Here is a 144,179-nt window from a genome sequence, read left to right as displayed (position 1 = left end):
CCGTTCCTGTTATGCGAATTATTTTGAGCTGCTACGCACCCTGGTGGATTCCAGTATACAAAATTGGCCTGAGAACTAGGTTTTGGGTTGGGAAATGAGGACAGTGACTTTCTGTGCCATTTCAGGAGAATTTAGCAAGTCAGAAACAATCTGGAAAGAAGGGGTGAGATTGCATGTAGATGGGATTTGATGTGGCGTAAAGTATCTGAGGAAAACTTTCACAAGAAATTGACCCAAAGACAATAATAAAGATGTCTAAGGTCCAATGCTAAGTTTGAAATTGTGTTTGTGTCGTAAACTCTTCATGATTCTGTCCCTCCCTTATGTTATGTTAAATCCACTATCAATAGGAATACTTCTCTATGCATTTTATTTGAGCCAGAAAGAAGGTCACTACACAAGAATAAGTGCTTAGAAAATAATTGGAGAAGCTGAGGAAGAGGTCTAGGCTGGGTTTCCTGAAACATTTCTAGGAAGAATGCATCATTTTCCCTCTGGGTGAGCCATGGTCTCTGAGGCCTTTGCTGTGACTTTCCTTGCAAGCAAGAAGCACCCACTTTAATCCAATCTGCCTCTCAACCCAAGGACCTGAAGAGTAAACCCTGGAATGCTGATCTAGAAAGACTATTTCCATGAACTTAACAGCAGCCGCAGTCAAGAACAGCAAGGATGTAGAATTCACTGTATTTTGCACTTGGAATCTTATGAGTAGTATCTGATTAGCAGACTCTAATTTGCTTCTGGACAAAAGCACTTTGAAGATACTTATTGTACATGTCAAGAGAAGCAATCCAGCACAGGACCAACTTTTCACAGGGTCAAAGGAATAGGGGCAGAGGGGTAATTAGTATTAGTGGGATATTAGAGAGTGTAGTGGCAGGAAGATGATTCATAAAGAATCATGGGGGGAAGTGGAATCTGGGGGACAGTATGATCATGATGCCTCTTTGGGTGACTTTGATTGTCTTAGGATGGCTTAGAGTGACTTTGGGCTGGGTTGGTGAGTGTTGAATGATTAAACCACCTTTTATATCTCAACTAATGGTAAACATTAAGAATGTACATTGAACTTCCGGCCAAGATGGAGGCTTAGATGGACACGCTAGGTCTTCCTCTACAACTATAGAGGAATACAACTACTTCAAAACAAAGGATAACTAGAAATTCCAGAAAATAAAACTACACGGAAGCCCAACATATGAAGTTATAAACCAGCGGTGCCATTTGGGCAGGTAAGAGTTAAAGAAGGCAAAGCTGTTTGCGGAGCGGCGGGCGGGGCGGCGAAAAATCCGGGAGGCAATCAAGCCCCTGGCATGCGCGACTCCAATCAAGCCCCTGGCGTGCGCGACTCCGGGCGCCGGGGAGAGCAGCCGCAGCATCGCCTTGAACAGTGAGGCCCAGGGGGGCGGGAGGACGGATCCCGGTCTCCTAGCTGAATAACTGTGTGAATCCATCTTGGACCCCCGCCCCCACAGAAAGCACCACAGGGCTGCGAAATAGGTCGCGGACAGGCAGGCGCCGGCCGGTCGCTGATTTGTGACGCGTACACAGGCACTGCCCTCAACAGCCAGCCCAGGAAAACAAAACGCATCTGTCAAAATGTGGCAGACAAATATAGAGATCCCGGTGGCACAACTCACCAGACAGCAGATAGAGAACCTGACAGATGAACAGATAAGAAACCTGTCAGAGGCTCAGTTCTGGGCCATTGTTATCAGGTGGCTTACAGAATTCACAAAAGAGCAGGAAAAAGATATGAAAGAAGCGAAAAACTTTCATAACGAAAGGAACAAAACCACATACGAGACAGATGGTGAGGAATCCAGAGTTCATTTCAACAAACTGGAATATGGAGAAGGAACAAGCAGTCAACCAATGCAGCGAGAGGAAATGGCAAGCAACAATGAGAGGATCAGAAACCTCTGGGACAGCTATAAAAGGCCCAACATAAGAATCATTGGTTTGCCAGAGAATGAGGAAGATGAACTAGAACTTGAAAAATTGAGTGAAAATATAATAAAGGAGAACTTCCCAGACTTGGGGAAGGGAATAGACATGCAGGTCCAGGAAGCAAGGAGAGTTCCCAAGAGACTGGACCCAGGGAGAACCACTCCAAGACACATTATAATCAAAATGTCAAAAATTAAGGATAAAGAGAGAATCTTAAAAGCAGCAAGAGAGAAGAAAAGAATTATGTACAAAGGGGTCCCAATTAGACTATCAGCTGACTTCTCAAGGGAAACACTACAGGCAAGAAGGGACTGGCAAGAAATATTCAAAGTAATGAAAATCCAAAACCTACAACCACGAATACTCTATCCAGCGAAATTGTCATTCAGAATAGAAGGACAGAGAAAGTGTTTCCAGGACAAAATAAAACTGAAAGAGTTCATTAGATCCAAACCACTGTTATATGAGATGTTAAAGGGACTGGTTTAAAAAACAGAAGCTAGGGAGATGAAACAAAGGCAAACGAAACAGGCAACGAGAGTGGAAAAGGAACTGTGGGTAAGGGAAGCATAGTAGGGGGAGGTCAACAGGGAGGGGGAGTGGGGAGAGGAAGGGAGACGATATAGGAATTGGGGATCATGGTAGGAGGGAATGGAATAGACGGAGAGAGATTGGGAGGAACTGTATGCACAACTAATGGACATAATCTAAAAGGGGGGGACAACTGGAGGGAGGGGGGCCACCGGGTGGAGGGGAGCAGAGGGAAGGGAAATTGGCACAAATGTAATATTTTAATCAATAAAACACATTAAATCTGAAAAAAAAAAAAAAAAAAAAGAATGTACATTGAGACTTCCGGCCAAGATGGAGGTGTAGATGGACATGCTGCTTCTCCCTCCACAGTAAAGAAGAAATGCAGCTTACCTCAATACCAGAGATGACCAGAGGTTCTGGGGAATCAAACTGCATGGAAGTCCAACAAACAAAGATGTAGAGAGGAAATGCTCATCCAGACAGGTGGGAGGGGCGGAGAGGACACGGTGTGGTGGTGGCAGCAGCAGCAGCAGCAGGCTGGCAGAAAGCACAGTTACATATTTTGTAAAGTCAGGAGGGACTCCTGGGAAGTGTTCCCAGCTCCTCACCAGACTGAGCAGCTCACAGTCCCTGCACTGGGGAAAATCAAGCCTCATTGCTTCTGACTGTGCAAACCAGTGGGGGTTGAGGCAGAGGCAGAAACTGCTGGTCGCTCAGCAGAGTCTGCTTTTTTAAAGGGCTCCTATAGTCCTGGAACATCTGTGGACCTATCCACTCTGGGAACGACAGCAAGGGCAGTGGCTAGAGAGGCACCAGTCCCATACGGAAGTGGGAGAAGTGTCTGGAAAAGGGACGAGTGCTGAGAAAGCAGCATTTTTCCTTCTCAGACCCCTCCCCCACATACAGTGCCACAACATGGTGAAACAGGTTGCCCTGTACTGACGAATCCCTAAGGCTCCACCCCTTACAACGTAACAGGAGAGACAGCTCTACCTAAGACACAGAGGCAAACACACACAAAAGACTTACAGCCAAGACGGAGGCCTAGACTGACACTCTCTGTTTCCCTCCATAACTAAGAAGGAATACAGCTACCACAAAACCAGAAATAACCAGAAGTTCCAGAAAATAAATGGAAGTCCAATGTATGAAGTTATAAAGAAGTGTGCTTGTCTGGATAGGTAGGAGGGGCGAAGCTAGGGTGGAGAGGTCAAGCTGTGCTGGCAGCGATGGGACAATGGTAAGCACAGACACCTGTATTTAAGGGGAGGTGAGAAGCACCTGGGGAGCACCAGCAGGTGCAGACCAGACCCGTCAGCTTGTGATTCCAATGCTGGGGAAGGCAGATCCCCATTGCCTTGGACTGTGAGGTCCAGAGCAGGTGGGAATGGAGGAGGAGGCTCTTGGTCTCTCAGCAGAGAGTGAATGGCAGGAATCCATCTTAGACCCCCACCCACACAGAAAACTCCACAGCATGGTGAGAAGAGTCCCCCAGTTATGACGAGTGCAAAGGGCTCTGTCCCCTACAGTGTAGGAAGTGTGACAGCCCTGCCCAGGAAGCAAAGGTAAACACAGAACTGTCAGGATGGCACAGATCATGATAGAGATCCCAATCATGCAGCTGACCAGACAGCAAATATCTGATCTAACAAAGCAGCAGATAGGAAATCTTTCTGAGGCACAGTTCAGAGCTTTGGTTGTAAAAATGCTTACAGACCTAACAGCAGATCTTAAACAAGATGGGGAAGGAATGAAGGCTAGTCCTGTTGAAATGAACAAAAACACATACAAAACTAGTGGTGAGGGAAAGAAAACCAGGGATCAAATCAACACAGTGGAACATAGGGAAGGAACAAACAGTCAACCAGTGCAGAAAGGGGAAACGAAAAGCAAGGAAAATGAGGAGAGGCTCAGAAACCTATAGGACAGCTATAAGTGGGCCAACATCTGAATCATAGGGTTTCTAGAAGGTGAAGAAGAAGAACTAGAAATAGAAAAATTATGTGAAAAAATAATGAAACAGGACTTCCCTAACTTGGGGAATGAAATAGACTTACAAGTCGAGGAAGCACAGAGAGTTCCAAAAACACTGGACCCAGGGAGAACCACACCAAGACACATTATAATCAAAATGTCAAAAATTAAGGATAAAGAGAGAATCTTAAAAGTAGCAAGAGAGAAGAAGAGAACTATGTACAAAGGGGTCCCAATAAGACTTTCAGCTGATTTCTAAAAAGAAACTCTGCAGGCAAGAAGGAACTGACAAGAAATATTCAAAGTAATGAAGAGCAAAAACCTACAACCATGATAACTCTATCCAGCAAAACTGTCATTCAGAATAGAAGGGCAGAGAAAGTGTTTCCAGGACAAAGTAAAACTGAAGGAGTTCATCAGATCCAAACCACTGTTATATGAAGTATTAAAGGGATTTGTTTAGGAGAAAGAGGATCAAAACTATGAACATTAAAATGAAAACTGTATCACAACAACCAACAACAGAAGCTAGGGAACCAAAACAAAGGCAAACTAAGTAAGCAACAAGAATGGGAAAAGAAATATAGGTATGGGGAACATATTGGGGGGAGGTCAACAGGGAGGGGGAGGGGAAGGGAGGGATATGGTACAGGAATTAAGAAGCATAGTAGGAGGGAGTCGAGTAGACAGGAAGATGTTGAGAAGAACTATATGCACCACCAATAAGCATGGACTGAGGAGGGGGGACAACTGGAGGGAGGAGTGTTACTGGGTGGAGGGGAACAAAAGAAAAAGAAATTGGGACAACTATAATAGCATAATCAATAAAGCATATTAAAAAAAAAAAAACAGAATGTACATTGACTCGCTAATCCCCGGGCCTTATAATCTTCAATAAGCTCTTTAGAAATTCAGTTCACCAATTGACTAGAGTTGGCACTAACAGAGAAATGAAACCTGTTTGTTACCCTGCTTATCATTACTTTTTAAACAAACCTGCCACTGTACCATGGAGCTATTATTGTTTAAAACAACCAAAATCATGTGGGCTGTACACAGAGTTACAGACATAGATGTCATTTCCTGTTTATAGAATTTATTAAGTGACAAGGCTATCTGTGCATGGCTATGGATAGAAAACAGGAAGAGAAATAACAGAAGATATTAGGAAAAGGAGGCTGGGTACAAACTACCCATGCTTGGTAGTGGTCAGGCAGTCTAATCCAGAAGGCGGAGGGGTCCATAGAAATTAACAAAACCATTAGCACCATTGAAATAACTTAACCTTAGCAATCCTGTCTAATTATTACATTGTTCCCTATTGCTGATGATCTTAGGAAACTTGTTTTCATCTTATGAAAAAAAGGCATGAGGAAAGCTAATGCAAGTATATTGACGATGTGCTGAAAATGTTTTATGTCGTATGATGTATGTGTATATGCAGGGTATCGGTTGAATTGTTTTCCTCCCAGAATTTGTATGTCCTTGCCCCCAGTAGCTGAGAATGTGACTTTATTTGGAAATAGTGCCATTGCAGATATAATTACTTAAGATGAGGTTGTCAGGGTGGGTGCTAATCTAATATGACTATGTCTTTATAAAAAGGGGAAATGTGGACACAGATGTATATGCAGGGAAGAGCATCATGTGATGATGGAGGCAGAGATTGGGGTGCTTCTTATACAAGTCAAGGATCGTCAAAGATTACTAGCAAATCACCAGAAGCTAGAGGAGAGGCATAGAACAGGTTTTCTTTCATAGCCCCCAGAAAGAACTGATTCTGCTGACTTCTTATTTTGGACTTCCAGCTTCCAGAACTGTGTGATAATAAATTTACATTGCTTATGCCACCCAGTGTATGGAACTTTGTGATGACAGCCTTTGCAAACAAATACACAGTATTAGAATTTTTAAAAAGCATATAAAGAATACTGACTTGATAAATTAAAATTAAGAAAAATGAACATAATGACATTGTGTATACTATATATGCATACTGGGGCTGACCAGTTAGCACCTTTCCAGATGGTGAAAACTTTAACTACAAATTTCAATATGAATGAACCAGCTGTAAGAAAATTCTATGCTATTATACATTCATGAAGAATTAAAAAAAATATTTAGTGTCTTAAGAGTTATCTAAACAATTTTGATTACAATTGGAATGTTTGGAAACAATCTTTACCGAAAGAATTTAAGGCAGCAAAGGCATATGAATCAGAAGTAAGAAGTTAGTGTCATTTCAAAAATGGTATGTGGACATATTGCTTTATTTCTGACCTCAAATGTCCCCTGTGGTATTATCATAAAAAAGGATAATCACCTTTAGAAGAGTGTCTAGAATGAAAATTATCTGGACTTTTGACATTTAGATTTTGATGGAAAATTGGGCCTGTTTCCAAGTAGATATCTAAAGTGAGGTGGTCAAGAGATCAGCTCGTGTCTGTAGTCTGCCAGAGAAGATATAAAGAAGCCACACTCCTAATTCCTCCCCCAGAAGAAAACACAAGTGCAGCCTGGTCCTTTTCCATCATAACCAAATCTTCTACACAGCACCGATAGTATGTTGTAGCAAATCTGGGTGTTTGATTCTCAATATTGGGGAAAGCATTTCTGATTAATCTGGGAACCTCTAACTGCTTTACAGAAAAGCTTTTTTTTTTTTTTCTTCCTTCTGGAGTTCCCACATTTCTAAATACTTTCTGTGCTTATTTTTTTCCCTACTAGTGTGCTTATTTTTTAAGAAACAGCCCCTTTCAGAAATGAGAAGGTGTTTTTCAACTTTACTTATTGTACAGGAAAATTGTGATTATATTTTTATCCCTTTGGGAGACTTTACATGCTGCTCAAAATTACTATTTCAGTGCAGTCAATAAAGGCTTCTATCTAAGTAGGATATTATTATATACAGGACAATATGAGGATTATTTTACTCTAAGTCAAAGAAAGAATGCCACATTTCTTGCTGTTAATTTGAACTAAGTCATACAAAAAAATCTTTTGAAAAGTTTTTTTAGTATTTGTATAAAAATAGCTAGTAGTAGCTATCATTTATGGAATGTTTACCACGTACCCACCATTGTATCAATACCTTATTCACTTATCATACATACAAGATTTTTGAAAAGGCCAAACTCCTGTTTGTGAAAAACTTCAGGCACTTGAAAGTTGCTGAACTGGATGGAGCCCAAATGCAGGGCTAGAGTCCCTTGTCCACCAAACACATTCCCCAGGCTGTGTTCACAGATTTGAATATCCTTATCACTAATATATATTATTGAGAAATCCCCAAAGGCTTTTCCCTATTAAAATTAATTAGTGATAGCAAACAATGAAAACTGGAATATTCTCCTGCTTTACGATGTAGAAGAGTTTAAAGTTATTACTGACATTGAGGCATGTGGGGTCCTCTGTTCAATATCATAAGACTTTGTCACCCTGAATGTATATGTATTTAGATGTGTTAGTTCAAAACCTCATGAGCTTCCTGGGTGAAATCTGAAACTGGTCCCTGTTCACAGAGGGCAAGGAAGGATCAAGGAAAGGGACAGATAGCTCCAGATTTGTAGGTGGAAGTTTTAATAAGAAGGGACTTACAGATGAGGCTAATCTTGGGTAGCTGCAACACATGAAGATCTTTGCACTTGCCCTCCAGAACCTTAAAAGTTTAGAGGCCTTAATGAGTTTCAGTCATGTTTACCATCCAGATGGTCTCAACAACATAACTAACCATGATTATTTTGAGATTCACCGAAGCTGTTGCCTGTATCAATAGTTCATTCCTCTGCTATTGCTGAGTAATATTTCATTGCATGGGCAAACCACAGTCATTTTATCCATGAACCTGTTGATTGACATTTGGCTTGCTTCCAATGTTTGGCTATTATAAATAATGCTGTTGTAAACATCCATATACAGGTAGTTTATATACATATGCTTTTATTTCTTTGGGGTATGTACTTAGAATTGGAATGGCTGGATTATATAGTAGGTGTATATTTAATGTAAGAAACTGTCAAAAAGTTTTTCACTGCAGTGGTGCCCTTGGCATCCCCATCAGCAGTGTCTGAGAGTTCCGGTCACTCCACATCCCCTCAGTACTCAGTATGGCCAGTTTTTAAATTTTAGACATTCTACCAGGTGTGTAGCAGTATCACATTATAGTTTTAATTTATATTTTCAAATGATGGGTGATGTAGAGCATCATGCATGTGCTTTCCTGCCATCAGTAAATCTTCTTTGGCAAAGTGTTTCAAGCATATATCATTTTTTATTGTTTTTCTTCTCTTATCATGTTCTAATAGTTCTTTATGTATTTGGATACAAGTCCTTTGTCAAATGTGAGATTTTGAAATATTTCCTCTCAGCCTGTGGTTTGGTCTTTATTGTCCTTTTAAGGACTTTTTTTTTGGAGAACAGAAGTTCTTCATTTTGTGCAGTTCATTTTATTATTTATTTATGCATTGTGCATTTGATATCTTATCCAAGAAATCTTGGCCAAACACAAGGCACAGAGATTTTCTCATGTTCTGTTTTAGAAATTTTAGAGTTTTAGATTTTACATCTCTATCTATGATTCATTTATCAGTTACTATTTGTATTTGGTACAGGTATGAATTGGAGTTCATTTTATACATATGAATATCTATTTTTAAAAGAGACTATGCACTAAACTGTGTTTAAAGCTTTGTGGAAAATCAATGGACTGTATGTGTATTGGTCTATTTCTATTCTATTCGATGGATCAATTTTTTAAAATCTTGGAGCTTATACTGTGTCTTGATTAGTGTAGTTTCATGATGAAACTTGAAACAAGGTGGAAGAACTCTGTTCTCCTTTTGTAATGTTACTTTGACTATCCTAGCTCAAAATGAATTTTAGAATCCCTTGTCAACTTCTAAAAAAAAGTTCCTGGGATTTTGATTACAATTGTTTTGAATCTATATATCCATTTTTGGAAAATTCCACCTTAACTGAATTGTTTTCTAATTCACAAACATGACATATCTCCATTTAGTTATCCCTTCTTTAATTTCTCTTTTCAACATTTTGTAGTTTTCAGTGTTATTTCTTGCACATATTTTAACAGATTTATCCCTAAGTAGTTCATATTTTTATGTCATTATGAATTATATTTGTAATTGAAATTTCCAATGATTGACTTTTGAACATTGATGTTTTCTCTAGAAGCATTGAAAACCCAGTTTTAAACATCGGTGTCTTATCTTGAAACATTGAAAACCCCTTTATTAGTCTCAGTAGGTACATAGATTTTCTGCATAAGTAGATTATCAAGACATCTGTGAATGACTAGGTCTGTGTACGGGTGGTGGTGGGTTAATGACGGAACTTTGGGATGACCATTGTGTATCTGATTTGGATTGCTCGGTTGAAAGTGATATAGATAAAGATAAGAAATATACAATAATATATTTTTGCAAGAATAACTATGATAAATATGATAAATTTAATGCTGGAAATGTTGATTTCTAGGGCCCCATGAAAATTCAAATGAAAAAGATTAGTAGGTAATCATATCTGTGCTTAGAAAGAATAAAAATTTCAGAAATGAAATACATTTGGGAGTCATCATTATAAATGGTGGTGGCTTTGTAAGAATATATAATGTGAAAAGAAAAATAAGAATGTCCATGGTAGAACTATGGGGAGCATAAGGTTTAATTTACATTGGAGAGACCTGGAAATTTTTTTGGTCTGAGATAGGAGAGAAGAAATTAGTTTAGAGAAAAACTCCCTAATTTCCTTTTCTTTGGTGCTTTGTTCAGAATCACTAATATCTATAATATCTGGATCTAAGAGAAAGTATGTTGATTCCCACAGAGGGTCATACCTCTGTCTCTGGCTTCTGTCTGGATTCTGGGTTCATGAAAATGAATTTGTTTCTCATCCTGACATGGTGTTTCTGAAATTGAAAATCTGAAGGACCAATTCTATATGATTGTGAGTCCACCTATATGTCATAATGAAAAAAAATGCTTTGATTAAAATAACTTTTTTTATGGTCACAGAAAGAATACACATGCACTGTAGATGATTAGAAAACACAAAAAAGCAAAATAAAAAAAAGTTATATCCCCACTCAGGGATCCCCACCATTAATACCTTAGTACATGGTAATATCATGCATCCTGTTTTGTAAGCTTCTTTTCTTAATCAATGATCCTCATCTTTCCTGTTCAGTAAATTTTTATCTCACCTAATACCCAGATTATATGCAAGTTTCCACAACTGGCTAAAAAATGTCCTTTACAGTTGGTTTGTCTAAGTCAGGACCACACATTGCATTTGATTATTATATCTCTTAGGTTATTTTTTATTTGGCACTATTGCCTTTTTTATGATCTGAATTATCAAAGAGACTGTTTTATGTAAAAATCTTAAAGAGTTAGTTTCTAAAAAAGCAGCCACTATTGTTCATTGAAAAATCAGTACAAAAATTGGTAATTAATCTACTTGTCTGTTTACTAGTGTTAACTGTCATTCTGTTGTCAACTCAGGCATGTTTTTATAAGATGCAGACAACAAGGGCGATAGAGTAATGGAATAGTTAGTATTTCTTCAGTGGGATCACTGGGCTTGGATTAGCAAGACTGAGATTCTCATTCCATCTCTCTCAGTGATTGCAACTCAGCCTCTTCTGCCCCCCAGCACTGGCCTTTGTGGCTCCAACTCCACAGTTCTTGGTTCTTGTATCACCTATTCCTGCCATCCCAGACATAAGGATGGTAGCTGCTTTCTCTGACTGGTGGTTTTTAAACATGTCTGCAGATTCTCTGACATACCTACCACTAAGAGGTGGGGCCTATGTCTCCTTCTAGACCACTTCCTGATAGAATATGGCAGAAGTGACACTAAGAGATGTTTGAGGGTGGGTCATAAAGGGAGCTAGATCTTGTAACTTTTACTCTTGGATTACTTGCATTCAAAATCTGAGTAAGAAGTCTGAGACTGTGGTGCTGTAAGGAAGGGCAGGCCACATGGAGAAGGTCTGTGTGGGTGTCCTGACCCCTACCAAGTTCCCAGCCAACAGCCAGCATCACCTCCCAATCCTGTGAGCAGGTAAGCTTTCAGGATGATTCCAGCCGGCACCACCAATATAACTGCATGAGAAAACCCAGGTGGCAGTCACCTAACCGAGTCCACCCAAGTCCCAGAAGTGTGAAAGATAATCATAAAAAAATTATTGCTGTTGTTTTGAGCCTCAACAGTTTGAGGCACCTTGTTATGCAAAAATTGAGAAATGCAACACTCAGTTATTCATTTCTGAGCTACCTCATGACCCCTGGTTTTCTCTTTTAGCTCATTTAACACCTGTGTTACCGATTCCCTCAATTAAACTTCCTCTCTTTGAAAAACTTAGCATTATTTTTGATTTCATGACTAGAACCTTGTGGATAACCCTCCCAGGAAGGGTGTCCACAAAATGCGCAGGGAAGATTGAAAAAAAAAAAATCAAATCACATGTAGATCTTTTTTACTTATGTGGCTTATGATGTTTATTATCAATTGGTTTTGTAAAACTAGCATTATAAAATGTTTTTGTTCTCTCAGAAACTATACATGTCACTTTTTCAGACTGTGTGGGAAATGGGGCTACATTGGGCTACAAGACACAAGAAGTTCACCGTTTGTGTTTGAAAATTCTTATAACATAAAGGTGATTCCTCAGTGAAAGTCTTTTTTTCTTCACTACAGCAAGCTGCCTTTTGTTTTGGTGCCTCCCCACTTAAGAGGGGGAAAGGTTTGAAAGCACACCTCTAATTTTATTTTTCTTTAATGTCTTTTCCTTAGGAAAGTTATAATCTGTGTAATATTAGGAAATACAGTGAAAATGATCCTGGCATAGAGTGGTTCTCGCTAATGGAAGTTGGCTTTGCTTGTGATCTGCAGCATATCTGGAAGGGTGTGTGCCGCTCCTAAAAGAACCGTGCATTGTGGGGTACTTGGGAAGTATGGATTGGCGGTTATAGAATAGTCCTGGGGACAGAAAGTACCGCGTCGGGGCTATAGTCAATAATAATGTGATAGCTATATATGGCGCCAGGTGGGTACTGGAAGTAATCAGGGGAGACACTTTATAAAATATATGCTTGTCTGATCACTATGCTGTACAGCTGAAACCAACAAAAAACAATACTGAAAATAAACTGTAATTAAAAAGTTAAAAAAATAGACTAGGGGCTTAGATTTACATAGATGGTGATACTAATTCTCAAGTGAAAGGCATGGGAATATTTGTCTTAGGGTGTCCAGCTCTGCCGGGTCCTTCCGTGGGTGATGCTTCACAGCCTTGGAGTGCCTGGGTCCTGAGCTGGTCAGATTCTAGACTTTGGGGAAAGGAACCTTCTCAGAGCAGCTTTTGCCTCAGTTCCAAGCCCTGTTTTCTTATGGCCAGCCAGTCTGCTTCCATCGTTAGTGTTGCGGTATCAGTTCAGCCCTCGTGTTGCCCTTTACCATCGGTTTCCTTGTCTCCTCTGATTTCATCTGTAGGCTACACATAACCTGGGCCGGCCTCAGCCTTCCCTGGCTCAGCTTTGGGCGCTCAGGCCTCCCTGCCTGACACAGTAGAGGCTGAAGTAAGAGACTGTAATCCGTCAGGCAGTAGGAGACAAGTTTTGTTGCCAAAAGCCATAACACTAGTGCTGGCCCTCACGAGGCGCTGAACTGCAACCTCGCCTTGATTTCTCAGTTGTCGGCCTCTTTCATGCAACTGGGTTTCTACCTGTCTTAGTTCATTGTATCAGGTCCTGTCCGTGCTGGAGCTTAATGCCGACGTCTTACGTACGCTGATGGGTCCCTGACAAGCTGCCTAGTTCTGGTCTAGCTCTTGTGGTAGCTCCCTCTTTAACATCCATGGCTGAAAACTGTCTCCCGTTTACTTGGGCACATGATGGAGTCTGTTCCCAGAGAAGGATGACTCGGAGTCCTGACCCTGTCCTCACCTGAGTGTTGCATTGAAAATGACTCCTACCTGGACCCTTCGAGGGCTACCGTGCCTCACCCTCCACCCCTCACTGAATACAAGTGCTCAACTGAATGGAAGATGAACTTGTCATGCTCTTCTGGATACTGACGACTCTGCCTGGGTTGTTTTCTTCTGCCCTAATGCTTCTCTTTGGTTTCTTCTCTTTTCACTCCCCTCTCTCTCCTCTCCTCAGTTGGTCCTGCCAATTGTTTAAACATCTATCAGGCTTCACGTTCATTCTTGTTGTTCCAAATAAAAGCACATAAAAAGCTTTGCATTGACATTTGAGAGGGGATAAATGCTGAGGTTAATTTGTAAAGTCAGATGCTGTGGAGCCCAACAGGTGTGGAATAGAAGGGAAAATAATGGAGAAGCAGGTGATCAGCACTTATCAGGAGAAAATAATAGGAAAGAGGATCTGTAACAATACTTATAGCCTCAGGTGGCCGTATATTCAACAATGTACAGAGCTCAACAATGAACAAAGTGAACTTAAAGCTTTATCTAAGAGGGTGAATATGATCCTCCTAGGCATTATTGAGACTTGGTAGCATAGAACAGAGGTAATGGAACGGTGTCTCCACTAGAAGCCAGTCTTGTTTGGGTGATGTTCCTAACTATCCATGCCACTGATGAAACTGACTTTTATGTCTCTGTTTCTTTCTAGTTCTGAAATTCCATGAGCATTGCCCATAGGTTGTTCTCACAATTGGGCTTGTACATTATGGGCTTATTCAATTGCTGTTTTCAGGTTCTTTAGAGTTACTCATGTCCCAGAAGTGGGAGAAAAAGTATCGTTGTTGGGAGATGATGGTGTATGAAACCAGGTACATCAACTGTAAAACACTTGTCATTGTGCAGTACTTAATTTCTGGTTTCATAAAAATCATGACATTTTGACATCCAGCTCATGAAAGATCTATCAATAGCAAGTGGGTTTGCATGGCCAGCTCTCCTCTTGGGACTTTATCTTTTATTCCCACATGATGCTTCCAAAAGGTGTTTAAGAGCTAGTTGAGTGAAGCCTTTCTACTGCACAGTGGCTGTAGAGTCAGGAAGCATTAGAGATAAGAGGCACTTTGCATTTTCTGGAGATGGCAGAAATGTGAGAGAAAGGAACATCAATAAGATGGTCTTTCTGTTCTGCTACCATAATGTCTATAATCCAGAAGCAACATTCACCCAGATTTGCATTTGAACCCCAGCTCTGCCTTAATGATTTTGAGTAAAGCATTTAGTGCCTCTGAACCTCAGTTTTCTCATATGTAGAATGGGGACAATATTACATACTTCATAGGCTTATTTTAAAGGCTACAAGGGGTAACAGAGGGAGCATTTTTAGGCACACAGGAAATAATAAATGTTATTTTTATTGTTATTACAGGCATACTTTGGAGATATTGCAGTTTTGGTTCCAGACCACTACAATAAAGTAAGTTATTCTTCTTTGGGGAGGATCTTACCTTCAAACTGTGAAAAATGGAACATCCATGAAATGTAATAAAGCAAAGTATAATCAAATAAGATATGCCCATATTTACTATTCACGAAGCATCCAAAACAGAGACTCTCCAGGAGGAAGTACACCAATATAGGCTAAAGTGAATTTCTTACTTCAGATTTCACTAAGTATCTAAGTTCTTATCTTCCGTTAGACTTCATAATTGAAAACTACAAATTTTGTTTCCTGAAAAATTAAGAAAATGTAATTTAGAAATAAAAGGAAAATACCAGAATATCTGGGCATTTAAAGTAGCATTCTAAACTGTCTAAATAGGCCATGATAGGGGAATATGCTTTTATAGCTTCCCACAAGGAGAGGCAACCTCTTAGTTTCATGTTGCTTGTTATGATAACTTGTAAAATAGCAATTTTTTTCAGAAACATTTTTATTTAAAGAACTAATCCTATTTATTGGACAGTAAGTCAGCACTACTGGCTTTTTATTTGCCCCTCACTTTGTTTTATTTGTAAACCAAGTAAACAGTCACTAGAAGTGTTAAAAATATATCTTTGAACAAATAGTGCTTTTGGATACACAAGTTCTGAACTGTAGCTATAAAAAATATTTATCCTTTTTATAAAGAAAGAGAAGGGAAACCATGTAGCATCTGCAGAACATTAAGAATCTTTGAGAAAGAACTCTTGGGTAGATTTTCTAATCAACAGCCTAGCTTGGGAAAATTACTGACAATCGTCGTCGGCAGCCGTCCGTCTCGAGAGACGATGGTGTAGCTTCTTAAGAGTCTATCTGCACCGCCGAGAATGGTTGTGCAGTCCGACTCGGGAGTGACACGGTATCTGTCTCCTCCCGTGTTGAATCGACATCTTGCGATGTCGCTGGAGTGTCCTCTCTAGTGAAGCTGAAGCTACAGAGCCTGGGCAGGGTGATATGGAGGGTCTGCTGTTGCCCATGCAGCAGACCCCCCCTCTCTTCGCAGCTGAAGGGTCCAAGGGAAAGACGGAGTCAATACAGCTTGGCTTCAGGTGCGCCGCAGGAGTTGCCGGTGTTGACTACAACGTCAAACCGCCTTAGGGACTCCGGCTCCGGATTTTCTGTCGGGGTTTACTCCCTTAGCCTTTCCCCTGAAGAGGTATGCCGCAAGGCAGTGGAGGTTTTTTGGAGTCAGAGTTTTCCTTCTCTGATGTGCCCTGACTGGAAGATGGAACCAGCGACACTTAGCTCGCAGGCCGACGCTCAATCCACTGAGCCAAACCAGCCAGTACTGACAATAGTGACTTAGAATTATATGATATTTTATAGGTATTTACATTAATTCAGTAAACCTATACTTATAGGTGTTCTAAAACCATGTTTTGAATGAATGGACTACTATCCAGTTTTCTTTTCAATGAGGATAAAACTCAGAAAAGGAATCTGTTGTTTTTCTTTGAATGTGCAAGTAGTATTTTGATTTCTATTTGTTTTTATTAGATAAAGTCTTTTCTTCAACATTCTTGGGGATTATGACAGCAGCAACTATTATTAACTTTTTCACAGAAACTCTCTGTAATCTTCGATGTCTGCGTCTAAGCATCACTTCCTACCTTCATATTCCTCTGTACTTCATTTTTCTCTCTTATACAGCTTGTCAAACTATACTGGGAGTATTTGAGGGCAGGAGCTTAATGAGTTTTGAATCCCTGCTGTTTAACATGACACATGTTCAATCAAGTGGGCTGAATGAACAGTTGAAAATGAATGGAACAAGTGTCTTATAGAAGGAAGGAGGTGATGTGCATGCCCACAGATGGAATGTGGGGAAAGCCCTGAGGTCAGGATTTCTGTTTAGATGAGACTTACTGGGAATGGAGGTAGATCTGAGAATGCTACAATGGCCTTGGTTAGGATTCGGTCCCTATTGAATCTATTTTCCAAATGCTCCTAAGGCTAGTGTGGTCTGGGAGAAACTGAAGAGAAATTAGTTCAGTGGTTCTTAGGAAGGGAAGTATGCCCCTAAGAGGCATTCTGGAAATTGTGGGAGTGTTTTTTGGTTGTTAAATATTTGGGTAAAGGTCTTCATTGACATTTGATGAAGTGGGATCCAGGGATTCTAGATGCCTTGTCCTATGTAGGAGAGCCCTGCACAACAAATGTGTATGTAGCCTGTGCAAGTTGCATATTATCTTAGCCTTGACATGAACTCCATCTGACATATGAACACCAGGTGCTTTTAATACAGTTTTAATATAATTTATATTCCAGGAAATGCAATTGATGTGTAAACTGGGAGGAGTCCAATATGTTTTTTTGGTTAGAAATTCATCAAAAGTTACTTATCATTTTAGCAAATTATATCACTGTGTTGGTCAGTTGACATGATACAGCCTTGTCAGTCTGCATGTGTGCCTGTCATACACAGTGATGGGTGATGGTTCCATGTCTTGTTTCAGGCATCAGAAAACTACAGTACATCTACTATGTCAGGTTCAAGGGTTTACATAATGAAATGTATAGTTTCTTATAACTTAGTATTCTTCTATTTCTTCTTCATGCTAGAGTTAGGCTGTTATATTGAGTATATTTTTGTGCATGAAGGTAGGTTACATAGTTCCCAAAGCCCTTTTTGGAATCTTTTAGCCTTCAGTATTTTCAGTCTTTTTCAGATTTTAGAAAGTCAATGAAGTATATATACCTGATAAAGGTAACAGTCTCAGTGGAATATGGAAGCTCCCCAATTAACCGACCACATTGATATTGATGCAGCAAATATTCATAGTAGATGAATAAAGAGAATTAATTGCTTTCATTAATTCAGGTCAGGGAATACATCCAGGTAAGGTTTGATGCCAAACTATGATCAAAGCTGTCATATTTCAGTTTATTGGGCTTTAGAATTGTCGAGAAGAAACAGGAATGGATGTATTATCTCTGTGTAGATAAACTGTAGTGTCTGTGCATTTAATTTAAAGATAGTAAGATGGGGTATTAAAATGTTTAGTATAAAATGAGATTTGGGTGTGTTACAGTTACAGACCATTGATCTAGTTGATGAAATTCAGACTTTAAAGTAACTGTATTCAGTGAAATCATTGACTAAGTTATAACCCAGACTTGAAGTCTGAAATAGTTCCCTGAGGCTAGAGTCCATTCATAAAATATGGAGATGTACAAGTCAGGTTATTTATCTCCATCTGCTTTACAACAGGGGATTGCATTCAAAGCCATGGGTACTGTGGTGATATGAGAATGTTATTTAGTCCTCTACAAAAATGACATTCAAAAGCAATAGTCAGAAAAGCCAGATGAACTCTCTAGGTTGCTAAAAAGAGGTTTTGTTCTTTTTCATTTCCCGTAAAAGCCCAGCTGTACCATATTCTAATATTAGAACTTATTCATGTGCTCACCAGGTACCAGGGCATAAAAATCAAAAGTGAAGAAAGCTGAAACAAGATATTCCAAAAATAGGAAATAGTAATAGGGATAGAGGTAAATGAAAAGGTAGAATGGAGAGAAAAAAAATAGCCATATGGAAACACTTTGGTGGAGTAAGGTGCACACAGAACTGCATTTAACAGAATGAATTTATTGGATAAAAAAGGATCATTAATCCACCTAATTGTTTTAGTTGGGTTGGCTGCTCATGGTTCATCACTAATTCCCTGGCTTATATTTTTACATTTAAAAACATTGGAACCCAAAGCCAGTTCAGAGAGGTTTGGAGTAAGTCCAGACCTACTAATTCTGAGTGCAGTTTTCTTCTCACACAGAGGACTTGGCCTTAAGTGGAGACTCTAAGAAGGAGAAGAAAGGACACACGTGAGATGTGTTTAGAAGTGAGTACAAATAGTACTTGTGTATTTGGTAACCATGTAGAGAGAGACAAAGGGAGGGGAAGAGCTGGAGAGCCGAAATTTTAAATCTGTTCAAAGGAAGAGTGTTATTGGCAGAAGGGGACATGATTAGAAAGAAGATGATGAGGACTTGTGAGGTTCTGTTTTAGATATATGCTTAGGTGACAGAATCACACCTTTGCAATGGCTGGTGGGCATGGGGAAGCAAATTAAAGTCACAAAGTAGATCCGAGCCATCAATATATTTTAATTCAAATGCTCCATTTTCCCAAAGTCAGTCTATGTAGATATCATTAACGACAGAGAGTTAAAGATTTTCCCACTTAGAATGTTGGGTCCCAGGGAGTTCATTATGCCTGGGTGCTGTTTTGTAGTAATAAGGAGCAACTCCTTGGCAAATCTTCCCCAGTAACTTAGACAGGGGTTGTTGGTTATAAGCAACATAAAGCTGTTCAAACCAGATTCAGTAAACAGGTGGGTTTACTAGGAGTGCACATGGCAGGGCAGTGAGCCAGGCCTCATGAGGAGCCAAGAGCTGGAAATCCCCAGGAATCAAGACAGCTACTTTCTCTACCTTGTTCTGTCTTTGAAGTTCCTAGAATTGCTGTCTTTGTATTCCAAGTAAACTGATTGGGCCAGCCGAGGACAAGGCTGTATCACTACCACCCACTTGGTCGAGCTGCGGGGACCAACATCCTGCAAAGAGGCATGGCCAAGGCAAGCAATTTGAAAACATACCTGTTAAATGCCATTGGTGAAGTATTCTACTGAGTATATGGAGGACAGTGCATCTGGAGCAAGTTGGTGGAAATATATCAAGGCAACAAATTTGTGAAAACATGTTCGTTAATTGGAATGTAGAAGCATTAAAAGAAAAGACTGGATATGGGACTTAGTTGATTAACTATATGATTTCTCTGAATAACTAAAATAAATATTCATATTTGGGAGAAATATTTGTGCCCTTGACTTTGAAATTCTTTCAACAAACATTTTTGAAATACCTTCCGAGAGTTTTGTAGTCATTATTCTAGATGCTGGGGTATAACATTTATCAACATTGTTTAGGTCTGCTCTAGAGCAGCTTACATATGGAAAACAGGCCATAAGAGACAAATAAATGTAAAATATGAAGAATAACAGAGTGGGTTAAGAGAAACAGTGACAGATTTATCTATGTTTTCAGGGAAGGCAGAGTGACCATGTAATTTATTGCCTACTGGGAATACTTTGAGTATGGAAACAAGCATACTTAATAATTCTGGGATAACATACATCAACTGGACTGCCCCAGGCCACCTGGACAGCAACCTGGTCACCCTGCTGATAGTGGGACATTTGATCAGAGACCAGGAGAAAGTGAGGAGCTGGTGATGTATTTATTTAAGGGAAAGTGATCCAGGAAGAAGGGATACTTGAACCATTCTGCCCAGAGTTAGGTCACTGGGCGTGAATAATTTTAGAACTTTTAAAACAAGGAGAGGATCCCACTGTGGCATCCCTTTCCTGAGAATGACACCTCAAGGTCTGGCCATATGAGGACTGGCTGACCTGACCTGCGGGATCATGGCCACTAATGTAGGGGATTGTCAGTGTGGAAGCAGATACATGGCTGGTCAACTTTTCCAAAGACAGCAGACAGCCTCTTTCACACCGTGGTCACAGAAAATAGTGCTTCAGTGAGGAAGTTGCTTTGTGAAAGGCTGGACTCAAGTTATGGCTGTATGTTGAGGAGCCCTTTCTGTCTGGACACTTGGCTCAACCAAAGCCTGGTGGCTGCTGTGGAATAATCTGCTGCCTCGCTTTCTCTCTCTTTTTAAAAAGATTTTATTTATTTATTTTTAGAGAGGCAGGAAGGGAGGGAGAAAGAGAGAGAAACATCAATGTGTGGTTGCCTCTTGTGTGCCCCCAGCTGAGGATCTGGCCCACAACTAAGGCATGTGTCCCGGCTGGAAACCAAACCAGTGACCCTTTTGTTCACAGGCTGGCACTCAGTACACTGAGTCACACCAGCTGGGGCTCTGCTGCCTCTCTTTAATGGGTGCACCCTTTGCTCACACACGAGGCTTTACTTCTAGGTGTCCTCTAACAGCTTGGGCTGCTCTCCCTGCAGCTGTTGGCTGTCATAGTTCAGTTTATTGAGCAACCTACACCTGCTCTCCTGGTGACACCTGTTTTCCATGTGTCTTGCTCTGCTCAGTAGGCCCAGGAAACTGTCAGGAAACTGCACTCAGGGATTAGTAAGCCAGGAACCTGGAAGCTTGGGGAGGTTGGAGCCCTTGAGCTGTATCAGCTCCTCTTTCTCCTTCTCATCGTCATCAAGCACACAAAGCATAAGGATATTGTGTTGAATAACAACAGCAACAATACAATTTGATTAATAGTTATTACTCATTGGGGTGTACTTTTGCCAGATAGTTAAAAATGTTAAGTGTTTAAAACTCAAATCCTCATTCTCCTTGACCCAGGTATAATACTACTAAGTTGATTCATATGAAGTTACTTATGCTTTATCATTTTTAACATGCAAAAATGACACTTTTATATAGTTAGACCTAATAGTTTCTAGGCAGAGAAAGCATACCAGGAAAGTTAAAAAATAAAAAACTTACCAAGTCGCATACATTGACTCAGAACTAGTATTTAAATGCCTGCGAGGGTCCATGGTCTCTCCACTGTGTCTCACTGCCTGCTGGATCCTGTATCAAGTAGATTAATTGGTTCTTTCTTAGGAGAGCTTTCTGGCTAGAACACACAGAGGGATTTGTAGAGCCTCTGAACTCCACTGATCTTATAGAGTACTGACCCTGTGCTGAGACATTTGGACCAGAGAGTGAGACCGTAACACCCAAGCTTTCGAACACTAAGAAGGTACTGCAAGGTTGAAAATTGAAAAAGGAAATGGGCAAAATAATCAACTCACAGAGAGTCCACATAAGAGGACCTGCAAGGACATCGTGGTGGTCCAGATGTGAAACAAGCCTGCCGGACACAAGAAGCTGGCACCCTTTCCGGATAGGGTTCTTTAAATCCCAGGTCCCTCGAGAGATCTCTTGGGCCAGAGAGGTGGGAAAACTGTTCTCTCCCTAATTGAGACCAGAACCCATAATAGGAATGAGACCAGGAACCAAGGAATATCTCCCCGTCTCTCTGTCCTGCTATCTCTCCCACCTCAAACTCTGCTTCTGTTTTAGTCAGGATATATGTATCTCCTCTTTCCCTCTCTTTACAAACAGTTTCTCAGTTTCTCCATGAAAGTGGTGAAAAATTATCGCTAAGAATGCTCCTGAATTCCAGTGCGCACAAAGATTAATGAGAACCACTACATTCAGCCAGAAATTCCCCAGGGACAAGCTGATTGATCACACTTGGGTCAGTGCTCCCTCGCAGCCAAGGGTGGGTTCTGTGCACACTCTTCAAGGAGGGGACAAGGCACACTAGGTAATTGCTACAGGCATGAGAGTTGGCTTCAAGCCAAATTGAGAAGCTAGAGAAGTTTGTTTTCATGTTCCCTCCTCCCCACCATGCCCCCCACCCCCTCTTCTGGCACGTTTGTGCTCACTCATGAATCCTCATAGTCTATCTGAATAGTGGGTTCTGCCTTTCTGCTTCCCAAGCTGTCCCACGCCACTGGAGGTTGTGATGTCCTGTCTCCATGCTCTCCTGCACTCCAGTAGTAAATAAATCCAATAAATGGTGATACTGGTTCTAGAATAAGACTTGTTCTACCTTTGGTAATGTGAGGACTGGTTATATCCTGTAAAAAAAAAAAAAAAAGATTATGAGCATATAAATTAAAAAGAATCATTCCTAAAAATTTGTGAGTATCTGGAAAGACATGATAAAGACAGTCATCCCTTTCTGTCCAGGACTCTCCTAGTTTTGGTACTGAAAGTCCCCGTGCCCAGGAAACATCTTTCTCTCTGGTACAATGGGACTATTGGTCACCTTTTAAGTCCAACGAATGTCTTATTTATCTCTCTGGAGTAGGAATGGAGGGTAAAGGAGCCTATTTCCTTCTTCTCATTGGGTAAATCTGCATTGTTTATTCCTGCAAATCTATATTAGCTTTGAAAAATGCATGTTTCTTTGAACTGTTTCAGTCAATATCCAAGGTTAGCAGATATGGATTCATTTCATAATGTATAGGCATAAGAAACATTCCATATAAATATTTTTAAAAATTCTGCTTTACTTATTCTAAACTAGCCCTTCTCAAACTTTGATGTTCATAGGAATCCCCCAGGGATCTTGTTAAAAGTCATATTCTGATTCATTGACTTTTGTTAATATGCTCTCAAGGTGTTTGATACTAATGGTCTGAGGGCCACGTGTTCTCTGGAAAGATTCTAAATCAATGGAACATTATTTTGGGGTATTCCCCTCTATGATCAAATTACAAGGGCTCATTTGGTGGTTGGAAAATTGGGTTGGGGGAGGTATGGGCTTTGCTTAGTTTCCCAAAGCAGTGAGAACAAAAGAAAAGTTGATATTTTTATACAGTGTCCTGCAACACAAGGAGATCTTTTGGGCATCAGATTTTAAACTTTTCACTTGTTTTAATTTCTAAAACTCAAATGTGCTTTGCTGTACAGTACATATGCCTAACTAGCTATGCTTCAGGTAATAGATGTCTGAGCTGACAAATAATTACTGATGGAATACTTGACCTATTTGGCTGTCTGCATCATTGTCTGATTGAAAATTAAAATTTTCTCTTACTAAGAAGCTATTTGGATGATCATTTTGCAAAACCAGCTTCTTCGGATCCCATTTTTATGACCTGATCCAAGAACCACTGGAAACTAAAGCAAGGACAGATGTAAAATCTTACTATCATAACTTTATGAGTTGAGTGCTTCTCAAGATTCTAGTCTCAGCTGTCCTTAGTCATCCTATAGATTACAAAACATCACTTGATAATCTTTGGCCCTGGCTGGTTTAGCTCAGTGGATTGAGCGTCGGCCTGCGAGCTAAGTGTCGCTGGTTCGATCTTCCAGTCAGGGTACATCAGAGAAGGAAAACTCTGACTCCAAAAAACCTCCGCTGCCTTGCGGCATACCTCTTCAGGGGAAAGGCTAAGGGAGTAAACCCTGACAGAAAATCCGGAGCCGGAGTCCCTAAGGCGGTTTGACGTTGTAGTCAACACCGGCAACTCCTGCGGCGCACCTGAAGCCAAGCTGTATTGACTCCGTCTTTCCCTTGGACCCTTCAGCTGCGAAGAGAGGGGGGGTCTGCTGCATGGGCAACAGCAGACCCTCCATATCACCCTGCCCAGGCTCTGTAGCTTCAGCGTCTTCGCAAGATGTCGATTCAACACGGGAGGAGACAGATACGATGTCACTCCCAAGTCGGACTGCACAGCCATTCTCGGCGGTGCAGATAGACTCTTAAGAAGCTACACCATCGTCTCTCGAGACGGACGGCTGCCGACGACGACGACTTGATAATCTTTACCTATTTCTATTGGGAATAAGGTTACCTGATGCAGGAATACACTTAAAGGAGCTAGTCCATTTTCTGTGCCCCTCACTGATACTCCTTTGGCATGTCTACTGTGCTGGCTGAGCCTTCGCAGACTTTGATCTTTTGAACAGATGCCCGTAACAAAAAGCTAGCTGGGCTTTAAGGACGGCTAATGTCTCCACGGGCTCCAGAATGTTATTAAGGCTTGATTGCAATCTCCTAACATGATGAAACCGAATGAAAGAACAGGAACTGCCTGCTTGGCAGTGCTGAGGGCGGTTGGGAAGCTCAGAGAAGGCACAAGCGTTAGGAAGAAAGAATGTTGACAGAAGCTGGGCAGGCAGACAAGACTATTTCATTCGGGAGGGGGGGTTGTTAATTAATTTATTTGGGGTGAGGGGGATCTGATTTCTAAGCTAGACTACAAGCTGTTGCCAGTCTAGTTGGGGACAGTGCCCCAACAGCTGTAGGAATATCATTCGTTGTCTGGACGGCTGACCTCATATCATATCCATCTTCCTGGGTCCAGACTCACCATGTTGTGTCACTTGGATGCCAACAGCTCATTTTTCTTACCCTTCAATGTTTCTTTTGTTGAATGTGACTGTCTGGTTGCTTGTCTCTGCTCCTAATTTCCTCCTCAAGCATCTCTGGAGCACAGAAACAATCTCTGGCAGGTGGAAAGGAGGAAACCTGGAGTGAGTTGGAAGTTATTGCTTCTTCTAAAATGGCAGGATTTTAAATGTATGAAGTCTTGGCTTTCTCTACTTTTAAGATAGGTCAAATGCTATCCACACACACACACACACACAAATCTTGTCATTATAATTTCCTCAAGCAAATGTCAAGCTCATGTGTCCTGTTTTCCTGTCTGGTCTCTGCTTTTTTCTCTGCCTCAAATTATTTTCACTCAATTCTATTGTTTCACATAACAAAGAACATGCCTAATGATTTCCTCCCACATGTAATTCTTGGAAGGCTTTTATTATAGTAATTAATATTTCAAGGCAAAAAATGGAATGATATACTATGAAAAACATAGAAATTTAAAAGTATTTCGATGTAGTGGAAAGAACATTGGGTTTTGGTAAAGAAGATCTGGTTTAAAAGCAAGTCACTTAAAAATCTAAGGAGTCCTGTACATATTTGTCAAAACTCATCGGTCTGTAGCAATTAAAGGGTGATTTGTTAATATTTATATTAAACCTATATAACTAAAAAATGAGAATAATACTATGCTTTATTTATTAAATATGAAGACAACATACTCATCTGAAAATATAAAAAGCACAAAATAAAAAAAAAAACCTAATTATAACATTTCAACCACCAGGTAATCACATATCTATTATCTGGTTACAGTGGGGTGAATTTACCATATCCTGTTGATCATGCTGTCTCTTTCCCCCATAATCCCTTGTGCATACTCCCATGACCCTCCTCTATACTATATCTGAGATTTATTCATCTTTTATGTATAGGGTGAGGAAAACTTCTGAAAAATATGAAAAACCTTCCATGAAAATGCTCTTTTTTGATATTATTTGATCTACACTGTGCTTTGTATCAGGACAGAAAAATTGAAGTTAGTTATGAAGGATGAATATAGTCCTTAACAAGGGAGCTCAAGGCAGACTATACACTAGGAAAGGTCTCATTTTTTTGTGTGTACTCACTTGGAACAAAGAGAATTCTTTTCCACAGATAACACTACTTTTAGGATAAGACCATTTTAAACACAAAGGATTACCTGGGAACTTTTGGAGGTTAAATTATTTGTGTTCAAATTGTTCTTTGTTGGTATTTGAACTAGATGATGACTTGAAGAGAAAACAGCAGGCCACTTTTTATATGAGTGAGGATTCGCATTGTGTGCGCACGCACACACACACACACACACACACACACACACACACACAGTATGAGAAGTACTAAAAAGTATTTGCTGAATAAATGAATGGGCTGGAAAATTAAAGAATTGGGTTTCTAAGGGGAAAAGTGAAAGTATAAAGATGGGTATTGGTTTTCTGACTTCCTGAAAGGTTACTGGCATTCCACTTTAACTCAAATGTTTCATTTATATAAGGCATTGAATGAGGATTAACAATGGACTAGGAATAATTTTATGTCACTGTGTCTCACTTTCTTAAATCTGTGGATTGAACATATTAATATTTACCTCCTTTTATTTTCTTATGCCTCCTTATTTCTAATTGTTTTAAATTTGTGTTGCTATATGGTATGCATTCTTTAGCCTTCTACTTCCTATAAGAATTGGGTAAATATAAGATAAAATAATGATAAATAACTACTTTATTTTAAATCAGGCTAGACTCTCTGTAACTAAGCCGTCATAAATTCTTCATTAATAAACATTTGTAAACATATATGAAGAGTCATTATTAATACTTTGCTTATTACTATTGTAATTAAATAAAAGATTATTTTCCCCCAAAGTAAGTCACAGCTAATATGCTACCTACCTACTCATTCTATTAGTCCATGTTAGAGTTAGTCTGTGACTCACCATTTAGTCTCAACTTTCCTACCTGTAAAATGGGTTTTTATAATCTCCTATTCTCAGAAATGTTGTAAGATTAAATAAGGTAGCAGGCAGTGTTCTCTGCTTCACCCAGTCCATTCCCTCCCATCCTCATCCTGCTGGATCCCCCGCCCCTACCAATCATGCCAGCATCAACACCTTGCATTTATGCTGTGAGATGTGATCAATGTGGGTGAAACATCTCTATGGTTTCAAAGGTGCTCCATTCTGAAATACCTGCAAGCCCTGTGTTGTCCCCATAGAGGGATGAGAAGAGCCTGATTCAGTGGCTGTTACCTACAGAGGGACAAATAAACAGGGTGCTGGGGCCCTGGGAGAGTAGAGCATGGAAGAAAAGAAAGAAAAGGACAATGGGGAAAATGGAAGTGGGGAGAAGGAAGGCTTGAAGCCCCTCTGAGGCTGACTTTATTGGATAGAAAGGTGACCCAATGGAGAGAGCAGATAAATGGAAGGCTTGTCCTCTGGATCCCAGTATTTTTTCTGACAGATTGTTAGTAAAATTGCATCCTTTCTGGTGATGAAGGCCTTTATGGGCATTGCACAGTTTTAAATAAAGATTAAAGGTTACATGTATATAGTATATTGTGGCATATGCCCACATTTCATTGAATCTAAGATGATATCAGCTGGAAGAAGCATGATGATAGAATGGACCCCTTATTTTATGAAACGTTGAGAATGGAAGAAGAAGTCCTGCTAATTTAAACCATGACATTATACTTCATTGTCACTTGAACTTTTTACTTTAAACATATAGGAAAAGCTCTTTTAGATGCATTTACATATAACTTGCTCTTATACATCACTCAAATGTACATAAAAAGGCAAATAAATGTAAAATAAATTGATTAGGATAAATGTGTTCACATGCAGAGTTTATCCTTGGGAATCATTTCCCACTCAGTGTCATTGATGTGTGCTCTTTCACACAATGCAGTTGGTGCCTCCTGCAATCAGGCGCATTGATGATGCAGCACTGTTTTTTATTTAATTTTATTTTTTTTTATTTTTGGTTTTTCAATTACGGTTGTCCCCTTTTCCCCCAATTTCTCTCCCCCACCCAACCCACTCCCTCTCCGGCAATCATATCCCTCCCCGTTGTCCATGTCCATGAGTCATTTATACAGGTACTATTTAAATATGAGCTTTGCTATTGTCTCTGATTTTCTCCTAAGCCAGTGGCACCAGTCTGCAAGTGCCAACGCGCAAGTGACGACAGCTATGCCATGACTCTCACTGAGTGATCTGCACACCAGTTTCAGAGGTTAGAGTGTCAAAAAACATGTGTTAGATTTTGTGAACTATGGTAGTAAGTACTCAAAAGTGCGAAGGTCCCCATATCCCTTTTTAAACTACCTGAACTGCATTCAGGTTGAATCTTTCACGTTTATTCACTGGCGAATATATGTTGTAGGCTTCTACAGCCAGAGGGAATGAATGATCCCTACATTACTGTGACTCTGAGCCTTCAACTGATGGATAGCTGGATCTCAGGCTCCCCAGCTCTAAAGCCTCCAGAATTATTTCAGGAAAAGCAGGTTCAGTGAGTCTTACGTGGAAAACTGCACAGCCCCACGTAGTATGCCTTCCCCTTTCTGCTCGTACTTATCAGTACACATCCCCCCTTAAGTGGCCTTGCATATGTCAACTGCTCCCTGATCCTGGTGAAGCCACAATGTTCACGCCAAGAAGGTTGTCTTCTAATGCTCCCAGTCACTGTCACTCTCCAGGGTGTCAGAGATGTAGGAGTTTTTAGGTAGAAGAAGGGACAAAGCTATTCTCCTCAATTCTCATCTCATTTTATTCCCAGGGTCTCAAAGCAGCAAGATTCACCCCTGGAGTTTATAGCACCTTCTAAGAGACTCCCAGATTCTAGGTACAGAGAACATTTTGATGGTTGCCAAATGGGAGGGGGGCTGGAGGTTGGGTAACAAAGGTGAAGGGATTAAAAAGTACAACTAGGTTGTTACAGAATAGTCATGGGGATGTAAAGTACAAAGTATAATATTCTCATAACTATGTATGGTGCCAGGTGGGTACAAGATTTATTTGGATAATGACTTAGTAAGCAATATAATATTTATTCAGTGGGTGTACACCTGAAACTAATATAATATTGTACCTCAGCTGTAATGAATTTAATTTCTATCACAGTTTGTTTCCCTCAAAAGGATGATAAACTCCTTAAAAACAAGGATTATCTCAAATATCTTTTCTGCAAATCTTCTAATGGTGAGTAGTCAAAATAAGTGATTAATGAATTTTTATTTAGTTTCTAATATGACTTATATGTTCATTTGGGGAAAAATATTCTATTTGTCAACAAAGCTTATCAAAGCCAAATTGCTCTTATTACATAGAGTTCCAAAAGCTTTGGAAACTGTAATTAACTCATTTTGCAAAAGATGATGCAAAATAGTATATATCTGCGGAATCACTTTCTGCAGCGTGTAATTGGCTTTGAGAGAGGTGACCAAGCTTCTGGGGTGATGTGCTTTTTTCAGGCACAGAGCTTATAATTACTATTCCACCATGTTTTCTCTTTAATGGAACTTCGGCTTCTCCTGGGCACCACTCAAGTGCTCTTAAAAAACTTCGTAATTTATTTGTAAAACTACAATTCCACCAGAAAAATGAAACACCTCTAAATCTCTCAATGAACACAAGGTTTTTTTGCTGTCTGGCGGGATCCCTCTTTTTCCTTTTCTTGCCAGCTTTAACCTTCATCTCAGACACTAGAATCAACAGTTCTCTGTTACCTTGGCAACAACGATAGAATAATAGAATTAGAATTTCCCAGGGGTCCATTCTATCATCATGCTCTTGGAAAAAAACACACAACACACTTATGAATGATAATTTGTGATACTTTAAAGTGGCAGTGCCCATTCGTTTTAAACTTATGGCACTTATTGATAAAACATAATGTTTTAAACTTCCAGTGATTTAAAAAAGTTCAACCGTGAGAATGAGACAGGAAGTCTGTCTCCTTTTTTTCCCATTTCTTTAAAATATATATTTTCAGTTAGCCTTGTATGTTTCTCTTGACATTCTTCTTTTTTATCAATTTAAAATGAATAAGAAAAATTTATCAGCAGGAAAGTTTCTGAGACATTGCCATTTTATCTCAGTGGATTTGAAATTCTGAAGGATCTTTTTACACTTTCTATAAGAACCTTCTCGCAATGGAAAAATAAATTGACACTAGGGATTTACACTCCCAAGCTACCATGTTAAGCACTGACATTCCATTCTACTGCTGATTTGGAGAACTGCACTTGCTTTCCTAGGCTGATGTTTCTAAGACTGCTTCCCTGTTCTCTTGTTTCTCTTCTGATTCTGGAAAAACCTCAAGGATAAACACTGGTCTTTTTGAAATTTAGTAGATATCTTGAGTATCTCTGGGTCTGATTTAGTATTTTTGATGATTTATTCATTAATCGTTATTCTTGAGTGTCGTGTTCGTTCAGACTGTTTGACCTTTTCTTCATCCCAGAGCAGTTGGATTTGCATTTAGTGTGGTTCCGAGCAGAATTTTAAGAAGTGAACTTCCCATGTATAGGATAAGAGTAGGCATAATTCCATTCATTGATTAACTTTTCTTAGGAATTAAAAGATATCAAATCCATATGGAGTAATAATGCAGTTATTTTTGTTTTTTACTGTAAGACATATTTGTAAGTATTCTATACATAGTGAGAATCTGATTGAAGAAGGATATAAAAATGATCTTTTTCATTCTGACACAGGAAACTCATTATTCAAGAGGAAATAGCAAAGTCCTTGTTTCATGCTTGAGAATCAAGTTTAAGCTTATAGCTTTTAGTGCTGAGTGGACTGAATGTTTGAGACATTTGGCTTTTGTAAGTTGAGGGCAGTCAAGTCAAATTTTGAACACCTAAATAGGTAAACTTTATTTATTATTCTTTTATTTCTTCTGGGACTTGAATTCTATAGGTAGAGTATATTATTTGCTGTCCAGCATTCAACAGTTCCTTATATTGTGTAGATGGTCTTTTAATGACATCAATAGCATTGTATGACTCAGATATCTTGCCCAGAAAGTTAGTAACATTATTCTTATCTTGCATATGGACTAAAAGCAGGACAAAAAGAGATGGAAGCAATCATATTCTTGTTATTTACTTCTCTCCTAAATGTGAGGTCAGTGTGTTCTGACATTAAAATCTAACATAGCTAATTTTAATTCAATGAATATTTCTCTGCACATTGTTTAACTGCAAAACGCTTTACAAGATGCGGTAGGGAAATCAAAGATGAAAATTGAACTGTAAAATTTATTTTGGGAAGCTGTTTCTCTGTGGACTTTTAATTTATCTTCTTTGTGTTAATTTTAGAGAGTTTAGGTATAATGGCAAATGAGAAAGGCTAGGCATGTGTTGATCCCACAGCGGAGCAGCCCCAGGAGTCTGAGAGAGCTGTGCCCACTTGGGATCCATAGTGTCGGGGTGTAGGCCACACTGAAACCCTCTGCCCCCAGCACTGCCCTTCATATGCAGTAAACTCGCAGTTCCGAGATGGATGTGCAACGGGAACAAGGCTGCTGGAAACTGGAGTCCTTCTCCAGGGTCTAAGTGATGACAGACTGCTTTAGCCTTGGAGCCCTAGAATCAGACCAGGACCAGAATGGGTGGTCTTTATTCCCCATCAGTTAACTACGCTTTTCTGGTTTCTTTCTTCTCACTGTCCTCCAAAGAGTATGTATATTTAGCTAGTTTACATAATCTATAAGAATTTGTAGTTACTGTTTGTCGAGCAGTGTGCTAAGCATTTTGTGTACATCCTTCTATTTAATCTTTCCAAACACTATGTGAAATAGGATCTATTATTTGACAGATGAGGAAACCAAGGTTCAAAGTCGGAGGATGGCTGACCCATATTCAAATCCAGTATTGTGTGTACCCACAGTCCCCATTCTTAACTCCTAATCTATAAACTAACAAGTCATCCATCTTTTATGTTATTAATAAAACAATAGTCCTGATCTTAAAGAAACTTTCCTTAATGTACCCACTTTCTTTTCTGATTAGAAGTTCTCAGCATTTAAAAGTAATTATTAAGCTGTGAATTTTGATTAGTGGATTCATGTTGGTTAAGAAACAGTCAATATTTTATATTCTGAAAAGTTTCAAAGATAGCTTATTTTTTTTCTCTAATTCACCAGTGGTTACTGCCCCTCCCCCACTTAATCATTAATGTAGTTAAAAAAGTAAAAATTGATAGTCTGTCTCCATCCAAACAGAAGTTCTTAGAACATCACTAAGGAGTGAATCATGGCTTATTGCTTTTCCAATGATAAGTGTTGCAGGAGAGAAGACAATTACTTTGCCAATGATTGGCAGAGTTTCTGCTTCACTTTCAGGAATCAATTTTTAGTGCTTTCAAGACCAAAAGACACAAAACAGTGAATGTGATAACTTCAACAGAAAACTGAAGCACCTTGCAAATGTTTACTATGATTCAAGGGATTTAAAAAATTATGCTGCAAAGCCAGAAATATGATCAAAATTGTTTCTCATCATGCAATGATAACCACACATAAGATAGTATGAACTGCAATATTTGGAGACAGGATGAGTGAAAGAATAATTATCTTTTGATGTCATTATTTTACAACAAATAAGAGAATAATTAAATATTTATGACTAAAATAATAACAGCAATAAGAAATATCCAAGTCTAGATCTAGCTGCTAGGTTACCATTTCTACTGGGAGTTGAACAAGGGGTATTTTTTTCCCCTCTGAATGATCATTAATAGTATTTTCCAAAGTAGTTCTAGTTTGGTTACTCCAACATTCTACTCTCTGTATAGATTCTAGAATTTATCAACTTACTGTTTTAAAAAATGATGCCCTATGAATATTTGGAATGTTTCTATGTTGGTAACGTAGAAATAGTTTACAAGTATTGGGTTTCATATTTTGAGGAGGTTGCATAAGTTGAGGATTAGGTTAAGCAGGAAGGGTCTTACCAGTCTTACCTTTTCTTGAGAAGAACTTTGTAGGTTGGAAGTCAGACTTGTCTTCAGCCACTCTACCTTATTTTTTTTTTTTTTAGTTCTTATAACAAACCTGCTGATTTTCTGCCTCAGGACCTTTGCACATGCCACTGCAGCTAAGGAACTATCTCCTACTACTCCAGTTCAGCATGAATCTTTATATAATCAATTTCCTTTAATTTTGATAAACTTTAATTTAATGTCTCATTTTAAGAGAGGCTTACTGTGGTTATTTCCTCCAAAGTGGGCTCTCTTTTTATCATTTCCACTCTATCCATTCTTTTTCTTGCTATATCACTTGTTAAAATTTTACTATCTCATAATTTACTGATTGTATGTTATCTACCACTAAAGGCAGGGGACATGAACATGGCTTTTATTTTCACCTGTATAGCTCCATCAGCTCTCTCATATTTAGTAGGTGCTCAATAAATATTGGTAAGTGAATGAATGATGCTAAGAATACATTGGAAGGAAGAGAAGGAAATTCTTGCTGAGGGAGGATGCTAACTTGGCAAAGAGATTAACACTTAGGAAATAACAAACTGATACTAGGAAAAGGTGGCAGACAGAGTAGTTACAAGTTGCTATGTGGACATCAAGCAGTTGGGAACACATTGTAAACAAAGTGAGGGTGAAGAGTGCTGAGAATAGTGTTGATGTCTTATGTTGGAGATGACTAGTAATTTGCTAATTTCAAGGAAGAGAGATTTTATATAAAGTACACTGTGTTGAACTCTTGTATTTTGTTTAAGCACAGGTCAGCAGTGGTAGACATAGGCATAATTTTATGTATCTTTATATTTACCATGTATCTTGCAATGTCTTATCCATGGGGGCACTCAATGGATACTTGTGGAATACTCATTGCCTGAATGAAAGAAGCATTGCAAAGATTTATCCATGGTAAAGAAAAGCTTAAATTTTATTTATTTTAGATTAAGATAATTGTGTGAGTTATAATTATCTAGGGCATATTACATCAAGGCACATCTTAAACTAGTAGACACTTCCTTGTACTCGTGACAGGCTGGTTTCCAGTCTACTGGACTTTTACTTCATGCTTGAAAGAGGGATGACTCTTAACTAGTCTCGTTATTTTGAAATATAATATAAAATATTTTATATGTGTATACATGCATGTGTATTTGTACATATATAAACTACATATTTTAACATATCACTTGATTTAAAATATCACAGGTGTTCCAGTAATTCTAATGAGTTCTCTCTATCCTTCAAATATATTTATTGACTTTGCTTGTATAGCTATTATCTTACCTTAGTCAGACTAAGATAAATTAGTTCTTTTTATCCAAAGAACACATTGTATATATACACATCAGTACAGACACATTGAGTGATGTGTTCTAGATACTTTGCAAGCACAACTCCTTGAGGAAGATATTGCCATTATTGTTCTATTAATGGAAATTGAAAATTTAGGTGGTGGGAAGAACAGTCTTACTAAGGTATGCTGGAATTTGAACTAGGGTCCCTTGCCCCCCAAATCTTGATCATGCTACAGAACACAGTTTCCAACTCAAAAGCATAGAAAGGTGAAGCTGGGGCAAATTAAGTGGGGATCTCAAGACAAAATAAATAATTGGGACAAACACATAATTTTTACTTTTTTCTTTATTAGGGTAATATTCATGCCCTACCTATTCAGCACTGTATATTCTGAAATCTTTGGACATTTAGACATAAAATTGTATCAGTATTTTTCTTCTGCCCCAATAAGTATTTCCTCACTTAAATTCCCATGTTACATACTTTGATTATAAACTCTCTTATTTTTCTGAGTTAAAACTACTTTATATTGTCACTTAGGTATATTTGACACAGCTCTCTCTATCTCTCTCACCATCTCTCTCTCCTCGTTTTCTCCTTCTGCCCCCTTTTTTGTCATTATATAGAATTCTCTAATGTTAGATTCCCAATCTGATTATCCATGAGATAGAGATTCTCATTTTTCTCTATTTTCTCTTCAGTGAGAGTTTTATAAGAAGAAAATATTCAGAATGAAAGTCAACAGTAGTGTTTAAAGTTGGGAATCTATAACACCAATGAAATACTGCTTTCTGACTTGGAAAAATAAAATTGATTGACAGCTGGTAATATCCAATGTTGGTATTGGCAAGAGTGCATGAAGTAAAATAGGAACTCATACACTAGTAGAATTTACTAGAAGTAAATTATACAACTTCTCTTATAAGTAATTAGCAGTTTGTATGAAAAGCTTTACATTAAAAACATTCTTACCACATCAATTTTCACCTAAAAGAATTTATGCTAAATAACATTTTAGATATATGTACACTAATTTTTGAGCAAGAATATTCAGTACAGTATTATTTTAATTCATATTTTAAATAATTTAAGCATCTAGCTACTCAGAAAAAAGTAAAATAAAATATGGTGCCACTATTAGAAGGACTTTTAATACACATCTTATATTCATGTTTTTCAGAAATAAAAATATAAGAAATTACTCACTCTGTAATGCTGAATGAAAACAATAGGATACTACATAAATGCAATCTGATTTTGCATACAAGAACACTTAGATTCAGTAATAATAGCTTCTCTAACAACCCTTTAATTGCAATCTTCATTGCTTAACAGCAAAAGGTCTCATTTTTTCTGATGACACAGTCCAAAGCAGGGTGGTGGCAGCTGTGAATTTCTCTGTGATTCCAGCAAGCTCAGTGTATGGCTTCAAGACTGCTGGGGTCTAATTTCCTTGGTTCACAAAGGATGCATCTCTTTTGTCCACAGGCCATCAGTAAAAGCTAGGCACTGTTCCCTCTTCTCTTAAATGCGAGTGGCTGGGCAGTGTAGTTTTGTGGCCATTGTATCCCGTATTCAAACACACTGGAAGCAGTTCAAAAAATTATGAGCATCTCCTATGAGATTGTTAGTGACTTCCATTTTCAACTTTGTGCTATTACTTTCTGGATTTTCTAAAATTACTATAAATTAAGTTCATAATCAGATAAAACTGTAGACATTTAAAAACTTGAGGTGGAGTGTGAGGGCCAGCTGCTTGCGTTCCCTCTGGAGGGGCAGACAGGCTGGGGCACTCACTGCAGTGTAAGTTTCAGCATGGCTGTCTATCTTAAGAGGTTCTTCAGGGGCCTGCCAAGGGGACAGAAAATACACCGAGCACAGCGTAAGGAGGACCTTTCTCTATGCATGGGTGATTTGGATATGATATTTATCAATGCTGTTCAGCTGGATTGCTTTGGCTGATTTGGCTGGCCTGGAGGATTTTCCTTTCTTCCTTTATTGTTCCATGTGTTTCCCTTCCAAAACTTTCCCTCTGTCCAAGAGAACAATGTTTTCTACTGGCCGAAGTGGGACAGTAACAAAGCAAAAGTTCTCTCTCTTTTCACAGTCTGTTAAAAAGTTATTCTTTAAAAGAACAATTGTGTATGAAGATGTAGCTTGAAAACTCATTGTAGATGAAGTCTAATTGATGGTTTAAGAACTAGTACTTATAGCTCTATGCAGGAAGGTAGCATGTTCACTGCCCTTTTTAAAGAGTGCTCGTGGAGAGTGAAATACAGAAGAAATAAGCACTGTGAGAAGACCGACATCGCTGATACTATACATCTGATTCTATGTTTTATCTCTGGCCCCACTCTGGATAATGAACTGTAGAGATATTTCTGTCAATAATACCCTTTTCAACGCTCACTATTGGCTTCAAAGTTCAAGTCTTCCATTTCCTTGCCCACACTTACTTTCTTCTTCATCTCAAGCCACTTTCTTGCACTTGTCCTGTTAAAGAGTCCACCATAGCTATTTAATATTTAAAGACTGGGATCATTTTGCAGGTTTTAGTTTAAAGGTAACCATAGCACACACACACATTCATTATTAATAGCAGAGATGCCCTGTAAGTTCTTGGGAATCTTCTTTCCTTTCCATGTTAGTTTCATATGAGTGCTGCTGTCACTGGAATTAAGTTCTGATATTACTATACGGCAGGCAGACTAATGCAATAACGGGGGAGTTAGCATTATGTGAAGTGTGTGTGTGGGTGGATGCGATCATGCTCAAAAGGGAGATGAAGCCGGAAGGTGACAGGCCCCGGAAAGTCCGGTTTCGGATCGCGTCATCTCACAGCGGGCGAGTTCTGAAGGAGGTGTATGAAGATGGGCAACCGTCAGGCTCCCTGGATTCCGAATGTGCCAGCATCTGCGGCATCGATGGACTAAGCGAGTCTGATGGACAGCCCAATGGCCACATAGGATCAGAGAGCGATGAGCATGAGAACGAGCAGGATAACTTGCTGGTGCTGGCAAGCGCTACCAGCGAGAAGGGGTTTGGTACAAGAAGAGTCAACATTTTAAGCAAAAATGGCACAGTCAGAGGCGTCAAATACAAAGTGAGTGCCGGCCAAGCTCTATTTGACAATCTAACCAAAGTATTGCAGGTAAGTCTTTGCCTTTTGCTCCTCCTGAACTCCTCACTCACCTCTCAGCACCACTCTGTTCTCCAGTTTAAAGCAAGCCTCTCTTATTCATGACTCCTACATACTTCATGAGTCCCTTTCCCATCGAAGATACGGTCTCAACAGCCACTGATTAAAAACAGGGTTATGATGCTTAGCAAACTAGACCAACTTCTCAAAGCCACATTTCTACCATTTAGGCTGTGTATTCTTTCAGTGTGTAATGACTAAAACAGCATATCAGTTTTGTAGACACACTATAACATTCAAAGCACCTGAGCAAAACTTAGACGTTAATTTCTGGTTTATCATTCTTAAGACACCAGGTTAGTGTTTATCATTAGTTGTATAGATATTTAAAGCAGCAAATGACTGGGTGCTGCATTCAGTGGGGTTGGAATCAGTTGGGATGTTATAAAGATACAAAGGCTAACTCTGACTCTCCCATTCCTGAGGGGGTTGCAGACTCGTCTGTATTGCATTTCTGTGTTAATTTGCTGTTAAGAACTCTTAGAATAGCACTTGGAAAAGTTGTTCTTCTATAGAAGTAGAGACTGTGATCCAGATTTTATAGAAAAAAAATTGTCCTTAAAATGTGATAGATTTTGCACAGTAATGTAGGAATGTATTATTCAGGTCCTAGGCCTTTGGCAATGATCTAATATTAAGACAGTTTTTGAAACTGCCTGGAAGCATCGGTAAATGATATTCTGCTAAAAACAGGCATAATATTTCAGGAATGAAATTCATAACCACTATCATTAAGGTAGCTAACCAATATTTTTCATTGTAATACCACTTTATATTATTCTCAACATTTAAATAAAGTGATATCTTGTGATGAATTATTTAATGTCCTGACATTATATAGAACTTCCAGAGTGGAAGTGGAAGGGAGAAAGGATTTTTAAAAAGATACTTGACTGTTTTTCTCATTTCAAAGGAAGTATTCGGAAAGATCACACAATGAGTACTTTGAAAAAGAAGTTAAAAGGTAAAAATGGTTAAGATCAAAGGTTATTTTCATATATAAAACCCGTGAAGCATTTCACAGATGAAAAGTGGGGGTGGGGAATGAAAAATCAGAAACAGATGATTATGTTTTACTAGGTTGGAAACAATCTTGTATAGCTTTCTAGATTGTGACTATTAGGTTGAAATCATCTTAGTGGCTTCTGTTTCACCCAATGAAGAAACTACTTTTGCTACAGGATCGACCAAGACTGTATAACAATTGTGTTTACAAATGATTGCATTCATTGTAATTAATTTAGCTTGTCATGATTTGAAAGGCTTTATGGTTGGAGCATTATTTACAAAACTGTTGTACCAATTTTAGTACTTTGATTTGAATTTGTTTAAGTCTTCCAAGAAACAATCATTTATGAGTAAATACATTAAAATCTTCAAAATCTACAAGAGGAAAACTTTTCTTCCTTGTAGTTTTATTCTGATTGTGCTATAAATTTGCAAATAGAAAATTTAAAAAAATTCCAGGTGAAAATATTAGTACTCAATTAGATTACAATATTTACTTGTATATTTTACTATGCATAATTCCACTGCCCTTTTTTTGGGGGGTGGAAATCAACAAAACTGTCATTTTCTAATAATTTCACCCCATTCCATATACCCTCTGCATAGAGGAAAATAGTGGTTACTAGCATAGGTCTCTCAAATTCTTTGACATTTAATCAGTCAAATCTTGTTCTTCTTTCCTTATAATGTGGATAATCAGTATACTATAGGTATTCACAAATTTTGGCCATTATTGTCAATTTCATCATCATCACCATCATCATCATGGAATATTCTCTGATCTCTCCAAGACAAAACATAAGCTAAAGGAACTCCTACCTTAGATCAGGGCTGCCAGTTGCGCTATTTCAAAAAGCTCCGTTTATATCATTGCCTGTATGAACAGCACCCCCTGCGGTTGTGCAATGCCACCTGCAGAGCATTTGGTGGAGAGCTCACTTGGATACTTGCTGCTTGCTAAGGGATGTGTATATCATACGTGGTGATAAACGTCTTAAGCATGTGTCTTAGAATGATTGAGTAGGTTTCCACATACACCCCACAATGTAGTAAGCAGAGAAGTCCTAAGGGTTAAAAGCAGAAGTTACCTTTCAGTTACCTCCATACATGAATATGGGACCAGGTGTGACTCTTCCCTGGATCTTTTTATTTTCCATATCCCTTAGAAGGTAAGCAGCCAGCGTAACTAGACATAACTATAACAAACAATTTCTCTTAGGGAAACAGAAGTCAGAAGTTGTACCTTGACTATTTGATTAAGGTTCCAAAGCACAGGCAATCTTATTGAAGCAAGGAACTATGACTAAAGAAATAGGTCTTTTATCCTGTTTTGTGTTATAAAATCTTGAGGCACTCAACTTGAAACTTGAGAGGAAATTCTAACTATGAATAAAATCTTTTAAAGACCCTGTAAATCATTTTGCTTCCTCTCTATTAGTTTCCCATTCTGTTATTCCTATCTCATTAAACATTGGCATGCGCTGTGTAAAAAATGTCAACTGTGCAGAGAGTAGTCATTGAAATTATTTGCTTAAAACATTTTTATTCCTTAGCAGCACTTCTTTTTTTAATAACTTATCTATTTGTTTGTTTGTTTATTTATTTACTTTTAGAGAGAGGGGAAAGGAGAAAGAGAGGGAGAGAAACGTCACAGTGTGATTGCCTCTCACTCACGTCCCCAACTGGGGACCTGATGTGCAACCTAGTTATGTGCCCTGACCGGAAATCGAACCAGTGACACTTGGTTTGGAGGCCAACGCTCAATCCACTGAGCCACACCAGCCAGGGTTCTTAGCAGCACTTCTTTAGAAACTTTTCTATAACATATATATTAGAACAAATTTCCATGTTATTTATGAATTAATTTACCTTATAGATTTCTGAGCCATTGAGGATGTGCAATATTAAACAAGGTTGCTCAGGGTAGTGACGGCATGGAGAGAAAGGTTACCTGGGTTCTCAAGGGGACCTTGTAGTGGGTGTTTCGTTTGTTCATTGGTGATTCACTCAAGAATCTCCAGCTGGTCTAGATTATAGCTCTTCAGATCCAGATGCTTGACTTTTCCAGCTCTCACAGAAATGACAAAAATATAATGATCAAGAGAGGCAAGTTTGAAAATCTGAAAACCTAGATTCTACTAGTGGTCTGGAAATATACATTTATTAGAAGCTCTTCAGGCTGTTCTTACATACATTAATGTTTGAGAGTCATTGACCTGGAGTGTAAAAGAGAAGTTCATTCAGTTGCCTGAAGTTACTGAACATATTCCTTAATGTTTTTATGTCTTTAATATTTAATGAGGAGAACAAAGAAGATATATATTGATCTATGATCTGTTAAATCATGAGGAGGGTCTTTCCTGAGCCAAACTAAAATAAAGATATCTTGATAGACATGTTTCCTATGAGTATTCTAATATATTTCTTGGTTTAGGAATGGGCCCAGAAATCTTATCAGTACATTTTGACATAGGTGCAATGTTTTAGTTATTTTTAAGAAACTTTGTTTTAAAGATATTTCTATTTACATAAATAATTTTATTCCTGATTAATAGAATGTTTTAGAAAGATACTATTTTTTTTTAAAGTAGTGACTGTTACCTCATACAAGATAAATTACAGAACCACTGTGTAGTTCATAGCTCTCATGACCCAGTTTCCTTGATTGGGTTTGAGATATACCTTGCTCCTAGTGTAACACATTTCCAAAATCTCTTAGGATGGTTCAGTGATCCAGATAATTAAGGTCACTTATTTTTTTCTAACTTATTCTTATGGGATTAAATTTCAGACAGTAATTAAATTTTACTCAGTAATATTTTCTTGACCTTATCTTCAAACTTGTATACTTTGTTGTACACTGTTAGAATCTTCTATTGTAATTTTCATAATTTCAATTCCCTTTTTATCTACAAATTTAAAGTTATTGTATAGAGAAAAATAGACACAAAGAAGGAAAATAATTACACCACATGCTATAATTTGGTGGCTCCTTCAGAAAAACTCAAACATTTTCCTTCATGTATGTATGTACATGCATGTTGTGGGTAGTGTGCTTAGATTTATGAGTATTCTAATATTTCAAGACAAAAAAAACAAAAATACTATTGAATTTGTAGAATAAGTTGTATTTTGCAGAAGTTTTTCACATACACAGTTTTACTTCAATGTATCCAAAATTTTGTGAAATAAGCAAGAAAATTATTATAATGTCTGTTTTTAGACAACTGCATGTCAGAGAAATAAAGCATCTGGCTCAGAGCTAGTAACATAAGAACTATACCTTCCTCTGTTTTAGCTATGTAAAATTTAAAAAACAGCCCTAGTTGGTGTGGCTCAGTGGCCTGAGTGCCAGCCTGCAAACCAAAGGGTTACCGATTCAATTCCCAGTAAGGGCACATGCCTGGGTTGTGGGCCAGGTCCCCAACTGGACATGCACAAGAGGCAGCCACACATTGATGTTTCTCTCCCTCTCTTTCTTTCTCCCTCCCCCTCTCTTTAAAAAAAGAATAAATAAAATCTTAAAATAAATAAATAAACTTGTGTGTGTGGCTGTTGCATGAAAACAATAAAATTAAAAATATATAATGCTATATACAGAAACTTTCAACTTTACCTTTTGAAGTGTTATAACTATAGATATGAAGATTTATGGTACAATCTGGTTTTTTGAAAGGTCAACATTTGGTTAGCAGGTTTTCAAATTTATTATTTAGTGAATATTCAGTCTTCACCCTGGTTTTTCTGTAGAGTTAGAGGGCTTTTTTCATTTTCAAATTGTATTTTAAAAATTAATCAAAACTTCTCGTCTCTATAATATTATTTGATTAAATTATCATGAGGTTACAAAGATCACCATTGGAAGAGGATGCCTGATTATTTCAAGGAAGTCTGCTGCCCAGTGTTGTTCACTAACTTTAGAAAGGATTAATATTAACATAAGTTTTTGGCTATACTTATGATCTATCCCTGGTTCACTGAATCTAGCTTTGTTAATAGAATAATATTCCAGTGAAAACAAGGTGATACTCTGATGACTCCTTGGTCCCAGTGGTTTATTTGGACCACTCTGGAAAAGCAACAATAATAGTAAGTGTTGATTAAGTATTTACTGAATATGAGACACTGTTCTTGTTATTTATGTGCATTGACAGTTTTATTTTACACAGCAACTTCATGATGTATCATTATTAATCAACTAATAATAATGAGCTTATTTTCTAAATATGAAACATTAAGTTGTAAGATTAAAATATAATTTATTCAGAAAAATTTTAATGTAATATTCTATTGAAGAAAATACCCACTAATGCAAATATTGCCTTTTTAGCTATCATAAAATAGGTAAGAGACTTCAGAAGTTTTATACAATTCCAAACAATGCAAAAAACTACATTAAGAAATAGGTGACTTGTAATTTAAGAAGCAGAAAAAAAGAACAGCAAAAATGAATTGATACTACTGATATATTTTTATGTGCAATTAAAGATCTGCAAACCAATAAACCTTAGACTCCTGTGACCGCCTTTCACATACCATCTCTGACTTATCCAAGTTCTATGAATCTTACTTGAACTTTCTCTCTTTAGGTCAGTGAATATTTAGTTGAGATATCTCTCATTCCCCTTTATTCATTAGAACCCTGTGTCATCATGACATTTTAATTTATGGGAGTTTGGTTTTAATTTCTTGAAGCCTAATCCTATGAGTCTCTCTGAATTCTGTCCTTAGAATAACATGCTGAGTGGAATCACAGATTCCACAAGACGACTTGGAACTGTTTAATGAACTCTTGGGGCAGCCCATGAGCACCATATAATTAGGGAATTCACACTTGGTGTTTCTAAACTTTATAAAAGCAATATAACCACAGAACTATACAAACATTCTTTGGGTGGCTTGGGGATGCTGGAAGAGTTTCTGATATTTTCTCTAAAACTCAGCATTTTGAATGTTGTATAAGAGCAATATAAACATTTATAGTCTATAAATTAACATACTATATAAATATATCAGTCCCTCAATCATTATTGCCTGGAAGGAATTTAAAAAATTATAAACAGAATAAAATGTCATAAAGAAATTTTTAGTTAAGGGAATTTTATTTATGATCTCTATGCTCACTTTTTATTTTCTAATTTTTATTAAATGTATTGGGGTGACTGACATTGGTTAATAGGATCAGATAGGTTTCAAATGTACAATCCTATCATACATGATCTGTATGTTGCATTGCGTGCCCACCACCCAAAGTCAAATAGTCTTCTGTCACCATATATTTGTCCCCCTTTACCCTTTACTACCCCTCACCCCATACTTATCTCACCTAGTTGCTGAAAAATTATTTATGTCTTAGAATATTGTATTAGGAGAGAAGAAATAAATGTACATTCTGTTCATGTAAGTCTCCTACACAGTTAATATAACAAATTATGGGAGTATTCCATATTTTATTGATTCCTAAACAACAAAATTAGGTCATGGAAGAATGGAAAAATTAAGTTGCTCTTTTTATGGATCTTTAATGAAGTAGTGGTGTGGAACTGAAGATCCTTATTGTATGAAAACTCTGAAAGTATGATTAGTCCACAAAGTAGGTAGAGTAGTGAAAGCCAGAGCATTTATTTGCAAGAGATAGTTTTGTTAGACGAGGAGAGATGGTTTTGTTAGAAGAGAATTATGCTCTAAGAGGTCAGTGGAGAGAGAATAGGGAGAAAGTCAAAATACCAAACCCGTGGAGACTAAATGAAGGTCATTTTAGGGAGGTGAGAAGAATTGGGTGGGCTGTGACCTCAGGGGAAGTTGGTGGGTCTAGATATTGGAGAAAGGGGTTTCATGGATTAAGTCAGGATCAGCATGGAGGAGTGGGGGGCAACCCTGCTCACAAGGGCCTCAGAACCAGTCTGTGCTGTCAGAGCAGCGCACAGTGCCTTGGGTGTACCAGGTTCAAGTCCTCTTGGAGCTGTCTTGTGAGCACCTCCCTTTGACAGCTACCAGCACATAGCTTGTGGAGCATGTGGTGGAAGTGGTGCTCTCTCATGTCCCAAGATTCTGCTGAACTCCTTCCAAACTGTCCCAGGTAAACACTCCTTTCTCAATGACATTGGGTTAATGATTTTCTACAGAACTGAAAAGCAGAGGCTTTGTCATCTAGATTAATCATGCCGGTTATGTGAAAAATAAGCCTGCACTATTTATATTTAGAAAAGACTGAACAATGATAGTTACTCACCTAGTATATTAGTTTTCTGTTGTTGAAACAAATTGCCACAAACTTAGAGGTTTAAAACAAAACAACCTCATTGCTTTATAGCTCTAGAGGTCAGAACTCTGAAATGAGTCTTATGGGTGTAAAATTAAAGTTTCAACTGGGCTGTGTTCATTCTAGAGACTTTAGGAGAAAATCCGTTCTTTGTCTTTTGCAGCTTCTAGAGGCTTCCTTCATTCTAGTGGCTCCTGATACTAGATCACTCTGGCCTCTGCTTCCATTGTTATGTCTCCTTTAACTCTTCCACCTCACTCTTTCCTTCTAAAGATCTTTGTGTTTACCTTGAGCCCACAAGATAATATTTCTATATTAATATCCTTAATGCAATCATGTCTACAAAGTCGCTTTTGCCATGTAAGGTAGCATATTCCCAGGTGTGCAGATTAGGCCATGGGCATTTTCAGGTAGTCATTAGTTTGCCTACCACACCTGATAGATATGGTAAGCTTATATTGTCTATGAGAAAACTAGGGCTTTGTGGTAAATAGTTATTGCCCTATTTTTGTTTAATTCCCCTGTAGTACAATAGTATCAAACATTGACACTCTTTTGCCATTGTTATCCGAGGACATGAGTGCACTTCTATAGACCTTGAATTTAGTCTTGGCCACATGACTTCCTTTGAACAATGGGCTGGCAACAGATGTGACACATGCAGAGGCTTAAAATATGCTTGCATGGTTCTTTGCCCCCTGGTACTCCTTCCATCACCAAGAGAAGGACATGCTGCAGAAGGCCGGCTGGTCCCAGAAGAGTGAGACACAAAGGTTATACCTGGACCCAACCAACAGTTTGAAGCCAAGCCCTGCGCAGCTTAGCCTACATCAACTGATTGCCAGCTAACCCTCAGACTCAGGAGCGAGCAATCAATGGCTAATGCTGTATTACACTCAGTTTGGGATAGTTTGTGAAGCAGCAGAAGGAAACTGGTACAAGCACACAGCTACTGAGTACCTTGCTCAGACACATGATGGTAAGTGATATAAATATTAGAATGTTTAACTCCAAAGCTTGGGTTCTTATTCACTGAACAACTAGTGTCCCACCACTCAGCTGCTGCCTGAGTTTTCTTTCCAATATCTCTGCTGAGGCCTTATCTAGCCTCTGATGGGGATTTCTAGGGGTATTTGCCAAAACAAGGTTTCAAATCTTCTCACCATCTCATGGATACTGAACCTACTGAAGCTGATCATACTAGGATAGAATGTAGACCACCTGTCATTCACTTCTAACAATGAAGCTTATGATTAAATTAATACTTTCAGTGGTCACATTACACTTTTGTAATATTGGCTTGCCTACTCATTTAAACATCTTTTCTCAGTGAAAACATTCATGAGGTTAAAACAGTCAGTCCTATAAAAGATGTACTGTAAATGACTATTCACCAATGTTAGCCTTATAGAGTCATGGAATTTTGTTCACAAAGGCAATAGCAGGAGTCTGATGGCTGAAGATTTGCCTCTCTCTGAGTGCCTGTGCTTCTAACTGCAGGCCTAGAATGTACAGTTATGTACATTTTCTGTTAAAAGAAAATATTAGGAGATCTATTATAAGGAGAAGACAAATAAACCTACCATCCTTTACTGATGATACCGCATCTCTTTCTAAACCACACAGAAAGCTAAATAATAGAATGCTGGGGCACAGCTTCATGGGTTTTCTTGGTTAAGCACATCTGTTGAGGCTCCTCCTCTAAATATGGAAACTTCCTTTTCACATGTACAGATATACTATATATATTTTTCTTCTGCAAGGCCAGTGCTGCCTGCCTCGGTTTCTCTGGTACAAGTTGGCTTTCTCAGGAGCAGTTTTTCTATTTCTATGAAGGATTGCTGGAGGTGAAACGTTCTCTCCAAAGAAGTGGCTTGGTGGTGCGAGCTTATGAGTAATGAAATGGACTCAGAGCCTGTGTTGGAAATGAGTTGGTTGCCTATTCAATGTGCACAAGAGTTCATTCCTCTTCCCTTCTCTTCCTTCCTTCTGTTGAAGGTGTAAAAGTGAGGCACAACTGACCATCGCAAGAAACATCATTTTACTTGGTGTTTCCATATAAGATAAAAGTGACTCATGGCTCCTGTTTATAAGGGTGGACAGGAAGTTCTATATTAGTCATGGCTGGGGCTCCTTTCCTTACTCATTGTGATCTGCAGGGTCTACAGGCTCACAAGGCATCAGAAAGCCTAGGAATGGTCCTGGTCCACAGGTCCTGGTGGATCCATCATCAGTGTTGCCCCTTCAGCACCTTGCTGCTGCAGGCAGCCCATGAGGCCCTTCACATAAGTCCTTTCCCAGGTTGCCCAACTCTTACTTCTTCCAGCTCTTGGAGTTATTTAACTTCATTGCTTTATGTCCAGCAAAAGATGATCCATGTTTCTAGGAACCAAAGATCACTTTTCTTTGTGAGAGAAAGAAGAGACAAATACCATAGGTTTCTAGTAGTGTCTTAAATAATTTTTGTGCTCATTTTCCCTCTATTAATGGGTCAGAGTACTGTTTTCTGAAGAGAGATGACCTGAAGAGTCTACCATTTCTTCATCAATAAAGTGGGGATAATGATAGTGACTATTTTCAATGAAATAAATGAACTATTGTGTATAAAGCATTTTGCACAATGCCTGGAACATTGCAAAGGCTCAATAAATACTGTTATTATTTTTATTGCCCACCCCCCCAAACAAATTGTGAATTAATGCTAAGAACTCTGTTAGGCAATGTGTGTGCAAAAATGAATAAAACATCATTTCTCTCCTCAGAGAAACTAAATTCCTTCTTATAAGGGAGACAAACTCACAGTTACTGTAAAATATAAGCATTCAGGAACTTACTGTGGGACAGAGGCAGGACATGTCACCCAGTTCTGTAAATCTTATAGAGATTCTGTTCCTCCTCATGTGACATCTTTTAAAACTGGGCCAGTCCTTAAAAGGCACCATGGTACTTCAAGCTTTATTGGTAGAACCCACTTCCTTTTGGGAAATCTCACCTGCTGCCTCTAATCTTGGCTCCTGCCATGCAAACCTGTTTTCCCAAAGCTAATTCCTCTGCTCAAGATCCTGTCTTGGCTTCAGCTTCTACCTGGGCATTTGTCTTAGATTCTGTAGTTCCAACCTCCTGTGGCTACTTGGCCATGTGTTTGTCAGCCTGTCTCTGTGGCACTTGGCTTCATACCTGTGAGCTCAGCCAGCCAGCCACCCACGTGCCTTGTGTCTGAGCAGTCTTCTAAAACACCTGTCATCCTGAAAGCCTAGACTGCCCCTTCTGTATAGGCCTAGATGCTGTCTTTTCTCTAGCAAAAGCCTGAGTTGATTATAATGACTTTCTACACTAATCCAGGTAATGATTTGTATTTATATGGAATGTGCCAAGGATAAGCCATAGAGTAGACTGCTACACGTGGCTTGAAGTACACAGACATTTATGTTGTTTAAGAAGCTCAGAAGAGACCTCTGAGGTTGTTTAGTGGCTTCAAAATGTGATAAACAACCCAGTTCCTGTTGTTTTGCTCTGTCATCTTTAGCTTATTTGGGATGTTCCCTCATGGATTCAAAGCCAGACCAGATTTAAAGACAGAAGAAGAGGAGTGGCAAAGGAGAACATTCTCTGTAGGTGTGCCTCTTCTTTCAGAAAGGAAAAGACAAGTCCAGAAACTTCCAGGAAGCTTTCTTGTACATTTCACTGGCCAGAATAGAGGCTTATTCTATAGAGGCCATTTCTTCTTAGTAAAAGGCTGGGAGTGTGAGTTTATGGCATTGCCTGTATGGTAGAAGGGAGCATGGAGAATGGGGTTTGCAGCTGCTCCTGAATAAATGAGCAATGCTCCCTGCCACACCATCATCTGAGAGCATTGACAAGACAATTTTTATTTTATACAACTTAACTCCTTTGGATTATGCTACTTGAATTACAAAACTATTTTAATAGTGGTCTTATTTCATATTCTGTGTACATTTATTTTTCCTGTCCTTGTTATTTTTCTGTTTTTCCAGGTTTCTTTTTTCTTAAAATTTTTTTTAGTATTCATTTCTTTTGATTTCTAATTGCTATCAATATCTCATAAGGCCTAGAGCTTTTTACCTGATGGCCTTAATTATTCTAACACTAAAACTTCAGAAACCTCAAATGAGGTTAGGGATGCTAAACTATCTATTTTTAACTAAGAACAGTTAAAAGTGTAAGTCTATTAGTTATCTAGTATATCTCTTATAGGGTGATAATTGTGTCATTTTAAAGAGGTACATGTCACATTTGATGCAAGCTGAGCAATCAAAAACAGAAAGGATCTTTCCCCAAACAGTGCATATTGCATATTGCTTTATTTCCCCCACTGCTGCCTGCTTACATTAAATCAGAAACAAAATAAAACGCAAAGCACAGTGACTACAGAATCATAGCCACCATTCCCACAGCTCCTTCATTCACTCCTCCTTTCAGAAGCCAGTCACCTCAGGGGCTCCAAAGTTAGTGAGCTGGAACTCATTTTCACATTTGAGAACAATGACAAAAAAGCTCTTTGCATGCAGAGCAGGGCAGACCCTTTCTCTACAAGCCTTTCAGCAATGCTGCCCCAGTTTTCCTGATTCTGCTAGTACTAAACAAGCTTTAAAAAATTATTCAGAATAATGCAGTTAGTATTAATAATAAGAGCAAGTCTTTATTGAATGCTTACATGTGACAGAAATCATATCCCTCTTTTATAGTACTGTTTCTTTAATCCTTAGAGATTGATATTAACTTGTTTCAAGTGATAAGAGCTGATGACTTCCCAATATGATTTAAAGGACCATGAAAAAGACATGGCCTTCCTGCTGATCTGCTACCTGAAATGTTTTCTATTGTTTTTTTCTACTTCACCTACTTTCAAGATCTCCTTTGTCGTCAGGTGAGTTCCCTAGAAACAGAACCTGAGATTGGGTTCCCGCGTACAGTGATTTTGTAAGAGAGCACTCTCAGAAGACAGGAGGAAAGGAAGCAGATTATCACAGGAGAAGAAAGCTAAGCAAGGGAGTGATCTTGGTTGGAAACCAACTACAGCCTGGACACTCACAATAGGAATTGCATGGTGGATTTGCTCCCACCTTCCAGTAAAAAGCTGTCATTGACTACTGGCTTTACCTGTGTGTGTGTGTGTGTGTGTGTGTGTGTGTGTGTGTGTGTGTGTGTGTGTACAGTATCCATTCTGCTGAGACATTTTGAGACATTTATCCAGAGAAGGAGGTAGTGTAGTGCGACCTTTTAGCAGTCAATATGTACAGTAGCTGGGGATAAGTCCACCAATATTGTGAAAGAAATATGGAACTATGTACTACAATCTGCCTCTTGAACTAGTCAGAATTAGTTGCTTCTTCCATTAAGTTTGCTCCATCTGCACACAGCCTTGCCACGATTAGCAGGAGAAATAGTGGGATAAATTATAGCCCCCATATTGTGGTTAGTCTTGAAGTAATAACTGATATTTATTTTCCCTCTTTTACTATCCATGTTAGACACCCTCCTCTTAGCTAACACTTCTGCTTATCTAGATAGTTGCCATGGTTGGGTGAGTTGTATTCTCAGTCCCTGTGGAATCTGAACCTCTGGTCACCATGCCCGTATTAAGTAGGCAGTGGTTGCTGTACTTGCAGGGATTGAGCGAAGAAAGAAAAAAAAAAAAAGGAGGAAAAACTCAGGGACACATATAATAGTGTGGTGATTGCAGGGGCTAGAGAGGGTGGGTGGAGGAGGAAGAGGGTAAAGAGGGGACAAATGGTGATGGAAAAAACAAAAAACAAAATAAAGAACCATAAAAACAAGTGAGTACCAAGAGAGGTATCTGAGGGCCTAACACATTTTTACCTGCCTCAATATGTGGAGCAATTCTACCTCCTTGAGACAATCAAGGTCTATTACTCCTGCCAGTGACATAACTCCTTTTTATGTCAACTTTAAGTTTGATGGGCCTTTCTTTGTGTTGCTTGGAGGAAGTATTCCTTCCTGGAACCAAGGACTTACCCTAATAATGCCTAAAGTTGCCGTGATAGAAAAGCACAATTGCCCAGGTGGGTGACTGGGCGTGATGGTGAATGGGATCATTCCTACATCTTCTCATTGGTCCCCAGACCCATGAATTCTAGCTACTGGCAATAAAGCTCCATATTATGACCATTGCTTTAAGGTGTTGACCATAAACAAGTAGACAGCCAGATATTTCTTTAGAAAAATGGGTTTATTCAGGAACAACAAAGAACTGTGATTGGGGACCTGCAGTTTAATGAAAAACCACACACAAGTGCAGAGAACAAAGGAGAGGAATGTTATTTTATAGAGGAAAGGGAAAGTTCAAAGGGGCAGTTGTAAACAGAGTTGGAGGAAACTGTGAGTTCGAAGTGTTGTGGCTTCTCATTGGCTGACATGTCTTTCATTGTCTGAGTAATTGCTGGGGAGGAGAATATCATCTTCCCCCCTGCTGGCATAGTAGAGTGGAGAACATCTTTCTGTTAGAGAGGGAAACTTTGCTTCTTCCTGTCTGGGGTAACTGAAGGTGAGTGGTATTGTATGAGAGCCCCCCCTACACACCCTCCCAACACTAAGTGAGGTTTTTGTTTATTAATGATCACAAAGGCAGAAGTGGCATCCTGAAGCATGATGTCTCTTTCTAGCAGAGTATCACCTCCAAGCAGATGCATCAATGATGCCTTTGAAATGCTACCCTGAAGCTCTGTTGTGTGGTGGTTCTGGATGGTGTAGTACATGGTAGGTACGCCTCCTTGTTCAACTAGCTTACCCGAGCCCTTTGAACCTGTTTGACCCTGATCTCAATTAAACCTCTTATTTTATGATGACTTGCTGCTAGACCTACTTGACTTTATGACGTTTTGGATGTGACAGTATACATCCACAAAGGAGTATACATCCCAAGTAGTTCTGATGGGCTGGTAAGGTAACTACATTCTCTACTGGGGTCCAGGACTTGCCGGAAGCTGAATTTTGAATCCTGTGCAGTTTCTCCTGCAAATGGCATGGTCTTGATCCAGAGTCCTAGGGGGTTGATACTGAGTCTTTCCTGTTGAGGCTCAGAAGAGATTGGACATAGTGCCCTTCTCGAGCAGAGGTAACTGATGATGTGGGGTCTGCTGTGTTGTATGGACCACACTTCAGGGCTGCTGTACATCAGCCTGAAGCCTTTGGGAAACCCTTGTTTCTGTGAGCCTTGCTTTAAAATTACAACCTCCTGTGCCCCTTGATAAGTGGGTACGTGTCCTCTAAAACCTGAAGGGGTCCACTGAGCACTGTGCTTCTTTCTTAGAGTAAAATGTGCAAACAACAATAATCTTCCCTTGCCTTTTTTAAAAATTATATTTTATCGGTTATATTTTTACAATAATTCCAATTTTTTCCCCTTTGCTCTCCTCCACCCAGCACCTCCCCTCCCCCAGCAATCCCCCACCAAATCCATGCCCATGGTTCGTACATACAAACTCTCCTGCTTCATCCTTTCATATATTCTTCTTCTTCTTTTTTTTTAAATAAACAAATGATTAATTAATTATTTTAACAATAAAAAATAACAATCCCTTCCTCTCAGATATTAAGACCCTTTATAATCTTACAAAGGACAATGGGCGAAGATCTCGAGCTCCTCTAGCTGCTTCAAGCTGGACATGGTCATCGTCCTACCTACCCTTGGATCCAGAAATCCCTAATAAGAGTGGGGGTGTGGAGGGGAGGTTGGCCTTCCCACATGGGAAGGATCGTGCAGACTCCAGGTCAGTTGGCTGTCCCCGGACAATGGCGTGCTTGGTTTAACAGGCTGGCATCCTTGTTGTATTCTGGGGGCAACAGATTTGGCAAAAGTGTTAAAAGACATCATTCAATCCATAACTACTAGATGACAAAAGGAAGGGATTAATTTTTCAATGTCCCACATTAGGGAAAAAAAAAAAAGTGGGCTTTTTTGGAGGAAGGTGTGCCAGGCACATCTCACCTGTCCAAAACCCTTTTGTCCATTATGCTTAGTTGGGCTGAGGGAAATAGTTTAGGTTTCCCCCCTCTCAGACCTCTGGGCCCTTTCGGTCCAAACCATTAGGATAGAAAAGAGGAACTAGTCTTAAAGTGAAGCCCACAGACCACCCCATTCTTCACCAACCCAGCCACTTAGTTCAGCCAAACCATTGAGTCTCTGGAGGCAGTGCTGCAGACAGGATTAAGTGAGGCCTATACCTACAGATAATCACTCAGGTAATGAGATCATAGGCTTATACCCTCTGGTTCAATTTTGCTCATTTGTTTGTGTTGTTCATTAGTTTCCTGTAATAGGTGACAGCATAAGGTATTTTTCTTTTGTTGCCTGGATTATTTTGCTAAGCATAATTCTCTCTAGTTCCATCCATGTTGTTGCAAATGGTAGAAGTTCCTTCTTTCTTTCTGCTACATAGTACTTCATTGTGTAAATGTACCACAGTTTTTTGATCCACTCATCTACAGATGGGCACTTAGGTGTTTCTAGCACTTGGCTATTGTAAATAGTGCTGCTGTGAACATAGGGGTGCATAAGTTCTTTTCAATTTGTGTTTCAGGATTTTTCAGATATAAACCTAGCAATGGAATTGCTGGGTCAAAAGGTAGTTCCATTTTTAGTTTTTTGAGGAAATTCCAAACTGTTTTCCATAGTGGCTGCACCAGTCTGCATTCCCACCAGCAGTGCACCAGGGTTCCCATTTCTCCGCATCCTCTCCAGCACAAGTTGTTTGTTGATTTGTTGATGATGGCCATTCTGACTGGTGTGAGGTGGTATCTCATTGTGGTTTTTATTCGCATCTCTCTGATGGCTAGTGATGTTGAGCATTCTTTCATATGTCTATGGATCCTCTGTATGTCCTCTTTGGAGACATGTTTGTTCAGGTCCTTTGTCCATTTTCTAATTGGGTTGTCTGTCTTCTTGGTGTTGAGTCATATGAGTTCTTATATATTTTGGAGATCAATCCCTTGTCTGAGATGTCATTGGCAAATATATTTTCCCATATGGTTGGTTTCCTTTTCATCTTGCTGATGTTTTCTTTAGCTGAGCAGAAACTTTTTAGTTTGATGTAGTCCTATTTGTTTTTTCTTTCCTTTATTTCCCTTGCCTTAGGAAATATATCAGTGAAAATGTTGCTACATGAGATATCTGAAATTTTCCTGCCTATTTTTTCCTCTAGGATTTTTATGGTGTCATGGCTTACATTTAAGTCTTTGATCCATTTTGAGTTTATTCTGGTATATGGTGTAAGTTGGTGGTCTAGTTTCATTTTTTTGCATGTCCCTGTTCAGTTATCCCAACACCATTTGTTGAAGAGGCTCTTTTCACTCCATTTGATGTTCCTTCCCCCTTTGTCAAATATTAGTTGACCATATAGATCTAGGTTTATTTCTGGGCTCTCTATTCTGTTCCATTGATCTATATGTCTGTTCTTATGCCAGTACCAGACTGTTTTGATTACCGTGGTCTTATAGTATAGTTTGATGTCAGGTATTGTGATTCCTCCTACTGTGTTCTTCTTCCTCAAAATTGCTGTAGTTATTCGGGCTTTTTTTTTTTTGGTTCCATATAAATTTTTGAAATATTTGTTCTAGGTCTGTGAAAAATGTCATTGGTATTTTAATAGGGATTGCATTGAATCTATAAATTGCTTTGGGTAGTATGGACATTTTAATGATGTTGATTCTTCCCATCCATGAGCATGGTATATGCTTCCATTTATTTGTATCTTCTTTAATTTCTTTCTTCAGTGTTATGTAGTTTTCTGAGTACAGGTCTTTTACCTCCTTGGTTAAGTTTATTCCTAGGTACTTTATTTTTCTTGTTGCTATGGTAAATGGGATTTTTCTTTCAGTTTCTATCTCTGAGATTTTATTGTTGGTGTACAGAAATGCCTTCAATTTCTGAATATTGACTTTGTACCCTGCTCTTTTGCCAAATTCACTTATTAGTTTGAGTAGTTTTTTTTTCTGGAGTCTATAGGGTTTTCCATGTACACTATCATGTCATCTGCAAATAATGACAGTTTTATTTCCTCTTTCCAATTTGGATGCCTTTTATTTCTCATTCTTGTCTGATTGCTGTGGCTAGAATTTCCAAGACTATGTTGAATAGGAGTGGAGAGAGTGGACATCCTTGTCTTGTTCCTGACCTCAGGGGGAAAGCTCTCAGTTTTTGCCCATTAAGTATGATGTTGGCTTCAGGTTTCTCATATATGGCCTTTATTATGTTGAGGTATGCTCCCTCTATTCCCATTTTGCTGAGAGTTTTCATCATAAATGGGTGTTGTACTTTATCAAATGCTTTTTCTGCATTAATTGATATGATCATGTGGTTTTTGTCTTTCATTTTGTTTATGTGGTGTATTATGTTTATTCATTTGTGAATATTAAACCATCCTTGCATTCCTGGGATGAATCCCACTTGATCGTGATGTATGATCTTTCTATTGTGTTGCTGGATCCGGTTTGCCAAAATTTTGTTGAGGATTTTAGCATCTATGTTCATCAGCGATATTGGTCTGTAGTTTTCTTTCTTTGTTGCGTCTTGACCTGGTTTTGGAATTAGGGTAATATTGACCTCATAGAACAAGTTTGGGGGTCTTCCCTCTTCTTGGATCTTTTGGAACAGTCTGAGGAGGATAGGAGTTAGTTCTTTCCTAAATATTTTGTAGAATTCACCTATGAAGCCATCCGGTCCAGGGCTTTTGTGTGCCGGGAGTCTTTTGATTACTGCTTCAATTTCAGTAGTTGTTATTGGCCTATTCAGGCTTTCTGCTTCTTTTTGATTCAGTTTTGGAAGACTATATGTTTTCAGGAGTTTGTCCATTTTCTCTAGGTTGTCAAATTTCTTGCCATACAGTTGTTTGTAATAATTTCTTACAATTCTTTGTATTTCTGTGGTATTGGTTGTGATTTCTCCTTTTTCATTTGTGATTTTATTTATTTGGGTCCTCTCTCTTTTTTTCTTGATGAGTCTGGTTAAAGGCTTGTCAATTTTGTTTATCTTTTCAAAGAACCAGCTCCTACTTATGTTGATCTTTTGAATTGTTAGTTTAGTCTCTATGTTATTTAATTGTGCTCTGATCTTGATGATTTCCTTCCTTCTACTTGATCTGGGCTTCACTTGTTGTTCTTCCTCTAGTTCTTGTAGCTGTAGGGTTAAATTTTTTATTAGAGATTCTTCTAGCTTTTTTAGGCAGGCCTGTATTGCTATGAACTTTCTTCTCAGGACTGCTTTTGTTGTATCCCATAGGCTTTGGGTTGTTGTGTGTTCATTATCATTAGTTTCCAGAAACTTTTTGATTTCTTCCTTGATGTCATTGTTAACCCATTCATTATTTAATAGCATGTTATTCATTCTCCATGAGTTTGAATGTTTTTGAGTTTTTTCCTTGAGGTTGATTTCCAATTTTAAGCCATTGTGGTCTGAGAAGATGCTTGATATAATTTCAATTTTCTTGAATTTGTTGAGGCTTGTTTTGTGTCCTACTATGTGGTCTATCTTTGAAAATGTTCCATGTGCACTTCAGAAGTATGTATATTTTGCTTCTTTGGGGTGAAAAGTTCTATATATATCGACTAAGTCCATTTGATCTAGAGTGTTGTTCAGTGCCTCAATATCTTCGGTGTTTCTTTGCTTCGAAGATCTGTCCATTGTCGACAATGGGGTGTTAAAGTCCCCTACTATGAGTGTGTTGCTGTCTATATCTTTCTTGGAGTCTTTCAAAAATTTCCTTACATATTTGGGTGCTCCTAAGTTGGGTGCATATATATTTATAAGGGTTATATCTTGTTGATGGATTTTTCCCTTAAGTATTATGAAATGTCCTTCTTTTTCTCTTTTTTTGACCTTTGCTGTGAAATTTGTTTTGTCTGATATAAGTATTGCTACCCCAGCTTTTTTTTTTTATGTCCATTTGCTTGAAATACTTTTTTCCATCCCTTCACTTTCAGTTTGTGTAGATCTTTTGTTCTAAGGTGGGTGTCTTGTAGACAGCATATATGTGGGTCATTCTTTCTAATTCATTCAGTTACCCTATGTCTTTTGATTGGAGCATTTAATCCATTTACATTTAAGGTTATTACCAATCAGTACTTATTCATTGTCATTTTCCCCCTTTGTACTCGTGTTCCTCTCTGTCTCTCTCTGTTTCTTCATCTTCTTAAAACAGACCCTTTAGCATCTCTTGCAATGCTGGTTTGATGGAGATGTATTCTTCTAGCCTTCTTTTGTCTTAGAAACTCCTTATTTCACCTTCCATTTTGAATGAGAGCCTTGCTGGGTAGAGTATTCTTGGTTGTAGGCCTTTGTTTTTCATTGCTTGGAATACTTTTTGCCATTCCCTTCTGGCTTGTAGTGTTTCTGCTGAGAAATCTGATGATAGCCTTGTTGGAGCTCCCTTGTATGTTATTAGTTGTTTCTCTCTTGCTGCTTTTAGGATTCTCTCTTTGTCTTTGAATGTTGCCATTTAAATTATGATGTGTCTTGAAGTGGGCCTGTTGGGGTTCATCTTCATGGAACCCTCTGTGCTTCCTGGACTTGCGTGACTCTTTCTCTCCTCATGTTAGAGAAGTTTTCTGTCATTAGTTTTTCAAAGAGGTTTTCAATCCCTTGCTCTTCTTCTTCTCCTTCTGAAATTCCTATGATGCAGATATTATTATGTTTCATGTTGTCCTGAAGCTGTCTTAGAACCTCTTCAGTCTTGTTCAGTCTTTTTTCATTTTGTTGCACTGTCTGGGAGTTTTTGTCTACATTGTCCTCCAGCTTGCTAATCCAATCTTCTGCTTCCTCTAGCCTGCTTTTAATTCCTTCTACTGTGTTCTTCAATTCAGAGATCGTATTCTTCACTTCCTCCTGGCTCTTATTGATAGTTTCTATGTCTTTTTTCATGCCAGTGTAATTCTCAGTAAGTTCCTTATAGTTTCCCTGGAGTTCTTTGTAGTTTCTGCTGAGCTCATTCAGCTTGTCCATAATCCATGTTTTGGATTCCATATCTGATAGTTTGCTCCCCTCTATTTCATTTAGCACTCTTTCTGGGGATTCTACCTTTCCTTTCAATGGAGGGTTGTTTCTCTGTCTCCCCATTTTTGTGACTTCTATTGTTTGTTGGTGCTTCTTAGAATGATCTGCACTTCCTGGATCTGCCTCTGGTGGTGTCAGATCATGTACCAGTCTGGCTCTAGGCAGCCTGTTGGAGACTTTCTTCCCTTGCCTTTTGAGGGCACATTCATTCCAGTGGGGCCCAGACCACAGACTCCTAATAATTCACCAGTAGTTGCAAGTTCTTGAACCTTTGTGGGGTTATTTCCCACATTCTGGAGAAGATGTGTCTTACATCTGGATACTTAGTATTTCTTGCTTGTCGTGTCTTAAGATGTGTTAGTAACACTAGTTGACTAGTGTGAGGTTCTGTTCTGTCTAATGTCAATAACTGAGTGGCCTCCAATCTCCTTGATGAGGTGGCTTCCATTCATCCGAGAGAGCATTAGCACACACCACTCACAATAGCTAAGGGCCAGGGACAAACACCACAGCACCCACTAAACCTGGTCAACAAAAAATGATGTATATGGAAACAAGGGAATAGTGGTGGTGGGTCGGGAGGGGATCAAAATTCAGGGTGGTAGGCCCTGACTGGCATGGCTCAGTGGGTTGGGTGTCATCCCGCAAAACATAAGGACTCTGGTTTGATTACCGGTCAGGGCACATGCCTGGGTTGTGGATTCTGTCTCTGGTTGGGGGAGTGCAAGAATCAATTGATCGATGGATGTTTCTCACACATCAAAATTTCTCTCCCTCTCTCTCCCTCTCTGTAAATAAATAAAATCTTTAAAAAACATTAAAAAATTCAGTATGCTAGGCTTTCTCATTAAAGTATTGCACTGTTCAAGTCAGGTTCATTTTGAAAGAGATGAAAGAGAGCATTGGTTGCCGGAGTTCTAAGGAGGGTGGGGCCTTTCCTGTGGGAAGTGGGTGTGGACTGATGGAGAAAGGGTTATTATTTGGTTGGCTAAAAGTTTGTTTAGTTTTTTCCACACGATGTCTCTAGTAGTGTTTAGTTGTTTTTAATTTCATTCAAAACAATTTTGTTAGATTGTATTGTGACAGCCATCATATCAGTGTTCATTTCAAAAAAAGATGATCAAAATTGGTGAATTTTTGTGCAGCCATTTTAATACTGAAGATGGAAGAAAATATGAACATTTTTGGTGTATTATGCTTTATTATTTCAAGAAAGGTGAAAATGCAACTGAAACACACAAAAAAGAGCTTGTGCAGTGTTTGGAGGAGGTGCTGTGACTGATCAAATGTGTCAAAAGTGGTTTGCAAAGTTTCCTGGTACTATTGACATTTTGGCCAAATAATTTTTTGCTGTGGGGCTATGTTATGCATTGGAAGATATTTAGCACCCCAGCCAATAGCAGGAGATAGCCGGCATACTCAAAATACTCAAATCAATAAAGTTATTGGTGAAAATAAAAAATGTGTCTTTTATTTTATAGAAAAAACTAAAAAGACATTTTGGCCAACCCAACAAATATTCAGAACATTTGTGAAACAGTTATGAAACCCGTGGCAGTTTGAAATTGGCCATGGTGTCAGTATTCCCAGCACAGGACTCAGCAAGTAAGTACTACAAATTAGTGTCTGGGTGTTTTTCTACCCACTAGCACACCATTGCTACTACAAAGTTGCTGAAAAGAACATCAAAATAGGAAAAGGTGAAGAAGTCTCCTTACTAATTGATCCTGGAGCCAAAGTAGCCCCTGCACATTTCGTTTTCCTAAAATGCACTCCTAATGTGTCCTCCGGTTAGCGACTTTTTAAGGTTATTATTGTCACTTTCTCATTTAAAAATAGATTTACCTCCTGGGTTTGCTTAGTAACTTTATGTTGCAGTAGACAGGAGAAGAAATTCTTCTTATTTCGTTTTCCAGCCTCCATGCTTGCCTTTGGTGATCCTTTCCGCCTGCAACTTAAAAGCTAGTTATATCTCTCCCTTGCTAAAAACAAACCAATGATTCTCTGCAGTATTTACAAATAAAATCAAACATTTTTGTCTGGTTTGTGAGCCTGAGTTCCTCTCAAAAGCAGAGTGTGAAATAAAGATGTGGGTACAGGTAGTTTACTGGGGAGTTAATCTCAGGGCAGGGGGGAGAGATGGAGGAACGTGTGAGAGGAAAGAAGATAAAGCCACAGGAAGCTGCACTGATTACTTCCATGGGCAGCTGAGATTCCTCGCATCCTGGATCCTTCCAGGGCCTTCTTAGGAGTGTCTAGAATGCCTTTCAGAATCCACACCACATGAGAAGAACATTTATGGATTCTCTCACCTTGGTGATGTTTGTCCCAAGAGATCTATGACCACCACCCCACCCCACCCCCCGACCCCACACAGAGGCCTCTGAGCTGCACATACTTCAGAGCTGAGTGAGTGGTCTTCTTCCAGTGTCTGTCACTGAGGAGCTTAGGCAGAAGGCAGAAGATGGCACAAGCTCACTGTGAGTTTCCATCACTACACAATGACTTAAAGCACATATGGAGCTGTTTCTTGAAGCTGTGGTCATGAGGCAGAACAAAAGAGGCAGCTTATCCACATATAAAGGCATATAAAGCTTTCCATTTTCTCTTCCAGTCTTGTTCCTCGACTTGTTCTCCTGACAGCCTGTATATACCAATACAAGAGGCCTAACCATACTTTGCCATTGTAGGTAGCCTGTTTTTTGGTTATGTTTTTTTTTTTTTTGGTACATGCTAATCTACTGACCTGTCTTCTTGAAATGCATCTATTTGCTTCTCTTAGTTAACTCAATTTTAAAAACTAACCTCATATGTGACCCTTTTCTGGAAGCTTCCATGCTTCCCCTAGCTAGTGTTCAATGTGCCTATAGTTTTTGCAACACCCTTACTATAGTTCTACTAAAGCCCTTATTATAACATACTGTAACTCTAACACAGAAATCTATTTAGTACTCAGTTTTCTGCACAGGTCTGTGAGGAACTGTGTTGTAAATTTCCACATTCTGAGTGCCTAGCATAGTACATAACTACATAGCTACATACTAAATGTTCTAGAAATACTGGTGGACAGAATGAATGAGTACATTTGATCTGGCAGTGAATTTCTTTTACCAAAAAAGAAAATTTAACTTAATTTAAGACCATTCCAAAGCAAGTGGAACATGGATATATTTTGAAAGAAGTCTACTAGATATGCAAATATGTCATTCATTATATGTATAAGTCAATAAATAAATAACATTGTATAACTATATGCATATGTAACAAAACAATAATAATGAAACTGCAAGAAAATCAAGCAATAAATAATAATGAGTGAATGACTTCTGCTTTCAAGAATTAGATAACACACAAACATAAAACAAGATGAATAATGATAAAAGAGCAGAAAAGAAGACACTGAGCTATGAAATATTGTAAGATAGTATGGGTGAATAGGGAAATGAGTAGCTAAAATACATTTGCTATGATGGATTCTGAGATCTTGTGGGAATAGAGGACAGGGAGGTTTCTAGGCAGCAGGTCGGATTTGAACTTGGCAGCACGTGCAGTGGTTTCCAGCGGTGACTTTGGAGAGCTTTGAGGTTCAAACTCCTGGGTCACATATCACCCAACAGTTATGTAATCTTGGGCAAATTTTAGTTGCTTCATCCATAAATGAGAGTTTACAAGTATACTTAATTCATACGGTTATTATAAAGATTAAAATAATTAATATGTTTATGGAAATCAAAACAATGCCTGGCATATAACACACCTATCAAATATGATACATTTACCTTAAAACATGGCAGGGGATATTAGTCTCTTAGCTGAGACATGTGTTTGGGAGCCGGTAAAGGGGCTAGTTTGCTTGTAGCAGAGAGTTTATGTGGGGAAATGGCAGGAGATAAAAGCTGTTTTGGATTCTTAGTGAGGACCCCAAAAGTCAGCTGTTGCCAGTTATGACAGCAAAGAAGACAACTGTATGTCTTGCTTTCCCCTAAATAATTGTGGTTTATATGTTCACTTGATATAATTATCAGGCACCGTCACTTCCCAAAGTGTCTTGTTGGGATAAAAGATACCTCACAGAGTAATATTTAAACAAGGCTCACAGGGATTTGTGGTGATTACCTGGCATAAATGTAAGGTGCTCTGGAGCAGAGCAATTTATAGGTTGGCAGCAAATGGTTGCATGTTTATTTAAAATCATATTCATTTTCTTAGAATCATAAATGCTCTGTATTGAACAGGGCCTGGAGATAATCTGGTAGAATTCCTTCTTCATTTTTTATATTGGCGCATTGTGAATTGATGTTTCCTCATGACTGGATTCAAGTTATGCATTTTTGACCAGGATATTATATAACTTATACGTCTTATCTTTCTGGGGGTATCATATTGAAGTAATATGATGTCCATTTCCCCCTATTTGTGATATTAATTTGATCCTTTTATTATAGTATTGTCTAATTTCTCCCCTGTGTAGTTATTTTCCCATAATAATTAATAAATAATGTGTTGGGAGATACTTTGAGGCTATGTGATTATCTTATTATCCTTCAAATTTCTACACCCAAGATTGAGCACCCATGCTGTTTGCCTGGATCAATTTTTAGAGCTCTGCTTGTGAAATGATGATTTTTTTCTATAGTTATTAGTCAACATTTTTCTGTAAGGAAGATTCTTTTTTCTCCTTTGTTGATAGATTTAGTTACTATCAGTATGTAGACTCACAGATTCTTACTCACTGGGATCTAGTCCACAACTGTCCTTATTTCTTTTAATGTTCTAAATGGTTCAGTTTGAACCCCTTCAAACTGGTGTTGGTGTCTTTTTGACATGCTCCCATCAATTTTTTGAGCACTTCCTTCCTTTTTGGCACAAGGTGCTCCATGCTCACCTTATACCTTTCCTGCCCATACCAGAAATCAACCACTTCTTCAAAGATCCTTGATCGCCTTTGCTGCAGAATGGTATCAGGAAACAAAAGACTGGGTGTTGGCTTTGCTCACTCCTGCTGACGTCTCATTACTCATTGGTCCTTTTGTTGGACAGAGCTCCTGGTGGAGTGAGCTCCGTTGTAATTCGGCATTTATTTCTCTAGTTAATTTGAAGCTTGTGCTATTCTCGCCCTTTTAGGAATTCTGAAGGTGTGGGACATGTAAGGTTTTATTTCTGCTCCTTGTTGATCCCATTTTTGAGGGAGGATGTTTGGAGTGATTCAGATTTAAGAAGCCACCAATATCTGAGGGCCGGGCAGGATCTCTGGGAGCCAGTCCTCTGGTGTTTTTCTTATCCATGTTACTCTCTGTCTCCAGGGCCATTAACGCTTACACGACGTTTTTCAATGAACTAATGTATGTGTTGATGAAAACTTTGAGAGTAGAAAGTTATGCTCTATCTTCCTCACAATGCTTTAGGGTCAAAGGTTGAGAGGAAAGAAAGCCAAGAATTACCCCCTTAAAATGAACACTGACAGGTGGATGGCTTCTGTAATTTGCTTTTATGCATTGCCTTCTGAAGCTGCTGTTGTTTACCCGATACATAACCAAAGTGCGATCCTTGGCATTATTAAAGTCTCACCTGATTTTATTGTTGAAAGCAAAAATTTATGGAGGAGGAGAAAAGTGTCCCATTTTCTCCAGTATTGATAACACAAATGAGAGTTTAGTGTTTTGTTCCAATGACATCGGGGCTTTCATTAATCTCATGCTCACAGCTGATGAAAGAAAATTGTTTTGTCATGGTAGGCGGATTATTCCCGCAGAGTAATTAATCCCCAGCAAAGGGTTGGAACAACTGCCAGTGAAAATGCTGTATGTTTGCAGCTCAGCTGAGACTCACCAGTGAGGGCTTTACTGGCAGCGACTTATGACTTTGATTCCTCTCTCTGACATAGGGAGAGTGACAAATGGAGTCACTGATCTTAGTTTTAATTAAATAGTCTCTGAAACAAGTGGTCAGTCAGGGCAAAGGAGGTACAGAGGCTTTGTAGGTAAGAGCTTCTTAGGATCAATGTATTTCACAGGAAAAGAGGCTTTCCTGGGCACAAAGGCTACCTACCTTAGTGCTTCTGGGTGGAACTGGAACAATTGGGATTATGAAGCACAAAACATAGTCCTCAAGTAGGGAAATAAGATAGGAATTCGACACAAGGCTAGGAAGAAAAGAAGTTCGTGAAATATTCACCTTAATATATAGTTTGCCAATATTAGGAAATCTGATATGGAACCTAACAGGAGAGTGCCCATTTTAAGATTCTAGCACAGAGAGCACTTACTTATAGCTGAGTATGGGGTGCTTTGAAGTCAGTTTTATATGCACATAATTGTTCTACCAAAATCACCCTGGCAAGTGACACCCTTGCTATACCAGCCTCACCTTCATGAAGGCATAAGCTTAGGATCACAGTTGTGCATTCTTGAGCAAATCTAGTTCTATCAGAGTTTTCTGTTTTTTCCTTGGAGGACTGAAATTCCCAGAAAGAGTCAAGGCCTCCTGGCTTCTCAGCATGTCATCTAAGGACCAGCAGCATCAGCACCATCTGCAAGTTTGTTAGGAACATAGAATTCTGGGTCCTACCCAGAACTACTGAATCAAAATTTCATTTTAACAAGATATCTGGGTGGTTTCTTTGCAAATAAGTTTGAGAAGCCCTGCTTGGAGAACTAGACCTCCCCATTGACTTCATCACACCCTTCCATGTTCTTCTGTTCATTCCAGCTCCAGTTCCACCTCCCTGTGGCTGGTCTCAGTGATGGCCCATTGGTATTTTCAGTTTGTCAGCCTTGTTTCCCTAGTAGATCGCATGCTCCGCAAGAGCATGTTGTATTTGGCTTACATTTGTCTTATACTTGGCTTCAGTAATTGTTGGCTATAATTGGTTAACTGACGGATTCGACGATTGAAAAGTGATAATAGAAGACAAAAACAAAAGCAAGAATGGTGAACACCACTGCTTCTGCCCCTGCTAGTGCCCACGTGGCCTGTGCTCAGGTTCTTTGTGCATGGTGTGGAGGGAAAGGACATTTGTTCCTTCTCTCTGGCTCCCATTGATTTTGTAACACATACTTGTGCTTTGACCACCTCTCTTCTGATATATGAGTTCTTCCCCCATAGGCGCCTTCCATTACTCAACATGAATAAAGCACTAGAAGACTCTGCCCCTTACATGTCCCATACATGCTAAACCCGATGGTGAAGTTATCCTATGCCCAAACTAGGAGATCCATTAGCTGCCATTTTAATAATTATCATCATAATAATTTAATAATAGGGTGTAAAAAACCCATATCAGTTGCTACTATTTTAAAATGAGGACATTTTACATAAATCTAGATAGTGGTGTCTCTTGACAAATATTGGCCCACATTTCCTCAAGTAATATCAGTTAGAGCAATATAGGTCTTGGCTTGTTAGACAGGGTCATGCCACTGTCTCTACTTCTTTTTATTATTTATCTAACTTCAAGTCCACAGGTTCTTGGTAGTTGTCCTGATATCTACTCTGCTGCTTTCTGATACTGGCCTGAGCTTCTCATGTTTACATTTCCTGCTTATATCTGTGAGCATTTGAACCTGAGGTCAAGGACCAGCTTCTTAGTCTACCTTCTTGGACGTAGTATTTTTAAAGTGTTCCATTGGCTTTGCTTTTGATTTTACAAATGTGCATTATAAAATTTTATTTCTTTCTGGGGTAAATGTAGAGCACTATGATTCCAAATATATATAGAGTCAGACCTTTCAGTAGTGCCTTTGGATTGAGAGCTCAACAGAATGTGAAAGGAATATGTTTGGATAATATTGAAATCCATAAGGCCATGATTTCCTGGCTGTTCTCACTGGAACCCCCTTTTATTTATTTTCACCTAAGGACATGTTCATTGATTTTTAAAAGAGTGGGGAAAGGAGGGAGAAAGAGAGGGAGAGAAAGGTCAATGTGAGAGAAAAACATTGATCAGTTGCCTCTCATATGTGCCTCGACAGGGGACCAAACCCGCCACCCAGGCATGTTCCCTGACTGGGACTCAAACCTGTGACCTTTTGATTTACAGCATAATGCTCCAACCACTGAGCCACAGTGGTCAGGGCCAAGGACTACTTTGAATATAAGAAACCAGTGGGCACAAGGTCATTTCCTAGAACATGTTGTATACTGAGGGAAAAATAAATCCCCCAAACTTATCCTTTATTCTGTCTAGAGCTTAAATTTTAATTTCTTGGGATGTAAATTTCTAAAATAGTTCTCTTCCATTTATATTAGTGATTTGATAATCTATTAGTTGACTTCTACATCTCTTAAGGAGTCTGATGCATCCTACTACGTGGTTTGCTTTGGGAGATATGGAATGTGTAGAATTAGCTTGTCTGTGGAGAGTCTGCTCAGTGCAAAGCATTATGACCTCAGAGAGGGAAGCAACACATCTGGCCTGTATCTGAGGAGCAGGCCGGGAGTTCGGCATTGCTGGCTATCCACAGTGCACTGCTTCTGCATCGTGGCAGAAAGTTTATTGCAGGACAGTGGACACTCTGACAAACGACTTCTAGAACTGGCTGCCTTACTTGGGTCAACAATTGGGAAGGTGGAAGGGGAAGGTAAAGTGGATGAGCACCGAGCACAGACAGTGAGTATACTCCTTGGGAATTATTTCAACTACAGGAACTTTTTAATATTCTTAATCATTTGCTTGCCCATTCTGGCAAGAAGACTTCTGCTTCATAGCTTATGAGGAACTAGTGTAGGACTAATTTTCTTCCCCTGCCATCTGCACTTGATGCGTGCTTTGGAAAAAATGGTGTTCAAAGCCAGTTATGAAATGATGACATATATGTTGGGGCAAGGTGTCACGTAGAAACAGCAAATAGTAGTGTAGTGTGTAGTAATCATGCTTAGAGGAGCTGGGTGCTTAGGGAACATGCTAACACGGTATGTGTGGAGCACACACTAACAGGGCATAGAGGTTCTTCTTCAGATCCCAGCTCTGTGCTGTATGTGAGGGTGTGTCCTTCTCTCTGTCAAAGTGGATGAACCCAACAGAGTCCAAGGGTCTCTCCCTTACTCCCTCCTTTCTTTCCTTTTCTTTCTCTCCTTTTGTTATTTCTTATAAGCTTTCTTAAATATAATTTTCAGAAAATGAAATGTATTATTCTTCTCTTACTTCCTACATCGAGACATTACATTAATCCTGATCAAATTACTGGTTTTCTGTTCCAGTCTTCTTTAGTCAGCAGAGCCCAAGCAGTTACAGTATTCCCCCACTTATCTCAGGTATTACGTTCTAGACGCCCCCCCCGCCCCCCCGCGATAGGTGTAAATCCACGAAGTAGGAACCTTACATTTATTCTAGTATTTATATATATTTTAAGGCTTTGTAAACCCTTCCCACACACTTGTAAACCATTCCCAGTTCCTTATTAACCATTCCCACTCCCTTGTTAACCTTTTCCACACTTTTATAAACACTACTTATGTCCTTAAACATATTCTACACTGTTAAACTTACGTAACTTTAACAACATATGTATTCAGTACTGTAAAATCCTACGATATAGTAAAAAATCCACGATAAATAATTAAATATAATATTTTAAAAAATCTCACAATACAGTGAGGCCGCGATAAGTGAATCGTGATGTAGAGAGGGACTACTGTATTTCCATGGCTTTCACTATGGGGTTATCATCCAGGCCTACAGTAAGTTCCTTTACAATCTCAGAAAATAAATGCCAGTGAGCTTTCCACGTGAGAACATCCATACCTACATCCCACTTTCACCCATTTTTAATTTTTTTCTTCCCTTAAGGATTTTCTAAATTTGGGAATTCAGAACTAGATAATGTTTCTGGTTACTGAGGACACATGCAGGAAATACAATGAAGGTGGACAGTGGGTAATGTTCTAGTGTGAATTCAGGGGTGGCACATCTTAAGAGATACTCTAATTGCACGCACATAGACATGCTCAGGTCACCTCTAAATAGTTCATTGAATAGTTTGAACTTGGTGAGATTCAAACAATAATGTTTTTATTTAAAAAAAAATCACTGTCTTTCAACATTTAAAAAAAATTTCATCATCTCAGACAAATCCCATAATGATTCCAAATTTTTCTACTCTTAAAACATTCCTTCTTTTACTCCATTCAAGGATATTCTTCCCCATTACTGATTAGAATTAGGGATGGGAAGACTTGGAGAGATGAGGGTTCTCTTCTATTCCTAGAACATAGCATTTGCTTTCCTTTCCCTCACACTCTATCCTCTCCTGGGTCCCCTCTCCTGGGTCCCCATGCCTGTGTTGCAAAAAAAAAGAAAACTGATTGAAAGTGACAAGTGTTTCTCATTTGTCTTTGGGCTATCATGGATGGGCTGCCGCAAAGGCCCCTCTCTTGCCTGCCTCTCACATCTGTGGGGCCTTGGGCATGAGTACAGATGGAAACCTAGATGCCCTATGTCTAAATATTAACAAGTTATATGTCAAGATAATAAATGGTGAAATAAAAATATCCCATATACTTGTCTTGATATATGTTCATAATGGTCTTCAAGCCCAGGTTGGAATTCAGAATTTTTGAACTCCTTGTATGTTAACATAGTGATATGGGATGGACTGTCCCTGCCCACCTCATCATCCATGGCCCAGAGCCTACCACCTCATTTTCCCAGGCCTGGCTTTGTCTCACATAGTGCGTGGCCCTGTACACCTGTGTGTGATCACTTCAGCCAACACGTTCACGCTGTGTTTTACCTGCTGCAGACAACCACCCCTTGGCCACTCACTGGGTGCGGCACTTGTGCTCCTCAGAAGAATTAAGTGAGAGGGGCAGTCTGTATAAGCTCTGAAAGCAGGCTTAAGACCATTTGGAGGGAGAATTCTGGAATGCTAGAGTGTGATCTGGAAGTTTCAGACATGGATGTCTCTTTGTCCCTCACCTCATAGGAAGGGCTGATCATTGGTTACAGGAGGGCAAGTGTGGGGTTCTCTAGAGAGCAAGCTAACAACTACATTCTCTAAAGATTCTCTGCTCCCTTTTCTTTTCTGGATATAAGTGGGGAAGGGAGTTAGAAATGTGGTGTGGTGTTGGTTGGAGGATAGTAGAGCTTATTAATTTGCTTCTTAAACCCATGAGGGCCTGTTGGTCCCCAATTATTAGGTAATTTATGCTTTTGTGTTCTCAGCTTACAGTCTCAGTAGTCCATTCCAGGGCAAATAAAAAAATCTCTCAATATTTTAATAGGCATGCAAACATTATCTTTCTCCTGTTAAAGTAGCTAACTTTACCAATTAAAAAAGAAAAAGGACTATTTAGCCAAATGCATATTTACCTTATTCTTTGCTTTTTGCATATAGAAAATTTCCCTCACTCCATAGTTATATAAGTAGCATAATTATAATTTAGCTTAAAAATACGTCCTGGACAACATACAAATGACCAGTTTTATCCCTTCTCTTGCCCATGGTTCTATGTCCCCATCTGTCACCAGTCTTGCAGATCCACATACACATTAGTGCCACAAATACCAATTCCTTAAAAATCTCCAAAGATGTTCCAACATTTTTTTTCTTCAGAAACATAATAGATATCACTTACTAACAAGACATTATTTTGTGGGCAATGGTGAAGCTGATGCACAGTTTCTTAAATGGCAGCTTTACTCCATTCTCTCTCACTCAGGGGAACACTATGTAACAGTGAGTGAGCATGAAGTAATTATGGGGATAACCTTGAATTTATTCTATTCTATATTATAATGTAAATCACTTACAAATATTATTGCTATTATCAGTAATAAATTACCTGACACAAATTGCACAACAGATTATGATACTAAAGTTGACAAGTAATTCTCTAGATAAGTAGAAAAAGCAATAGAGAGCAGGATAATTCACTTTCAAATTCAACAAGCATGCATCACCTACTGACATGCTCTTAATAGTTACTGTACCTTTAGAAAAACTTATGTAAAACAAAGTAAAAGTTGTATAATAAACGTGTAATGGTCCAGGAATAATGACTTATGGATTTATGATTTTACCTATATTATTACAGCTAATCCTTAAATCAACTCTGTGGCAGAGATAAGCTTGATTTCATTTCATAGATGAGACAAGCTCAGAGAAATTCAAAAATCTGCTCAAGTTTACTTAAGGTGCAATGAACTAATACAGTCACTATGGAAAGCAGTTTGGAGGTTCTTTAAGAAATTAAAAGTAGACCTACCATGTGATCCTGAAAACCCACTCTTGGAAACCAAATCATTATCTTGAAGAGGTATCTGTACTTCCAGGTTTATAGTAGCATTATTCACAACAGCCAAAGTATGAAAACAACCTAATTGTTCATTGACAGATGAATGGATAAAGAAAACATGGTTTATATATACAATGGAATATTTATTATTCAGTCTTTGAAAAAGGAGATCCTGTTATTTGTGACACTATGGATGAACCTTAAAAGCATTATGCTAAGGGAAATAAGTCAGACAAAGATAAATAATGCATAATTATTATTTTAATGTGTAATCTTTTTAGAGAAAGGTGAACTCATAGGAAAATAGAGTAGAAAAGTGGTTGCCTGGGGCTGGGCTGGGGGTAACAGGGAGAGGTTGGTGAAAGGGTACAAATGTCAGTTGTAAGGTGAGTAAGTTCTGAGGATCTAATACAGAACATGGTTATGTGGTTAACACTGTCCAGTATAGTTAAAATGTGCTAAGAGAGCGGAACTTAATTGTTCTCACCAAGAAGAAAAAAATATCTCAATATGTGAGGTGATGGACTGTACTAAATAATTTAATGGGAGAAACTTTTTCACATGTATACATGCATACATCAAATCATCACAGCTGTACACTTAAAATATCTTACAATTTTACTCATCAATTATATCTCAATAAATTTGGAAACAACAACAGAAGCAACAACAACAAAAGAAATAATGAAACTGTGTTGCAGTTCAGGACCTTCTGATCCCAAAACCAATCTTCCTTACTACTTTTTTCTTCTCATCTTTCTTTATTTTTTTCCTTTACTTAACAGAAATGTGTAGTCTATGTGGGTTTTCTTCAGTTGTTTTTTTTTAATTAATTAAAAAATTTTTCTATTAAAGTTGACACTCAATATTATATTAGTTCAGGTGCACAGCATAGTGGTTAGACATTTATATACCTTGAGAACCAATCTCACTGATAAGTCTATAACCCACCTGGCACCATGCATAGTTATTACAGTGGTGTTGACTGTATTTCTTTCTTTACACCCAGGAGACTATTTGTAACTGCCAGTTTGTATTTCTTAATTTCCTCCATTTTTTTTTTACCCAGCCTCCTGACCTCTCTCCCATCTGGTTATATTCAGTTTGTTCTCTGTATCTATGTGTTTGTTTCTGTTTTGATTGTTCATCTTGTTTTTTAAGTTCCACGTATAATTGAAATCATATGGTGTTTGTCTTTATCTGACTCATTTCACTCAGCACAATACCCTCTAGTTCCATGAATGTTACTGCAAATAGTAAGATTTCATTCTTTAAAAAAAATACAATTGCATTCTTTTTTATTGCCAAGTAATATTCCGTTGTATTCATGTACATCTTCTTTAGACAATTTTCTATGGATGGAATGTTATGGTGCTTCCATGTCTTCACTATTGCATGTGAAATGTCCTTCTTTGTCTCCTGTTATTGCCTTTGTTTTGAAGTCTACTTTATCTTATGTTAGTATTGCTACCTCAGCTTTTTGTTGCTGTTGTTATTTCCATTTGCATGAAATATATTTTTCCATCTCTTTACTTTCAGTCTGTTGTGTCTTTCGATCTGAAGTGAGTCTCTTACAGTCAGCATATGTATGGCTCTTGTTTTCTCCATTTAGCCTCCCTATGTCTTTTGATTGAAGCATTTAATTTATTTACACTTAAAGTAATTATTCATAGGTATGTAGTTACTCCCATTTTGTTATTCATATTTTTGATTTTTTCCTGTTCTTAAAGAAATCTCTTTATAATTTCTTGCAGAATATTGGTTTGGTGGTGATGAGCTCCTTTAGCTTTTTCTTATCTTGGAAGGAGTCCTTGTTATGTGCCAGGTCTATTTCTCAGTGCTGTGTATTCAACAGGAACAATTCAAAATGCCTGCCTTTCTGAAACTTATAACTAAACAAATAGTGTACTTTCAGTTGGTGGTAAATGCTATGAAGAAAATCAGAATGAGGGGTGGGTAACAGGTGGCGGCAGGAATAGGGTTATCTTTCATAGATGGAAGTTAGAGAAGTCATTGGCTGCTTTATTAAAGTATCTAAATTCTACCATTACCTGTAAACAAAATGCATTTGTTAGTAGAAACCCTTAGTTGCATTCTGCAATTTGTTTGTAGCGCATGGTTTGTTATGTAGCAATGAATGCATCATCTCTGAGCATCCCCATGAAAGAAAAAAGTTTGTGAGATGTTTCTAAATGCATGGGAAGATGTCTGAGTATACGTAAGAACATTTTAAGTCCTTGCGTGGCAAGTAGGTAGAGATCTTGTGTTTAGGCTGGATGCCCCTTTAACTAAGGCCAATAGTACATGTTTGGAAGGAGTAAGAAAATTGGATGATGAGAGGGTAGAGGAGGAATTTGGGAGAGCATTAGTAAGGGCAACTTGCTCATGAAAGCAATGTGAAACCCATAGATCAAAAAACGGAAGTTTCTAGTTTGTTTTACTCATGCATATATAAACCTAGGAATAATTCAATTCTAGAAGCAAATATAAGTGAGTCATTTTACAGAGTGCATTAGCCCCCTAATTAGAGGTTCATTTTAAGAATAAATCGCAGTAGACCAATTAAGTGAATTTGTCTAATTCCAATTGCCTATTATTTTTCCCAGCAATTTGATTATCGCTGTAATTTATTTCAGCAATTTCCTTAATAACCTCAGAAGGACATTTTCAGATAGAGCTGTTTTCAAAAAGTATGCTGAATTATGCATGTAAAAACTTTACAGTCTATTTCCATCTCTAGAGACATAATTGAAATAGAATCATTTGAACTGACTCCCTTCCACCATATTTGCAGGGGGTTTAATGAGGTGGAAAGAGAATGCAAGATGGAGGAGGAAAGTGGAGGAGGAGCTGTACTGAGAGACAGCTGATTCAATTAATCCCACCAATCATTTTCACCACCTCCAAAGACAAGACTCTGAAGCTGAGCTGGACAGTTCTGGAAATAAATGAGCAAGAACTCCAATTATAGAATCCCTTTGGGTGGGAGGAGCTCCGATAACTGACTCACTAATTACTCCATTAAATGCTGCCATGGGATCAACTGCTTTGACTGTACATTTCAGATCTCCTCAAGAGAAAAGGTTTCTTTCAAATGGGTTCTAATTTTCACTTTTTACCCAAGATGCTCAACTGATGGTTCTTATTTCTTCTAGCTAATGTTGCTGTTTGTGAGTGAGGAGTGACACAGTGCTCTGTTTAGGTTTTAATAAACTAGAAAGAACAAAGTACAATGAGTTCTAGTAGAAGGTTAACTTTATTTTGATGTTCCTTTCATTTTCAGTTTGTTTGAGCCCAAATTTGGCTGAATATGATAAAAATACTCAAAGTGTTCTCTAACAAGCTAGCTCCACAGAGACAGATATTAATTTTTAGCCTTTTCTTCACTGCAGTATCACCAGTTCACAGAAACATGCCTGGCATACAGCAGATGAACAATAAATATTTTTAAAATAAATGGACAATTGAGGTGGTGGTATCACCCAATTTGTGCTTTTGAAATTCACTGTTTCTAGACTTTGTGATTTTGATTATTATTATTTTTTTACTTTTTGGAAGCAATCAATTGACTGTAAAATAATATTGATTTTTCTATTAGATTCTTAGGCTTCAGTATATTGTGCTATATAATTTAAGTTCGATCTTCCAGTCAGGGCACATCAGAGAAGGAAAACTCCGACTCCAAAAAAACCTCCGCTGCCTTGCGGCATACCTCTTCAGGGGAAAGGCTAAGGGAGTAAACCCCGACAGAAAATCCGGAGCCGGAGTCCCTAAGGTGGTTTGACGTTGTAGTCATCACCGGCAACTCCTGCGGTGCACCTGAAGCCAACCTGAAGCCAAACTGTATTGACTCCGTCTTTCCCTTGGACCCTTCAGCTGCGAAGAGAGGGGGGATCTGCTGCATGGGCAACAGCAGATCCTCCATATCACCCCGCCCAGGCTCTGTAGCTTCAGCTTCACTGGAGAGGACACTCCAGCGTCATCGCAAGATGTCGATTCAACACGGGAGGAGACAGATACCGTGTCACTTCCGAGTCGGACTGCACAGCCATTCTCGGCGATGCAGATAGACTCTTAAGAAGCTACACCATCGTCTCTCGAGACGGACAGCTGCCGACGACGAATTTAAGTATTCAAAACTGATGTTACACATACTTTACGTTGGACTGTTTTGCAAAATTGTAAGTCCTTCGTAATGCTTTGTTAATTGCAGATCTTTTTAACACTGAAACCTTTAGCTGATTATTCTCTCACTGGGGCTGATAGCTCAGCTTATGGTTGAAGATGATTTTAACTGCCCAACTTTTAAATTGTGGTTGAAGATCCTCACTGGGTTTATTGAGCTATGATTGACAAATGATGTTGTATGTATTTCAAGTGTACAACATGGTGATTCTATATTTACATACATTGTGAATGATTACCACAATTAAGTTAATTAACACACCCATGAACTCGCAGAGTTACTGTTGTTGTTTTTTTTTTTTTTTTGTGAGAACCCTTAAGATCTACATTCTTAGCAGATTTTAGGTATTAATAGCTATAGTCACCATGCTGTATGTCAGAGCCTCAGAACTTAATCTACTTATAACTGGTAGTTTTTACCCTTTGACCAATATCTCCCTAGTTTTCCCATCCCCCAGCCTCTGGCAACCACTGTTCTATAATCTGTTTCTATGAATTTGACTTTACTTTTTTAGATTCCACATACAAGTGATACCATATAGTATTTGTCTTTCTCTGTCTAATTTATTTTACTTTGCATGATACCCTCCAGTTTCATACATATTGTCACAAGTGACACGATTTTCTTTTTTTATATGACTAATATTTCATTGTATAAATATATACCACATATTCTTTATTCATTTATCAGTCAATGGATACTTGGTTTATTTCCATAATTCAGACAATATGAATAATGCTGCAATGGGAGTGTATAGATTTCTTTGAGATGGTTATTTCATTTCCTTTTGATATATACCCAGAAATGGTATAGCTGAATAATAAGGTAGCTTTATTTTTAATTTCTTGAGGAACCTCCATAATATTTTCCATAATGACTGTACCTTTATATTCCCATTAATGGTGTACAAGGGTTCCCTTTTCTGCACATCCTTACCAATATTTCTTATTGTTTGTCTTTTTGACCATTGGCATCCTATTAGAATTCATATAGTTTCTTGAGAATGCTACTCTCCCATAGAAGGGATTTTGAGGTTGCCTACAAAGGAACATATTTTTCCTTCATCTTAGCTAGCAGGATATCACACATTTTCATGGTCACTTGCTTTATCATGTAATAGTTATTTCTTAACTTTTTTTTAACAAAATATTTTTACTTATTGTTCTTCATGTTTGTATTAGAGTTGGTGTTAGAATAAACTTTGGAAGAATAAGAGCCACATATATAACAGCTAACACAAGTAACTTGTACAGATCCATCTGTAAACAGAGACTCACATAAGAGCTGGGATGAGCTTGGTGATTGTAAGACCCCATCAATGAGGCCAGAGAAAGCTCAGAAGCCTGGACAAAATTATTCCTATGGTTAATAACACTTGTCTTTGAGATATAATAAATAGTTAAGAACATTTCCTCTTTAGGATCTGAGTCTGGGGTTGGAATTTTGGTTGGAGATTGTGGACTCCATAATCTTGGCTTCTGCTTGGGGAAAGAAAGATTTTTAAACAAGTTCCTTGTATAAGCAGATTATTTTGGAATGCCTGAAACCATGACTGCTCAGAAACATGTCAGAACAACAAGTATTTACCATACACCATATGTTAAAATTGCAATTTATAGGTTACCAACAAATGAAATACTTATTTTTGCTTTCAAAGAATTATAGCCTTAAAAAAACATATACATGTATTCAGAACTATACAAACAATAGCAAACTTAAGTTTTTTCCACTGAGGTGTGTGGATTTCTAGTACTAAGAAACGGTCAGAAAAAAACAAAATCAAATAAATTCTGGATGGTCTGTGAAACACATTTTAAGAAATACTGAGTAAAGTAATTGGATATTGTGCAATATGTGACATCATAGACAATAGGAACTATAGGAAGGAAGAGAAGATAGAAATGGTTAGGGCCAGGAGAGGTTCAGGAAAGCTTTGTGCCCAAGTGTGATTTAAGCTGGGCTTTGAAAGATGGGTAGTAGCATTTGGAGAGGAGGAAAGGAAGGAGGCATTTCAGGCAGTCAGATAGGAACAGAGTCTTAAGCAGATTTCATAAGGGAAACTAATGTCCAGATGAAGAGGGAGGAGCTCTCTGAGAACAGAGGTCCACGGTAAAGGAGTCTGAGATGTGGCTGAGCAGTCAATGAAAGGTAAATAGGCTGATGGTAGGGGGTATGGACACAGGGCAGATGCTGGGCAGAAGCATCTAACATGGTTAAGAGGGCATCTTACATTATTCAGATTAAAATTCTTCTTCCTGGATGATCTGAATGCACTATAATATTTGGAAGTCTGGTGTTCCTTCAAATGCTCATGTGTACCTGGTAAAAAATGGTACAATTGCCATACAAAGTTTCTTTACACTAGGACTTTGCAGTCTTTTATGCTAAAATGTACTGTGGTTTTCAAGAGGGGAATGTAATATTTTATTAAATAACTCCCATTTTACTTTTTTATTCCCTGTGAAGAAATTCTTGGGATTTATAGTCCTGGTCTATGTTATTTTGAATAAGGGAGAAATAAGATGAGAAGTATCCTTCTTTAAAATAACCATTTTTGCAATAATATAAATATTTTAAAAATAGCATTTTCATATAGTAATTTTACTTTCTAATATCATTTCAATAAGACTTACAGTAGACTAGAATTTTCTGTTTTCTGAAACCACATACCAAGCTGAAAATTGGCTTTTAATGAGGGAACAACATCAATTGTCTAATTTTAATGAATAATTATTTGAATTATAGCACAATATTAATATTTACATTAATTTAACCTTTTTATTACTATTAGATTTTCTATGTTTATTAGCTTTATATTTTTTCAATTAAGTGTTTTATTTTGAATAGTTTTTGATTTACAGAAAAATGTTGAGGATAATACAGAAGCTTGCCATATACCCCACACCCAATTTCCCCTATGATTAACATCTTAAGATTAGTATGGTATATTTGTCACAATTAATGAACCACTATTGATACATTATTACTAATTAAAGTCTTTAGTTTATTCACATTTACTCAATGTTTACTTAATGTCCTTTTTCAGTTTTAGGATCCTGTGTAAGTTAGCACTTTACATTTAGCGTCTCAGATTTTCCTTGGTTTTGATGACTTTGATAGTTTTGGGGCGTATTGCTCAGGTATTTTGAAGAATATCCCTCAGTTTGAATTTGTTCAATGCTTTTCTCAGATTAGACTGGGCTATGTGTTTTGGGGTGGAAGGCCACAGAGGAAAGCACCGTTTTCATCCCGTTATAGTCAAGGTGCTACTACCAACCTGATTTAACCACACTTGAAGCTGAACTTGACTTTGGCTGAGGCAGTGCTTGTCAGGATTTCCCCCTGATTTCCATACTGTACTCTTTGAAAGGAAGTCATTATGTGCAGCCCACACTTAAAGAATGGGGACTTAGCCCTGAATGATTTCACAGCGGTAGCTCTTCCCCTGCTCCTGCCAGAGCCTGGGGGGAATCTTTCCTGGTTCTTCACTATAAGAACCTGTTGGGGTTCTGGCAAGTAAAACTCAGGAAAGTGTCGGAGCTTCCCTAAAACAGCAGCCCCTTGAATGTTCACATTAGCATGCTAGGCCACACTTGGGTGTCAGCAGTTTATCTAAATTACCATTTAAGTGTCCCACCAGTTTATAGCTTTAAACACTTCAGCTCCAGGTAAGCAGAGCTCAGCTATGCCTCTGAATGCCTCTGTCTCTCCAGGTTTCAGGATGACAGTAGGACCAAGAAAAGTCAATGATTTTAGTGTTTTTCAGCTTTTCTTGATGTAAGGATGGAAGTGACCACTTCTAAGCTTTTCACATGCTGAAGCTGAAACCAGAAATCTAAACTATTAAATTTTAATGACTGCCTTTTTGGGTATTTTGAATTAAAATAAATTGTTAAGTTCTATGATCAGATTGCAATTCTAGTATAGCCCCCAAATGGATTAAGGAACAGTACACATTGTTTTGTAGAAACTTCCTTTAGTTTTACTATTCTAATTCTATAACTATATTAGTTTTCAATGACATTTATAAAATAATTTTTCTTTAATTTTAAAAACCACAAACATTTTAGACTTTTAATGAAAATTTACCTCTATTCTTACTCTCTAGCTTTTAATAACCAATTATCTAAGCACACAATGCTATTTCGGTGATATAGAGACATAAAAAATAACTGATTATTTATTATTTTTAATGGAGTGGGACATTAAATAATGTCGCCATATAAAACAGTTCCTAACTTTCAAATATTCTTTTTACCATCTATTAAGTCTCTTGATTAAAGTTTATAAGTTGAATATTTAGTCAGTTATGAAATTGATTAAGCTTGCCTTGCTCTGTTGATGATGTATTATAATTCGTTTTTTGTTCATTGTTTATTAAGAAATTATAAGGAATAAATACAGAGTTTAAATTTACTGTAGGTGATATTAATGATCAAGTAGAAATATGTGATTTCACAGAGTGACTTCTTATATGAAGACCAATAAGATTGTTGTCAACATGCAGGATTATCAAACAAATGATAGGTTCTTCATATAATGGTAAATGAGAGAAAGACCTTACTGACAAAGCTTATAAAACTATGACTAAGGAGATTATATATATATGATCACTGAAAGAAATGGTAAGTGTATGACCAAAATATTTAATCTGTTATGGTAGACAGCTTATTTATTTGAAATGATGATCTTTATGCATAAAGAAATTTAAGTGGATTAGCTTAGTGGGGCTTAATTTTCTCCTCTGGAAAGTGATTGTAACAATACCCCCACTTCACTAAATAGATATGAATATTAAAATGACTTACTGTAGGTAAAGTCTTTAGCTAAGAGCATGGCATATAAAAAGCAACATATAAATGTTAACATTATTATCTATGTTATAAAGTGGTTTAAATTATTATTTTGGCAATTTTAGAATCCTATATGGTTAAGGCCAGAAGGTACTTTAAAAACTTCTAGTTCAGTGATTGTAAGTGGTGTGTGGGCTGAGTTTGACTTCCAGAGGTTTGGTTAACACAGTGTTTTAAAATTATTTTTAATTTGAATGCTTTTTGAGAGGACATAAAAATCCAGGTCCCTGTAATTCCCACTACTCCCTATTTTCTTACATGATCACTTTGCTTGCCACATTTGCTTACTGGCTTAGCTCTTTAAAAAAAGCTTTATTTGTAGCCCTTGACCTACTCTATTCTTCTCATTTAATAGAGAAGCAAATGAGTTCCAGAGAGATTAAAGAAAGGACCCCAGGGTTGTGACCAAACTGCAAATAAGACCCTGAACTAGATTCCTAAGCCAATGTTTCCACATTACACCACAGTGTCTGTTTTAATAGGAATTGCTAAGATCGAGTCTTAAATGACAAAGAGGCGTAAGGGCCTAAAATTGACCACCTTGTAATACATGTCCATGGGAGAGTGTGTAAATTCTCAAGGACAAAATTATTCTCACTATTGAAAAACAAGAGAAAACAAAACAGACTTAAGATATGTGACAGTACCTTCACCCCCTTTTTAGAATGACATAGATGGGTCAAGTTAAGACATCATCAAAAGACTTTTTCTCTTATTAATTGGTTGTATCCCCAAACTAAAATAGCAACATGAGCACATCATTTCAAAATCTGCCCTCAAAGTTTTCAGTTAGCAGCACGTTCTTATGCTGTCTTTAAAAGATGGACTAAAGTTAAAATTATTTGTGTGTGACTATTGCATCACAATAGGGAACTTTTCTGGTCATGGGCATGGGAACAATAATGAAGTCATTTCTATAAAATATAAGAGGAAGAAAAATGATGTAATTTATTTTGAATACACTAGATCTAGTAGGCTGGATGCAATGTAAAGCATATATAAGCAGAAAATGGGGAAATTGAGATTTATTTAAAATAAGATGAGTGCTTTGTGATGAACTGGATTTTTGTGTGAGGTTTCACTTTAGATTTTTAAATCACATTTTCTTCATAAAATCAAGAAAAGAAGTAAGACAGTGTAGATACCTGGACCTGACTCACTGTCACATCAGTGGGAGGTTTTAATTAGAAACCTTCTCTCAGTAAGAATGAGAAAATGAGAAAAGTGTGATCGCCTCATCTGTTGACAGTCATTGGAAGGTGGTAAACTTCCTACAAAATGTTTACTCTCTGTGGCATACAAATTGAGTATGCCATTTAAAAATTCTGTTTTTTGGCAAGAACACTGAGAGACTTTAGGTTTCAGTGATGTGCAATCTGTGGTGTGCATAAGAATCACTTAGAGTTCTTACTGCAGGGCAGAGCTACTGCCCCAGAATCAGTGGCATTGGTGCCTGGACCACACTTTGAGAAATGATGATAATGCACCTTGTCTCCTCTAAGAATTTTAAGAAATTTTCATCTCTTTTTGTTTCTCCTTCTCTCCCTCCTTCTTTGCCTCCCTTCATATGCTCAGCCTTATTTTAGGAGTAGACAATAATAAAAGAGATGAAAGACTTGAAGATCTGAACCTTAACCTTCTCATAATCTCCTTGGCAGACATAATGCCATTGACAAATGACAAAAGAAAGCCTAGATTGAAGGATAAGAGTTGAATAGGAGATGCTTGAAAGCAAAAGGAAGCCACACAGCCCTTGATAGAAGGAACTGGATGTGAAAAGTTAGTGGAAAACAAAGCATTATTGATTTGGGAGGTAGACCTACTAGGGTTCAATTCTATTTTTCCACATCATAGCGATCTGATCTAGGACAAGTCATTTTATATCTCTGAGTCTCAGCTTCCACATCTTCCTAAAAATATAAAAGCATTTACATTGCAGAGTTGAAATGCACATATAAAACTTTATATTTATACTTTTATCAGTAAGTTGCAGGGAGAAAGGTTTGAAGACCATTTTTCTGACATTGGTAATGGGAAGAAAATAGAATCAAATTAAAAGGTAACTTAGGATACAGAAATCTATGGAAAAGATGATGATAATTTTCCATTGCATGGGGACAGTAAGATAAGAGCAATGAGAGAACATTGATAATGACAGCACCCCAGCAGAAACTGGTATCTGATTGGGTTTGATCAATAGAGCAGAGTGAATGGAAGGAGATTCCAGTAGATGATGGACAGATCAAAGCCGGAGAGGGAAGATGAGAGAGAATGTGGGTTTGGAAAAACTATGTTTTTAGACTTGCTGAGTTTGAAGTTATGTCAGGTTTTAAAAAGGAAGTATCTATTAGACTATAGTTCAGGTGAGAAGAAAGGAAAATCGGTATTAACCTGGAAACTAGGAGCAGGAAAGTAGTAGTTGAAGACAATCATAAGTTAGTCTTTGTGGGAAGAAATTTACACAAAAGATATTGAAGATTTAAAGACTAAGCCTTGAGAAGTATGAGTAATTACTAGCGGTAACTTACTTTTGGTTGTACAACATATAAGCATGTCATCCACTTTACTTTAACCTAATAAGAGCTTGGTGACATGGTGCAGGTGAGTTTTACTATTTTATAAATGTGGGATAAATTTATTTTTATTTTGTTACAGAGTAGCAGAGATGGGATTCACAACTTAGGTTTCATACCTCTAACTTCAGATTTCTTCCTGCCATGAAGTCAAGAGGGAAGATATCAACCAGGTATCCTGAGGTCCTCAGTCACTTACTGTGTTCAAGCCTGGGTGATATAAGAACATATAAATGGGTTATGTCCCAAGCACATGAAAACTGTTTACAAGGCTTGTTTCCCCCTCAAAAAATTTATTTCTGGAAAAGAGAAGATGTAATCAATAAAGTTCATTGAATCTGCTGAAGTTCTGGGTATTGTAGCAGCATTTTTGGTCGGTCATGACAAAACAAGATCAACTTAAACAAGCAAACAAACAAAAAACCACAGAAAGTGGAATTTATTTATTGACCCATATAAGTAAATCATGATTATGGCAGGGGTGGAGATAAAAATGTAAGTGGAAAGACCCTGTCTTTAATTTCTGCTTCTTTCCTCCTCTTCTTTTCCAGATTTTGGGGTGGTGGGAACACCATGTCTGACCTCTTCCATACTTACATTTTCCTAGCTTGAGAGCCAGGGCTGGCTAAGGATGTGACTGTGTCACGCAGTTTAGAGAGTGGTTGTTTTCTAATACAATTTACATACCGTTTCAGTAAGTGCTACCAGGAAAACAGTGGATGACGGTCAAGGCCAGCAGGCTTTCCTCCGGCGTGGCTAACATGCGCGTGAGCACCTGCCCACATCTTGTTGGAGGGTGGTGGAGAATTATGATGCTCTCCAAGCTGTTCAGAGGTCGTTAGCCAGTTTTTCGTCTCACCTCCCATGTCACAAAGGCATATTTTAGAGCGCCACTCCACAGGCTGATTCTCCAGTGTTTGTGAAATCATCATAAACTTGAGTCAAACTACATTCTTTCGTTTAAATTGTAAACGTGAATGCTTTCTCCCTTTCATATGCTATTAAAAATGATAAAATGAGGACAAGTAGTGAGATGCATCATGTTTGGAGGCATCATGTTGGCTGCTGTGCAGCACTTCACCTGCAGCCTCTGGCCTGGAGGGGGTTCAGTCCTAACCAGAGACAACCACTATAAAATGATCCTGTTCAGAATTCTATGCACCTACCGGAATGGCTGAGCAACAGCAATAGCCTGCATGTTCACCCTGGGTGTTTTGCTAAGAGGAAATTAGTCATTATTGGTATGTCAAAAATTTGTTAATGAGATAGGAAAAAGATCCAGTATAAATGTTTCCTGAAGTGACAATCAGTTTGATGATATACTAGTGACATTTTGTTGGTTTGCTTATTTTGGATTAAAAACATCACTTTGGAGATTTTTCCTCTTTTGTTGATTTCCCCCTAAATCATGCTGTATTGTGATATGATATTATTGTGGAAAGTGCGTAAGCTTTAAGATCTCACAGCCTTATGTTTAAATTTTGGTTTATTGTTCATTCAACAAACATGTGTTTAGTGCCTCTGATTATCCTCTAGACATTCTATTAAGTGTGGAGGACACAAAGTTAAATAACCCAAACTGTTTGATCTCAGGAAGTTCATAGGAGGAGAGGGTGGTGCAGAGTGAGTGCTGGGGTGCAGAAGAGGGGCAGCACACATCCTGCTGGAGAGAAGGGTGGGAGAGACCCACTAAGAGGTACTGCTTGACCTGAACTGTGTCAGCTGAGAAGGAAGACTGAACAAGGAGGATAGTGTGTTCCAGGCACAAGGACTACATAAGAGACAGGGACATGAAAGGACATGGCATGTTTTGGAGAACATGTTTCGGTGTGTCTGGAGAAGTTGGCATGTAGTTGGAACCTGTAAATATTAGTCAGATAATCAGGACAAGGAGTGCTGTGGGAAACAGGTTAGGGAGACAGTAAGAGCCACACCACAGAGGGCTTCATGGGCAAGTTTTCTGACATTTATCCTGAAAGCTATGAGGCAATTGTTTCTTCTTCTTATTTTATGTCAAGAAGAGGCATGATCAGATTCTTACATGCACTCTGGAGAAGGGATAGAAAGGGACTACTTTAGGGGCTTGGAGGCCATTTAAGAAGCTAGTGTTGTAACCCAGGTAAGAAACTGTGGGGACATGAGTTAAAGCTGTAAGAATGGGGACAGAGGGAAGGGGATAGGCTTGAAACATAAAAAAGAATTGATAGGACTACTTGGTGAATAGAACATGGGGAGTGCTGAGGGAAAGCTCTACAGGGGTCAGGTCATTCCCAGATTTGAAGCAACTGATTGAGCAGGGTTAGTGACAATGATGAGGTTAGCTTCAGCTGTTCTGAATTTAAGGTCTGGAGGGTATACTCAAGAGGAGATACTACATAAACATGGACATCCAACCAGGCTTTTTGGAGTGGAGTCTGAATTGAGGATGTGTACTTGGGAGTCCTTCCATCTTTAATTAGCTGTTGAAATCTTGGATGAGGTCATCCACAGAGGACATGGCCAGTGGACCATTCCAAGAGTCCATGGGAACCAGAATGTTCAGGGGAAGTGCCCCTAGCTGAATATGGAAAAGAAGTAGCCAGACATGTAAGAGAAAATATAGGAGTGAATGGTGTTACATATACCAATAAAAAAAGATTTTAGTATTTTATGACCTTGAGCAAGTTTGTAATCTCACTGTGACTCATCTACTTTGACAGTGGAAGTAGAATAATAGCGTCTATTACACTATATTACATATTGTGAGGATGATAATGACAATAAATGCATTAATCTGACATAATGCTTGGAACATAAAATTTGTTAATGAATATTTTTCTATTTCCAGTGTTGATCGAATTACTAATAATATCTTTCATGATAAAATCTTCCACTTAAAGGGACTTATTACTTAGTTCAATAATTAAGTTAGATGTCTTTTCTAATGTCTGACTCTCCAAAATCTAATAATCAGCTCCAGGAAGGAGCTCTGTTATTCAAGCAAGCAGTGTCTGGTAAAGAACATGTCCAGAATTAATTTTACTTTCTTTCTTCTGATAATACTGGGATCTATCTTGTTTAAAAAACACTTGCATTTGTTTCTTATTTGAATATGCACTCAATATCAAGTGTTAAATGTCCTTTACAAAATTATATCAATCACCTCAAACAATACAGTATATATTTGAAAAACATAACTTTTAAGGTTTTGAGTGTTATTCTTTATATCAGCTTCTGTAGACTTCATTTCTCACAATTTAGTTGTTTTTATTAGAGCAACATAATTTGGGGGAATTTCAAAGGAAATGGGAAGACAACATTTTCTTGCTTTTGACTCATGGCTGTTTGTTTGTCCTCTTTGAAGCTGAACTGAAAAATGAGCTAGATTCCTTAGTGGAGCACGCTGGCAAATTGAACCTCTGGTTGTACAAGGAATTTCAAACATTTTCATATGTATTTTCCTTTTCATGTAACACAAAGTACCTCTCTCATTTGGTCATGCGTAGTGTTTGATTTTCAGAGCAACTTCTAAGGCTTGTTTGACAATTAGAGGCAAAGCATATTGAAAGGTAAGAGATAGACAAGAACAAGAAAGAAAGATGAGACACACTAGATTGATAAAGAGCAGGAAAATCTTTCTTTGATGTACTTGCTTCTTTTTCATACACTTTCATTTCTTCAGTAGCGTCTTAGAGAAAAGTCCTACTCATAAATAATTGTGTCAAAGATCTTGAAAGAGCAATATGTTTCATATCTGCTTTTTTAGAAATTACACTCATTTTATGTTTGTAAAGCAAGTAGATAAACATAATGAGGAAGATCTAGTCTGACAGTCAGAGTCTTGAGTGTATTCTTGATATCTCATACATTTGTTCAAGTTGGGCTAGATGATCTCCAAGTTTCTGTTCTGTTTTAAGATTGTGTATCTTATATTCTTATACCTAGGATTCAGTACCTTAAACGTCTATCTATGTATCTGTGTATGTATCTATATATTGAATATCTCTATCTATCTACCTATCTATCATTTATCATCTATCTAGCTACCTATCTACTTATATAACTACCTACCTACGTCTATCTATGGTAGGCTGAATAATGGAGTCATCCTCCACCCCCTCACCAAAAATGTCCATGTCCCCATTCCTGGAACCTGTCAATATGCTACCTTACAGCAGAAGGGACTGTACAGTTATAATTAAGTTAGAGATATTGAGATGAAAAAATTATCCTGATTATTTGATGGACTCAATGTAATCACAAGGGTTCCTATAAGAAGGAAGCATGAAGGCCAGAGTCAGAGAGGAGATATGGGAATGAACGCAGAGGTTGTTACAACACACTTTGAAAGTGGAGGAAGGGATGACTATCCAAAGAATGCAGGCAATTTCTAGAAGCTAAGAAAGGAAAGGTAGTGGAATCTCTCCTTCAGCTGTTGAAGGGAGTATAGTCCTGGCCAACACATTAATTTCTGCCCCATAAAAACCCATTTGGAATTTCTGACTTCAGAACTGCAAGCTAATAAAATGTTATTTTAAGTTACTAAGTATGGTAATTTGTTACAGCAGCTCTAGGAAACTAATACACTATCTAAAATCTTAATATATTTATAAAACTTGAGGATTCAAAAATGTGGTACCTATCCCTCTAACTTCTTGTTCTCTATCAGATGAGATAGGGTATAAATGGAGTCAAAGAGAGTCAGTACATGACCGATAGGGTCATATAAAGAGTTAATTCTATGATTTACTTGTATAAAATACTAGTTCCTTTACTTACTTTAGGCTTGTCACATACTTCCCTGTGCTTTCATTTCCTGGTGTGAAAAGTTAAGATAATGATAGTGCCTACTTTCCTTATAGAACTAAAGGACTCAGAGCTTATAAAATAATTTTTCTTGCCCTGAATACAGTGTTTAGAATTTGGAGAAGAGCATATTTAGGTGAGATTGGGACCATGACAATCATTATAGTCAGAAGGGCATTACATTTAAACCTGTAAGCCTGAGGGAGAGGCAAGAATGAGGAATTTGCCTCAGGCAGGTCCGGTCTTCTCAACTTCTAAGTTTTCACTGGCTCTGTTGCTTCAGCCTGCAGTCTATTCTGGGAATTTCAGAGAGACTGAGATCATGTGTCCTCATTATACTGGCATATATGAAAGCATCAAGTTGAGAGGAGAGGCAGGTATTTCAACCTTTAAAGTAGGTTCTTATCACATTCAAACCCCCTAAAAGAGATTTGATGACATTAAGCTGATTATTCAGGCATTTTCTTTGATGTAGAAAACCAAGGATTTCCATCTTTCATTGTTTGATTTTTATTAATGATATGTATATATTTGGGAGACTTGAAGAAAACAAATACCTTTCCCTTTCAGAAAGAGCACCAGGGTTTTTGTAAAGTAAGGATGTAGGCATTTATTACTTTGATGCTATTGTTTAAAGTTTTAGTCCCATTCCTTCTGGTTTTGCAACTTGAATCTTTCATAGGAAGAGAGGGAAAATAATATTTCAGTGACTCCATTTGCAGAATGCTCCTCATTCATTTGCTGCCTGGCTTTTCACTGTTACAGTAAGCACATCACTTTGGGATTGGGTGCTTCTAAAAATGGTGATTTGGGAATTTGTTTTGATATCACTGTTATCTGCCAAGATGAGCAGAATCTCAAATGTCAATTAATAATGTTTGTAACAACTTCTATAGCAACCAAAGCATTCATATTGGAAGAGAGATACCTCTGGTAAGAAGCTGGTTTCCATTAGGTCCTAGTTTCTCTTCTTGCAGCTGTGTGACTTTGAGCAATGATGTTACTGGTATGATTGTAAAGTTTTAAATTTACAAGGTGTCTTCAGGTGCATTTTACATGTGATTCTACAACTCACATATTAGAGAAGAGAAAGTCCTGGAAAAGTAAACTTACTTTCCCAGTTCTTGCAGCTAAGGCCTAGAGCAATGGCTCAAGATGGGTTTTCTTCCACTGAAACATGTTGCTTATGCCCAGAAAAGTTTGATTCAAATAATGAAACTGTTACTCTCAGTTTCTTCCTGTATAAAGTATGTATGCCAATGCATTAGACTGGATGTGATGTCACAAATTCAGTTCTAAAGGAATAATATAGGCAGTGTTAATGCGAGGCATCGTCTAGACAGAAGGGAATGGTATTAAATATGGAAATTGCGCATGTTAAATACCCTTTGCAGTCCCTAGAACTGCATATAAATATGCGGGTGTGATATAATAAATAATAGTTATTATAGTTATTTTAATAATCTGTGGCTTACAGAGGAACATGGAGAAGTCTCCAGGTGGTTTGTGTGTGTGTGTGTGTGTGTGTGTGTGTGTGTGTGTGCGGTTAAAGTGTATGGTTAAAGTATGACTTAGATTATTCACCTTCAGAGTTGAATAGGGAATATTGATAGAATGGAAGCAGATCCAGGAAATAGGCTAAGAGAGGTACCTGCTGTGGATAAAGTGGGTTTTGAATTGCATTAGTAAAAGCAAGACTGGAGTTCAAGAGGTGATTTGAGAGCAAGGTGGGCAGGAGGTTATTTATTTTAGTTCAATATTAAGGATCATTCCATAATATATGAGGGAGGACCCCCTCCCCCCAGAACTGGAATTATCTTCTGGAGGGCAGACCTCTTGCAGAACAGGCTTCCCCTGCTAGCTGAGTGTTCTAGGATCCCACTTGTATCAGTTTACCACCTGGTATTATTGTAAGAGGCTACATTCAGCTTCAGTGAATTTTTTTGGAAGACTCTTTCAACACGTTTGTCCATTCATGATGGGTGATTTACAAGTGCACCTGTGCACAAGGCACTAAATGTTCAGCAATTTTTGACCAAAAAACAGCATGACCCCCATGCTCCATCCTCCTATTCACCTGATCTCACCCTGAGCAAATTTTTTTGTTTGTTTGCTTGTTTCCCTTGATGAAAAAAGTTCTCAAAGGGAAACATTTTGCTGATGTGGAAGAGGTGAAACAAAAAAAAGGTAGAAGCACTAAAAGGCATCAAAATCGACAAGTTTAAAAACTGTTCAGAGCAGTGGAAAAAAGGTCTCAATAGGTGTACTACATCAAATGAAGAGTACTTTGAAGGTGACTGAAGTTTCAACATGTAAGAATAAACACAATTTTTTATAAATAAATTCTATTTTCTTGGGTCCTCACTCAAATATATAGCTACAGGGTCTTAGAGAGACATATGAAGGGGACAGAGAGAGAGAGAGAGAGAGAGAGAGAGAGAGAGAGAGAGAGAGAAAGAGAGAGAAAGATTGATTTGTAAAATTCCCTGCCCTTTTGCAAGCTTATGTCCATTATTAAAAATGACAGTCTCTGGAGCTAGGTTGGCCCATTTCTTGATAATCAAGAAATCTGTGTCTAGCTCCAAATTGTCTTCTGGCATGCTGATGCTGAGCTAATCACTTTGCCACTTTGCCTCTTTGCCTTCGGGTGTTCAGGTGCAGGGGACAGGATCCCTACACTTTGCCCATCTCGAAGGACTTCGTTTAGACTGAAAAATAAAATTCAAAATGTCCCTTCTGTTATGTTACTTACTGTAGAATGTGGAAGCATAATTTGGTAAACATGCAAATCTCTTTAAATCAAAGGCAGTATTTCCTGGGCAATGAGTTAGATCTATTGCTGTCTCTGGTTTGGCAATGACTTTATCCTGGGGACAGGGCAGCATAACAACAGTGAAAAGCATGCAGACTTTGGAGAATGTGCATCTGGGTCCCATTTGCTAACCTGGATGAATTTCAACTCTGTCACCTTGTCTAGGACACTGACCTCCTCTGAGCCTAGAGTTTTAGATTAATAAATAAAGACAGTAACACCATGTAAGTTACTATGAGGATTAAATAAATTGTAAAGTTACTAGAATTATGTCTGCCATTAACATTTTAAAAATATTACTTTTTAAAAAGTTTTTGTTCAAGACCTGAATTCCTAAAATTGTCTGGAGACTCCCAGTTTCTTGATGATTGGGGGACCCATTGGGATAAGACCAGGGGGCCTATTTCAGGAGGCCTTTTCAACCATGGCCTGGCTAGACAAGCAGAGGGCTACATGAAAATAACCAATGGGATTTGCTCCAGCCTGAGGAGCTGGGTCTGCTCCAAGGGAATCCTCTGACGAGGTGGGGTGGAGTCTAATTCTTGACTTGAGTTCCATGGGTGCGGGGGGCTCCAGAATTGTCCCAAGATGACTAGGTGATGAAAGTTCTTACTGTTTCACAGTGACTAGTGCAGGGCAACGTGCAGGCTATGGACATAGATGGGCTATTTGTTAACCTCTTAGTCTCATGCACAGCGACTTCCGTCTCTTGCCTGCAGGCCTACATTTGCTGCAGGTTGCTGTGAGGCCTTGGGGCAGCCCGAACGTTCATCTTAAAAATTTGTTTTAATTTAAAAATATAAATTACAGTTTGCAGTCAATATTATTTTGTATTACCTTCAATCGTATGGCATAGTGGTTAGACAATCATATACTTTACAAAGTGTTTCCCCCGATCTTTCCAGTATCCAACAGGCACAAAGATCCACCTTTTTAATCAATGGAAAGGAAGAAATAGCCTGACTTTATTTAAACATCTAGGGTGGCCCTCAGAACAAGCAGGCTGCAAATCCCAGTGGCTTCTCAGTGCTGTCTCAGATGCCTCTATCCTTCATGACATTATTCGCATGGTAACCCTCGGGAAGGGAGCAGAGGGACAGTGAACCACTGAGAGGCTATTTTTAGATTTCAGGCAGATGCTTTGCCAAATCTGTTGAACTAAAGAAAATGAAACAAATGTAGAAGAGGATCTTTTTTGAGACCAAAGACAATATCATTTGAAATTTATATTATAAAACTGGAAAAGACCTTGAGAAATCATTCAACATACCTCTCTATCTTAAGAAGACCTACTTCCAAGTCATACCAAAAATTATGCAATAAGATTTTTTAAAGAAAATTTTACTTAATAGCTCATTTTAATAGGTACTCATATTTCCTCCCCCGAATATACCCTGTATTCAGTCTCAGTTCTGAGACCAAGGCAATTGGGACTGACACTAAGATTGCTCAAGTTGAGGACTACACAACTGTCAAGACATAATTCATTTAGGCTTTGCTCCTAAGGGCACGCCCTAGGTTTGTGCAGTGCACATCCTTGGCAACTATCCGCACTGGCTCTGCTTTAGTTAACTCTAAAAAATGTAAATTCCTCCCAACCTCCTTAACAACCTTCAGGGATTTCTCACTGCTCGTAGGTTAAAGGCCCTAGATCTTTAAAGTGGCTATAAAGTACAACATGATATTGATTCTGTCCAGAATCATTTAGTACTGTTGTAATTCTATCACTTTGTGTTTCAGCAAAAGACCTTCTTTTAGTCTCAATATGGCATATCCCTCCCATTTCAAGATCTTTGCACTTATGCATAATACTTTCCCCCATGCTCTCTACCTAGTTAATTTCTCAGTTAACCCCTTCTTATACTTCCACTCAGAACTCAAATATCAGAAGAAGAGAAGGTATTCATTCCTGCAATAGCTTTTCCTAACATTTTGTGCATTTTCTTAACAACCCTTAACAGTTTGTAATTCTATATTTATTTATATAATTATTTTTTGTTACTTCAAACAATAAGCTCTGTATTGTTAGGGAATTATATTGTTTGGTCACCATTATGTATCTAGTGCCTAGCACCATGTTTGCCAAATAAATTATCCTAATAAATGAATGAATGACTAGCAGTTCTTTTAAAGGGATATAACCCTAGATTCTCTGTAAAGTCAAACTGCCAATGTGATTCCACTGGGGCTCCTCAAGATGTAATGGGCATCCAGATTTCTCAGAAAACTTGTTAAAATGCAGATTCTAGATCTGGGATGAACTTATGAATCTGCATTTTCAACTAGTATGTAAAGAGTTCTAGAACTTGGTTTCCCATTACCATCAGCATAGAAGCTTTAAAAAAATTGGTTCTGCGGTCCCACCCCTGGTGATTTGGATTTAATTGGTGTGTACTTGGGGATTTGTAAAAGCTCCCAGTTTATTCTAATACCTAACATTCTTGGAGATCCATTGATTCCAGGCAAAGCTCATCCTCAACAGTAGATAAAGGAACATTTTTGTTATCCTTTGCATTAGACAGCACTCGATGTGACCACCTGATAAGGGTGTGTCTTATTACTATATTTTTAAAGATTTTATTAATTTATTTTTAGAGAGAGGGGAAGAGGAGGGAGAAAAAGAGAGAGAGAAACATCAATGCGTGATTGCCTCTTGCATGCCCCCAACTGGGGACCTGATGTCCAACCCAGACATGTGCCCTAACTAGGAATTGAACTGGCAGCGCTTTGGTTTGCAGGTCAGCATGCAATCCTCTGAGCCACACCAACCAGAGATTATTAATAATTTTTAAGTGCACTACTCTTAGAGACACACAGAAAAATGGCACCTAGCATTTGCTGTGTGAATAGAAAGAATCCTATGTGAGCTGGTTAATGTGGCAACAGAGAGGTCCAATATGAAACTTCCCTACTTCTACACATGGAGCAAATGTATTTCTTACCAAATGTTTTTTAAAGTACATGTAGCTATTGAAGGAAGTGGAACATTTTGGTAAGACCAAATGCTGTCTTTGCAGCTAGAAGAACAATACATAATTACTCCAATATTAACAGAATAAAGAGAACCTTGATGCTCTTCTAAAAACTGCAACACTTACAGTGAGTTCTCAGATTCCAGACTCACCCATAATTGTGAACACGGAGAGCAGCTATAGACTCTTGGACATTTGGTTACTTCCTTTGAAGATTAGTGCTTCTTAATCTAAAGCATAGTAATAATCCCCTTTTCTTCTCATGTATTACCCTGACTTATTTCCCACTGAGTTATTTTTGTTAGTGTGTTTAATCTTAAAATTTTTACAATGTATAATGTAATATAATATTTTTGTACTCAGAACAGTACTAGTTTTTTCATATTCGTAGTTACTTTATCTTGACAAATCTGTTAGGTAGCTGTTGCTTTTATCACATTGTGCAGATGAAAAAACTAACACTTATTAGTTTATTAGCATCTAGAAGACACGCCGATGGCCAGTGGCAGAGTCCAAGTATATCAGATGCTGTTTTTAGCCCAGTGTTAATACATCAACAATCCATAGGACAAATTTAGCGTTCAGATAGGTGGGTCTAAATGCTCTCAATTTTTAATGAGATTTAGACAGCAAAACATTTTCTGTAATGATCCATATTTCAAACTTACATTTTAAATAATCATGTCTGACAACATTGAGTAACATGCCCGCAAGCCCAAAGTTCGCCTGAAGCTGAGAAAAGCTTTGCTTTTTTATATGACGCACTCCCTGCCTCTCACTAATCTCTTTCAGTCCTGACCTGCCGAGAATTTATGAGTCCTGCTTGGCCCCTCCATGCTTCTGAGTTTCAACTTAGCTTTTAAATGCTGTTGAGGGGAGAACTGATTCTTATAACTTTAACAAACCTTATCATCTTGAAAGAAAAATGTCCTCTCTTTCAGTGAGGTGGAGAATATAACATTGTCATTTTCATGATTTTGGACCTTTTTAGGGCTACCTGTATCCATGCATCCAGCAGTGTTCTGATTTCTTTGAACACAAAGTGGTGGAGCTTAGTCTCCTACCTTCTGATTCCAGTATTTAGCAGGTTGGAGTGGTTAATTGTGTGGGTGTCTTTCAACAACTATAGCCCTGTGATGACTCACATGTCCCTTGTATTATGGTACGGCCGTACTCTGTTCAGTCTCCTGCAGGTAGGACTGTGATAAGGGGGAAAAGGGTCTTTCGTGATGAGATCAGGACTGACCTGGTGCAGTGTGAGCAGCACTGGGCAGGGGTTCTCAGGAATGCAGTCACTGATTTCTGATGTAGCAGGAAATGCAGAAGAAGACGATTCTCAGAGAGGGAGTCGGCGGCTTTGTTCTGAGAGTTGCCTGCCTCCATTGCAGTATGCCTGTTTCTTCGTTTCCTTCTAGTGCCTGGCTTTGAGCCACTGTCCATGTTGCTGTAGGTCTCTGTGCATTCGCTGAATCTCTCCGTCTTGCGCCCTCCGTGGCCAAGCCTCCTCACTGCTCATTGGAGCCCGGTTACTCAACAGAGCTCATGCCCGGCGTTGTGCTACTTAAACCTCAGAACAATCCTATGACATAGGTCTTGTTATTCTCAGGAAATTGTGGCTCAGAAAACAAAACAAAACTGTGACATTTGCTAAAGTGTAAGCAAAAGAATATTTTAATGGTTAAATGTAACATTATTTTGTTCCATATTTTACTTTGGGTTTCTGAGGCAGATATATTCCGTTAATGGAAAACTGTTATGGACAGTCGCCCCTTCCCATCAGCTTTAGCATAAACTGTTAACGTGATTTTTCAGTAGTGCCTTGTTTTGCTTCTTTAAATTATGATGTGCACAAACCTTCATTTCAATGCAATGCAATGCAACGCAATGCATCTGGATTTTGGGTACCTAAACTTTGTTGTTGTGATTGTTTAAGAATCATGGATTTATTTTTTTGTAACTCTTTGGCTATTGTCCTTGTGTATCCTGACAGCTCCATGTCTGTCAGCCTGTGTCAATCAGGATGAGTAATTACTGAAATGCTAGACTTCTAAATTAAATGTTTTGAAATTCAATGGGTAAATAAATGCTGCTTTGGGGATAACTATTTTTTAAAGAGGCAAATACAGTAATTGAAAAATGTGTACAAAATATGGGAAAAATAATTGTATTATTCCTTATTTCACCACATGGCATGTCAAGTGAGACATCATCAATTTTAAGATATGCCATTTTCAATGTGCTACTAAGAACAGAAAAAATACTGTCCATTACATTACGTCATTTAAGTGCTGTAGATTGCTATCCCTATGTCAATTACAGGTGCTCTAACTTAAATAATCACATTCGAGAACTGACAAATACAGCATTCATTTAACTTTTATTGCATGCCCTTAATGTATAAGACACTTGCTAAAATTTGTTAATGGTCTTAAAAGATAACAACACAAGAAAGTAAATGCAAACATATTTACACTACAATGTTTTCTCTTCAGCAACCATCAACTGAACTAGAATTTGACCGTGTGGTGATCTATACCACTTGCCTTCGCGTGGTACGGACAACCTTTGAAAGATGTGAACTGGTTAGAAAGATCTTCCAAAACCATCGCGTCAAATTTGAAGAGAAAAACATAGCTCTGAATGGTGACTATGGAAAAGAGTTGGATGAACGATGCCGACGAGTTTCCGAAGCTCCTTCCCTTCCCGTCGTGTTCATCGATGGCCATTATCTTGGGGTAAGGAGACTCTTATTTGTACCGAACCCAACCAGTGTTTGTAGACATCTGTGAGCCTAAGACAAGGTAACTTGTAACATAACTACCAGGACATGTGCTATTTTTGGAGTTGAAACCAAAGGGATTGAAGCACTTATTTCCATCCCAAACAATGTGTTGCCACAGTGTTCAGCCCCGCAGAAGCATGTGAGATAAAATCAGCATGAAATTGCCTTTTTGAATAAGATACATTTCTAAAATGTTCACTTGACTTGAATTTTGTATTATGAAGCTTAACATGTGTTATAAAAGTTTTTTTTTAAAGTCTAGACAAGAATAATAGAATATTTGTAAGATGTATATTTGTGAATTCTCTTAGACCCCATTGACCAGCACTCAGTTTCCTACCTAATGAGCCTAAGATGACTGTCCCAAAATGATATCAACAAGAAATGGGATCTGGAGGCAGAATTTTATCTGCTTGTTTAAGATTATCCTTGATTTTGGTAGTGCAGTGTGAGACACAAATTCATACTCACAGTAAGCAGAGGGCTCCCAGGGCAGCAAGGAAACATGGCTGCCTCATTTCTCTTTGAATAACACTCTTAGCATAATAATTCCCATTGATCTACGGACATGCTCAATCCAAAAGAAGCCCTGGAGAGGGCTCTCATGTGTGCACTTTGCAAAGACTGGGAGCAAAGAGCCAAGAGACACCAGCAGTCGAAGGGGCTGCTGACTGCAGGATCCCTTATCAAAAGAACAAAGAAGGACTGTCAAATCGTGGACACATACTAGGATCTAGGTTTTGTTTTGCCTCTGGTCTTCACCTGCAGCTTTCAGTAGAAATTAGAGAAATCCAGAGCAGAAAATACTCACGTTTTGTTACAGGGAACCTCACATTCTTGTCATGTTCTTATAGGGAATCTCTGTTTTGATACACTGTCTGGAGCCATAGTTATTAGAGGCAGCCTGTCATCTTTTGGAAAGATAAACCCAGAGAAGCCATGATTCATTAACTATGATGTCATGCAGTGTGACTTTCAAGCAGAACTGGATACAGACTTTATTCTGAAGCAGAGGAATTTTGATTTGAAGTATTGAGCCTCATTTATTATATTTCAACACAGGCTCTTAGGTCTCCAAAAGCTGTAACAATGGCAGTGATCATTATGATAACTTAGAATGATGTTACTAATAATAATACAAACCTCTGCTGTCAGCTTTCCACATACCTGCCATCTCATCTGGTCCTTGGGATAGCCTTAGAAATCAACTCTGTGGCATGCTGGTTAAGAGGCAAGACAGCCTTGGAAGCAGACAGCCTGGTTTCACATTCCTGCTCTGATGCTTCCACGTCATTCTGGGCGATTTGCAAATCACTCTGTGCCTTGATTTCCTCATTTGTAGAATGAGAATGATAATATAACTTTTCTCATAGGCTAATTGTGAAGACTATGATATACATGCTTAGTTCCTATGCCTGGAACAAAGTTATGTTTTAAATACATATTGACAATTATTATCCTGTTTTGCAAAAGAGAACATTAATTTCTGTGTATCAAGTCACATACATAGCTGGCAAGTGGCAGGGCCTGACTCAAACTGAGGTTGGTCCAATCCCCAAACCCTTGCTGTTTGGTACATTACCTCAAGGAAAGGAATCTTTGACTGTTTGCTGATGCATTCTTGGCTCCTACAACAGGGCTTGGTGCAAAGTGGTCAAAAACATATGGTGAATGGTTATGTGAATGATGCTGTCTGTCTTGTCTACTTATAATCTTTCCTTCTCTCCTGAAGACATTCTTTCATAAGGAAGTGATCTGATATCCTCATTCACACCAGGGAGGAAATCACTGATAATGGTTGTGGGCATTTACCTTTTAACCCAGAAAAATTTCTTCTGACCACATTAAGATATTTTTCTTCATGGGTTTTAAATTTTTGTGAAACTGCACAATGAAACTGAGTGGGTGACTGACTGCCTATTTATAAAAGTACAAAGTTGGCCATGCCTGTACCACTGCTCTGGACAATGCTTATATTTCTGTTTTTGAGACAAACAGACTGGGGAGCCTTTTCTGCTTTTGTCTTTTAGTCTGAAGGTTAGAAAGACAGTGCAACAAAGGAGACAGGGTGCAAATATCTCTCAACTGCTTTTGCTCTGTGATCACTTTATTTCCACACACAGCAGCCCAGAGGAGGACCATGCAAGTGCTACCATATTGCTTTTGAAATATGAGGCTGAGGCAGAGATGTTTTTACCTCTTTTTTTCCTTCTAAAAGGAGAATTACATCTAAATTTGTAATTCAGACTGGAGGTCAACTTATAACAAATTCCCCTCCTACCACAAGAGCCTTTCTATTCCAGTTCCAGTGCATAGCCATAAACGGAAAACATTGCTGGCATTCTAGAGCCTTTTTGCTGCAGTATTCCTGCATCTGAGATGGAAGGATGCCCTCTGCTGGGTTTTGGCATGTGGAGAAACATAATTTTTATGGAGAAGAAGAGGCTGATGTTGGGAATTTCCTTACATCTGTGAGGTTTTAAGCAGTCATATGAAACCATCTCATTGAGTTTAAATTTAGATGAGTGAGAACCATTAAGATGTGTGAATCATCTGCATGATGAAGGGAGAGAAAGAAATAGAGAGCCAGGGAGAGCCAGAGAATGAGTTAGACAGAGACAGAAGCAGAGACATTTAGAGGCAGCTGGGTGGGGGGTGGAGAGCGTGAGAGCATTTCACAGCTCCCTTATTTTACTGCCAGCAATGCCACCCAACCCATCTGTGTGCTGCCAAAGGAATTCAGTTACCTTCACCGAAGAGAAGGTAACAGTTCAATGGGCAAGAACAGAAGAGTTGACAAAGATGCTGACCTCCTTTTTCTCAGCCAAACTGAAAACTAAACATGAAAGCAATACGATCATCAAGGGAAAGAAATTACTTTAGAAAACAAATTTACGCTGCCCTAGGATGCTCCACTGCCAGGGTAGGGAGGGTGTGGACTTGGGTTTGGAGAGCAAGTTCAGCTTGGAATTTACTTAGGACAGTTACCTTGTTTTGGCACCAGAAAATCTTCTTTATGCAAAGATTGTGTTTCAATAGTTTAGATATAAATTATCTTAGAAATTTCAGTAAGAAATAAGTTAGAAATCATGTTTTGATTCTGGACCAACCATAAAACTCTGCAGTGGAAATCCACAGAATTCACACTGAAACTGAGCTGAAAGACATGGAGAATGAACCTAAGTGAGGACTTTTGCAACAGAGAGAAGAATAGAAGGGCTGTTGATTTAAGTAGGTCTCTTAAAACTAGCTGATTTTGAGGTGAGACTGCTTGATAATTCCATTATTTAGAATTAAAGTACCATTTCATTCCATTTAAGCATGAAAGAATCCTTTTTAAGTGTAGCTAGTTTACAGACTAGAAATACATACTCTAAGCACATTTCCAGGGACCGCTTGCAAACCTCTGCACAGGTGCTTGCTAAGGAAGCCTCTGCCACAATCAGGAAGTGGTCAGCTCTGAAAACTTGATGTTTTTGCCATGGTTCACTGGCAAAAAAGATGATTTGTTCCCTGTCCTTCTTTCAACATAAATCTACTTCTAGGTAAAGTCTGGAGAGAGAGTGTCTGTGGTTATCAAGGTCACGTATGAAAACTGGGAGAAAAAAAAATGGGAAATGTACTTTTTAGTCTCCTAGCTTCTTCAGTACAGGAAGACATTCTAAAAGATTAGATTAGTTACTGAATGAGCCAAACCACAATATCTGCCAGATACCTTGTTTTCATTTATTTTGCTTTGTTTTATTCAGCTTTACTTAGGTATAATTTGTATGTAATAAGCTATACCCTTTAAAGTACATAATTTTATGAGTGAGTTTTGACAAGTGTGTAAACCGATGAATCTACTGACACATTAAGATACTGAGAATTTCCATGACCCTTCTCATATTGCTCATGTCATTGGTAGTCAATCCCTTTCTCCAACTCAGGTCCCTGGTAGCTATTGATATTTCTGTTGGCATAGTTTTCTGTCCTTCTAATGCCTTTGTCTGGTTTCAGTATCAGGGTAACGATGAGCTCATCAAGTGAATTTGGAAGTACGCTATCCTCTGCGATTTTCATTTCTGGAGCCCTTTATGCTTTAGTGTAGATCCTTATATCCATTAGATGGACTTCTTACTATTGTAGTGTGGATCTGCTGTAGATGGATGGTTTCAGCTCTTTTTTTTTTTTATGTCTGAAAAGTCATGTCACCTCTGTTTCTGAAAAGATAATTTTGCTAGATGTAAAATTCTAGGTTGAAAAGGTTTTGGTTCTTTCATCATTTCAGGAGACTTATGTATAAGAAACTCTATACCTTGATAATTTTTACTTACAATAGAAACTTTGATTGCTCTCTCCCTCTCTCTAACAGTAAATTCACTTTTACCTTAATTCAACCCAGAAAGTATTTAATTTTGCTAATAGGTGATACTGATTTGTTGGTTATTACTGAAACAAAGCTAATAAATTTAAAATGGGTGCCCAAGTAAAAGAATGAGGGTGAAGGAGTTAATGTCTTACATTCTTCTGTTAACGTCTCCCTTCTCATATTCTCTCAGATCAAGACTAAGTTGAGAGACTGGCAGGATACTCCTGAGATTAGGCTGCAGAAGACTTACTTTATTAGGTTTTGTGAAGACAAATGTAGGTAGATGCACCCAGAAGTGTCACACAGAAGCACAGAATATTGGGTTGGAAGGAACCTTACATGTCATCTTGTCTAATGTTCCCCTTTTCTACCACTTTCCTGGGAAAAGATGAGCGCTCTTTGAACACATCCAGTGACAGTACCCTCCTGTTCAGGCCAACTTATTTTATTGTCCTACCCCTTTAAATATTAGAAAATTCTTTCTCATGTGGAGAACAAGCCCGCCTCTGACTTCCATCGCCCATTGGTCTTAGCACATTTCAAGCTTCTGTTGCATCACGTTTGTTTTTGTCCCATTGACGAGAGCAGTCACATGGTCAGATCCAGAGTCAGCATGGAGAGAGCAGACTCCAGCTCTTGACGGGAGGACCATCAACATCATGTTGCACAGAGCGTCCACGCAATGAGGCATGGACAAGTTAGGACCAATTATCACAACAGTCTACCAAAATGCAGAACTGTGATGTCATCTAATCCTGGCCTTTTGCCCGAGACAGGTGTGATCACTGACATTTTCATGTTGGAAGACTGCATACTTTTACCAAAGTCAGTTAATTACGTCTTAACATTCCATGTGCCCATGAAACTTGTTTGTGGAACACTTTGGCATCCAATGCACAGCTGATAGAACTAAATTAAACTCCTAAGTCTCCTTCATATTTCCAGAGTAACACACCATCATCTTGTTCCTTTAGTAATAATGCAGTATCACCAGTAACATCTTGTGATGTCCTCGGTCCATTGACCAAAGTGTCTCCTTCAGCTTTATAGGTATGTTTGGCTATCAATTTATTCTCACAGAAGAAGTGCAGCAGCAATAGTTTCTTCATTTCATATTTTGGGTGCTGGAGTTAATCAATGACAGGAAAAGTCCTAGAGTAGTAAGTACCTCAAAAATGATTTATGTACAATTCAAATTTCACTCCAGAAAGTTAGAGTCTGTTAAAGAGAGAGATCTTTTGAGGCATGCAGACATTAAGTATTTCTAAATTATAGGCCAACAAAAAACTTTACTCATATAGGCTTTTCTTAATATACAAGGTCTATTCTGAAAGTATCCAGCAATAGAATATGAAAAATGGAGACATTTATTGAAGAAGATAGATGATACAAGAAACATTGTACTTAGGACAATGATGCCTCAGTCCCCTTCAAAGTAGGCACCTTGGAACCTCACACAGTTCTCCCAGTCACCATCAACTGCACCACTGTATTTTCCTGAATCTCATCAATGGTCTGAAATCTCTTCCCTTTCAAAGGTGATTTTAGTTTTGGGAAAAGTCAGAAGTCGCAGGGCACCAAATCTGGGCTGTTGGGGGGCTGAGTCACCTGGGTAATTTGATGTTTCACCAAAAACTCTGCACATGACGTAATGCATGAGTAGGTGCTTCGTGGTAATGAAGCTGCCAATCACCAGTTGCCCATAGCTGCAGTCTTCTTAATCATCGGAATAGTTTCCATGGAAGAATGTTCCAGCTTAACGCAAAGTTTGACGCAGATGTGTTGCTCTACTCACTCAGTGATTTTGAATGCAATGGCCACACAGCACATGTGCTCCCTCCATGGCATTACTGTCCCCACTGACAAGTACAGTGAAGTCATCATTGGTCACGCATGCACATTCCAGTTCACTTTTTGTGGCTACCAGGTTACATCGATGTCAGGCATGCCATTCTCATTATATTAACAATGGCTGGACTTTTTCTGGACAGACCTCACATATCCTGGCTTTATCATTTCACATATTTAAATCTATTGTCCATCTGTCTAAGACTCTGGTACTTTTAGTTTTGTCTGGTGTAGTTCTCTGCATGGCAGTATACTTTAAAGTGTCTGGTAGGCTCATTGTTTTCTGATTTGCAGAATATGTCAAAACCTGAGTCTTAAATTTGGTGCTTTGGACCTGGGTCCTGTACGGTATCAGTTTTATCTATTTGTGACTTCACCACAAGTTAAAAAAGGCTATAGAACATGCCACTTAATAAAGGGTTCCTGAAGCCAATTTGACTATTTTTCAATTTAAATGTAATTGCTAATTATTCTCAATCTGATTGAAAACAAAATAAAATGTATTCTCACATAATCAGTTTTATTTTAAATTAGAATTTAAAGGCAATGTACACATTTAAGATTTTTTGTTTTAATCATAGGAAATGCATAAAAATAAACTGATTATATGAATAGGTGAAAGTTATTAAAACTTTTAGTAAGTATCCATTTCTAATAGAACTTGAAATTAGTATTTCAGTAAAGAAAAGCTCTTGTTTGTAATGAATTTTATTTCTGTTCTTATGAGTATTGAGGTTTAGTATCCTTTCCACCACCAGAGGGTAGGAGAATAAATCAAAATAAAAGAAATCATTCAGGGAGATCAACTAAAGTTAAATGTCTTAAATAAATGGATTATAAACAAAGTTTTCAATCCAGATATCCTTTAAGGAAAAGAAAAATGATAGGAGGAACAATTTTAAATGTATTATTCAAGAACTTAAAACAAATGTAATAATATTGTACTATTTGGAGTCCTAATCCTTAATGAAATACATATATCATTTATATTTTGACTGGAAACAAAATAAAAAGAAAGTACATGTATTCTTCTCTCAGAGTTTCTGGTTTCTGACCCTTAAGGCCTATTTTTCTATAAACATCTAGTTTGTTACTATGCTATATATAATTACAACTGAGCAAACGTCTCACATGAGGATTTGACAAAGTAAATAGCCCCTGAGACAAGTGACAAGCTTCCCTCTGCAGAGGTAGGATTATGACCCATCATGTTGTGCTTTTGTTTTGTTTTTAATCACTCCTTGGATTCCCAGTTTGATTGAGCTCATCCCAAGATGCCTATCTCTCTAAAAACAAAAATTGAGCTACACACCTGGCCATATGTTTTGGTCCTGATGGTGTATGTTCTCTGGATTAGATTCAAAGGATGAACAGAATGAATAAAATGAAGCAAATCACCTGTCCAACAACCAGCTCTGAAATGCTGATGCCAGGGGCTCATCCTCTCTGGCTGTCACCTAGGTCAGCCTTGTAAGGAAATCAACATTCAGTCCCCTGGGGCCAGTGCTCATCCGTTTTTTGTGAATTCTGGCTCTTCTCTCTGACTCCTGGGGCTCATTCGAGGGACTGAGGAGGCTGCATCAGGATGAGTGCTTTTCAAATATTTCTCTGTGGTCCCCTAGAGGTTACTTTGACCTTTCCTTAGGGAGTACCTGGTGGATCAAGTGAGCAGGAGGGATTTTAATCTCTACTCCAAATGTCAAACAACACCTGCTGATCCACACAACTTTATTGTATTCCACATATGCTTTCCCTTGAAATATTTGAAACAATCGAAAAAGTTCAGTTGAAAGACTTGGAAAAACACAGAAATAAATGTCTAAAGTTCTTCTCAGCTATTTTATACTATTTGAATTTCTCTGGAAGTTGGACCATATTGCTAAAATACAGGGTGGGGTGGTGCTCTACAATCAGATGGGGCAGGTTTGGATATGTCTCTTTGCACAGCCTCCAACTATTGTAAAATTAGTCACCCTGAAGAGCCTTAGAGAAACAAGGGGAGCAGACACGGAGCAAACATGGAGCACCCTTTATGTTCAAAGCATTGTACAATGTTCTAGGAATGAAAAGATTTTAAATCTCTAAAATCTAGGCTCAAAATTTGAAGGGTGTTTTGGGTTGGGAGATGGGGGTGAATATGGCTACATACTCTATCACTTTTAAGTTGGTTGCACTCTGTGCTGAATTAATGGTAAACCGAAGTTTATTTAGAAGGAAGAAAAGAGAGTCGTATTTCAATCAGGGTGATGAGAGAAGGTTCTAACAAGGAGGTGGCATTTGAGCTGTGCTTTGTGAAATGAGGTCGACTTAATTAAGAAGGAGAGGGAATGCGCCTTTAATTCCATGCCACATGTGTTCCTACCATAAGAGATTTCTAGAGAGAAATCCAGTGCTATGCCTAACTTGTGAACATCTGTGATAATTTCTAATGAGGTGCGATTCAGTTCGGTTCTGGGCAAGTGCTAGGCGATGAAATTACAGGGTAAAAGAACTCTAGGGAATAACTGAGTTTTTCTGAAAGAATAACAGGTCAGCTTAGATCTCTCTGAAATCTTAGTACATAAGGAAAAATTTATAAGCCTTCTCTGACATTCAGCTTAGCTCCATGCTGATTGTACCCAGGTCGCTGTTACTTACCTTTCATTGTGGCTGCCAAATCAAAAGCTCCCAAAGCATACAAGTCCACGGAGGTCCCGAGAGTTCTTCTTTGTTCTTTTGATTGGGGTTCTCAGATGTCACACATTTTTGGGAGTTTGCTGTGCTTTGGGGCTTGAAATTACTTGAGCCTGAGCTTCAGTCCTTTATTTTTCTCTTGGGAGAGTCAAGAGACTGTAAACATGTAGCCTAGGATCAGAGAGGAGATTTGAAGGACGTGAGTGTTGGAAAAGTACTACCTTGGCTGTGGGCATGCTTGCTGAGTATCCTGACTCTACTCTGTCTACTGTGTTTTGACCCTGAGGTAAAAAGGGCAAGATCAACATTTTCAGATTTTTATGAGTCAAAATGAGAAATCAACTTCATGCTGCCACTGACTAAGAACGCTGGTGCAGAATGATACCAAATCCCAGTTCTTTCTCAAGCAGAGGATACAATAAAAATACGATTTTTCTTGAAGACTGCTAACTTCAGGTCTCTCTTTCACTTGGTGGCGCAGAACTCAGGGTGGAGAGATTATTCACCATAAATCTTCTTTAAAGGTTACCTTTTCCTAGGTTCCAAATCATATATTTAAAAATGTATTACAGTTTATAAGTAATAAATTATTAGAAAATTGGAATTGGAAATATAATTAAATATTCAGTTATATTTTTATTTTTTAAGAAAAAGACTTGATACCTTTTCCTGGATGTCTTCTCATCATTGACTAGTTTAATAGTTTTGAAATGAGCAGCTAATAAGTGAATGGAAACCTATTATGTTCTGTGCCAGGCCTTTTGGAAGATTTAGTAGCAATATAATCTGTGAGATTTGCATTCCAGAACTTGCAGTAAGACTGAAAAGAAGTGAGTATAAATAGAGTATTGTGTGCCATATAGTATTTCTCAGATTATAAGTGCTGTAGGATATCATCAAATCAAAAGATCACTGAAAGATGGAGTTTTCATAAAAGACTTCTTAACTCATAGAATTTCATTCTTTCATAATCCATTTCTCCTTACATCCAACTTAACTTTCTGATTGAGTGACCTTGAGCACATCAACTAAGCAGTCTATGTCAGTTTTCACATCTGTAAAAGAGGAACAATTATATCTGCTTCATTGGATCTTTTTTAGGTGTTGTTTTAAGCAATGGAAACACAAAAATGATAACGTCACACTCTCTGCCCACAAGGAACTCACAGTCAACATGAAGGGAGACAGGGAAGGTACATAAAATAAATATGCACTATGCCAGTATATTATGACATCTCGAGGACATCAAGTGTAACTCTGACATACTCAGAGAAGGTCTCATTGAAGATGGAGTGCTTCGGTGGGTCTTATAAGTTGACTTGAAATTCATAAAGTAGTCAAAGGCAGTAATAGAGACAAAAGAAGTACTGTGCAAACTCAGATAGCCATTTGGCGTGACGAGAGTATCAGATATGTTTCAGTTAGCAAGTTCTTTGCAATGAGTCACCTCAAACCTTAGTGAGTTAAAACAACAATTTATTATTTCTCACAATTTTATGGGTTGACTACATTAGCTGAGGGATCCTTCTATTCTATGCTGCATCTACTAAGGTCACTCAGAAATCTAGAACATATTTTTTATACTTCTTATTGGTCAAGACAAATCATAAGCCTGAATTTGAAGCGATGGGTTAGACTCCACCTCTTGATGGATGAAGTGATGTATGCCTATAGGGTAGAGAGGAAGTGATGGTGGCCATTACTGGAGATTATCAAAGTGTATATGGGAAGCTGTGGGAAATGAGATTGAAGAGATTGCTAGAGCGAGTTAATGGAATAATTCATAGGCTGTGCTCTGTTATATGGAGCTGGTTGGTTTTACTCAGGGACTTCTAGAGCTAGGCTAAAAGGAGTTTAGAGTATCAATGATGATAAAATCTTTTTTATAGTTTTATAAAATTTTTTTGACATGTACCACATTATTTTTCCCCTTTACCTGCTATTGAGAATTTAGGCTCACTGCTGTAGAAAGTACTATAATAAACATCTTTGTAAATGTAATTTTTATATTGTTAGACTATCTTCTCAGAGGAGTTTACAAAAATGAGGTAACTCAGGTCAAGGGCACAAACATTTTCACCCCTTTGGAGACATTATTGTCCTTATTGACAATATGTGCTCTACAGAGAAGTCTCCTGACTGCTAGTTACCTCTGAATGAGCAAGTCTTGGTCACGTGTTTAAAGGTATTTTCCACATTTTCCTCAAGTATGCAACTTCTTTCATAGTAGAGTTCATGGAACATTCTGTCCTATCTGCCCTTCCTTTTGCAACATATTCTTTAAGCACCTGTCACATGGATGTTATCCTATTCTAGTTTTTATCACTAAGTCAGATTTCCCCCATGTCTTACCTTTTTTTTCTCTTTAAGGGGAAATTTGGTTGTGGAGGGTAGGGGAGTTAGACTCAAGGGTTTACATCACCACCTTACTCAGAAAACCACATGGCTGTTTCTTAAGAAAATTCTAGAATATAACCATAAGCATGACATTAAAAGAAAATTAAGCAAATGCCCTTTTTCAGAAAGCTAAATAATTTAATACAATTGATAATTAATAGTCAGGAAAGAGAAGAGTATTACAAGTCAAGTCTTGTATAATCATTTTATTAGAATGCCAAATTCTCTGCCCACCAAAAGTCACTCTTTAAATTACTTAGAATACAGAGGCCTAAGTTAATGTGATTTTGTACTTTATAATTATAATGTAGGATGTGTTATCCTGCCTGCTATTTTTTTCTACCTTGGAAGATTATGAGCATTTTATTATACAGATCCATAATTTTCATTCTTTTCTCTTGTCCAATTTCCCTGCTTAGAACTCTAATATTAGAGTGGAAAAAGAGTTGAAAATCAGATTTGTTTACATTACATTTGATACATTCACAGTGGATCATGCTATTGCCTCACTAATCTCAAAACCCTTGCTTTTGTTTCCATATTGAGACCATGAAGCTCGTAATGTTTAGTAGCTTGACTCAGGCAAATAACATGCTGAGAAAATGACTTCACATTGTTCATAGCTGTCAGTGCATTCAGAATATTAAGGTGAAGTGACTGTGGATTAGGTAAAGTTCACTTTTTTAGTATGATTACTTAAATATAAAATATAATTAAAATGGGTTTTTGAAAAAAGATTTTAAAATATTTTTATAATTATGTTAAAAGTTTTATAGTTTTTTGAGTGTATCTATTTCTTAAATTTCTTATATTTCTTTACTATTTTGGGGAGAAAATAATAACATGTAGGTTTTTTAAAAAGTTTGTATTTTCTCCTTTTCCCATCTTAGGAAACATGACATGTTTTACACTTCATTTCAGGGTAGAAAATGGCAAACAGCGTTCTAATCAATGGTGGGATTTCCCCCTTCCTTCTTTTCTCCCTGCCTCCCTCCCTTCCTCCTTTGTCCTTCTTTTCTTTCTTCCAACTAGAGTGTGTTTTATCTCTCACTGGCAAAACCTAAGGGAAATTAAAAGAACAGCTGAAAATGAGCTCCCACCAAGATTGGAGCAATTCATTTCAGCAGCATCTCAGAAACATTCCCTTTATCTTCTTTGTTATCTATCTCCTTGCTTTTCCTGGACTCTGGGTTTTTTATTCCTCGATGGACCTCTGTTTGAGCTAAAAAGCCTATTGTATCAACTTCTCAACAGTAAACTCTAGTTCAGTTACTTAGTTTCAACTAAGAAACATCATTCCATTCCAAGTAGGTAGGTATCAACAGTTGTGTTAAATGCTGTGTATATTCTGAAGAGTGGAACAGGCATATTGCCTATTCTCTTTCTTTCATGAATAATTAAGTATGGAAGTAATCAACCGGAGCTCTGGGAGCATAAGTGTCTATTTGCTAATGGTGGCCAGAGAAGGTCTGGAAGGAGCTTTTTTATTTGGGAAAGGAGGGTGAAATATTGTATAGAGGAGTCGGTGGAAGTTCACCAAGTCCAATGAATAATCAGCCAAAGATGGTTGTTGAAAAAAGCAGTATTATTCTTGGTGACGAACAATTGTTGATCAGTTTAGATTATATCAAGAAGGTTGAGAGGGATAGTTTGGGGCTGAAGTCATGCACAGGGGACTATAGGGAGAATCAGCTGTAGGACCCAAGGACAAAGGGGTGCCTAAGTTAAAGATCCTCAGTCCTTCAATGTCTCTTCTGGTTGACAAACAGGAAGAAATGAATAGATATATGACTATGAACTCTGCCAGGGGTACTAGATAATTCTAATAGCATCAAAGTTCTTCTGTGGACTGGTGAAAATTGCCAGAATGAATAAAAGGCCATCCCCACTCCTTGTTCTGCTCCAGCTCCTATGATAGCAGGGATAGTAGTACAAGTTAAGTATCTCATCGAGTACATGCTGCTCTTCAATTTATTCCACAGATTTTTTAGTGTTTTCTATGTACACAGTCTTTCTCTCATAATCTAGTGGAAGAAACGCACTTTAATAATCACTCTACCAAGTGTATAATCACAAAGTGAGAGACAGGTTCTGAAGGAAAGGAATAGGGTCTTTACCCCATGTAAGAAGTTAGAGAAGACTTTCCTGAAGAAGCGAGAGAAGATGAACTATGAAGGTGAATAGAAATTGGACAGGGCTGATTAGATTTGAATTTTGAAAAGCTTATCGTTAGCTTATTCTTACATATTACTCTGAAATAATTTACAATCTAGATCATTTTCTATTCTTTAACTTTTTCTTGGAAAGAGGAAGAATTTTTAAATGTTAATATACAATACAGAGTATTTCTAGGAAACTGCTCTATATGATACCATACTGATAAATGCATGTCATTACTATATTTGTCCATACTCATGGAACGTACAACACTAAGAAGTGTCAGTGTAGATTCAACAATTGTAACACACATTATTAAACTCTAGTGGAGGGTGTCGATAATGAGGGAGGCAATGCACATGTAGGGGAAGGGGGTATATGGGAGATCTCTGCTTTCCTCTCAGTTATGCCATGAACCTAAAACTGCTCTAAAAATAGTCTTTAATTTTAACAAAGTAATACTACTGCAATCATGTTAATTTTCCATATTGCCTTCCAGTATATATATGCATAAATATATACACTCACATACATTATTTGTATGCATATATGTTTTTATGATGACATTCACAATAAATGGACCATTTTTATTTTGTTAAGCATAATATTTTATCAAAAAATTTTTTAAGTTTTCTATATACTTATAAGTAAACTTAATAATGATTTTATTATATACCACAATGATGACACATTTCAATTGTTAAAACATTTGCCTCTTGTTGGAAATGAATGTTTCTAGTTTTGGGGTTTGCTTTATATGATAATGTTGTATAGATATCTTTGTTCCTGTTAAATTATGTTTTAGGACAAAATCCCAGAGATGGGAGTATTGAACTATAGTTGTATTTTAGCAATATACATCAATAAATTTTAGGTTTCGTGCTTTGGATACTTTGCATTGTGCTTTTCATTATAAAGAGTTTAAAAAGGTTTAATTGTACAATGTATTCTGTTTGCATGTGTATAAATGATTTATTTAAAGATATTTCTGGTGACAATATATTTTGGAAAGGGAATGAAACAGTATATGTTATTTTCCCAATTCTCTTAGACTTTCCTGGAAATGGTTGCACAGCTATGTAACAACCACCAGGAGTCGCTAGTTTACCACATCCTTGCTCTAAGGAGCTCACACTTGGCAATCCTATGCACACAACTGAATTGGGTGGTGTTGAGGAAAGCTACATACGGTGCAAATCTTACTAAAATGCCAATGCATTTGTTGCTTTAAATAAAACATGAAGTATATATATTCCACACTGTAGGCCAATACTATGAATTGGTAAATTAGAGAATTGTATTTAAAATTTTCACAGTTCTTCCCTTCTAAGGTGATGGGCAAAGTAAGCAGTTTTATCATGAAAGAATTGGGGGGGGGGGAGTCCACTCAGCCATCTCAGGACAAAGTCTTACTGAAGCTGAGGGCTTAGAGGTTATTTGAAGCAGAACTCTGCTCTACTTGATCAGGACTGATGCTGGGCAAAACTGGGCTTTCCTCATGCCTGTTGATTCTGACTGGAGTATACCTTAAATGTAAAAATCCCGACGTAGTCCGATTTCTTCATTATGCTACTATATCATAAGCAGCATTTAATCAATAAAGAGAGATATTTTTTCCAGACTGTTGTTTTTTTAGAAATATGGAGAAAAATGTATATTTTTTCAAGTATGCTTTTAAAGATATAACTTAGTATCAAAATGATTTCATTAGAGGCAAAGTTATCATGGAAGTGAAGTGGAGATTTAATTTGATTTATAAATCCTGCTTTATATGCAATGTCACAGAAACCGATCTCTAACATAAATAGAGTTACTGTCATCTGTCCTCGTGACTTGTGGTTTCTTCTGCTGTGGCTAATACTGTCTAATTAAAAATACACATTATGGCAGGGTAGAAATAGCTTTGGTTACAGAATGACAGGGAACAGAGCAAAGAGATAGATTTACTATATCCAGTGCTATTTATGACCCTAATAAGTCATCTTTAACTTTGACCTGAAATCTCTGGGAGAATAAATAATCTTAGTTTTTCTAACTTGTGTTCATTAATATGTGAGTCCATTTGGTTCACACAAAAAAGAAATCTTGACACATAATCTATGTATTTTGAAAATGTATTTGTAATTCTAGTAAAATAGCAAATTTCCCTGGAACCAATTTTTAATTTTTGCTTTAAAAATTGTCAAATATTCATTTTGTTGTGAATTTATACAGCATAAACATAAATCCTACAAGTTTAGATTTATTGTGGGCAGCCCTTATCCTTCATTATAGTGTTTTGAAGGTAACTGTAATTTCCTCCCAAAGATGCAATTACAAAAGATGGTAAGATAACATACTGGCTGCATAAAAATATGAACTCTGCCCCCATGCCCCCAACTGTCTTCTGCTTTCTCCCCTTCCTTTGAAAGTGAAAACCAAGAATCTCTGTCTCCTTACAGAGCAGTGAGGCTTTTCTCCTTTGCTGCCTCTGGGTTCCTGGTCCTCCTCCATCCTCAGGCCTGCCTTTTCCCTCAAGACACCTCCACATTAAGGCATTTTTCCCAAACAGCTTTTCTCTGAAAGGTATCTTGCCTGGCAACTATTAGGACTCTTTAAAAACTCATGTAAAATTCATCATAAACTGAATTAAGAAAACAGCTTTAATTCACAAAAGCTCCCTAGAAGTGTACAAAGCTTTAAACCAACCTGAAGCACATAGTTGGCTCAACAGTTTGTAAGCACCTGTAAGCAAACAACAAGCCCACTAAATTCCTAAGATGCTTTGATATTAGATGGGTGTTGGAGTTTAACTTCTACTTAATGTATCTTTTTGTTACCTGCTGTGATAAATGAGCCTACTCTGATTGTGTTATTACCAAAACATATGGATGGAGGTGGTGAGGACTATATTACCAATTCACATTTTTCCCAGCTGTATAATAGCGACAATATGTATATCTGTAGGTATTTCCCTTCTTTAATTCTATTCTTACTTATTTCTCAGAGATTATTTCATGCCTTTGTATCACAGGAAAACTCTTCTTCCTTAGTCACCATGTACCATTTACAGTGAGTTTCTGCTTTGCTTCTTTCGCTTGTCTTAAATCAAGTGGTCTTATTTATTTAGTCAGTTTTGAATTTACCTTGAGTTGGGGCTGAGGCTCTGTGGACCAGAGCTTGGCAGGAGGCTTGATGCTAGACTTTGCAAAGAGGCGAACTCATTTTCTTAATTGAGTTTTAGACTCTTGGAAAGTATAGATTTTTAAACCCTGAATTCAAAAATCAGTGGCAGTTATTGGTTCCGTACTATGAGGAAAAGCACCTGGATTTATGTGGAGTATTTTTGGAGAAAAATCTATTTATCTGTACTCTTCAAAATGTAAGTGCTACCTCACCGGAAGCTTCTGATGGTTTGCTTGTCATCGGGCATGTGTGTGATAGCCTTCTTGTATTTCAGCTGATTTGTCACCTAATGCTGTGCTCAGTGAAGCAATGCCGTGTTTTTTCCTGCTTCCTCTCCTCTTTGGCTTTGCTTGAAAGTCCTTGGGGCAGAGATGACCATTTATTTCAGTCTCATAGACAATGGGTTACTGATACTTATGGTCTGATGTAGGAAAGAACTGTATAGAGCCAGGGTTTAGTTTCTGAGGTGTTTTCTCCCACCTTTAATTTAAGACTATGCCTTTGAGAGACTGGCTGAGCACTCTCATTATTTGTAACACATTCGTGAGCTTTAATGCCTCTATGCTTTTTGGTTTATTTATTAAGTTCGACAACAAATTTTCAATGTTTGATCATTTTTGCCAGTGATGACAATGTCGTGTTGTTCAACTAGATGTTATTCAAGAACAAAGAGCCACCACAGGAATAAAGACTGTGACCAGACTGCAAATTATAGGCATTAAGGAGCCAAGCCACAGAATTCCATCTTGCTGCACTGAGTTGCTGTCACACTAATATCTAAGGTAGACAGTACACCTGGTGAAATGAAATGTCAGACAAGGAGAAGGGCTTGGAGACCAAGCATCCTGCTTTGTGTTCCTCGGTTCTGAATCTTAAGGGTTCTTGTCCATTAGGAAGGCCAAAGTTTTGGAAAAAAGCCTGCAGCGTGGCCTTTCATTAAGCAAATATTTATTAGAAACCAGTATGAGTCTGGTCCCATGCTAGGTGACAGTGCTCAGTTAAACAGGGGTGAATTAAAGAGCTGTTGTCTCTGCTCTCATGGAACTTGCCTTCTCCTAGGGTAGATAAGCAGGTAAATAAGATGTACTAAATTACAGATTGAAAACTGTTTTGAAATTAACAGGATCTGAGACTGAGAGTAATTAAGAAAAGAGGTTAGTCAACTTGGGTAATGGGAGAGAGCCTATTAAAGAACCTGAGACTTGAAGCTAAGACTTGGAGCATTACAATGAGGCCACTATAAAGAGATTCTCAGAGTTGGGGATTTTAAATGTAGAGATTTTGTACATTCAAGCATGTACAGATGCTCTAAGGCACGAAGAGTGGCGTATTCCAGGAGCTGAAAGAAAATGGGTAGAAAGCTCAAGGATAAGTTCAAGAGCTTGAGACAGAGGAGAAACTGTGAGGTAGGTTATAGTGCCAGGCAGGGCCATGCTCACAGAATCCTATAAATCACGGCAAGAGGTCTGGCTTCTGTTATAAATGGAAGACAAAGGTGTTCATTGTTTTCTGTAGGGGAATGGCAAGTGACCTGACCATTCTGACGATGTAGAAGATCGTTCTGGTCTCTGCAGGGAGAAGATATTGGTGGCAAGCAAGAATAAAACCAGGGAAATGTGGACCCTTGGAATAGGCTCTTAGCAGTAAGATGATGAGAAATGGATGGATTCAAAATAAACATTGCAGGTGAATCAATAGGACTTAATGATGGGTTTGCATGTGGGGTGATGAAAAGTGAGGTGTCAAGTTCAACTGTTAGAATGATGATTTGAGTAACTTCTATTAATAGTTTAGAAACTAAGTGCTTTGGATTTAAGAAATTGGGTAGTTTCCATATGAGGGTTTATGATTTGGGTCTTAGAGGCTGCCTCATTTTTATACTCTAATAAAATTCTTTGGCTTTTATTCTCATACCTCATAATATCTTAACTTTTTAATTTTGTTTTCAAATATTTTTTTCTATTTTGTTTTACTTTCAAAATGTGTCTAGGGCTCTCTTAATATTCTTAGTCTACTGTGACTCTGGTTATAATATTATATTTCACTAGTATCTTTTTTCCTAGATTTTATTTGCTTAATCTAGTTTTCATTGATTATAATAAGCTTAACTTCTTATTCTTGGAGTCTACTTTTTTATCTTACTTTTTACTGCTTCGAGTGTGCTTTCATTTCTTTCAGTTTATTTCACCTTATTGGTATTTGGTGTATTTTCTTTTATCTATCATTGTGCTTTGCCTTATTAAATAGTTGGCGGGATAATTTGTCATTTCAAGGATAACTTCTGTATTAGCCCATCCTTTAGACAGGGAACTATATACATTCGCTCTTTGCATTCACTGAAACAGACCTGCCTACATCCTTTAACAAATGATCTATATTTCTATCCATTTACTTCTGATAGGTGATAGGAGACACACAGGTCAAACTTCACAACATAACTTTGCCTATACTGATGCCATAAATGAAATGCGGAAACAGTCTGTGAGTGGTAAGAAGTGACAAAATCTAAAATCTATGTTCTTTATTGTCTGCCATCACTGAACATTAGACACCATTTATAATACATTACTATCATGGTGTCTGAGTATAATAATAAAAGTAATTTTAATAGTAGTAGCAGGTGTTATTTATTAAAGCATTTTCTATGTTCTACATTAAACTGTGGCTTAATGTGTGTTAGTATCACGCTTTATTCTACTAGTATCCCTTAGAAGTAAGCATCATTTATTTATTGATAAATGAAAAGTATACTTATCAATGAAGAAAAGTATAGGCTTTCCAGTCAGGTAGATCAAGATCACCTCTGGACCCTGCCAAATGTTAGCTGTGTGATGATCTTGAACATGCATTCTTGTAACACTTGTGCTTTTATAATCTCTTTGAATCTCAGTTTCCCTCTTTTTAAAACCAAGGGTTTGCAAAGACAACTTGCGAGGATGCCAAGAAGATTGAGTGAGTGATGTTTATAGAGCACATGGTTCATTGGAGGAGCTCATTAAACCTCTCCTTAAAGTTTGCTGCTTTCTCATTCTCCTACACCCCTTAAGAACTAGCCTCGTTGCATCATAAGTTGTACAGCATTCCATTTTCAACTTGAACTTGTATATTTATTCCTTCACCTCTCCCAGAATTGTCCCCTAATATTATATAAGTTTGCACCTGAAAATCTTTTGTTGATCACTCTAACACACTTCTCTGTAACAATATAAGAATGCGTATATATAATAAAAAACAGAAACAAAAACAAAAAAACACCTGTTCTCCTGGCATTTTTCTACTCACTGAAATAACCAACGTCCTCAAGAGGTGAATCATAGAAACCTGTAGCTTTGAGGAAATCCCAAGCTTGCTTTCTTTGGAGGCCACAGAGGCCAGGGCTGAGGGAGATGACACAGGAGTACCAGGCTTTGTTCTCATTCCATTTTTAAAGACCCAAGTTTATTCATGATCCCTGAACTTGCTTACATAATTAATTCCTCAATCTGCTTCTTCACACTGGAGACAGTTCTGATAGGGAGAGTTCCTGGAAGAAAGGAGGAGAAGAGTCTTAAAATTTCTAAATCTCTCTGGACAAAGTTATTATTGCCCCCCTGTTTTACTTATATTCTTAAATGTTGTAGCTAAAAAAATTCTTAAATTTGGGCAGTACCCCAGAGTTTGTGCTGGCCTTCATTTCACTCTAGCTAATGTCATCTTCATTCTTTCTCTCTCCATAAACCTATCTATCTATCTATGAATCTATGTATGTATCTATCTATCTTTTATCTATCTATACATACACATATATACACACATCTATGTATACATACATATATATATACATGTATCTATGCATTTATATATGTCTTTGTATCTATCATCTACATGAATCAAAGGCTCCTGATCCAGACAAGGTAGGTATTTGTCTCTCAAATAAGTCTGAGTGGTGCAGAGCTATAGGTGTCTATGCTCCGTGAATGATTATTTCATCTTATTGCACCTCCCTTTCACAGTGAGTCCTAACCTCATGGTTAAAAATGGCTCAACTCCATCATGTTTTTTCCAGCTTGTTAAAATGTAAAAAGAGTAAGTAAGGGATGATCAGCTCGCTTTTAAGAGCATGGCCTGGAAGCTGTGTGCATTACTTCTTTCACGCCTCACTGACAAGGACTTAGTCACACGGCTATATCTAACCACACGGAGGCTAAGAAAAACACTCTTTCACCCTACGCTCTGCCCAAATAAATTTCAGAGGACTCTCTAAAAAGGAGAAGGGAGAATGGACAGTGACAGTGGGAAGGGGTCACTAGGATCCTCTACACACTGTTAATAACAGTAGGGCAGTCCCAATAAGAGAATGTCACTATGATTTATTTTAAAAAATATTGCCAGTGAATCCTTCAGAAAGGATCTTTGGAATTAGGCTCAATGGAAAATCTATTACTTCTCCTAGTCTGCTAAAAGTAACAACAAGAATAAGCAAATATTATTTGTGTTACCAAGGCCCTACGTGTGCCCGGTGCTATGCTAAACACATAATATGCATTATCTCACTTATTTCTTACCACTCTACATGCCAAAGACACTTTTCTTTTATTTTATAGCTGAAAAAACAGGGCTTGAGGTGTTAAGTAACTTTCTCTGCTCATACACACTAAAGAAGTAGCAGAGTCAGAATTTAAGGCATGGCTGAGCTTACAGTTTTAACCCTAAAGCTCTAGTCATCCCGGCATACCTTGTTACCCGCATGATTCACTTTCCTTCACTTTAAGATTATGAGAAGATTCTTGTCATCCTTGTTCTCTTGTTCTAAGGACGCTAGTAAATGGACTCAAGGATCAACGTCAATAGAAAGGAGTCAACTGATTCCTTGCTGGCTTTGTAGGTTACTTTCTCTTTTCCCTTTCGGATCCGTTCTCTCCCCTGCTCTAGCCTGCTCTGAGCCTCCGGAAGGCAGCCTTTATGGCTGCATCACACAGATGCCTTTGCCCTGTGATTTCTAGTTCTTTCCCCATGAGTACAGTCAGAGGGAAACTAGAGCTGGACATCTGAGTAAGGCAGGATAGGGAAGTTAGGATGTTTATTTTCTCTGCTCCCATTGTGCTGAGGTACAGTTTTGGTGGACCCTGTATTACCCTCTGCCCCATTCCCATGGCTACATTTTTTTGTTAAGTTCTGGGAATAGCACCTTCCCCATGGACATGAGACCCAGGGATAGTAACAGCTTCCTGCTGTTGTCAAGCTCTGGGAGCTTCACCACCCCAGCTGGTTCACTTAACGTTGTCCACACTTCTGTAGATGGGCCTTTCATTGGGCCCATCTAACAAATAATAGAAAATAAATACTGTGAGCCAAGTATCGCTGGTTCGATTTCTGGTTAGGGCACATGACTAGGTTGCATGTCAGGTCCCCAGTTGGGGGCATGAGTGAGAGGCAACCACACAGTGATGTTTCTCTCACTCTCTTTCTCCTTTCCCCTCCCTCTAAAAATAAAACAAACAAACAAACAAATAAATAAATAATTTAAAAATAAAAGAAAATAAATAATGACAAATGCCATCTATTTCCTGCTGGGATCCTGAAAGATGCATTGGGTCATTGTCATGATTTTAACAAGATCCACTGTTAGACTCTTTAGCATTATAGTACCTTATAAAATGGGATATCTGCTTCATTTCATGATCATGAACTTCAGTACACTGTAGAGAAGCCTCTCTAGGGGGCAACTGGGGCAGGGTGGAGGCATCTTTAATCTTTGGTAAATTTACTAAGATAGTAATATGAAAGATAAAATAATTGTTATTGAATGTATAAGCCGCAGTGATCAATCTTTAGGAGCCTATCCATTTCTAAACATCCCTGGACACCGTCTGCAATTAAGGCCCATTCAAGTTGGAGCACCCTCCTAATAATGAAATTTTAATTGACATTTTGATCAACTAATTACACATCTCAGTTACTCTCATCATTTGATTCTTACTCAAATATTTTTCCTGCTCAGTGATTAAATATCCATATTGTCCCAGAAAACCAATCAACTCAATTTTCTTCAGCAATATTGGTCACTATCTTCAGTTTTTCACTCTTCAGAGAACACTGGCTGAAAGCTAGTTAAATCTTCCATAATAAAAAAATACTTTAGCCATTATAAAACTTAGATGAGAAGTTTTATGGTCTAGGAAGTCCTCAAATTTTATACCAGTTTCTTTTTAAGAAGTCACAAAATAGAGTCATTCCTATATTTTGCATGAGGCCTTCCTCTTTTTTATTATATTCTTTATCACTTTACTGTAATATCATCCAGCAACAACATAAGCTCTTGGAAATCTCCATTTATCTTGTATAAGTTATTGACTCTAGATAGAAAGTGTTCATGGACCAAATTTTGCATGCTCAACATTGATTCTAAGTTATAAATGCTCTCAGGGAGTTTGATAGTAATAATCATACATACAACTAGCCTTGATTGAATTTCTATTAGGTGTCATGCATGTTCCAGACTCATATATCATCTCATGCAATCTTTGCAACACTATAAACATTTTTGTACCTGATTTCCAAATGAAGAAACTGAGTCTTAAAGAATTGGTGTTACTTGTCCAAGAAGAGTTAAAATATAACTCAGAGTCTTATTCAAAAAGTCTTTGCTGAGCTTAGTCACTACATTCTAAAAATGAATTAATGAAAAAAGAATTTATGACACAGTAATAAGCAATCTTAAATTTATTAAATAGAATAGTCTTTAGGCTTCTTCTACCTCAACCCCCCAAACTATATATATATTTTTAACCCGATGATTTGATATCACTTTTAATATAATTTCACATTAATTTTAAAGAAACAGAAGAGATGGCCTTCTACCATACAGAAAAAAGAATACATCCACATGATCACCTGTTCTGATGATATTTCTTTTTTATTTTATTATAAAAAAATCAAGATTGGCTTCTATGAGAAATTGTTCTTCATAGCTACAATGAAAAAAAATGGCTTAGCATTAATTATATACAATGAAAATCACTTTTTTTTGGCAGGGATTTTCTAACACCCAAAGGGCTGTATTACACAATTGTACAAACCAGGTCAACTAGTTTAATTAATTTTGTACTTAATTCTTCCTGCCAGAGACACAGGAAAGCTATGCTCTTTAGAATGAGATTTTTCATGGAGCTTTTACTGTGTTTTTTAAGATACTACTGGGATACTGCTACACCTGTTTAGGCATTTTCCGACCCAAGTATTTGATGTAGAAATTCAGGGCCTCGATGGAGCCTGTTCACATCCAGGAAGAGGCTCAGAAGTGATTGCTGAGGCATATTGTGACTTTGCTGGTCTCCAGGGTTGATGTAGCCTCCCGTTGTGGCGAGCATGGCAGCCGCAGCAACACACATTTATTGAGCACATCCTTTGGCAGGCACCACGCCAGGTGCTGGTTGAGCTCCTGAACGCCAGCCCTACCATCTGCTCTCCTGATCGCACAGCAGAAGGCTTCCCTAGCAGCCAGCACTGGACAGTCCTAGCCTCCTGCTCTGCACCAGAGAGTACAGCCTCCAGAGGTTCGCCCTTCACTTCCCATTCAGTGCTCAGCAGAGACAAGTGATGGTTAGGAGAGGTCGTGTACACAGTGCTCGTCCTTTCTAGTCCTCTAGCATCTGCCATTCTAGCATCAAACCCTATCAGCTTGGTCCCTTTGCAAATTTCCCTCCACCGAGGTGTGTTTGATTCATGCCCTTGCTTGTTTTTCCTTTTTAAATCAGCAATCATGATAAGAAACAGCCCTTTGGCATTTAATGCCGCATTTGTGACAGAAAGCCTAAAGATATAAATGCAGCAAATACTTACCGAGTCTCTGTGGCATAGCCTCTATTATTCCCACTGTATTCACTGTGCGGTGGGGCAAAGTGTGGTCTGCGGGAACAGTTGATTTTTGTCTGGGAAAACCAAGGAAGTCCCGCTGAGAAGGTAGGGAACATTTCCATCGGGTCTGGAAGCACTTATAGGATGTTTCCAGAAGGTAGTAGGGAAAATACAAGAAACGTTGGGCAAAGGACGGGGCATGTCTGTGCGAAGGCGTATTATCTCATGGGAGGACCTGGAGAAAGAGAAGAATTCAGAGGGTCCAGAACATATGATATTAAAAGACAAGGCTGGAAAGATGGATGTGACCAGACAGTTAAGGCCTTTATAGACCATGCTAAGGAGTTAGGATTTCATTGCAGTCACTAGAAGATGTTCCAATGAGCAGTGGAGGATATGGTATACAGTAAAATAGAAATAAACTGCAAGGAGGTAATTAAGTGGGGGAGAAAAGGAAGCTTGTTGAAGCCAGCAAGAGGGATGAGAACTTAACGTTTGACTCAAGAGCCACTTCTCTGATGGCATGTATCAGGCAACTATGTCTTTATGGTTAATTAAAAAGCAAGATCATTATGTATTATATCAGCCAGTTCACCTGAAATCTTATGTAGGGCATTACTTTGTTGGACTACCTTGTCAAGAAAAGCTGTTTTAACTGAGGAGCGGGCTCAGAATTATATTTAAGGGTCAATCATAGCTATCATTTTGAGATTTATTTAGGACATTTTGTATGTCTTGAATTCTTATATAGATTTTATTTTATTATTAATATATTATTATATGGATCTTTGGTTGCAAGCTGCATTTTCATTAATATGAAGTAGCATCTGAATAAATGCAAGTAAAAATAAAATAATAAATATATCATGCAATTAAAGTTTGGTTTTGGTTTTGGTTAGTGAGAACATTTTTCTAGTTCTTCTGGATCTCTCAGAAATATCAGGTGAACAATTTTCAAATATCAGCACTCCATGTGGAAACCAGAGCCTGGATATCAATGTGGAAATATACCAGCATGTGATTTTAAATGATTTTTGAAAAAAACAGTTGAATTTTGGTATTTGTTTATTTTTTTTTTTTTTCAGCGCCGCCGCCATGTCTCCTCGTCCGACAAACAGGCTGTTTATTTTATTTTTGATAATAATGTTTGGAAATTCTTTACGAGGCAGCTCTTCCCAGAAATCAAACAGAGTGTTAAATGCAAACCGGTTTATACCAATCTATTACTTTCTCAGTTTATTGTTAAAACCGATTGCTTACACTGTGGCCTGGATTCTCACCTCCCTTTCCTCCAGGGCACTGATCCAGAACTCTATGCAGAATATCATAGAAAGTTCTATGAAACATAGCTTTTCTTATTTTGAATGAAAAGAAATGGTGATTACAAAGGGTGATGTACCTATAATACCAAGGCACTGATCCAAAATTCTGTGCAGAATATCATAGAAACTTTTATGAAACATAGATTTTTCTTATTTTGAATGAAAGGAAATGGTGATTACAAAGGGCAATGTACATATGATACTTGCTATAACCTTATTGCCCTAATTAATTTTCTTCCCTTATTCTATGTGCTCAGTTAACTGCTATTCTTCCGAAGCATTGTGTAATCATTACTTTATGGAGAGAACATTTCCTAATTTTCTTAGGTTCATTCACCTTATATGCTTTCATAGAATCTTGTACCAATGCCTGTTTTGTAGTATTTATGACAATTGTAAGTTTACATTTATTTATGTGATCTTTTGTTTAACATCTCTCTCCTCTGAAAGACTACATTCCTTCAGGAACAGAGAGCCATTTTTTTAGTTTTTGTTATATTTCTTACACTTAGCACAGCACCTAACCTATAACTCGGGGCTAAAAATAATGTAGACCTAGGAATGAATGAATGGTCATATGTATAATTAAGTATGGGGCACACCTTGCACATTCATGGATCAAAAATTACGGGCAAGTGTCTGGCAGTTACTAGTGAGCAAGGGACTGATTTATTTCTTAACCTTTTTCTTGTTCCTTGAAGATATGTCTCTTCTTGGGGACCCGTACAAGAGGAAAGATTATGCAAACTGTCTTATCTTTGAGACATTTGTTACTTGTAAAATAAAATGGCTTATTCACATGTCAAAGCTCACTACTCAGAATTTTAAGGTGGGAACTGTTTGAGAATAAAGCTAATTTCATATATTGAAGGATAATGAAGTAGGTCCTTTCTGCCATATGCCATGTATTAGAAATAACTGAAAAAAGCATGGTAATGAGATATAAAAGGAAAAGAACTAAGATGTTCTGTAGCTCCTTTGGCACATTCATCCTGTTTAGAGTCATTGTGATTAATGCTTTCATTCACTTCACCTCTGTGGGCAGCTACTCAGCAGTGAATTCTAAATATAGCCTGAAAGGTCCCCAGTTATCTGTACCACTTTTTTTCACTAATACAATTATATTACAATATGTCAGTTAGCATACATGGCACAATGGAAAAAGCATAGGCTATGGAGTCAGCAAGACCTGAATTCAAGATCTGGCCAGGCCTTGTGTTGATTAACTAAAGGCCCTGGGCATATTCTTTATTCCTTTTCAATTTCATTTTTTTCATTTTAAAAATGGAGATAATAATGCTTTCTTTGCACTGATGATTAAAAGGGCCACTGTCTGTAATGCACTAAATACATTGCTATGATCATTATATTCAGGACTGTATTAACTTTCAGAAAAAATTATTCTGAATCAATTTAAAACTATTCTAAAATGATTTCTCTAGGTATCTGGGAAATCTTGATAAACTATGCCAGATGGTAGAATGATTGAATGTGAAGTTATATTTAACAATGAATAAACTCACATGTGGCATTCTTAGCCAAATGCCATCCAGGAAACAATTACTTCCTAAAAATATCAATATGTGAGGAAATAACACTCTTTTGTGGACACAAGAGTCTCTTTTTAGTCCCAGTAATAATCGAGATACTTTAGGTGGAAAACTGTAGGAATGAGACCCTTGCAATATATAAATGCAGTGCAGAGCAGGAGAGATTGAGAGCTACCCGAGTTAAAGTCCCAAGTGTCAGGATGGGAGAAATCAACATTTTCCCTGAAACCTGCCAACTGGGCTGAGAACCCCATCTGCAGCTGTTCAGGAGCAGAGAGGGCACCATCTGATTTCCTCGTCTGCCCGGAGGATCTTGTACTTAGGTTCAGCAAGCACAGGGTCAGGGGGAGGGTGAGGAAATGGGGCCTTGTGGGGATAGGAGGATGTGTCTGGCTATGGTTTCCACTCCGCATGTACACCAGGACCAGAGGGCTGCTTCCAAGGAAAAAAACTAAGGGCTGGACAGATGCAGTTGTGGGTGGAGGCCACGCCGAGTAGCAACAACGGAGAGAGAGGCCTCCCAATTCCCTGTTACAGAGCTGTTTCCCCACTTTAAGCACTTGGTATACTACCTGTGCGCTAGACACCCCTGGCTCTCTTGAAGAGCCATGATTATCATGCTTTTAAGTACATTGTTTGAAGTGGAAAAACCCTGCATTTCTTAAAGATTTTTCTTTCTTTCTTTCCATCCTTTTTCCTTTCTTTCTGGGGGGGGGGGGGAGGAAGGGAGAAAGAGAGGGAGAGAAACATCAATTGGTTTCCTCTCACAGATGCCCCAACCAGGCACTGGCCCGCAACCCAGCAAAGCCTGCCTTTCATCTGAAACATAGCATCTACTTCCACAATAGTGATGGTGCTGGAATTATTTGACAGAGGCCGAGCATATTCCATACATTTAAGGGTAATGAGGTGGTCCTTCCAGCCAATGAAGTTCATGCTAAACAACCATGAAGCACGCCAGTAAGATATGAGCTGAGGAGCAGGTGTGTGATAGCTTCTCTGCTACATTCATTTTGCTTGGAGTTACTGCGGAGCATTTTCTTTCAATGAAGAAAAATAACTTATATATTGTGTCCTTACTGCTTTGGTTTATGTACCAAATTCCCTAGAGGGTTTTCCCATTTTAGCTTAGCTAACTCTTCAAAGAAATAGGATGTAGCAACAGAAAAATATTACCAGATATTACTATGTTTTAGACTTCAATGTTTTATTTTGATGCTTTTGTTACCTTTGTTCTCACTTAGGAGTGTCACATCTATATTCCTGGCACACCTATATACAAATAAAAGAATATAACCTGCCTCCTGGAGCTACATATATTCTCTGTAGCCCTATGTATTTATTCATAGTGCTTTTTAATATATCAAGTTCACATTTCTGATGGTGATTAAGATGTCACGAATCATATAAGGTAAGCGGAAATACGGTGACACCAGAGCTAAAGGCTCCTGTACATCACAACAGGAGTTGCCTAGCTTATGTTAAAGATTTCACCTGACCTCCGAGGCCCAGATCAAATGCCACCAACTCTAGAAATCCTTCTCAACCCTCAATAAGCAGAACTATTATTTCTCCTGTAATGATTTTGTAGCTCAGCCCTTTACTGCATCATTCATTTGGCACTGATTTTCTGTTCTACCCTGTGTGTTACTTTGTTCTGTGTTTATATGAAAGCATATTGTAACCTCCTTAAGAACTAGGACCTTCTTATTTTGAAGTGACACTGTGTTTTCTGCCCTGCCAAGCACAAACAGGAATCAAAAAGTATGTATGATGTGATGATGTTTTCTTCTGTCTTGTTGAGTAATCAACAGTGGATTCAACATTTTGCACTGGAGATATGATGTGAACGAGGCAGATATAGTCTGTGCCTTTGATTGGAAATAATAACCCCTTGCTTTCTTGCTCCCCCCCTTTATTCCTATATGTTGGGAAGTAGCGTGGGCGAATGTAAGAAGACACTGAAAAGGAAAAGAAAATTGGTAGTTAGAAGAAACACAATGAGTTTGTTTAAATGCACATACATTGCCCTCCTCATTTTCATAGTCAAGTTTTAAGTAGGAGTGTTTTTTTAAAAAAAAAGATTTTATTTATTTATTTTTAAAGAGAAGGGAAAGGAGGGAGAAAGAGAGGGAGAGAAACATCAATGTGTGGCTGCCTGTCACATGTCCCCAGATGGGGACCTGGCCTGCAACCCAGGCATGTGTCCTGACTGGGAATCAAACTCAATCCACTGAGTCACACCAACCAGGGCTCACAGTCAAGTTTTAGAAGTTAAAAACATTGATTCTGGAGTCAGTCCCCTGCCTATGTTCAAATTCTCACTCTGCTTCCTTTCTAGGTAAAGTTGAAGTTATTTAATCTCAGTGATGCTCTATTTCTGCCATTAATAGAGTCAACTATATCAAATCAGATGATGTTGGGTGCCTACGTGACAGTATGAACTTAGTGTTGGTGGTCATTAATTTTATTCTTTTAGCTACTGTTATCTTTACATGCATGACTCTAAGGAAGACTGTGTCTAGGACTGCCTGGAATAGGGGAAAGACAGCCCAGGCCAGGGATTTGCTCAAAGGCTTTCTTTCCCAGATGGCAGAGCTGGTGTCAGGCCCCCTGAACAACTCTGAAGGGTGTGCCAAGGCCTTCCATGTCAGGACTCATTCTGACAGCTGTGGGCTTTCCAGTGCTTGCCTCCTCCTGGCAGTCCTCCTCTTGCCCTCAATAGGCCTTACTAGGTGGGAGAATGTGGGAAAGGAAAGAGAAATTTCTTCTCTGCTTTGGCCTCCTGGCTGTAAATTTACTTGGATCTGATGGGAAGAATCATGTTCAATATTTTGTAGGTTAAACTGTCCTGGCTAGAAATTTGTTTTCTCCAATACTAACAAAATGGATTTTCTTTTCTCCCTGCCCTCTCTTGTTAATAGGGTGCTGAGAAAATTTTGTCAATGAATGAATCTGGAGAACTGCAAGACCTCTTAACCAAAATTGAGGTAATGGTGCTTTTAGCAACTTATTTTTAGTAATCAAAATGTGAAACACATTCTGATTGTACTTGCGTTTTCCTAATTAGATTTTCCCATGTTCTTACAAATATGCTAACAGGATACATACAGCAGTTTTAATCTGATGTGACCTGCCTTTCAGTTTGCTCCAGCTAAAGTGACTTTAGTGTTAACTTCTAACAACCTCATAACACAATATGAGGTGAAAATTTCAGTCAGCTTTATCAGAGACTAATTCTCTGCAATGGAGACGGTGTTGATGAGGTGTTTCAAACCAGATGCTTGTCTTGAAACACATTAAAAATTTTTCATTTAAAATTATTTTATTTTTCTCATGGACCAGGTCATCATTTCTAAATATTATAGGAAATTTATTTTCAAAGAAGTGCACTTTAAAATTTTGTTCCTATACTGATTATTACAGCATCAGAGAAATACTTATTCAAATATACAATGTGCAACCAGAAAGCCTTCAATACCTCTCTGTTAAACTTATGTTCTTCTGTATGTAGGAAGATCTAATATTTTATCATGCAAACTGTGATACTTTGAGATTGCAAGTGTGTATTTGTAATTATTTGGGGACAGCAGACATGGACCAGGGCTTTCCCAGGTGAATGTGCCCCGGCCAGCTTGCTATGCTAGGTCCTTTCCTGACCTTGTTTTTGATTGTCTACCATTCCTTCCACTTCTGTTGAAAGGAAGAACTTTTTGTGGCTTATTGCTACCACTCCTTTGTGAAAGCTGTTCTGTCTTTCTGGAATGCGGTGGCTTCCATCCCTCATTTCCCTCCACTGTCTTCAAGGCCCGTCAGCAGTATTACTTCTTCCCCAAATCATTCCTGATCTCTCCCACATTTGAATCCCTGTAACCATCTTTTGTTGGGTGCTTATCAGATTCTTTTGACTTTTGTATTACTTTCCTTTGGATATTTGATTCATGTCCCAAATGACTATATACTTCTTGGTTTTAGGCATCATGTTTTATTCATATTGACCCTCCCCAGAGGGACAAACACAATGGTGTGTACTTGATAGTTTAAGACTCCTTTCAGCTTGAGAAGTCTATATGGATGAAGTTAATTCCTTTCTTTTTGTACCTCTACCCTACTTCAACTCCATGAAACCATTAATTTGGGTTAATATGTATTTTTTATTTAAGTGAGTTAGGTTGGTTAATGTGTATTGTTTTTTTATGTGCACATTTTTAATTTATGTAAATGGTGGAATATATCTAATTTTGTTTCATATTATTTTCTCTAGGCACCGTGTTTCTAGTTACCATCTATACTACTGTGTGAACATTTAATCTGTTTCTTCTAACTGCCGCACAGTCCTTCATGACAGCAGTTTTCAACAGAACTTTCTTTGATGATGAAATTTTTATGTCTGTACTAGCCAAAATAGTAGTCACTGGGTGCATGTGCCCACTGAACACTTAAAGTATGGCTAGTGTGACTGAGGACCTAACTTTTTAATTTAATTTAATTTTCCTTGATTTAAATTTAAATTGAAATAGCCACATGAGGCCGGTGCCTTCTGTTTTGAACTGTGTAACTCCATGAAGCCTATTTTAAAAAATCTACATTCTTTTCCACTATGGACACCCAGATGTCCTCTAACTTATTCCATCAAACAAAAAGTACTATAAGAAACAACCTTGAACATGTTCCTTATGGATTTTCCTAGGAGTAGAAATTGCTGGATCAGAGTTTATGCAAACACTTAGTTTTTGCAGGAGGTGCCAGATGGCTTTCCAGAATGGTTGCACCATTCAACATTCCCCTCCTATAGAGAAAGAGGTTTCGTATGTTCCCACATCCCTGACAATTATTTTACATTGTTCTCTAATTTACAGTTGTCTAATTTTTGCCAGGGTAGTAGGTACAGAGGTATATTGTTTTATTTTTTTAACTTACATTTTTCTGATTACTGCTGAGTTTGGACATTTCATTCATTATATACTTGTCAGATTTTTACCATTTCTTCTTCTGTAAATTGTGTGTTCTTATACATTGCCCAAATGTCTTGGGTTTGCCCTTTTTTGGGTTGATTTTCAGAAGACCCTTCTATATTCTAGATGTTAATTTTTTGTTGATCTTAGTCATTGCAATGTTTCTATTCTCTTTTTTCAGCTTCTTTCATGGTGGTGTTCATTCAACAGAAATCCTCCAATGAAAACCATCATTTGTACTGTATGTTTTGTGCTATTGAATTTTTATTCATGAATGCCCTTCCATCTTAAGGTCAGAAGATATTGTCTCACATTTTCTGATATTAACTTCATCTTTTTTCACATCTAGGCATTTAATTCATATAAAATCCAATTTCATTTTCTTACATATGGTGAGCCAGCTAAATTATTGCTTTTTTGTGTCAATTTTGTATTGCAGTAAATTCCCATATATACTTGAGTCTTTGTCTGAGCTCTCTAGTAAGTTCCACTAGTCTATTTGCTTCTTGTGCCACTATCATACTGTTTTTATTTTTGTGATTTAATAACTGCTTTTAGGTTCTTACAGGGTGAATCTCCCTTATTACTCTCTTTAAAGATTGATTATTGACTTAACTATTTTTGGACTTTCATTCCTTTGGGTCTATAATCTTTAATTCTGCAACTTTATTAACACCACCAAGCTATATTAACATAACATCTCTTTCTCTTTCCACTCAAAGAATTTTGGAAATAAGATTTTTATTCTCTTCATTAAGTCTGTCTCCACTCTACTGATGACCTAAATAAGGCACGGACATTTAAGACTATTGTTAATTTTGAAACGCATGGTATGGTACTGACTTCTAATGTTATAGGAGTTGTAAGGTGCTATAACTCAAGCTGCTTGGTCCATATAACAAAACTGGTGAGAATTTGAAGCTGTCTGAGAAACCCCTGAACTCTGCCTGTGAAAGGGGTTGGAGTTTAAGGCAAACTAACACAAATAAAGATACTGGGTCTGGATAATCATTTGGAAGAGCCAAACAAAGTGGATTAGGAATGCAAGATTCAAATCCCAACCCATTCTATTCTTCTGTTGGAGGAATTAAATGTTCATGAGGCAGGAAACCCTGGAGTCTTTGCTATGTAGCTAATGATATTCTTGATATTTCATGTATTAAGACTCTGAAGCCTCATAAAAACTCTGTAAGGTGGGTTCTATTTTCCCCATTTACAGAGAAAGTAATGGAGTCACAGAGAATTAATTCACTTGCACAAGATCTTACTTGATAATGTTTGTGTCCTGATTCTAATCAGCTTGACTCCAAAGCCCATGATCCTAAATATCAATCTATGTTGTCATCATTCTTGAATTAAGTGTCATGTAGGTTTATGGGAAATCTGATCATACATGGCAGAACCTGAAGCCCAGGTGCGAAGTTTACTGGAAGGTAGACAGAGTATTGGGTCCAGGGAACAGACTGGGTTTTACCACTGGGCTCCAATACTCATGGGGCATCATGGAAGGTATGCAACTTGGTGACAACTTTAGAGAGAAACCAGACAGATCCTACGAAGTTCTAATTTGCTATGACTTGGGTGCTATATAGTAGTCTATGACTGCCCTGGTCCTCATAATTCAGGCCCCAGTGCTCAGCACTTATCCCAGGTGATGGTGAGGAATGAGGCTAACAGTTGCAGTTGGGCCACCAGAACTGGTGTCAGTTTATAATTTCAGGTTTTCTGGTCCAAAAATCTTAGCATATGTCTCTCCCAAATGAATATTGCAATAGAAGCAAGTAGAAAATAGTGATAGCTGGTAGGAGACTTGGGTTCAATAAAGACAGCTGTACCAATGGAGGCTCTACTTCTGGGACAATTCACAGAGGATCCTTCCAAGAGAATATGAGCCCCTATGTGGACACAGATTCTTATCTATTTTGTTTTATTCTTCACCTCTAGCACTTAGAACGGGGACTGGAAAATAATGGATTCAATTTGAGTTGAATCCTTTTTCACCCAAGGTGTTTTTTCTGAGAAAGAAAAGCAGTTAATTGATGAAAGAGAAGAGAAAAATTATTGTTTTATGTAGGAAAAAGCTTTGTAAAAATGATAAATAAATACAACACTGTTTTTGGTAAAATTTATTTATTGTTATTATTTATGTATTGATTTATACTAATAAACAGGCTAAAGATTAGAAGCAGAAAAGTGGAAAAGGGTCCTCCAGAAGCAATAACCAAGGTGTGTAGCTAATAATGCTGGTGTCCATGCAGAAAAAGCAAGGGAGCCCAGGCTGTGTTAGCAAATACCTTGTTACAGCAGATACTGGATTAGAGTTCTCAGTTGGTAGAGATCTAAGATAGCATTTGCCTTGCTATTTTTTTAAAGACACAAGCAAATGTTTTGTTGTCATTTCTAGTGAGATTGCCAACACAGTATTCATTGTCTGCACTTTTTTTCTTGTAACGCATAATTCTTCCCTGAGGGCTGGTGACTGCGTATTTTTATGTTCATGTAGAACAGAGGTAAGATACCCAGAAACACACTGAGGATGCTGGAAATGGCCCAGGCTGCCTGTACAAGGCATCCCAGCTGTCAAAGTCTGTCCTGAGCCTCCCAGGAGAGGCACCGTTCTGGATGATGGCCCCTCTCAGTGGGGAGATGGCCACAGTGTGTTCTCAGACTACAGCCTCAGAGCACCACCCCCTCACTGGGGAAATCAGGCCATGTGCTCAGGCTGCCACTCTCTGAAATCTGAACATATTTTTAAGTAGGTTTATGGCAGTCTATCCCATTGGGTTCAAGAATCAGACTCACGCATTCGGGGTTATCCGCTTAGTATCATCAGCTACAAATAGACTCTGTCTGTCTTTTGTTCAGTGGGTTCTTTCCCAAGTCTGAAAATTGAGGATGCTGGAAACTATCAGGTAGGATTATGATTAGCAGCTTGGTCAGACATAAAGCTGTTTATTAGGCATTTAGTAAGCATTTGCTGGATTAAATTATTGAATATAGTTTAAAGCAAAATATATACACCAACCTGAATCATCCAGAATTGATTCTGTCAGGTGTGCACATTTGACAATTTGTTACAGGGATTAAGTCTGCTTCATAGACAATTTAGATGATGAGGTTTGTGGTCAGAGACTCAGATAAATTGCTTTCTCTTTGGTAGGATCCTTAAGGGACTGTCAAGCTCTTCTGGAATAAGATTAGATGATTTGAGCTTAAGAATAGGAGGTGCATAAAGATTATTGATTGTAGCATTTTATTTCTATATTAGATAACAGCAAAAATTTTATATTTCTGAAATTTGAGTTTTTGCTACAAAAGAAATCCATTTGACTATCATTTATGAACTCCACCCTTGTATCCTTTCCCCTTGGACCTTTGTCAGAGATTTGAGAGTTCCTTTTGCTTCTAGCAGTTGACTGTATTATGGAGTGGACTTAATCAAAGACCTACGGTTGAGGGTAAGGGCTATCTTTAAGAGAACAAAGAAGTGTCTGGTCCACTGAGTATCTCTAATGCCTTACACAGTTTCTGGCAAGTGGGCACCCCCAAAATATTTGTGGGATGAATGAATAAGTCTCAGTGGCCGAGTATCTATTTTTTTAAAGTCCTTCACCAATAATATGTGGACAAAAAGAGATGAAAAAAAGATGCTCCATCACATTTTTTTTTTGTACTCGTACTCCAAAAGGGCATGAATCTATGCAAACCACTATTGAAAGTACTATAGCGACATTCTGTAGATTTGGTACTATGAGTGCTGTTCTCAACTAAGTCTGCACAAATTCTCACTTTGTTGCACATTAGGATACTGAGAGCTTGCCAGATTCCTTAGTGGCTTGAAGGTCAATGTCCTGTTGTAGACCTCTTCTTTGAAAGTGGAAGTCTGTTTTGTTGCTAATAACTATTGTTAACTTTAGTTACTGCTTCTTCCTCAAAGATAGAATATTGTCTAACTTTTGGGGAATTCATTAGCTCCTTTTACATTTCGCCCTGAGGGCAAAACTGTCTATGGAGGTGGTGGACTTATGATACAGGAGCATCTAACATAAGCCAGCTTTTTTCTTTATAAGGAACTCTTTAAGATGGAACCAGAGTTCCCATGTAACAAACGTACTCTTTGAAGGAGAAGTCTAGGAGTGACTGAAATTTTATTTTTATTGGATGATCAAATAGAGTTGATTGTACTAGATGACAGAACTGTAATGGGACTCCTGGAGGCTAATTGAGTACTGGGAGAGCTTAGTGGCCTCAAGACCCACTCCCACCTCCGCCCCACTTTTTTTTTTTCAGTCAGAGCATTTATCTTCTTAACTGTTTTACATTTGGGGATCCTATGTAGTATATTACCTGGGAAAAATAGATGTAAATAAAGGTTGAAACTACTGTTAAAAAGACAATGGATTTTGCTCTTGAAGAGAGTTCTTTAATTTCCAGTTTTCTAATTCTCAGTACCCTAAACATTTTCTTAAGACTGATTCAGAGGCATTGTTTCCTCATTTGTAAAATGAGGTTGGTGTGAGGATTGGGTATAAATCCTGCATGCTGTGTAAGCCATCCTTTCCAAGTTAATGGCTGAAACAGCGAATTTTTCTTTGGAATGAAAGTGGCCTCATAATTTTTCCAATGCTGCCCTCCAAGACAACAAAATTCACACATGACTTGAAACACATTTACTCTCCCTTAAGACCTTAAATCAAAAAACTAAGTATAGAAGGTGTTTGAATAAAATAATTTTAAGAATGTTACAGAAAATAGTTGTATCATGTAACCACAAGTAATTTAGCTTGAGGCAGCAGTTTGTAAAAATTCCTTTGAATAAGGATTTATTAATGAAATAATAGCTAACAATGACTAACTTTATTGACCAGTTACTATGTGCAGGGATATTCTATCCATTTTTTTCATGAATGAACTCATTGAATCCTCTCAACAATGCTGAGAGTGAAAGACAGATCTCATAATAGCATGGCATGGATTCTGATGACATTATTTTAGGATGGCCTTGGTCCATTTGTGATTCTCTTTAAAATGAAAATTTAACTTTTAATATATATTTTAATTTTATTTTTGGAAATTTATTTGATTTGACTTGTGGATAAACTATTAAGAAAGAGAAGACTGGAATGTGAAGAAACTGCCTATCACCAGTTCCCCGTAGCCATGGCTTTCTAAAACACCTGAATAGTTTCCAGGGAGGAATGTTCAAGCTTAACACAAAATTTGATGCAGATTCATTGCTCTACTGGCTCAGTCATTTTGAATGCAACAGCCACACAGTACACATGCTCACTCAACAACATCTACCCAACCCCACTGATTAGTACAGCGAAGTCTTCATTGTTCAGGCCTGCACACTCCAGTCCACTCTCCTTGGCTGCCAGGTTACATTGATGTCACAAAAACTATTCTCATATTAACAATGGTTGGGCTTTTTCTGGCAGACCTCACAATGTTCTGGCATAGCTCTAATCAACGTCAAGGATCTATTTACCTAGACATTTTTAATATCATGCAAAATTTTAGTTCACTATACCATTTTTGGGGTCAATTCTTGTACAAATAAATGACAAAAACCCACCTACAAAGTAACTGAATTGCTACACACACTCAAACTTTTTGGAAGAGCTTTGACTCTCCACAAACTTGATGGAGTTCCTTGCTTGCATTATTCTGATTGGCAGCCATTACTTTACATCAAAGTAACTCTGTGCCACTAAAAATGAGCTCTTACGAACTGTAATTGTGTATGAATCTTGCTATCTACAGAAAATGCATATCTGAAAAGTGGTCTGGGAATACTAACATTTTAAAGCAACCATGTTCTTAATGTTTGTTTCCTAAAGTACATTATACAAGGTAGTAACTCTGAGGCAAGTATCGATGTTTCATGGGAAAAGGGTTCATTTAGTTGTTTGTGCTTGGGAAATAGTGGGTTAAACACAGTTAATGAGGTTCCTTTTCAGTCATATATTTTTGAGACTTTTATAGGTGCAATTGTGAATCTCTAGAGAAAAGCTATATGTATGTGTATGTCCAGTATATTTCTCTGTGTGAGTGTGAATGGATCCACATTTCCCACCTTTATTTTGCTATTATTCTTGTTTCGAAAGTATACTTTCAAACATTGTTGCAAATTCCTAACTTGCAAGTCAGAAACTTGGTATTCACTCACTCTTTTTTTTTGTTTTCATTTTATAATGGCTCCTACTCTGTCCCCAGCTGATAGGTGCCACTAGTGAATTCCAGAAAAGGTCACATGCTCAGAAAAGCAAATAAAAATGTGAATGGGTAATTTTCTAAATATTATCCTCCACACACTGCTTATTTATCTTCATTCTATTATCAGGGTTCTTTAACTTTACTTGATGTAGAAAGGTTGATAGCCACTGTTTGAAGTTTTACAGACTTTGATAAATTTCTTAAGATCTTAATGCCTGTTTCTTCAAATATAAAATGAAATAAAAGTTGCTTGAATTGTCTGCTTTACAAAGGTGTCTGTATGCGTGAAGGGAGGAGTGAGAGAAGTTTCTATATATATTGATACATTTGAAAGTGCTTGAAAACAGAATGCATGAAATTGTGCAATATAACATTGGATCTCCATTTGCTATTGGCTCCTATTCTGATATTCTAAACTCACTATTATTTATACTATTCTATAAACAAAGACATAAAACTGTTAAGAGCTACTAGAGAGAAAATTAAGGTGTTTCCCTTTAATGCAAATTGCTATCCCCTGAATTATTTGGTTTATAAATATGTATTTCTCATATGACGAGTTTTTCTCTAAGTGTGCGCCCTTCATTTCCTGTTCTCTCCTGTCCCCCTGCCACCCTATGCAGAGAGTGCAGCATCCACATGAGTGTCGCTCCTGTGGAGGCTTTGGCTTTCATCCGTGCTCCGTGTGCCATGGGAGCAAGATGTCAGTGTTTCGAAACTGCTTCACAGACTCTTTCAAAGCCCTGAAGTGTACAGCCTGCAACGAGAACGGTCTTCAGCGCTGTAAGAACTGTGCAGGTTAGGCAGAGCTTCCACCCAGGGAAAGCCTTGTTTTATTAATCGAAGCAATGATTTGGTTTATACTTTTTTAAAAATGGTCATGTTCATGGATTAATCAATAAACTTTGTTTAGTATAATTGCCTTTGTTTTGTATTTTTACTGTGAACATTTTGCTTATTTATTGAATTAATGTTCATGTAACGACTCCATGTGCCAAACCCTGTGCTAGATCCTGGTTTCTAATTGCAATTACTGAGTACCATTCCAAGATATCCAAAGTGTGACTCCCTAAATGTGTTCGATTTTCTAAAGAAAAAATGTATCTTATGGTGGCTATTGCAATGTCACCTATTGATGAGTTAATGCAACTCTCCACGGGTATAACACGTTTCTGTTTGTATCCCAGCTGCAAGGAGGTAGAGAGCTCTGGATAGTGGAAAAGATTATGATCATATTTATTCTTAGACAGTAAATTTTTTTAAAAGTCTTAGAGCTAATGATATTAATGATAAATAATTAATGTTTCCAGTTGGTTTCTTGGTGATGATTTAAAAAAAAAACTGCTAGAAGACTTTCCTGGACTTATTTTTTTTCAAGCATCTGCTTTGTGCTATTGTCACAGAAAGTCCTCCAAAAGGCTGTTGTTATAGTCCTCTTGAGCAGGACACAGGGAACCACATAGCTTAACACATAGCAGGCAATAATACAAAGTGGACAGAAGAAGTTTTGCTGTAGTTATTGGATAAAGCTTAACTGTACACACATCTGTACTCTGATGAATTCCTTTATCAGTGATTTTAATAAATGACCTTCACAATATTTCTAATAAGATCATTAAAATATTTCATCCTTGGTTTTATAAAAAGCTACAAATATTTATCAAATTCTTTCTAACCAGCTAGGCACAGTATACAGTAGAATTTCTGCTTTCATGGTGCTTACCCTCTAAGAAGGAAGAAAGTATTAAATAACTATAAGCAGGATGAAACATAAATGCTAAATGAAACAGTATGCTATGGGAATGTGTAGAAGAAGAAGCCACCTAAATAAATTAAATAATGGTAAGAAAAGACTGTTGAGCAGCTGATATTTAAACAGACATGAAGGGTAATTGAAAACTAGTTAGTCCAAGGGCAAGAGGGACTGCTTCAGGTGAAGGATAGCATATGTGGAGACTCTGAGGTCAGAGGAAAGTTGTATGTTTGAAGGATTGTCAGAAAGTCAATATGGGGAGTTTCAGTCTGGTAACAGTTGAGCAGTTTAGAGCAGACTAAGCATACTGCTAATAATGCATTTGTCATGAACAATACAGTAAAAAAATGAACAACTGTTCAAAGTATTGGAAAGCAACTAAAAATAGAAAGAAACAGGAAGCGATTCAATCGCTAGACAATGGGAAACAAAGCCCCACATTTATACAGCTTATCCACTGAGAGCATTTGCCAGTTTGTACTGAATGTAGCTCATACAGGAAGTACAATGGAACTATATACATCTTTGAAATGTCATCCAATTCACAAACATGGTAGATTTCTATGTGTATGTGGCTTTTTAATAATTTCTTGGCAAAATCTGCACTGTAGTTTTAAATATGGAAGCCTTGTACATCTTTTGTAAAATTTATTCCATGTACTTGATTTTTTTCTGATGGTATTATACATTGTATTATTTTAGTTTTATATTCTAAGTGTTTCTTGCATATGTATTATATTTCTGATTTTTTCTAATGACCTTGAATTCAACAATTTTGTTAACTTCACTTTGAGGTTCAACAGTTTATAGATTTCTTTGAATTTCTACATGCCAACTGTGTTATTTACAAATAATGAACTTTATTTTCTTCTAATCTGTATGGCTTTTTTTCTTGCCTAATTTAAGACCTTCATCACAATGTTGAATAGAAATGATAAAAGTAAGCATTCACATACTTTTCCTGAAAAAAATATGGTGAAATTCGGGGCTGCAGTGTGCCTGGAATTGAATGGAAAATTCTAAGAAAGGAGAGGGCCAAAATAGAGTCCCCAGATCTGTTCATTAATTCCACTCAAACCCTTGGCTGATTCCTGATCTAGAGTAATATCCTGTGATCAATTTCAATGTGTGGGGCTTTTCCCCATACCACCAAGCAGTTCTCTGACACCTCCTTGGCATCCTACAATTCAACTCGGCCCTGACACTATCTGAAGACAGCATCAGATCTCACAGGTTAATGGCTTAGTCCTATAAGACTGTCCTCCCTAACCACACATTTGTTACCTATGCTTCTAACCAACTGCTATGGATCACAACTCCCTTCTTGGGTTTGATTAATTTCCTAGAGCAGCTCACAGAACTCAGAGAAACATTTTACTTACTAGGTCACAGGTTTACTACTGAAGGATATAACTCAGGAAAGCCAGATGAAAGAGATACATAGGACAAGGTATGGGGCAGGGAGGTATAGCTTCCATGTCCTAGGTAGGTGCACCACTCTCCCTGAGTTTCCATGCTTCCACCAGCCCAGAAGCTCTCAGAATCTTCTCCCTTTGGGGTTTGGTGGAAGCTTCCTAACATACATGTGATTGATTGAATCGTTGCCCATGGGCAATTAATTCAACTTCCAGTCCCTCTCCAGTGCTCAGAGATCAGAGTGGGACCGAAAGTTCCAACCGTGTAATCACAGCATTGCATCCTCCTGGCCCTGGGCCCCCATCCTTAAGTGGGGTCCAAAAGTCATCTCACTGACATAACAAAAGATACCCTTATGCCTTTTTAACTTAGGAAATTCTAAACATTTTTAGGAGTTCTGTGCTAGAAAAGAGAATGAAGTCCAAATATATATTTATTTTTATAAATCACAATTACACAGAGGGAAGAAGTAGCTAAGAAGCCAAAGAGTTGAGTAGAGAGTTCAATGGCTGTCCATATTGCAAAGTCAGAGTTTGGACTTCACAAGGAAACACTTGAATGTTTCCTTGTAATCTCAGAAGGGGCCCATCTTTAGGCTAAGGCCAAGAATTAAAGGCTGTATTGTAGAACTGAGGAAAAACAAACAAACAAACAAACAAAAACAAACAGACAAACAGACTTGTCCTTAGAAGGCATAAAACCAAACTTCCATGGTGGCATGGCTGTCTTTTAGTATGTGACTACTTGTTATACTCCCGACTCGGAGTGTCACTCCCGAGTCGGACTGCACAGCCATTCTCGGCGGTGCAGATAGACTCTTAAGAAGCTACACCATCGTCTCTCGAGACGGACGGCTGCCGACTGACTTGTTATACAAAACTCAACACTCAAATGAGGAATAAAAAGGAACTTGTTGAACAGGAAAATCTACAGCTAACATAATACTTAATGATTTGTAAAATAATAAATACCTTTCCCTTAATATCAGGAAGAGTGCATGAATGTTCACTTTCATCACCACTATTCACCATTGTGATAGAGGTTCTAGCTAGTGAAATAAGACAAAACAAAAAGTCATAAAGATTGAATAAAAGCTCATTATTTATAAATAACACAATTGGAATGCAGAAAATCCAAATGAATGTACAAACTGTTGAATCTCAAAGTGAAGTTAACGAAATTGTTGAATTCAAAGTCATTAGACAAAAATTAGCAATACGATACACATGCAACAAACACTTAGAATATAAAACTAAACTAACTCAATTTATAATACTATCACAAAACATCAAGCACATGGAATAAATTTTACCAAAGGTGTGTAAGACTTCCACATTTATAACTACAGTGCAAATTTTCCCAAGAAATTATGGAAGATCCAGATACATGGTAAAATCTACCATGTTTATAGATTGAGTGACAGCATTTTAAAGATGTATATAGTTTCCATGCAGTCTCAATTAAAATCTCATCATCCATTTTGTAGAATTGAGCAATAATTCTAAATTTATATGAAAGTCCAAACAATCTAGAGTATTCAAGAAAATTTTAAAGGGAGTAAAATAAACCTAGGCAAATAGATCAATGGAATCTAGTAGAAAATACAGAATTAGATGCACATGATAAGGTCAATTATTTTTCTAGAAAAATGCCAATTCAGAGCAATGCTTAATGAAAAGTCTTTTTGACAAACAGTGTTGAAAACTAGTAGATTTCCTTATGGAGAAAAATGACTTCAAAGACTACTGCTACCACTGCTACCACTAACTACTATTTCTACTGTCATGTAATGACTAGAGGCTGGTGATACTACCAAACATCCTATGAAACACACAGTGACTCCTCCCCTCCAAAAAGGATTATCCAGTCCAAAATGTCAATAGTGTCAAGACTGAGAAATTCTAATCTAAATGTTAAAGCTAAACCAGGAGAAAATCTTCACCATATTAGGGTAGGCAAATATTTTTGAACAAATCACAGATACCTAACTATAAAAAATAATAAGTTGGACTTAACTAAAGTTAAAATCTCTTCATTAAAAGACATTATTTAAGAAAATGAAATGAAGTCATAACCGGGAAGATATATTCATAGTACAAATATCTGCCAAAGGATTTACATCTAGGTAATTTAAAGAACTCTGAAAAATTAATAATGAAGACAATCTAATAAAAAAGTAGGCAACAGACACTCCACAACAGAAGACATATGGATGGTTAAAAACAGGAACCATACACATTATTAGTCACCTTGGAATGAAAATTAAAATCACAACATGCTCTTACTAAATCATATTTAGAACAGCTAAAACTTGAAAAGACTGGAAATGTGAAGTGTTGGTGTGAATGTGGAGCAATGGGAACTCTCGTACATTGCTAATGAGAATATGAAGTGGTATAACCACTTAGGAAAACCATTTGATAGATTCAATGAAGGTAAACATACACTAATTGTGTACTCAACAATTTTATTCCTGGTTGTTTATTTAAGAGAATTAAAAACATGTACACAAGATAGGATAGTTTCATGGAAGCTATATCATTAATAGTCAAAAAGTGGAAAGATCTCAAATGCTCACTGACAGAAGAATTGATACGCAATTTGTTATGTATTAACGTAAGGGCACACCACCTAGTCATAAAAACAAACAAGCTTTAAATTCTCTCAATCACATGGATGAATCTCAAAAACATTATATGAATAAACTAAGCCATACACAAAGGCTTTGTACTATATGGTTCCATTTATACAGGGTGTGGCAAAGTAGGTTTACAGTTGTCATATGGAAAATAATACAAGAATAAATTCTGTATTTAGTATACTCATAACTGTAAACCTACTTTTGTCCCATCCTGTACGAAGCTATAGAACAGGCCAAAATTAATCTATAGGATAATTGCCTCAAAGGCAGGAGGGAGCAGGAGGAGAAATTAAATATGAAGAAAGCTCAGACAGTGGTACAATTTAGGGCTATTTGAGAGATTTCTTCTCTGTCAGGAAAGGGGAGAAGGGTTTCTTGTATTAATGAAGAGTTTCTCATCAGTCCCAATGTGGTTCTCAGATTCTGTTTGTTAGTAAGGTCTATCCAGAATACTCAAACCCTGGCTATGTTTCTGCAAATCTAGCCACAGTCCCAATGTTCTTGTCTGGGTTAAAATCAGGTTGGAGAATTAGAATATAATTTTCAGGCCACATCTTGGACTATAGGCTCAGAGGACAAAAGCTCTGTCACTTGTCATTGCATTCACAAGGAATCAGTTTTTGTTTCTGCCTTTTATTCTTTTTTTTTTTTTTAATGCATTGGCATGGAATTAAAGTGTTGTTTTCTGCTTATTATTTATGAGCCTTTAAAGGAGAATGTCATGGAAGAGTAATGAAATTTACTTTTCTGCGATATCTCGTAGAATTGTAGAAGTTAATGAGAGTAATAGGCTCAGAAATTAAGCTTATAATAGGCTTATTTAAGCATAAATTCATGTTAACTTTCTGAGAGAACTTGGTTTAGACACTTCACCTCTGTTTAAATTCTATAAAATATAAATAAATAATTTTACTTGCTAAATTTATTGCATATTGTTGTGTGGGATTAATTAGAATTTATAGGAAAGTAAAAATACAAAACGGCATACAGAGGCAGAGGGTAATTTCATAAATACAATGAAAATTATGCCTCAGTAGTATATCTTTTTACTCACCACATAAGGAAACGAACTAATATTAATTGGAACCCTTCGGCATGCTTGTTGTTTTAGAAGGTGTTTCATTTATTCCTCACAACACTCTGAAGAAACCTTGATCCGAATTGTTAATGAATTTTCCTCGTCTTGAAATTTATGTTAGTTTGTTGTATCTTAAGTGTGCACCCGAGCTGCCTTTATCTCTGGAACGAAATGAGAATGCGGTCGAGAGCACAGCAAACTTGCTCAGAGTTGAACACCTGCGCGATGAGCCACACGGTGGGAACAGAACGGACGGAAAGGCTGTGCCTCTGCGCTCCTGCAGCTTCCTGCGCTCCCCTCTGCAGCTCTCCATTTATTTCCGAAGCCAGGCAACGCTGGTTGCTGACAAAGGGTACATAGTAATATAGTCAGGGCTGGGGTGGTCCATGAATACATTTTGAAAAAAAAATTAAAGGAGGGGGGATCTTAAAAAAAGACACACCTAATAAACACAAATGCATATTTATTTTTAATCTTTTTGTCATATCCAAGTCTTTTTTAAAAAGATAAGTTATTGTATACTGATTAGAGTTTTGTCTGGTCTTTCATGTACAAACCTCACAGGAGCCATTCTGAAATTCTTTGAAGTGGAGTGAAAATTAAGACAGTCTTTTGGCAAGCCATCCAAATGTAATATCTCTTTTAATCTGGAGGCATTGTTTCTCCTGATCTTTTGTAGTTTCTTCACCCACAATAACTTGACAATAATTTTTTCTTAGTACTTGACTTTATGAAGTTATTTCTAAAGCATTGAACATGCTTTCTATAGAATAAACATCTTTCCCTGCACTCATATTAACAAGCTTATGTAATATTTAGTTATAACACATTACTTCACTTAATTAAAATTAATATGCTATTTAAGTAGACACTATATAATTATAAACACAACTATTAAGCTAACTGATTTGTGAAGAAACAAAACCGACTCTGGGGAGATATATTGTCAGCTTGTAGCAGAATTTGCAGGCAGATAAGACTCTTTCTCCTGGTTGCAAGCATTCAGTGGGCAGAGGGCATCCGAAGGAATGTATTACAGAGGGAATGGGGAGTTCTGCAAACATTGAAACTGTATGAAGCAGAAGTTGGCTAAGAAAGCATCAGATAACTGAGGTGACCATTTCAGTAACAAGGGGCATTATTGATCATATGCTCAAGATTATTCACCATCACCTTCCTCACCACCCTTCAGGGTCGTCAGCAGCGGGTATGGCTTAGCTACCAGCATTTCCAGCGGAGGTTATGTTTGACCTGCAGTGAGTGACTGAAGACACGGGTGAAATTTCCACGGCTGCCTCATGAGAAAGAGGCAATCTCTCTCTTGTTTGGTTTATTTCACTCAGCATGATGCCTTCGGCATGATCTCACTTGTGTGTGGAATGTAAAAATGCTGGGTACATTGAAGCAGAGAATAGAATGGTGGCTACTGGGAGGTGGAGGGAGGGAGGAAAAATCAGGAGACGTTAGTCAAAGCACATAAAGTTGCATTAGGCAGAATGAATTGTCATAGAGATAAAAGGTACAGCATGATGACTATAATTAATAATGGTACTGCATTGAGCACTGGAAATTTGCTAAGAGACTAGATTTCAGGTGCTCTTGCCACGTACACAAAAAATGTAACTATGTGAGGAGATATGTTAGCTTGACTGTAGTAATCATTTCACTGCATATGTATACAAAATCGTAATGTTGTACACCTTAAGTATATACGGAATATACAATTCATATTAAAAATAAGATATAATACATTGTTAAAGAGAAAGTCTCATTGAGTATGCCACAGACTTGCTTCTCTGGAAGCACGCACGGTGGGTTTCTATCAAGAAGCACTCTCCTTCAGAGAACCGCTGGCCTCCTTGGAAACTTTTTGATGAGAGAAGGGATTTTTTTTCTACCATGGAGAAGCACCCATGCTTCAAACAATTCCTCTAGGGAAAGAAAGTGCATCCATTCTGATGAAAATTTTTTATTCAGGCTCCATTCTCAACTTTTTGAACTCTTTTATTAAACCTAGCAGAGAACACATTGGAAAACTCAAAATGCATGATTTTGTGGCAAGGTGACTTTAGATAGTAATATAGCTTTTATAGAAGAAGATAAGATGCTTTAAAAGCATTGCTTTTCAGGCTTAAGACTGAAGCCTACTCTTTTTTTTTAAATGCATTTTATTGATTATATTGTTACAATAGTTCCAATTTTCTCCCCTTTACTCCCCCCCACCCAGCATCTCCCTCCCCCAGCAATCCCCCCACAAGTCCATACCCATGGTTTGTACACACAAGCTTTCCCGCTTCACCCTTTCATATATTCTTCTTCTTCTATTTTTTTTAGTAAATATGTGATTAATTAATTATTTTAACAATAAAAAAATAACAATGCCTCCCTCTCAGATATGAAGACCCTTTGTAATCTTATAAAGGACAATGGGCGAAGGTCTCAAGCTCCTCTAGCTGCTTCAAGCTGGACATGGTCGTCATCCTACCTACCCTTGGGTCCAGAAATCCCTAATAAGAGTGGGGGTGTGGAGGGGAGGGTGGCCTTCCCACATGGGAAGGATCGTGCAGACTCCAGGTCAATTGGCTGTCCCTGGGCAACGGTGTGCTTGGTTTAACAGGCTGGCATCCTTGTTGTGTTCTTGGGGCAACAGATTTGACAAAAAGGGTTAAAAGACATCATTCAATCCATAACCACTAGATGACAAAATGCAGGGATTAATTTTTTAATGTTCCATATTAGGGGAAAAAAAAGAAAAAAAAAGGAAGCCTACTCTTAATATTAATCAGTATCTAAAAAATCCATATTGATTCTCTGCAGTGCGCCTGCCTCAGTTGCCAATATATGCTTTTAGGTAGTTACTTTTTTTCCTTTATATGTTTTGTGATCATAACCTTTCCCCCTGTCACCTTGTTAGAGGAATATCAATCAGAATGTTATCTGAGTACCCCAAAACTGAGATACACAGATCAGTTAAAAAGGAAAATGTTAGCATAATCTGGAAAATGGTGTTAGGTGTATTCTTATTTATTACAATAAAAGTAAAAAGGTTAAAACTGATGAAAAATAGAGATCTTTTCAATGTTTTTCTTTTAAATTGTTGGGTGTTTTGTGTACTGAGTTGTTTTGCATTTGATTTGACGAATGAAGACATTGTGAAAGCTGAGAAGTCCCCAGGAGAACCAGTCTTACAGAATTGAAGCTGCTGTTTCCTGGAACACCAGCTGCCACTCTGTTGCTCTGAAGTTTACATATTTTCTTTGACCTTTAGAGGTCTGTTGTGAGTGGTTTTCTCTCTGCCGTAGATTTTACTTGGAGACAAAATTGTCACTATATTTTCTGTCATATTTTTGTTTTCTGGCTAGTAAATATTATAGCATGCTTTATTCTTAGGAAAGAGAAATATATGTGCTTTTCAGAACATTGTTCCCTAAGGTATACATGTCTGTACTTTGTGTACTTTTTCAGGAGTTGCTATGAATCCTTTGCTGTTATAAATGGGTGAACAGCTGCCAGTAGCTGTTACCTCTTTCTAGCACATCTCTTCCTATTTTCTTCTTTTCTCTACATGTTTGTAGAAATAGGGATTGGGGAAGATTTTTGAGGCTATTTGTGAAGTATAATAGGAGCACTTCAGTCTCTGAATAAAATATTTAAGTAATATTATTGTCATAAGTAAAGAGAACTCCTTGAGTTTCTGGAATTAGGACTAACCATGTCAAAAATGCACCACTCCCTGTGAAGAAGACAAAGATGAATGTAAGGTGACTTTGTCTCTACCATGATTTGGGAGATAAGACATATTCTAGAGAAATAGAACGCAGGTTTTATCATGCAAGTGACTGGTTAGCAGGTGATCAAGACACTAAATGTTAGTGTGCTCAAAAGAGCAGAATACCGTATGAATACAGGAGACTCCTGGGAGACTTAGCTTGAAGCAGTGCCTGTGGTAGTATCTAGGACTTCTATAGGTGAAATAAGGTAGAAAGTCTTGGAGTATGGAATCAGGCAGGTGGAAAGCAAGTGCTTAGCACAGTGTATGGCAG

The 144,179-nt window shown here is 37.9% G+C and overlaps 1 protein-coding gene across 1 annotated transcript; it reads left to right on the top strand.

Moving 5' to 3' along the window:
• Positions 1-36,849: 36,849 nt before the first annotated feature.
• Positions 36,850-134,091, top strand: GRXCR1 (glutaredoxin and cysteine rich domain containing 1). Its single transcript, XM_090268181.1, has 4 exons — positions 36,850-37,233; positions 94,486-94,728; positions 124,999-125,064; positions 133,872-134,091. The coding sequence occupies exons 1-4, from the start codon at positions 36,850-36,852 to the stop codon at positions 134,049-134,051; spliced, it is 873 nt and encodes a 290-aa protein (XP_090124307.1). The 3' UTR covers positions 134,052-134,091.
• The last annotated feature ends 10,088 nt before the right edge of the window (positions 134,092-144,179 follow it).

Source organism: Furipterus horrens, unplaced genomic scaffold (genome assembly GCF_987537825.1).
Source record: "Furipterus horrens unplaced genomic scaffold, mFurHor1.1.pri manual_scaffold_2, whole genome shotgun sequence".
Taxonomy (NCBI): Eukaryota; Metazoa; Chordata; class Mammalia; order Chiroptera; family Furipteridae; genus Furipterus; species Furipterus horrens.
Note: the sequence above shows the minus strand (reverse complement) of the source record. Positions and strands in the feature narration are given on the sequence as shown.

Bases quoted from the DNA above. Each gene is read 5' to 3' on its own strand.
- GRXCR1 (XM_090268181.1), top strand. From the start codon at position 36,850: ATGCTCAAAAGGGAGATGAAGCCGGAAGGTGACAGGCCCCGGAAAGTC. The intron at 37,234-94,485 runs GTAAGTCTTTGC...TTTTCTCTTCAG, and splicing joins ATCTAACCAAAGTATTGCAG to CAACCATCAACTGAACTAGA. The intron at 94,729-124,998 runs GTAAGGAGACTC...TCTTGTTAATAG, and splicing joins TCGATGGCCATTATCTTGGG to GGTGCTGAGAAAATTTTGTC.